The sequence below is a fragment of the Phoenix dactylifera genome, chromosome 14 (assembly GCF_051530095.1).
Source record: "Phoenix dactylifera cultivar Ajwa chromosome 14, Ajwa_hap1_PhDact_Kaust_v1.1, whole genome shotgun sequence".
NCBI lineage: Eukaryota > Viridiplantae > Streptophyta > Magnoliopsida > Arecales > Arecaceae > Phoenix > Phoenix dactylifera.
The window spans coordinates 704589-848767 of NC_143203.1; the positions used below are offsets into that span (position 1 = coordinate 704589).

The window sequence follows — 144179 nt, forward strand, 5'->3', positions numbered from 1 at the left end:
TTGAATCAGTGAGTAGGTCCCTTTCGACCAATCTTTTGAAACTACTAGTCTTAGCCGACCAATCTTTGGAAACTACTAGTCTTAACAATATTTTGGAGATCCGAACCCTTAGCTTATGTACGATCTAGATTTCACCGAGCACTCCAGTATAAATATGTCTTACAACTTCCTAAACGAAAACTTAATGACTTCAACTTAGATTTTATACTAACCTAGAATTTGGGCTGACTGAGTAAACAAAACCGTGTGTGCTTTGAAATTCTTACCATTTATGTATCTTAAATTAGATTTTAATAATAGTAATATATATATATAAGAGACTTATTTTAAGATTGAAGTTTATGGGTATCTTCACTGTAAACCCTCATGAGACTATAACTCGTCCACTAGGGTAACCTAGGGGTATAAAGTCTTGTTGCATATGGTAAATGCAATCGCGATGCCTGCGAAAGTGAGTTAGAATTTTTTTTTTCTAGTTTTATTTTGCTGGAGGACTAGCAAAACATAGGTTTGAGGGTGTGATAAGTGCTAAATAATGTATAAATTAATCTATTTTACATAGCACTTACTATTACTTTTATACACATATTTTAAATTTAAACATGAGAAAATATGCCCCCTTCATTATTGCATTTTAATAAATTATTAGAGGTAATTCGAGTTTGACTCAAAACTCAACTGGACGAAGCTTAAACCCAATCCCATTATTTTTTTTCTCTTCACAGTTCACCCATCAGAATTTCATTTTCCCCTCCCCACGTGTCCAAACCTCCCAATCTCTTTTCCCAACACATGGCCATTTCCTCTGTTTCAGAATGGAGATCTTCTCAACATCCATGATGAAGCTCTCAGCTCACATCTCGTTCATTTCCCAACTCATCCCCAGCCATTCCGCTCCTATTCACGGAATCACCGCGCCCAGAAAATATTTTCTATTGTTGTTACTTTTCCTATCTCCTTTTTTCTCTCTTACTAATTTTTAATTTTTCTTTTGATATTATTTGATTAGGAATCGAAGAGAAAATCTGGGACGATCAAAAAGGGGACTGCAAAAAAGGAATGCTGTAGAGGTTTGCTAAAAAAAAAAAAATTTTGCTGGAAAAATTCACTTTGGTAACCTCTAAACCTTTTTTGTTTAAATTGATTATTAGCTTGAAATTTTATGGTGATTGTTTGATTTTAATTTCAGCAAAAGTGTGAATGCATGCTTGATACACATACACCAATTAATCCGCACTTAGTAAGGGCAATCACCCCAACAAGATAAGAGCCGGATTTCATCACCGGACTCTTGCCCAACTTAGGTGAACTCAATCTCACATAGTGTTAGCTTAATTAAAATCAATTAGACGTTGGCTCCTAGGAACATTCGAGCTCAATAGGACGAAGATCACCGAAAGTTGCACCAATTTCGCTCTGTGGCTCAGTTGATGTCTAGGCAAGCTTTGTCCCTATAAGAAAGACAGTTCATCTGTTCGAGGCAAGTGGTTTTTAAGTAGGACATTGCGAACGCATCGTGACCCCTCCACTTACCTGGAAGCTTATCTGGTCAACTCGGTTCATTAGACCGGATTGGAGGCTTAGGTGCCCTCTTCAAACCAATTAAGAGCTGTCTAGTGATTTTAGGGCAAATACAAGGATTGATGTATTTTTCTTTTATTGCATGCTTGACTGATCAAGTACTAGTGTATGCAAGGGAGTCGTTCCGGAGTACGTGACCTATTACCTTTTGACCCTGAAATAGAACGGATCCTTAGGAATATTCGAGCTGAGATCAAAACATTAGAATCATCCCCACCTCCTGAGATGGCTGAAGAACAACCCAAACTCCTATGGGAGTACTTTACTCCCACCATTTACACTAGAGGTTCCAATGAATTAATAGTCCTTGCTCGAGGTCCGAACAATATTGTCAACAGATATGATGGGTTCATTATAAATGGTTTTAAATTTTATACAAAAAAATATGACAAATTTAGAAAAACTCAAAATAGTGGAGTTATGGTTGAGGCAGACAGAAAAATTTATTATGGTGCCCTAACAGATGTTTATGAGTTGGATTATTACGGAAACTTTAAGGTAGTATTATTTCGATGTGATTAGGTGGATATAAACTCATCTAGAGGTTTGAGGCAAGATATAAATGGCTTCACACTAGTAAATTTTTCAAGATTGATATATACTGGTGTGCTATTGAAAGATGACCCATTTGTTTTTCATCTCAAGCTCAACAAGTGTTCTTCGTGCAAGACTCGAAAGATAAAGATTGGTCTGTTGTTATTAAGACTAAACCTAGAAACTTGTATGATATAGAAAAAGGGTTAGCAGAGGAGGATGATGAGACTTATACTCAGTATATGCCTTTTAATGTTGCGCCAATTGATGAACTAAATTCTACTAGTTTAGTTAGGATGGATGTTGAATGAGAGCTAGCTAGTTTCTTAATGGTAAGAAAAACATTACTTTTATGCATTAAATTATTTTGCAATTTATAAATTATTTCTATACTTTTAATATTTAACTAATATTGATTTTTTTTGTGCATACTAGATTACAACATGCCGCGAGAAAAACGTTTCAGAGATATTGAGTTTCAGCACACATCCGTGGGATCTACTTCTGATCGTTCCCAGCAGCCCGATGAGCCCCATACTCAGTCCGGGTTCCAGTTTGAGCACGCGCCACCTGCAGATTGTCCAGACACGGATGATGTGGACGTCCCGGGTAATTTGATTTACAGTTTTTATATTAATTTTTCTTACAATCTAACTATTTTAAATCATTTGCCTTTAATGGACTTCTTATTTTATAGAAGGACTGGGGAGAGTGAGGAGAACACGAGGGCCCACTCAAGCACGGGACGTATGGATCCTACCTGAGGATGAGAAGATTGTCGTCCATTGCAACGAACTGGGGCAGCCCATCAAGAATGCTGCAAGTATTTTATCCACTTTTTTAGGATTGGTTGCACAGAAGGGACAATTGTGTCCGCTCAACTATACGAAATGGAATGAAATGCTTCCTTTGTATAAGATTGAGCTTCTTACAGTTATTGAGGTAAAGAATTGAAGTTGCTTACTATCTTCAATTATTTTTTGATTTAACATTGATATAACATTTTTGACTTTGATGTAGAAAAAGTTTGTCCTTCCTGCAAATAGCCATGATTGGGTGCTGAAGTCCGTCAACCGCAAGTGGAAAGAATATAAGACGAAGCTAAAGGCAGATTGGAAGCACGAGGGCATGACTGAAGAGGAGGTGGCCCGTGTTTATCCTCCAGATGTAATCTCTCATCAGTGGAGGGAGCTTGTCCACTACTGATTTTTCGAGAGAGCTCAGGTTGTGTATATTTTTTCAGTACCTTAGATTATATTTACTATTATTATAGATTAGAAATTTATACATTGTATAAATTACATTGTTTATTACTTTTTGGGAAAGACATATTCCAATATTGGTAGAGCTGCTCGAGCATCGCAGATTGTTCCTCACACTTCAGGCTCCATGAGTTATGCGAGGCGTAGAGCTGAATTCGTAAGTTTTTTTGAAACTCTTTAAATTTATCTTAAATTATTCTATCATATAGCATGTATACTCTTGAAATATACTTTTTGTTGTAGATGGATGATAATGGGAGGGAGCCTGGTAGGGTGGAGTTTTATAAGATGACTCAGACCCACCGAGATGGCAGCTTTGTTTGGAAGGAGTCAAGAAATATAGTTGTATGTATTCATCTTTGACTTGTGCTGTATTTTTTTTTGTTCTATTATTGGCATACATTAATTTGAATTTTTTTTGAGAGATATAGGATAGGGCAACAAATCTTATTTCAGAGCGCGTCGGAGGATCATCATCATCCGACGCGACCAATCATATTGAAGTTCAAGTGCTCGCTGAATTGATGGGCCCAGAGCGTTATGGTCGAGTGAGGGGTTACGGCGTTGGAGTTATCCCCACTCAGTTGTCTTCAGTGGGCACATATACAAGAAATGCCAGAGAAGGTAGTAACACTGCAGAAGTTCGTCATCTTCAAGCAACTATTGAAGAGCTGAAGCAAAACCAAGCAAATTTGCAGTCTCAGCTTACGAATATTTCATCCATGTTACAACGATTTCTCCCTTCTCAGGTAAATAACTATATATATTTGAATACTTTACATATTATCAATTATGATATACGATTTAATGTATCACATTATTCCTAACTTCTAAGGTTTTTTTTTTTGTAGATTCCTGATACTTCAAACGCTTGTAGAGATGATGATGATGGAGCTGAATTCCGTCACTGATGCATTCTAGACTATTTTTTTATGAGTTTGATATGTATATGTTTCTTATTTTTCAGAGAACATTGTCATTTGAAACTTATTAAGCAAATTTTTAATCAGATATGACAATATTTATATTTCGAATGATCTGAGTGTTTGTGTCAATGTATCAATGTAATACAGGTTTATATTGTTATAATTCATGTTTTGTAATGTGTGTTTTATAATATGAATTCGTATTGTTATTTTTTTTAAAAAACAATTCCCGACGCTTTTAAGCGTCGGTAAAAGACGTCATGGCACAGCACCGGCACACTTATGCCGACGCTTCAAACGCTTACATTAGCATCGGCAAATACGGATCGGCCGATGCTTTAATTTTCGACGTTCTAAAGCATCGGGGAAAAGCAGGAGGAAAACTGTGAGGAAATTGTCCGTAACGCTATTTAAGCGTTGGCAAATCCTGATTTTTGCCGACGCTTTCATCCTGCATCGGCAAAAACTTTTGCCACTCTGGTATCGGTGATGCTTTGGCGACGCTTGGCGTTACGTCGGTGGTACTTTAGCCGACGCTTATAAGCGTCGCTAAAGGTCCAAAAACGCACCGGGATAGGTTAGTTTTTCTGTAGTGCATAGAGCTAAAGAGCTTGAAAACCTAGTGCAAGGTGGCTTAGCTCCGGCCTGCCAAGGCTGAAAAGGAGTAGTAGGCAGCTAAGCAATAGATAGCTTCGGCTGAGGAGCGGATCCTTCAAGCTATGGAGGCCTATTAGGATTTTTAGAAGGATATTGCTTCTATTTCCATTGAATCCTAACTACACGACTTCTCTGACTGCCGGTGGCAAGTAGCGAGGTGCTTTCCCAAGTTCGACCTCAGTTGTATTGTCCTACCTAAAGACAACAAGGAGGAGGGAGACAAGGCTGCAGAATGAGAGTATAGTACCGCTGAGCACGTGCAGTGGGATGAAGGTGCCACAGATACCTCCATTCCCTTTATCGACCTTCTCTAGGCCGCTGAGGTCCTCCCATAGAGTCTAAGGAAATAGGGTTTGGTGGATGTCTTCTTCTTTCTCATCTTGGTGCCACGTCGAGGTATAGGGCAAGGTGGAGGACAGCTTCCTTAGCATGGCAATGTCTGCCTCCGACGAGCTTGACCTTCTTCATGATTATCGGCCTCATAGGACCTAGTGCAGTTGGATCTCTCTATGCATGTTCTGCTTGGTTTCCGAGTTGCTTTTGCCCTATAACTTTCAAATGTTAATGAAAATATTTTTGTTCATACCTTTTGTTTTATTTTTCATGATAGTTTGGTGGTAATAAGTTTTGTAGCTCACTTTCATATGCCTGAGATAGCCGAGCTTTGATTAGACTATCTTGGCAGCTCGTCATTCATTCGGATCGATTTATCAGAGGTTAAGGTAACAGTTGCTTGCATGGAGTTGGGGCCTTACCCCCACTCTTTGTATCGCTTTGCTGAGGTTGTAGACATTATTTCTTTGAGTTTAGATCGAGATCGGAGATCGGAGATAGGAGTTCTACTGAGTCCCTATTTGGACCTAATGAGATAGAGGATAGATTTTCAAAGGTGCGTTCATGGTCAGCTCGGACGCTTTCCCCTTGCTTGTAGTCAATGGTGGGTCATGCCCACTTTGTCATTGCTTTATAGCTTGGCTTCTGATCTCGGTGCGTTGTTTTCCTGCATAAAGAGGCGAGTTAATTAGCCTTATGAATCTTTGAATATTTGGTCAAAGCTTAGCTTGTCATTCTGATGTCTAGTTCCCCTTTTCTAAAAAGGCAGATTGTTTGGCCCTCCAGATTTTTGGTCATTTGCTTGGATCTTCGCTCTTCATCTTGGTGTCTGGTTTCCCTTTCCTAAAAAGGCACGTCATTTGGCCCTTTAGGTCTTTGGCCATTTGCTTGGAGCTTGGCTCTTCATCCCGGTGCCTCATTCCTCTTTTATAAAAGGTGAGTTATTGGGCCCTCCAGATCTTTTGTTGGTTGGATAGCTAGCATCCGCTTCCTCCCATCCAAGCCTTGTTCTGATGAGGTCTTTCATCGGTTCTTGGTCAGTAACAGGTAAGTGACCTCTTGGGAGGCTTGTCCTGACCTGCTACGCTCGAGTGTGGTGTTGTTGTTGGTCTGTTTGGAGACTTGTCTTCATTCATGATCAGCACGTTGACATTTTTGTGAGGCATATAGAAATAATAGATTGGCGGCCTCTTGGAAGACTCATCTGACTTGCGGGACTCAAGTGTGATGTCGTCGGTGGTCTCTTGGGAGACTCGTCTGACATTTCATCTATGGTCGACGATTTAGCATTTTGGCCAGACTAATGGAAATTATGATTAGTGGTCTTTAGAAAACTTGACTGATCTATTGCTTCCGAAGATTTCTTGGTTGGCAGACGATGTATCCAACCTACAATATTTGGCTATTTTGGAGCATAAAAACAAGCCTCATTTATTATTAGCAATGAAGGAGTACGGAGTTCAAAATTACAACTCTTGCTTATGGTACACTCGGAGGTTATTAAAGCTTGAGGTACTGAACTTCCATCAAGTTACTTGAGCCGGTAAGTGCCAAGTCGGATAACTTTTGTAATCCTATGTAGTCCTTCCCACTTGGGTGCAAGTTTCTTATGGTCACTGTCACGCCCCCGTCCCGAGATCGCGGGCCGGGGGTCGCGCCAACCGCCACACACCCGTAGGAAACTCTCCCCACGAGCATGCAAGGCATCTAAACCAAACACCTCAATTATGAATTTCCAAAATAATCTAACAGAATAAATTGGAATCTTATTCCATTGACTAACTCAAGTCATAATGTCTCACAAGTCTAAATATACAGCGGAGTAATCATTTACCAACATGCAGAAACCTAGTTCTTAAAATAATAAAAGTCCACCAATCATAATAAATGTCCATAATAACAAATCAACTTAAATAACCCTAATCTAAGATAACTTGTGCCACAATCCTTCTAGTCGCTCTCCCAATTTGAATCCCCAATAGACTAGTTCTCGAAATCTGTAAAACAACAAGAGATGGTATAATGAGCTAGACAGCCCAGTAAGTAATGAACACTCTAACTAGATAAATCAAGCAGTAATATGTGGAAAATAAATATAAATGCAGTTCCAAAGTACAAGTCAAATATGTCTTAAATTCATAAGATTCTTTTCACGGTTTCGAGATTCTTTCACATATTCAATTCATCTTCTCAATCCTGAACTATGACCACATATTCCCTGTGGCAGGGTCATCAACACCGACTATTCTTCTTGCGGTGAGTCCTTCAGGACAATCAATTGCCAACGTATCTGCCCCCATTGGCGGGGTCCTCAACATAGCCAGGTCGAAGTTCAATTAGTTCTCTATTTCATAATTCAGTCATGAAAACATGCAGTGTCAAAACCAAATATTGTTCATATCTTATGTTATTTCAATTTATCAGATTCAACTCAACAGCCAGGAACTATGACCACATGTTCCCTGTGGTAGGGTCATATCACCGACTATTCTTCTTGCGGTACCAATGTATTAGCCCCCATTGGCAGGGTCCTCAACATAGCCCGACTGCAAGTCTGAATCTATTTCAAGTCATAATCTTTTCTTACATTATATTTAGTGTTCCAAGCCAAAAGATACAATCTCAGAGCAATTAAACACAATTCAAATCAGAAGCAAATACGATTAATCATAATCATATAATATTCTAAAATACACATATAATCCATGCATCAAATTCGAAATCATGAATAATTCGAATCGTGAAACATAAATATAGTTTGCCGATAAATCTAGAAAAGAGGTTACATCACTTACCTTGCGAATGCGATCCACAACAAATCCAATTAATTCCGCAAATCCCTCGCAGAACCTAATATTCAAAACCATATTCTTCCTTTAAATTCATCATAATATATATACAAAGACTTAATTCTTTTTTTTTTTATTATTATTATCCTCCCATGGTTGGCCCTGCTGGAGTGTCTAGCACTCCGAGTTTGGGTTCATGCCCGTAAACCACTCCTACTCTTTATTCTTTTTTTTTCCTTCTTCTTTTCTTTTTCTCTTTTCCCTCCTTTTTTTTTTTCTTTTTCTTTTTCCTTCTTTTCTTTTTTTTTTCTTTTCCCTTCCTCTCCTTTTCTTTTTCTTTTCTTCTCTTCCTCTCCAGAAACTTCTCCCGGCTTCTTTCTTCTTCTCTCTTCTCTGTTTCTTCTCCTTTCCCCGCTTCTTCCTTTCTTCTTTTCCTTTTTTTTTTCCTTCTTTCGTTCCCGATTCACCTTCTCTTCTCCCAGCTTTCCCCTTCTTCTCATATTCTTCTCAACCCTCCCCCTTTCTTCTCCTTTCTTCTCCCACAGAGGGAGGAGGCGAGCTTGGGAGGGGCCATGCCATGACCGACAGTGCCTCCAGCCGAGCCCGCTGTGCCCTCGATTGCGTTTGCAGCCGACGCTCGCGGCCTGCGCGCATGGCCGAGCCGAGGCTGGCGGCTCCTGGGACGTCTGTGGATGCTCCCTGTGATGCCGATGAACTTGCAGCCGCACACGGGTAAGCCCCCTTTTCCCTCTCTTCTTTCTTTCTCCTTTTCTTCTTCTTCCTCTTCTTTTCTTTTCTTTTCTTTTGAATTGATCTATCCTCCTGAGTGGATTGGGAGGAGAAAATGCAGGAAAGGGAAAATGAGGTGGTTGGGAGGCTTACCTGGTTTCGGGGGGGGGGGGTGAACTGTGATGACCCTCTCCGGCGGCAGTGGAGTTTTTTTTTTTTTTTTTTTTCAGCGGCAAGAGAGGAAGAAGGTCACCCAACCGGAAGAGGACTCGGCGTGGCGGCTCTACCTCGGGTGGCTTTCAAATGAGGAGAAGAAGCCCTAAAAAAATAGGGGTTTCCGTCTTCCTCGGGCGATCGCGATGAATCCCTCTTCATCGTGTGCCCTCACGTGCGACACACGTGAGGCCAAAAGGCTTGGGTCTCACATTCTTCCCCCCTTAAAATAATTTCGTCCTCGAAATTAACTCACTTAAGGCTTCAAATTTTGGAAAGTATGGAAACATCATATTATTCCTGAGCTTCTAAACAATCCCCATCTCGAAATGCAGGCTCACAAGATTTTGGCAAAAATATGGCATCTCGAAACTCAATCCTTTCCATTTATGATTCATAACAAGTTCTTTTGATCTCTTTCGAAATAAGACTAACCTTCCATCCTTGGATTAAAATGCCATAATTCTTTTTCCGAAGAAATTAATTGCTCTGATTAATTCTACATAGAAATTTAATCGGTTAAATGTAAGTAGGAGAAAGCTTTAGCATCAACTGCTCCTCTTTTTTTTTCCATGATATAATGATCAACCTTTGTCTTATAAAACCTCAAGCCCTTTCAAATAGCCAGATTAACAATGTTAGAATTAGGAATAGGAGATCCATGTTAAAACTTTCCAGATCTAAGTCCAACCAAGTAACCATCAATCCGTTAATACTAAATTTAAGATGCCCAAGATTCTCCCAAGAATTGTCAACAATAGAAAACCCCATTGATGAAAATTACATAGCTACCTTCAGATTATTCATAGAACCAACAACATTCTTCTCTACTAGAAGACTAACCTCAGTCTTCCAATAGTTCTACTTATCAATATAATTTCATCTTACCATAAGAATAAGGTCCAATACCTCTAGATTTGGTTCTTTTTATAGATGATGTAAATCAAACTTCTCTCTCTCATAAATAAAAATCAACGTCTTAATTTTGAATAAGAACATCAAGTTTCTTTGTCAAAATATCAACTACTCTTGATTAATCGATCTATCACAAGATTAGATCATAAACAACTCTAATCCACCCCTAGTGGAATATTCATCAAAGTCACGTGACAACCTCAAGTTCTTTCAAATAGAGGGCTGATATTAATTGAAGAAGTACAAGCTTCAGATTTAGAAGGAAAGAGGTCTATACCAAAATATTCCAGATCCAAAATCAAAATCGATGATCTATTAATTCTAATCTCAAGATGTTAATCATTTTCTTAGCATGACATAAAATTAGAGAACCTAAGATAGTGCAGCGACATCCAAAAATTCAAAATCAAATCAAGTCTTTTGTTATTAAAACTTGCCGAATTAAAGGGATAATACTTCTGACCAACTTAGAAAAATAGTTCAGACCACTACGCTTTCGCTGTGCACTCTGATTCAAACCACCAAAATTCTTTTGAATTCACTAATAACTTTTTTTTTTAATCAAAATACTACCTTCTATTTTGAGCTAAGGAGATCCAAAATTTTAATTCCAAGTAAAGCCCAAAAACAACTTCTGATTCCGTCCTCTAACTGCCCCCGAGTACATCCATCTTGACTGATCCTCGAGTCAATTGATACGTTAAAAAAAAAACACCATATAGGCTAGTTACTATCATTCAAAATAAATTAAATCTTAATTCTCTCATCTACTCAACTAGACGATTCCAAGTCAAACACTTACAAGTAAAAATACCTGGAAAAATTTTTTTTAATGCTCCACCAAGTTAGAAGACCTTAAATCAATAGATATAAGTAAAATTGACTCGGCGATATCTTCTAGAGTTTTCTTCATTGAGATCTATAGCATTTATCAAAAATCTTCTATGATAATCATGCAAGCCTCAAAAATTTATTTATTTATTTTTTCTTCACAAAACTAGATTTCATCAGCAACCTCAACAATATTGGCAAAAGATCTCTAAGTCAATCTATAAGCCCAGCTTTGAATTGAAGTTTATTACACACCACATAGTCTCCGATAGACATAAATAAGATTTTTTATTTGGATCCAAAGATGATAATTTAAATTATTAATATTTCCACCGAGATGAATACTTTATAATCTCCAATAAAATTATTTCTTCAAGATTGATAATTATTCCTTAATTCTTTCAAAGGCATAAGCTACAAATTTAAGAGAAAATAGATCTATGCTAAAACATTCCAAATTCAAGATCAACTAATGCAGAAACCATTAATCCTAGACTTGGGATGCCAGATTTCTCTCTCTCTCTCTCTCTCCCTCTTTCTTTTTTTTTTTCTTTCATAGCAAATAGAAGAACCTACTAATAATACGATAATATCCATATTGGTCAAAATCAAAAGCACTATTCTTTTCATTGACAACGAAATTCTCCTTAACCAGAAAACCCGTTAGAAAATATTTTTTTCAATCACAGAGTTAATATCGTTGACCATCTTAAAATAATTTAAACAACCAATATCCTCATAATTTACTAAATCACTTCCAATCAACATCACAATTTGCATTGTAATTTGAAAAGATCTAAAATTTCAAATTCTAGGTAAAGCCAAAGAATAATTCTAGAATTTCTTCCCAAATATATTTTCCATCTACATAGGAGTTTCATACATGATCCACGTATAGTTTTCAATCCTCGAAGAATATTTCAATGAATATCATCATATATATATATTTAGCCCAAACCTTAAACAACATTTCATATTTTGAACCTTAACTTGTCACCGAATTAATTAACTTCAAGCTAGAAGTAACATCATAGTACCCGATATCAATTTGAACATCCAAAATACTTACATTGCACGATAATATTCCAAGACTAATACTCTTTCACTTAACTTAGTCAAAATCCAATTAATAATATCTTAGAATAAAAATTATTCCACCAAGAAAACTCTCAAAATAGTCTATTCATATTTTGGCTATAAACACAGTTAGCTAGCATTTTGATTTTAGTATCACAAAATTCAGATAAGATAGCATAAATTTACCACTAAGAAAAGTAAACAAAAATATTGGTCTTCTTGCCCCATCTCTCAAACTTTCCGACAATTCTCAGAATCCTAAAAGCTATGCTCTGATGTGACTAATCATGATTCCCAAGTAATCTTAAACCTAAGCTCTGATACCACTTAAGTTGTCACGCCCCCGTCCCGAGATCGCGGGCCGGGGGTCGCGCCAACCGCCACACACCCGTAGGAAACTCTCCCCACGAGCATGCAAGGCATCTAAACCAAACACCTCAATTATGAATTTCCAAAATAATCTAACAGAATAAATTGGAATCTTATTCCATTGACTAACTCAAGTCATAATGTCTCACAAGTCTAAATATGCAGCGGAGTAATCATTTACCAACATGCAGAAACCTAGTTCTTAAAATAATAAAAGTCCACCAATCATAATAAATGTCCATAATAACAAATCAACTTAAATAACCCTAATCTAAGATAACTTGTGCCACAATCCTTCTAGTCGCTCTCCCAATTTGAATCCCCAATAGACTAGTTCTCGAAATCTGTAAAACAACAAGAGATGGTATAATGAGCTAGACAACCCAGTAAGTAATGAACACTCTAACTAGATAAATCAAGCAGTAATATGTGGAAAATAAATATAAATGCAGTTCCAAAGTACAAGTCAAATATGTCTTAAATTCATAATATTCTTTTCACGGTTTCGAGATTCTTTCACATATTCAATTCATCTTCTCAATCCTGAACTATGACCACATGTTCCCTGTGGCAGGGTCATCAACACCGACTATTCTTCTTGCGGTGAGTCCTTCAGGACAATCAATTGCCAACGTATCTGCCCCCATTGGCGGAGTCCTCAACATAGCCAGGTCGAAGTTCAATTAGTTCTCTATTTCATAATTCAGTCATGAAAACATGCAGTGTCAAAACCAAATATTGTTCATATCTTATGTTATTTCAATTTATCAGATTCAACTCAACAGCCAGGAACTATGACCACATGTTCCCTGTGGTAGGGTCATATCACCGACTATTCTTCTTGCGGTACCAATGTATTAGCCCCCATTGGCAGGGTCCTCAACATAGCCCGACTGCAAGTCTGAATCTATTTCAAGTCATAATCTTTTCTTACATTATATTTAGTGTTCCAAGCCAAAAGATACAATCTCAGAGCAATTAAACACAATTCAAATCAGAAGCAAATACGATTAATCATAATCATATAATATTCTAAAATACACATATAATCCATGCATCAAATTCGAAATCATGAATAATTCGATTCGTGAAACATAAATATAGTTTGCCGATAAATCTAGAAAAGAGGTTACATCACTTACCTTGCAAATGCGATCCACAACAAATCCAATTAATTCCGCAAATCCCTCGCAGAACCTAATATTCAAAACCATATTCTTCCTTTAAATTCATCATAATATATATACAAAGACTTAATTCTTTTTTTTTTATTATTATTATCCTCCCATGGTTGGCCCTGCTGGAGTGTCTAGCACTCCGAGTTTGGGTTCATGCCCGTAAACCACTCCTACTCTTTATTCTTTTTTTTTCCTTCTTCTTTTCTTTTTCTCTTTTCCCTCCTTTTTTTTTTCTTTTTCTTTTTCCTTCTTTTCTTTTTTTTTTCTTTTCCCTTCCTCTCCTTTTCTTTTTCTTTTCTTCTCTTCCTCTCCAGAAACTTCTCCCGGCTTCTTTCTTCTTCTCTCTTCTCTGTTTCTTCTCCTTTCCCCGCTTCTTCCTTTCTTCTTTTCCTTTTTTTTTTCCTTCTTTCGTTCCCGATTCACCTTCTCTTCTCCCAGCTTTCCCCTTCTTCTCATATTCTTCTCAACCCTCCCCCTTTCTTCTCCTTTCTTCTCCCACGGAGGGAGGAGGCGAGCTTGGGAGGGGCCATCCCATGACCGACAGTGCCTCCAGCCGAGCCCGCTGTGCCCTCGATTGCGTTTGCAGCCGACGCTCGCGGCCTGCGCGCATGGCCGAGCCGAGGCTGGCGGCTCCTGGGACGTCTGTGGATGCTCCCTGTGATGCCGATGAACTTGCAGCCGCACACGGGTAAGCCCCCTTTTCCCTCTCTTCTTTCTTTCTCCTTTTCTTCTTCTTCCTCTTCTTTTCTTTTCTTTTCTTTTGAATTGATCTATCCTCCCGAGTGGATTGGGAGGAGAAAATGCAGGAAAGGGAAAATGAGGTGGTTGGGAGGCTTACTTGGTTTCGGGGGGGGTGAACTGTGATGACCCTCTCCGGCGGCAGTGGAGTTTTTTTTTTTTTTTTTTCAGCGGCAAGAGAGGAAGAAGGTCACCCAACCGGAAGAGGACTCGGCGTGGCGGCTCTACCTCGGGTGGCTTTCAAATGAGGAGAAGAAGCCCTAAAAAAATAGGGGTTTCCGTCTTCCTCGGGCGATCGCGATGAATCCCTCTTCATCGTGTGCCCTCACGTGCGACACACGTGAGGCCAAAAGGCTTGGGTCTCACAGTCACCTTGTTGGGTCACTTTGGATCTTCTGAGGACGAGATCTCCTGGTTGGAAGAGCTTTGCCTTGGCCCAAGAGTTGTAGTATCAGGACACCCATTGTTGGTAAGCAACCATCTTGACACGAGCTTGTTCCCAAGCTTCATCTAGCAAACCCAGGTCGGCACAGAGATTCTTGACTTTAGCTTGTTTGTTATATGAACCCACCTAGTGGAACAAGAGTCTGATCTCTATAGGAATGACAACTTCACTGTTAAAGGAGAAACTGAAAGGAGTTTCTTCGATCGAGGTCTAATGAGTTGTGAGATAGGCCCGTAGAATACTAGGCAACTCATCTACCCAAAGGCCTTTGGCTCAATCAAGTCTAGTCTCTAATCCCTACAAAATAGTGTGGTTAGTTACCTGAACTTCTTCGTTGGCTTGGGATGATTGATTGAGGCGAGCCAATTGTGGAGTCGGAGATCATTGATGGCTAGGTCGAGAGTTGTTAGACTAATGCTAGGGTTGGTTGGTGGAATAATGATTGTTTCATATAGGCATTATCTCTCTTGGATCTCTAGAAAAACCTCAAAACAAGAGGATCTTTCCTTTAGTCCAAAACTTTTGCCGCTCAAAATCTGATCTGATGGATGGATGAGCTGATGGGCAAGCTGCTTGTTCGTCCTTTTCTGTCTAACTAAAAATATGCTAGACAGATCGTTGTTAGAACCGACGAACAAAAGTTAAATTTAATTCTACTCTTACCTTTCCTACTCGAAGAATAGCGGTTGTAAGAGGTCGATCCACAGGGAGGCGATTGGAGTTGCATAAAAATTAGAACGTTCACTCGAATTTGAAATCGATTTTTGACTGATTAAAGAAAAAACATTTTTTTGAGGATGTTGATGGATTCTCTAGTCTATCGGAGAATAATTTTTTATTTAAAAATAATAAAAAGATAAGTACTTGAAATCAAAGAGTATTTATGAATTCATGAAATGTTTAACTATTCAAAGGAAAATTTTTTGCATAAATTAAAATGGATGAAGACAAGTGCTAAGAAGATCAAAAGCCTAGAACATAAATTGCATCAAAGAAAATTTAATGTATTGCATCAAAGAAGAATTAAAAGATTGCATTAAAAAAAAACAGAAATTAACTTGAACCTAGAACAGGGATTGCATGAAAGAAATTTTGCTTGATTTCATAAAAAGAAAATTGATTACAAATAAAAGTGGAGATTAGAGGCCTAATACTCCTCCTATTTTGCAAATAAAATAAAGAAAAGGAAACAAAGAAAAAAAATCACTTCTCTTTCCTCCCTCTCTCTCCCACGGTGGACTTATAAAATATATTTTTTTATCTTCTTCTTCTTCCCAAGAACAGAGTAATACTCTGTTTCTTCTTCTCCCTTAGACCAGCCGAGCCCTCTCCTCTCTTGGCCTCCACCGAGCACCACCACTCCGACCACCTTCCTCCTGCCGAGAACTCCCCTATTTATAGATCGCCCGAGCCTGGAGGAAGAGAAACGGGCGAGGGATCATGGCCGCTGGGATTCCGGAAGAGGAGGAGGGCGCGGTCTGCGACCGTGGGCGGGATCTCGGCTGCATCACGGCGGAAGCATAGGCGGAGGAGGCTGGATCACTTGGAGGAGGCGGTTACGGCTTGGATCCGTGGATGGCGCCGTGGGACCGCTGGGAGGTTGACTGGCCGCGGGATCTCTTGGAGAAGCTGGGAGGCGGACGAACGGCTGGACTGCATTCGAACGGGCGCCTGGGAGGAGGCGTGGATCACGGACGCGGCGTCGGAGGCTGGAGATGTGGACGGCTTGGTGCTGGGATCATGGATTAAAATCGGGAATGGAAGATTGGCTGCGGTTCCTTGATGATGCATCGCGGGATCACTGGAGGGGATGGTCGTCCGGGTCCACACGGAAGAGGGAGGAGCTGCAGACGCATGATTTTTGTGAGGAATGAATGCACGGAACGGCTGGGACGGGCTGGATCTCTGCATGCATCACGAGATCTTGGACACGGAAGGAGGGAGGAGCTGCAGAAACGGAGGAAGAAATGCTGTTGTGAACCGTTGGGAGGAGCGGAAGAAGCCGGGAGGGAGCTGATCTGGATGCGCTGGATGCGGGGAGAGGCGGACTCGGACGGGCGCGAGCTTCGTGGGATGCTAGGAGGAGACGGATGCGGCTGGATTACGGCTTGCATCATACTTGCAGTCCGGGTGTGGGAGGCTGGATCATGGAATGAGCTGGGGCTGCCGCGCATTGGACTCAAACCCAATGTTATTGGGTCTTTTAGACTCCTTGCACTCAAACACAAATACAATGTTAATTAATTAATTTTATTATTAAAAATTAACTATAATACTAATTATGGTGGTACGATGATTGCACTTTTGTGCTCTCATCACTGCTCTTCTTGGTTGGGCTATAGGAGCACAGCATCGTGTTGGAGTTGACCTGCTCTTCTTGTTGGAACGTGTTTGACAGGAGACCCTCTGATGCTTAAGTTAGGCAGAGTTTCAAGAGAAAATAGATGAAATGAAAGAGAGATAGAAGTATAAGAGTATGATATTTAGATTTCTCTCCATACTTGGGGTCCTCGTGCCTGGTATTTATAGAGAAAAAAGTATGAATATGTGCAGTTAGGATCGCGTGATTTGTAGACAAGCAGTTGGGCTCTATCCATATTCACTGATCAAAGCAGTTAAGATATTTCTTTTTAGGTGCACTATGGTCGAACGCTTTTCTTATCTACTGATATGTTTGGTTACGATATTTTTTTCGGGTATGTTGAGATTGTCGAGTTGTAACTGATCACGCTGATAGTTTGGAGATTTGATTAGCCACTGATTTTGCGGGACATGTATCGTTGTTTTGTTGTTGGGCTGAGCTATTGGGCTAGATTTTAGGGATGGCAAATCTAAGCCATATCACCTAGTACTTTATTTATGCTCTTCTTATTGAAACAAACATGCCAAACTAACATCAGCATAAAAATAATTCTATGACATATTTGTAGGAACAAACCTTTCATGTCTTTCCATGTCCTGCTTGCTAATGCATGCCCTTGTCATAATCAATTTTTATGTAATACATAATTAATTATTACACGCAGGTCTAAACTAATGGATCATTCAAAAAATATATTGAAGAAGCAAGCTTAGCTTACCTGAGATATACATAACTCCAGAATAAATGACCCATATCTTGGCTCTACATCTATAAACACAATTATTTATGTGCTAACCTATTACTTCAAGGTCATTTGTGAGATTTGCTTATTTTTATTCTAGTCCGTTTTTTTGACCCCTGTTACCTTGTGTTTCTTTTGGATGAAAAGGAAAATTTCTGTCATCTCTATTGGTGGTTTTTTTGCTCACCAGCTGGCATAGCCTCTGAGAGCCAAGACAAATTTCACACACAACTTACAATTTACAACTTGGACCAACTTGTAAGCCAAATTTAGATTTGGTGGGATCCACTTTGCATTAACCCCTTCAGGCCAAATTTTTCAGATTGGTTCAGACCGTTCTTGGACCGTTCTTGGTCCGGTCTTCCCACTGTCAGACCGTCAAGGGTCCGGTCCCCTAAATTTCCCACAAACCAGTTTTAGGCACGTGCAATGCACGTGACAAACAGCATGGACAGCTGTGATCCCCGTCTAACCATAACAATTTTCTCATTAATTACATAAAAAATATCATAAAAGATATCTTTACGGCACATGATTGCCGAATTAAGTTCAAGTTTTGGCATTTTACATTAAAAACCCTAACTAACGTTAAAAACTTACATTGGGACATGTCTCGTATTTAATTTTTTTTATTTTTCTTCCCGGGTCAGAGAGACCATGGACCTCGCGCTCCTCGCCCTCCCCTCGTTCCCGTCACCGCCAGTTACGCTTCTTCCCCTCCTTAAAACACCATCGTGAGACCGCTCCCAACCATGAGGCGACCCCGAGGACTCGCCGTGGAATTCGTCGCCATTCTCTCCGCGATCCGATCTCTGACCACCATCTCGATCCCTTCCACCCCGCTTTGATCGGCTTTTTTTCGCTCTTTTTTCCCCTCCATTTTTTCACCGTTCTCGGGGGCGTTTCGATCGTCGATCGGCTCGAGGACCGGATCGGATGCGCGTGGGCGGAGGCGGAGGAGGGGGCGGGCGGCTGGTTCGGGCGGCGCGATGGGTTTCGACGGCGACGGTGACGGCGGGGAGGGGGATGGAATGTCGTCGGTGAGGGACGTGTCGATCAACGGCCTGACGATGAAGACCGCCGAGGTGGAGGCAAAGCTTGATGAGGGCAATATCCAGGATGCAGAGTCGTCGCTGAGGGAAGGGCTCTCCCTCAATTACGAGGTTCCTTTTCTCCTTTTCTTTTCCAATAAAGTCCAATTTATTTAGGGTTGGTTGGCACGATCTCTCTCAAGTTTGATTCTTGAGCGTCTGGTTGTTTGAGTTGAGAACAATAATGGTGTTTTTCCTAAGTGGTTTGGTACCATTGGCATAATGACGCATTCTTCTTGCAGTACCGAGGCACAAAGTTTGGACATTTACGAGGGAAATTTATTCCCAATATATTGTCAGTGATTGTGGATAAATGAAGACTGAAACGAACCAACATCAGGATATAATGGAATAATTTTCTTCCTTTTTAATAAAATAAATAGTTGATTGTGGGAGCTCTAGCACGTGGAAGATTCTGAAGCTAGACTCTAGCATGTGGAAGATTCTGAAGCTGGAGTGGAACCTTATATTGCAGAGATGGACGGCGAAGGGGAAATTATCATTGAATTGAAAGCTGTTTAGCTCAAAATGTCGTGAGAATATGCAACTTATTTTGAGATGTTTATGGAATCTGACTGATTTCATGGATACAATGTTAATTGTCAATTGACACCAACTCTCAGACTTTTGCCACTTTTCTATCTAGGGCAAGTTTGGGCGAGAGAGGGGTCATTGTGGCAGGTTGGAGACGGATTTGTACTATACAGTAGTAAAGATTGTCTTATCCTGTAGTTAAGTTCTTACTTCCCGGTTCAAACTATATTTGCATGTATTGGAGTTGCAGAAAGATATGATCTAGGTGTGGGAGTGGGGAGGAAGCTGTCATTGATGCTACTAATATGGATACTTGGTCAATAATTACATACTAATAAATCATTTTTTTATTGACAAGTTCACTATAGTCTATTTGAAATTGGGAAGTAAATAAAATGAGCATTATAGTATATAATTTACTGTTTGGATGATTGATGTAGTTTTTATTTGATAGTAATAGCTGTATAAGTGGGAGCCTGAATGAGTTCTCAAAATAGACAATAGTCTAGGTTGAGGGTAGGCACACTAATGTTAATGCCCATACAAGGCAGGTATAAATTCAGTGGGTTAGAGGAGCTCCCACTTATATGAATTCATATATTTTAAGTTTTCAGCTATCGTGTTGCCCAAGATAACAACCCAGGGGGGGGTGAATTAGGTTTTCTAAATTTTTAGGATCTTAATTAAGTTGATAGATGGGTAAATTATTTTGGTTTGTGTTAGAGCATATAAGTGCAGTGGAAGCAAAAATAACACAATGCAAACACAAAAGAGCTATAGTAGTTCGGTGCACCCCAAGGCACCTACATTCACTTCCCAAGCGTCCCTTTGGGAATTCACTATGATCCCTCGGATTGCAGTTGGATTGTTTTATCGGGCTCACAATCCAAAAATCCTACAATTGGTTTTACGGGATCACCAGTTAAACCTAACCGTTGATTTTACGGATTCACCAACAACCTATACCGTTGGTTTTACGGGGTCACTAACAAACCTTACAAAGAAAGATAGAGAAAAAATTTGAAGCTCCTAAATGAGCAAGTAATACAATTATACACTAAGAGAAGAGATAAGAATATAGTTATTGCTTTGTAGATTGCTTTTCTCTTCTTTGCCAAGGTTGCTTCACTCCTCAAGAGGTTGGTAGAGCTCTTGAAGACATTTGAAGATTGCTCAACCACCTTCTTTCAGAATTTGAATGAAGCAATTAAATGTAGAACACTTGAACTTTCTTTTCTCTTGAATACACTCTTGATTTTTTTCAAAAGATTTCTTTCTCTTGATGAATAGTGTCCCTTAAATACTTCTTTAATCCCTATTGGTCACTTTCTAGCTGCTGGAATGGAAAAATTAGCCGTTTCTAGTCGTTGGAGCACCAAAAAGTACATCTGCAGAATTAGCCGTTATGTTGTTAGTCGTGCCGGGGTCGACCTGAGTAAATCTGCAGTCGGCTCGAGTTACTGTTCCATAGGCTAAGGTCGACTCATGTTTTCCTAGGATCGACTCCACCTTGGCTGGGGTCGACCCGAACTTGGCTGGGATCGACCCTCTCAGGAAATCCAGAGAGTTGTTTTTCTTACACTTTAGGCTGGGGTCGACTCAATTTTTCTTGGGGTCGACTTGAGCTACAGTGGGGTCGACTCGAGCTTAGCTGGGGTCGGCCCTCTTAGAAATCCAGAGACTTATTTTTCTGATGTTTCAAGCTGGGGTCGACTCAAGCTTAACTGGGGTCGACTCCAACTATCTTGGGGTCGGCTCTGACATTGATTCCAGAGAGCTGCTTTCTTGTGAAACTTATTGGGGTCGACTCAAGCTTCAATGCTGATTTTTGGGGTCGACTGCTTTCTTGTGAAACTTATTGGGGTCGACTCAAGCTTTAATGCTGATTTTTGGGGTCGACTCGAGCTTGTGCCAGGCATGCCAAATGTGCCAGAAGTGCCAGGGTCGACACCAATTCTTTTGGGGTCGACTCCAACTTTGTGCCAAGTGTTCAACAATGTACCATAGCATGCCAAAACGTGCCAATTGTATCAGAGTCGACTCCAAACTTCCTGGGGTCGACTCTAATCCTGTTTTTTTGCATCTTAAGGTTAGTTTAGCTCATTAAATCAATAAAAGAAAATTCCAATGAACCTAGGATAAATGGCACACACAAGCTTCATCACTTTGACTAGTAAAAGGATAAAATTGCCCCTTATGAAGAAAACTTCACTCTTAATTATGTCAAACTGAAAATTAGATTTTTCCAAGTTCTTCTAAAAGATTTATCCTAAGATGAGTTCTTGAGAGTCCTTTTTAAGAGTGTATTATGAATATATCGAATATGTATAGCTTCTTTCTTCCTTGAGTGTTTATATACTTAGTCATTTGAATTAATCGCTTTAGCACTTCCATATGCCCTTAATGGCTTAGTAAACATCAAAATAACATTAAGATTCTCAATCTCCCCCTTTTTGATGATTACAAAATATTTCATATTGTCAATTTGACATTCGTACGAAAAATTGAGTTTAACATTCATAAGGTGCTTTTGGTTTAAGAGTTTCAAAATAGTCCAATTCAGAATTTATATCAATGAACCAAGAGCTCCTTCTATCTTATTCAAATTGATGCCAAATGTATTTTAGCTTTGCTCCCCCTATCTCTTATGTTTCATTAAGTCAACATTTTCAAAAGTTTGTGCCAAATTAAGAGTTTCAAGTTATGTATCGAGGTAAGAAAAATTTCTATGATTGTGTGCCAAATGCTTATGTATCATACTTTCTTATATATCTTGGCTTATGCATTGTGAATTCTCATGTATCATAAGTTAAGTGTCATGAATTCCCATGTATCAAGATTTTAAAATTCAGCTTTTTTATTTAATGAAAATTCAGATTTGCATCTTGTCAAAATTCTCCCCCTTAAGTATAAATTTTCTCCCTTATATTTTTCTTCATATATTTTCTCCCTTATAGAATTTTCCACTTATATTTTTCTCCATATATTTTCTTCCTTATATTTTTCTCCCTCTTTTTGTCATCATCAAAAAGAATATATAGTACTGAAGTAAATCATATTGCAATGACAAAGATCATAAAAAAAAACATTGTATTTCATAAATGCAAAATTACAATGTTCCAAAATGCCATAAAAGATACCATTGTTTACAATCAACAAAAGGCAAAAATACCTCCAAACCTAAATCTAACATTGTCCTCAATGTTAAAGAAAATTTAAAGCAGTAAGAGGACAGAGGAGAAGTACCTGATATGGATGGGTGAATTGAAAGTTTGGGCAAAATCCCCCAAACCTACATGTTAGTAATTTATTGATTTTTTTTTTAAAAAAAGAAACTTACATGTTGGGTTGCCTCCCAAGAGCGCTAAGTTTTATGTCTTCAGCCAGACAATTCTAATTCATTCATGATAAACAGGGTCGATCAGAAGTGTCTCCTCAACTTCTGGACTCAGATACTCAAGGTATGGTTTTAAACGATGTCCATTGACTTGAAAGGACCTACCATCCTTGGTATTGCATATTACTACTGCACCATGCGGGTGCACTTTCTCTACTGTGTATGGGCCAGTCCAGCGAGATTTAAGTTTTTCAGGGAATAGATGTAATCGAGAATCATATAGAAGGACTTTTTGTCCTTGGTGAAATTCCTTACGAATGATCATTTTATCATGCATGATCTTCATGCGATCTTTGTACTTTTTGGCACACTCGTAAGCATCGTTTCTAATTTCTTCAAGCTCATCGAGTTGAAGCTTCCTATGTTCTCCTGCTTTGTCAAGATTGAAATTTAAATGTTAATAGCCCAATAGGCCTTGTGTTCTAACTCAACAGGTAAATGACAGGCCTTGCCATAGACAGTTCTATATGGAGACATTCCAATTGGTGTTTTGTAAGCCGTCCGATATGCCCACAGTGCATCTGTTAGCCTAAGAGACCAATCCTTCCGAGATGTATGAACAGTTTTTTCAAGGATGGTCTTGATCTCCCGATTGGAAATTTCGACTTGTCCACTTGTTTGTGAATGATATGGTGTACTGACCTTGTGATTAATGTTGTACTTTCTCATAAGGGCTTTAAAGATTTTATTACAAAAATGTTTCCCCCCATCACTAATGATAGCACGAGGGGTGCCAAAACGAGCAAAGATAGATTCTTTAAGGAACTTGATCACCACTTTGTGATCATTGGTCTTACACGCGATAGCCTCAATCCATTTTGATACATAGTCAACTGCCACAAGAATGTACTGATGCCCAAACGACATATGAAAAGGACCCATAAAATCAATACCCCAAACATCGAAAATTTCTATAATTAAGATAGGGTTCAGGGGCATCTCATTCTTTCTCGAAAGTTTTCCTAATCGTTGACATCGATCGCAAGATTTACAATAGTCATGCGCATCTCGAAAAAGTGTGGGCCAATAAAATTCGCACTGCAAAACTTTTGCAGCAGTTTTCTTCCCACTAAAATGACCACCACAAGCATGGTCATGACAAAAGAAAAGGACATTCCTTTGATCGTGTTCAGGGATGCATCGTCTGATGATTTGATCAGGACAGTATTTGAACAAGTATGGTTCATCCCAAAAATACCATTTTACATGAGCTAGGAAGCGGAATTTCTCTTGTTTGGTCCATGAACGGGGCATTCGTTCAGTAACTAGATAGTTGACTACATCAGCATACCATGGAACATTGGTATGGAAAATCATCATTAATTGTTCATCAGGGAAAATCTCGGACATAGGTAATGATTCTGCAGATGACTCAACAATTAGTCTGGACAAGTGGTCAGCTACTACATTTTCAGATCCCTTTTTGTCTCGAATTTCGAGATCAAATTCCTGAAGTAATAGGATCCAACGAATGAGCCTTGCCTTAGCATCCTTCTTTGTGAGAAGGTACTTAAGGGCGACATGATCAGAATAAATAAGAACCTTAGATCCTATCAGGTAGGGGCGGAATTTATCTAGAGCAAAAACAACTGCCAACAATTCTTTTTCAGTGGTGGAATAGTTGAGTTGGGCGTCATTTAGAGTTTTGCTTGCATAATGAATAACATGGGGAAGCTTCTCTACTCGCTGACCTAAGACAGCACCTATGGCATAATCGGATGCATCACACATAATTTCAAAAGGACGACTCCAATCAGGACTCCTTATGATGGGTGCTGAAGTTAGTTCAGACTTTAGTCTTTCGAAAGCAGTTATACAAATTGGCGAAAAATTAAAAGTAGCATCTTTCGCCAACAAATCGTATAAGGGTTTCGACAATTTACTGAAATTCTTGATAAAGCAGCGGTAAAAACCCGCATGCCCTAAAAAGGATCTGACTTCCCTAACAGTTTTGGGAGGTGGCAATTTAGCAATTAATTCTACTTTGGCCTTATCCACCTCAATTTCCCTTTGTGACACAATGTGTCCTAAAACAATACCTGATTCTACCATGAAATGACACTTCTCCCAGTTAAGAACTAAGTTTTTCTGTTTACAGCGTTCTACCACAAGTGTCAAGTGGTGTAGACATTCCTCAAAATTGGATCCAAATACAGAAAAATCATCCATGAAAACTTCTAAAAATTTCTCCACCATGTCGGAGAAAATACTCATCATACACCGCTGGAATGTAGCCGGTGCATTGCATAACCCAAAAGGCATGCGACGATAGGCAAAAGTGCCATAAGGACAGGTGAATGTGGTTTTCTCTTGATCCTCACGTGCAATTGGAACTTGGTTATATCCAGAATAACCATCAAGAAAACAGTAATGAGAGTGGCCAGCTAGACGTTCTAACATTTGATCGATGAAGGGTAGAGGAAAGTGGTCTTTCCTAGTCATGGCATTAAGCTTCCTATAGTCGATGCATACTTGCCATCCCGTTTGGACTCGAGTAGGGACTAACTCATTGTGATCATTTTTTACCACAGTGATGCCAGACTTTTTAGGTACGACTTGAACTGGGCTTACCCACTGACTATCAGAAATAGGATATATAATCCCTGCATCTAAAAGCTTGATGACCTCGGCTCGAACTACGTCCTTCATGATTGGATTAAGTCGCCTTTGTGGTTCTCTAGAAATTTTTGCATCTTCTTCTAGATGGATTTTATGTTGGACCACAGAAGGACTAATCCCCTTAATATCAACTATAGACCAACCGATAGCTTCCTGATTCTTCCGAAGGATACTTAACAACTTCTCTTCCTGTTCTTTAGTTAGATTCGATGCAATTATAACAGGTAAGGTCTTGTTTTCCCCAAGAAATGCATACTTCAAGTTTTCGGGAAGGTCTTTGAGTTCTAGTTGTGGAGGTTTGACATTGGATGACACTAGCTGAGATTCCGAAATAGGCAATGATTCAAACTTGGTGGCCCATCTGCTAGTATCCATCACAGGAATGGAATCTAACAATGCATTAACCTCTTGACTTGACTCACAATCTTGACCAAAATTAGCTAAACATCTTTCTAATGGGTCAGAATAACTCGACTCTTCAAAAGAACCGCTAATTATATTCTCAATCATGTGAATTTCTTCCAAATCGTCCATCTCAGTTGACTGACTACTACTATGAAAAACATTGAGCTGGACAGTCATGTTCCCAAAAGCTAGAGTCATTATTCCATTTCGGCAACTAATCACAGCATTTGAAGTGGCCAAAAATGGTCTATCTAAGATCACCGGGATGTGACTTTCTGGATTTTTTACTGGTTCAGTTTCAAGGACTACAAAATCCACAGGGTAGTAGAATTCATTAACTTTTACAATCACATCCTCCACAATTCCTTTGGGATACTTCACAGTCCTATCTGCTAATGACAAGGTAATATTTGTGGACTTTAATTCCCCCAAACCTAGTTCGGTGTAAACAGAATAGGGTAATAGGTTCACACTTGCTCCTAAGTCTAATAGGGCTCTCCGAATGATGGTTTCTCCTATTTTAATTTCAACAGTAGTGTTGCCCATAGATGGTCACCCAAGAGGGGGGTGAATTGGGTGTTTTAAAAACTTTTCGCCTAATTAAAAATAAAACACACAAATATATGCACTAAAGTAAAGAAGGAGGAATGAGAAAGGTCAATCGCAAATACAAGGTTTTATAGTGGTTCGGAGCTTCCACTGCTCCTACATCCACTCCCCAAATCGCCTTTGGAAATTTCCACTATAATCCAAGATTACAGTACGGTAGTTTTGCGAGTTCACTACCCAACTCGTTGTTTTACACCGGGCTCACAACAAACCCTAAAACCCCCAATTTCACTTAGGCTTGGGACGCCTTTCCCTTGTTCCAAGTCCCTTGACCGGAACAAGCACCACAATGAAAGAGTTTACAAAAGAAAAGAAAAGCTCTCAAAAAGCAAATATAACAATGATGAACAATAGAACCCGGAAGAATCCTTTTGCCGTTGGAAGCGTGAGAAATGTTGATTCTTCCGATGTGGACCGCGTAGGGTTGAGTGTGAGCTTTGAATCCCGAGCGCACGAGAGTGGTTGAGCTTGAAATCACTTGGGAAGCTTGAAAACACTTGATTTCTTCACTTGAATGCACTCACTCCCTTGAACTTTTCTTTCTTACTTCTCTCTTGAATGATCTAGCTTTTGGTTGGTAAAGAGTTGTTGAGAAGCACTTAAGAGGTCCCTTTTATAGCCCAAAAAGCAAATATAGCCGTTAGAGACAAAGTAAAAAGGATTTGAAATTCAAACCAAACCTGAAAAGCTGTCAGTCGCGTCCCAGGCGCTCCGGGGACATCTCCGCTTCAACGAGAGACGTCTCGGCTACAAGATTTTGCTTTTTACGTTGTCTGGGGTCGACTCGGCACTTTAAGGGGACGTCTCGGCTTGTTTGCACTTTTTGAATGGGGACGACTCCGCTGCTTTGGGGACGACTCCGCTTCTTTATCTCCGAAAAACATGTCCTCTGGAATTCCCTGAGAGAGTCGACTCCGCTCCTTCAGGGGACGTCTCGGCTTGTCTGCACTTTATGCATGGGGACGACTCCGCTGTCTCAGGGTCGACTCCGCTTCCTTATCACCGAAAAAACCATTCTCTGGAAAACCCTGAGAGAGCCGTCTCCGCTATCTTGGGGACGACTCGGGAAGTCTTCTTTTTACTTGCGGGGACGACTCCGCGTACAGTGGGGACGTCTCGCGCATATCTCTTGAAAACTGCCTTTCTGCCGCCACTGAGAGAGTCGACTCCGCTACTGAGAGAGTCGACTCCGCTAACGCGGGGACGACTCGGCAGGTGCCGGGGACGTCTCCAAGTGTGCCAGTTCTTTCTATTTGTGCCAGAGACATCTCTGAGACTATCCGGAGACGTCTCGGCTGTCTCTGATCTATTTTCTTTAACTCAAAATATTCTTCAATAAATTCATAAAAATTATCAGAACTTGCCTAGACATTTCTTAACAATATTCTTAGTTAATCACATGAATTCCTCAATTAAATTGTTAAGATAAATGGAATTATACTCTAGTGTTTTGTATTCATCAAAATCCATTAGGGGGTCAACAATCTCCCCCTTTTTGATGATGACAAAACACTGAGTATATGCAAAATTCGAAGTTTAAACATATACACAGTATTTGATCAGATGTACAAGTATAATGTTTTGATTAGAGCTAGATACAGTGTGCACAATTGCATGGGATTGAACTTTATAGCTCTTAAGCAATTTTAGCATATCAACTGAATTTGAATCAAGTTAAAATGAAATATTGATGCTGAAGATAATTGAAAGCTAGATTCTTTTTGACTCCCCCTTTCTTTTCCAGAAGGGCAATTATCTTAAAGTCAATATTCTTCAATTTTATCTTTTCTAAATCAACTTTGGAGTATGATTATAAATTTTGCATTCCATATTCAATACCCATATTGGTTCTTTTGGTTCTTTCTATATATCTACTCTCCCTTTCAATATCGCCATATTCAATATCTACTCCCCCTTTTTGTCATCAACAATGAAGGGGACAAATTATCCTTAGGTGCTTAAAACTCAATTCATAGTAGAATTCAGCCTATTATAATTAACCACTCAAGGATATTCAAGTTATCTTTATTAAAGAGTTCAGCATTCATTTTACTCCCCCTTTGATATTCAGGTTGTGCTCCCCCTGTTTCATATGCTTTGATAAGTTGTGCCAAATTTGAATACTTAATGTATGTTATGAGATTCTTATGACACATCAAGAGGCACATTCACATTCACATATACAGAGTTGGAAATGTACACAGGGTTGCAAAAGAAATTGTATGTCATTCATTTGTCATTGTAAATCTTCGAAGTCAGTACATAGTCAAAAGAGGAAATCATTACAAGTATTCATTTCTAATACAAAAAGTGTTTCAAAATAGCCTAGGATTTACAAAAAGAAGAGCCTACAAAATGTCCCTCATCGGCGACGTTGCTCATGGGCCCTACCAGCTGTACTTTGTTCATAAGCCTTACAAGCTGCATCTATGAATGCATTGATAGAATCCATGAGGGTCTTAAATTGATCTCCCTGTGACTTGTGGAAACCTGCCACAAGTGCTTCAAATTCTATGGTTGCCATTTCAATTCTTCCTCTGAGTTGGGCAACCAAGGTGCCCACGTTGCCATCTGGTTTTGTCAGCTCTTTGAGACTCTTGAAAATGGCCTTCAAGCTGTCCTTGAGCTCTATTGATCTGAAGGTTTGGGTGGCACCCACACCAACTATTTGTTGCTCTGTGGCTTCAATTTGAGCTTTAATTCCCTTCAGCTCTTGCAGAAGCCCTTCATGTGAAGCTCTGATGGGGGCCAACTCTGTAGAGATTATGGATCTCATCTCCTCCCTCATCTGCTGGCAAATGGCAGATGCTAAGGTGCGCATCTGATCCTCTGTCAGGAAGGAGGGCACGCTAACTGGAGGAGGTGGTGGCATGGATGTGGAAGGTCCAGCTGAGCTGGAGGGTATATCAGGGATATCCAAGTGGCTAGGTGGAGGAGAGTGATGATCAGACTCATGATGTAGGTTCTCGGGCTCTAGGATTTGGGTTTTTCTCTTTGGTACCTTGACCCACGACCCATCTATCTTATGAAATTCCATTCTTCTCATTGTGCCCTCATTGTAATAGTCGGTGTTTCACAAGGGCTTTGCAGGTTCATTTGTTGGAATGGGAACTTTGAAGTGTTTGAAAACTAAGGTAAAGATCATGCCATAGGGTATACTAAACCTAGAATACCTATGACATAGGGCAATGTAGTTTAGCATGAGTCTAGGGAGGTTTAGAGGGATCCCTAGTAGGATATGGTGCATAATAGCTAAGTCTCGCTCCGAAACAAAATCGAAGCGACCGGTTTTAGGAAATAGGACCCGGTTGACAATACTTAAGAGAAGTCTCATTTCTGCATTTAGGTCCTGGGAATTGACAACATCAAGAGGGCCGCAGTCCTCTCTTCCTAAAAGTAAATTTAGGGCTAACTCCCTTTGGGGATGTGAGGTTGGAGCCTCACCGTCCTTAGGGATTTGTAAGACAGTGGATAGGACATCTTCATTGACTTCTACTAATGTCCCTTGGACATATCCAGTGTACCCTAGGTCCCCTAAGGCCATATTGCTAAAAAGTTCTCTAACTAGGCCGGGGTAGGTCGAGGTATTGAGGGTACAAAAGTGCTCCCACCCTTGGGCTCGGAGTCTCTCTCCAATAGAGAACCCCTCATGATCTAAAAATGAGAAATCTATGTACCTTCCGGTCGTGACTGTGCGATTTGCACAGGAAATAGTCGTGGTTGGCGGAGCAACCGGAGGAGACGGCGCGGAGGGTTCTTCCCGCCGTTCCTCACCGTCGGCCGCTGCCCTAGGTCGCCTTCCACGGGTCGTCCTAGCCTTCTTTGGTGCCATGGATGCTAGGGTTTGTGATGGAGAGCAAACGGAGGCTAGGGTTTGAGGTAGAGAGCAAATGGAGGCTAGGGTTTTTCGTTTTGGTCGGAAATGAAGGAGAAAGCTCGGGTCGGCTCGAGCTATTTCGACCTATTTTAAAAGCCCTCATTCAGTCCCCGAGACGTCTCCGCGACTAAGGCGAGACGTCTCCCCTGGGGGGATGTCTCTGCGATTTGCCAGAGACGTCTCCGGCACTGAAAAATTTCAGACTAAATTCTATCTTCTCCCAATTTTTGTTTAATCACCCTAATCAACATGATCTCTTTTGATAAACTTAGAGTGAATTTGTTTGTGATCCTCCCCCTTAATGATACATCCTATAATAATTTGATAATGATTTTTGAAATATTAATATTGAAATGAGGAATGTTTGACCAAATTTCGAATACCTATGAAATAGGCTCTGAAAATATCTCCATGAAGAGTCCAAGGGAGGGTAACCATCCTCCAGAAAGTCAAACAGTTCGTCATTTAGCTTAGATGAATTCATGTTTTTCACTTATGTTTACCTTGAGGTTGATTACTAGTTTGCGCAGCAAAACAATGCAATACAAGTTCAATTCATTTGCTAGGATCATACAAGCTCAAAGCATTCCTTAAGAAGTTGAATCTATCTTTACAAAGGGGCTTTGTAAAGATATCAGCCAATTGATTTTCAGTGCATACATATTCAATCATCACATCATTTTTCAGCACATGATCCCTAATAAAATGATGCCTAATCTCTATATGCTTTGACTTAGAGTGTTGGACAGGATTCTTTGTTAAATTAATTGCACTTGTATTGTCACACTTAATTGGTATATTATCCATTTTGATACCGAAGTCTTCAAGTTGTTGCTTAATCCAAAGAACTTGGGCACAACAGCTTCCAGCTGCAATGTACTCAGCCTCAGCTGTGGACAAGGCAACTGAATTTTGTTTCTTGCTAAACCAAGAAACCAAATTGGCACCCAAGAATTGACATGTGCCACTTGTGCTTTTTCTGTCGAGTTTGCACCCGGCAAAATCAGCATCGGAATAGGCAATTAAGTTTATGTCAGATTGTTTAGAATACCATAAGCCTACATTAGATGTCCCTACTAGATATCTAAAAATTCTTTTAACAGCTTGCAAGTGTGATTCCTTAGGACATGCTTGGTATCTAGCACACATACAAACACTGAATAATATATCTGGTCTACTAGCAGTAAGGTAAAGTAGAGAGCCTATCATACCTCTATACAATTTGCAGTCTATACTTTTACCTTTTTCATCTTTGTCAAGCTTGCAACTTGAGCCCATGGGTGTGCTGATTTCTTTTGCATCCTTCATCTTGAATTTCTCCAACATTTCTTTGATATACTTGGACTGACTGATGAAGATGCCTTCTTCTGATTGTTTTATTTGCAGCCCAAGGAAGAAGTTGAGCTCACCCATCATGCTCATTTCAAATTCTCCCTGCATAAGCTTGGCAAACTCTTGACAAAGACTATCATTAGTAGCACCAAAAATTATATCATCCACATAAATTTGTACAAGTAATAAGTCATTTCCTTTTCTTTTAATAAAAAGGGTTTTGTCTACATTTCCTCTCTTAAATTTGTTTTCAATTAGGAAATTACTTAATCTTTCATACCATGCCCTAGGAGCTTGCTTAAGTCCATACAATGCTTTATGCAATTTATACACATAATCTGGATGTAAGTGATTTTCAAAACCTGGAGGTTGTCCTACATAAACTTCCTCCATTATATAGCCATTTAAGAATGCACTTTTTACATCCATTTGATAGAGTTTAAAATCCATGAAGCATGCATATGCTAAAAGCAGTCTAATAGCCTCTAACCTAGCAACAGGAGCAAAAGTTTCATCAAAATCTATTCCTTCCTCCTGATTATATCCTTTGGCCACTAGCCTAGCTTTGTTTCTTATTACTATTCCATCTTCATCTAGTTTATTTCTATATACCCACTTGGTGCCTATGATTGAAACATTAGGGGGTCTTTTCATTAGAGTCCAAACTTCATTTCTTTCGAATTGGTTTAATTCCTCTTGCATAGCATTCATCCAATTATCATCTTTTTCAGCTTCTTCTAGTGATTTAGGCTCTATTTGTGAAACGAAAGCAAGATAATTACTAGTGTTTCTTAAAGAGGATCTAGTTCTTATACCTTGTGAAGGATCACCAAGGATTAGATCCTTTGGATGACCATGTGCATACCTCCATTCTTTAGGAAGATCTTGATTTCTTGATGGAGGTTGATCTTCTTCATCTTGCTGATTTGTATCTTCTTTGATCTCATCCTCATGTTGTTTGTCTTGAGTGGAGAGTTCCTTCATTTTGTCTTCAAGTATACCTACATCACCATCTTCTTCTTTTCTAGAAGAATCTCCATTAGTTTCATCAAAAACAACATAAATGGATTCTTCAACAACGAGAGTTCTCTTGTTGAAGACCCTGTATGCTCTACTGGATGAGGAATAACCTAAGAAGATCCCCTCATCTGATTTAGCACTAAATTTACTTAGATTGTCCTTTCCATTGTTCAAAATAAAGCATCGACAACCGAAAACATGAAAATAACTTATATTTGGTTTCTTACTTTTTATCAACTCATAAGGTGTTTTCTTTAAGATGGATCTAACTAAAGCACGATTTAAGATATAACATGAAGTATTTATTGCTTCAGCCCAAAAATACTTTGGTAGATCTGATTCGCACAACATGGTACGAGCCATATCTGGTAGTGTGCGATTCTTCCTTTCTACCACCCCATTTTGTTGGGGTGTCCTAGGTGCCGAGAAATTGTGATTGATACCATTTTCGTCACAAAACTTTTCAAAGTGCTGATTTTCAAACTCGGTACCATGATCACTCCTAATTGCTTTTAGTTTAAGATTGAGTTCATTCGAAACCCTATTATAAAACTTGATAAAAGCGGGAAAGGACTCATCTTTGTGTGCAAGAAATGAAACCCATGTAAATCGTAAAAAATCATCAACAATTACAAGACCAAATTTCTTACCCCCTAGACTAGCAGTTCTAGTGGGTCCAAACAAATCCATGTGAATTAGTTCTAAGGGTTTTGTTGTTGAGACTATGTTCTTAGACTTGAAGGAACTTCTTGTTTGTTTTCCTAATTGACATGCAGCGCAAATTTTATTCTTCTCAAAGTCTATTTTTGGTAATCATTTGACTAGATCTTTTGTAATTAGTTTGGAGATTAAATCCATGCTAGCATGCCCTAACCTACGATGCCATAACCAACTAGTCTCATTGACTTTGGGATTCATGGCTACAAGACATTGGCCATCCTTCATGGTGAGATCATCAAGATCTACCATGTAAACATTTCCATGCCTATGTCCTGTGAGTATGATCTCATTGTCAAATGGACTACTAATTATGCATAGTGATGATTCAAATGACACTTTAAAGCCCTTGTCACAAAATTGACTTATACTTAACAAATTATGTTTTAGTCCATTAACTAACAATACATTATCAATAAATAAGGAGGGTGATATGGAGATTTTACCAACACCAATAATTCGGCCTTTAGCATTGTCTCCAAATGTGACTACTCCTCCTTCTTTTGATTCCAAGGTGACGAAGAGACTCTTGTCACCGGTCATATGCCTTGAGCAACCACTATCAAGATACCACATTCTCTTTTTATTCCCGGCTGCAAGGCATACCTGCAAAATGATCATGTGAAGCTCTTAGGTACCCAAGTTTTCTTGGGTCCTTCGTGGTTAGTGTAGTTGGTTCCCTTAGGCACCCATACTTTAGTTATGTTTTTAGCTTTTACAAATGTACTCTTGTTAGTTTGGATTTTTCTTTGAATACAAGAGTAGGCTTTATGTCCATTCTTTCCACAAAGAAAGTATGTTGGTTTTTCAGTTTTTACGTCTTTTGCTTTTACAAAGAAATTCTTTAGATACTTTTGTTGCTTATTAGTTTTATATCCTAATCCGGCTTTATTGAAAACAGCTCTTTGATTTGAAAGAATAAGATTTAATTTTTCAGAGCTTTGTGTGAATTTTTCAACAATTGGTTTGTACTTATGTACCTCATTCTTAAGATTCAAATTTTCTTTAACTAGTTCTTCCATATCCTTTTTAAGAGATTCAACATTTTGTGCAAGTGAGGTATTATTATCGAGTAGGGATTTTACTTTTAGATTTAATTCCTTAATTAATGTTTTTGCCTTTTCATTTTCAGTGCTAAGTTTTGAATTTTTGATTTCTAGGTTAGTAGTGTTAATATTTTTAACGCTCTCCTTTTCAATTAATAGGTTTTCAATATTTTCCTTTAGTTTTTGATTGGAGGCTTTTAATTCTTTATTCTTTGCTCCTAACATACTACAATCACCAATAAGTTCTTGAAAAGCATCATATAATTCTTCTAAAGTAAAATTTATAGTTGGGTTTTGACATACCTCGTCGTCTTCGAATGCCATGAAGCATAGATTGGCGGTCTCTTCCTTCTCTTCCTCGGAGGATGATGTGTCACTATCATCCCATGTTGCCTTCAATGCCTTCTTCTTCTTCTTTCCAAAATACTTCTTTTGTTGAGGGCATTCGGAACGAATGTGTCCCGGTCTCTTGCAATCATAGCATATGATTGGGTCTCTTTCTTTTTCTTTTTCTTTTTTTCAATCATTTCTCCCTCCAAACTTTTTCCTTGGAAAGGGTTTCTTTTTCCTCATGAATTTTTTAAACTTCCTAACTATCAAACCCAAGTCCTCGTCCTCACTTTCTTCCTCACTCTCACTACTTTCCTCTTCACACATACTCGAGGTAGCCTTGAGTGCAATCGTTTTCTTCTTTGGCACATCATCTTCATGTTGCTTCATCGTGAGCTCATGCGTCATCAATGAGCCCAAAAGTTGTTCTAGCCCCAAGGTGTTGAGGTCTTTGGCTTCTACGATCGCCGTGACCTTTGCTTCCCATGCTTTTGGCAAAGATCTGAGAATTTTACTCACAAGTTCCGGGTTAGTATAAGATTTACCCAAACTCTTTAGACCATTAATAATATCGGTAAAACGTGTAAACATGCATGTGATGGTTTCATTAGGTTCCATCTTAAACAATTCATATTTGTGAACTAGAATGTTCACTTTGGACTCTTTAACTTGATTTGTACCCTCGTGGGTAACTTCAAGCCTATCCCATATTTCCTTAGCGGAAGTACATGTGGAGACTCTATTAAACTCATTTACATCTAAAGAACAAAATAATGAGTTCATGGCTCTAGAATTGAGTTGAGCCATCCTATCATCATTCTCATCCCAATCCTCCTCAGGTTTGGGAACTCGAATGCCATTGACCACGTGTGATGGTTCTTGTGGTCCCTTGACTATAACCCTCCACAAGGCATAGTCTTGTGCTTGAATGAAGATTCTCATTCTAGTCTTCCAATAGGTATAATTTGTCCCATTGAAGAGTAGAGGTCTATTGGTTGCTTGCCCCTCGGCAGGAACATTGTTAAAGGGTGTTGCCATCTAGATCTTTGGCTAAGACGGTTAGGTCTTTCAAGAAATACACAGAGCACCCGCTCTGATACCACTTGTTGCCCAGAGATGGTCACCCAAGAGGGGGGTGAATTGGGTGTTTTAAAAACTTTTCGCCTAATTAAAAATAAAACACACAAATATATGCACTAAAGTAAAGAAGGAGGAATGAGAAAGGTCAATCGCAAACACAAGGTTTTATAGTGGTTCGGAGCTTCCACTGCTCCTACATCCACTCCCCAAATCACCTTTGGGAATTTCCACTATAATCCAAGATTACAGTACGGTAGTTTTGCGAGTCACTACCCAACTCGTTGTTTTACACCGGGCTCACAACAAACCCTAAAACCCCCAATTTCACTTAGGCTTGGGACGCCTTTTCCTTGTTCCAAGTCCCTTGACCGGAACAAGCACCACAATGAAAGAGTTTACAAAAGAAAAGAAAAGCTCTCAAAAAGCAAATATAACAATGATGAACAATAGAACCCGGAAGAATCCTTTTGCCGTTGGAAGCGTGAGAAATGTTGATTCTTCCGATGTGGACCGCGTAGGGTTGAGTGTGAGCTTTGAATCCCGAGCGCACGAGAGTGGTTGAGCTTGAAATCACTTGGAAAGCTTGAAAACACTTGATTTTTTCACTTGAATGCACTCACTCCCTTGAACTTTTCTTTCTTACTTCTCTCTTGAATGATCTAGCTTTTGGTTGGTAAAGAGTTGTTGAGAAGCACTTAAGAGGTCCTTTTATAGCCCAAAAAGCAAATATAGCCGTTAGAGACAAAGTAAAAAGGATTTGAAATTCAAACCAAACCTGAAAAGCTGTCAGTCGCGTCCCAGGCGCTCCGGGGACGTCTCCGCTTCAACGAGAGACGTCTCGGCTACAAGATTTTGCTTTTTACGTTGTCTGGGGTCGACTCGGCACTTTAAGGGGACGTCTCGGCTTGTTTGCACTTTTTGAATGGGGACGACTCCGCTGCTTTGGGGACGACTCCGCTTCTTTATCTCCGAAAAACATGTCCTCTAGAATTCCCTGAGAGAGTCGACTCCGCTCCTTCAGGGGACGTCTCGGCTTGTCTGCACTTTATGCATGGGGACGACTCCGCTGTCTCAGGGTCGACTCCGCTTCCTTATCACCGGAAAAACCATTCTCTGGAAAACCCTGAGAGAGCCGTCTCCGCTATCTTGGGGACGACTCGGGAAGTCTCCTTTTTACTTGCGGGGACGACTCCGCGTACAGTGGGGACGTCTCGCGCATATCTCTTGAAAACTGCCTTTCTACCGCCACTGAGAGAGTCGACTCCGCTACTGAGAGAGTCGACTCCGCTAACGCGGGGACGACTCGGCAGGTGCCGGGGACGTCTCCAAGTGTGCCAGTTCTTCCTGTTTGTGCCAGAGACGTCTCTAAGACTATCCGGAGACGTCTCGGCTGTCCCTGATCTGTTTTCTTTAACTCAAAATATTCTTCAATAAATTCATAAAAATTATGGAAACTTGCCTAGACATTTCTTAACAATATTCTTAGTTAATCACATGAATTCCTCAATTAAATTGTTAAGATAAATGGAATTATACTCTAGTGTTTTGTATTCATCAAAATCCATTATGGGGTCAACAAGTAGGGCAACCAGGGTTCTTGTATTTTGGGGCAATCTGTTGTTGAATAAAAGATGAGGCTTGTGCCGCCATCACAGCTTGCCTAGGAATACTGGTTTTCCTTTTTACCGTGGTTAGGTCTTTTAAGAATTTTGTATAGGAGGGGATCTGTCTGATGGCATCTAGGAAGGGTAAATTTATTTGAACATTTTTAAAGACTTCCATGATTTCATCGTACTAAGATTTTTTCTTTGAGTCTTGTAGTCTACTAGGAAAGGGAGCCTTAGGTGTGTAAGTTTCTATTGGTTTCTCCTCTATTCCTTGTGTTCCCTGTTCTTGTGCCTTTTTCTGGGTGGGGTTTGGTTCATGCTTTTCTTCTTTTTCTTGCACAGGAAGTTGGACTTTGTTGTCCACTTGCTTGCCAGACCGTAAAGTGGTAATTGCCTGGACTTCATGGGTAGGGTTTCCATTAGAATCAATCTGAAACTGGCCTCTCGGCCCTTGATTCTGTTGTCTACTAGGGTTAGGTACTGGCTGACTTGGCAATTCACCTCTCTTCCTATCCTCTAGAGAGTTAGCTATTTGGCTCAGACTAACCTCAAGTTTTGCAATTGCTTGCGCATGGAATTGGTTAGTCTGGGCTTGGATTATATTGGTCTGTTGTTGTTGCTTGATAAAATCTTGTTGTTGTTTCATCATATTAGCCATCATGGTTTCTAATTGTGAAGGTTGCTGTGGGATAGGGGCATTATAAGGCGGTACAGATGGAACCAAAGGTTGGTTCATTTGTGGTGGACCTATCCTGGGAAAGTTGTTCTGAGAACCTGGTGGACCACCTTGATGCTGAATAGGTTCATTGTGCTTGTATGAGAAATTTGGGTGGAACCTATTATCAGGGTGGTAAACTGGGCTGAACGAGTTGGGAGTGGTCTTCTTAAAGGCACTATATGAATTTAGAGCATTTGCTTGCTCGGCCTTTATGTTAGGCAGACGAGGGCAGCACTCCACTAGATGCTCAGGACTGTTACACAAAACACACAAACTATATGACTCGTGATCCACTTTCATGACGGGATTTGACTCTTTGTATGAACTCGAACTAGTGAAAACAGTGAAAGCATCAAACTTTTTACTCAAGTTGTTCATTCCAGCCACCAGATTGGACTGACATTTTTGAGTTCTGGGTCTGCTTTCATTTCATAATTACCTGATTTTTTAGACCCAAACTCATCTCTAATTACTTCCTCACCATAGCTACTCCAATTTTGGGCATTTTCAGCTAAGTCAACAAGAAATTCATAGGCTTAATCCGGGGTTTGGTTCATGAACCTACCCTTGTGCATGGACTCAATCATGTTTCTATGTGCTGGAGGTATTCCTTTATAAAAGAAGTGGACCAGATCAGCCTTATCAAGCCCATGGTGTGGGCATTTGACCAACAAGTCATGGAATCTTTCCCAAAGTTGGGAAAATTCCTCCTCAGATTTTTCTCTAAAAGTTCTTATGGCATCCTTAATTTTTTCAGTCTTTACCATAGGATAGAACTTAGCCATGAACTTCTTAGATAGTTGTTCCCATGATGTGATGGAATTTGAAGCAAAGGAATACAGCCATGCAGCAGCACAATCCTCTAAAGTCATGGGAAACAACCTTAATTTAATACCCTCTTCATCTAAGTTTTGATTTCTAAACGTTTGACAGGTTGTCAAAAATTTGTTTAGATGAATATAGGGTTGTTCACTCTCGAACCCATGAAACTTGGGTAACATGTTTATTGTTGCAGCCCGAATTTCAAATTGGGCTGCATTATTTATTGGCAATACTATACATGTAGGTGGACTAGCGGATGCAGGAGCGAATAATTCATTTAGGGTTCTAATATGTTCACCCATTGTAGAGATCGACGGTTGGTTTACAGTTCGCAGGTTATGATGAAAAGTTCTGTCAATCTCAGGATCAAATGGGGTTAACTTATCTCTTAATGACTTTCTACCATGCATACATTTTCCACAACTTAATTAGACTCAATTTTTTAAACGAAATCCTAAAAGATAAGAAGAAGGGCTAGACCAAGAAGACCACAATCAACACCTCACAACAATTTGACCCTATTAGTCTTAGAGCTAAGTGAGGTTTAGTAGCTTCTTAAATCTAGTTGTACAGAGATGTATCAGGTTAAAAAGTTCCTGAAATTCTCTCCTAGATTAGACGGCTCCTAATCTCTCTTTCAGATTAAGCTTGAGCTTACCAGTAAAGCAATCCAGTAATCAGTGACCAGGAAAGTCCCAGGATGTGTGGTGGTGCCAAAAGGGATACACCGATACCACAATACCCGTAACAGTTCTCACTGTTGTAAAACTTTTCTAGACATCACCAATTACTAAATTCTCACTGGAGTGGCTTTCAGCTACTTCTTTCCAAGAGCCTAATTGAGATCGAAAACCCTAAGGCCAATGTCTAATTTGATTTTAATTTAATTTGGCTTAGGATAAGTATGCAAGGTGGTGATTTTTGGGCTAAGGACAGGTAATGACTTTCCGACCTTATCTTTTCGATGGGTTTTGCCCTTAATTACTTTATGCAAATGCTTAATACTAAATGCAGCAAATAATCAATATTTTTTTTTAAAGTTTATGCAATGTCATTAGGTTGTATTGATTAAATGAGCAAGCAAAATTTTTTATTTTTATTTTTATTTTTTTTGTAATTTTTTTTATTTTTTTATATAGCAATAACTTGAATGTAAACTAAACACAATTCTTATGCGTCAGTCAATCTCCGAATGCCCGTTGAATAAGCTTTGGAGATTACTCCGTGAGGAGTCCCAATAGAGGTATGATAACCTCGGAGGATTGCACCCTATCAATTACTAGCAAAAATAATAATTTTTTTAATATATTTTTTTGATTTAATTAAAAATTTTTTCTTTTTAAACTTCAAATTTTGAATCTCAGAATTCAAATTTTGAATTAAATTTTTTTTTGAATTTTTGAATTTTTTTTTTAATTTTCATTTTTTTTTGAATTTTAAATTTCGAATTTCAAATTTCAGAATTTAATAACTACGAAATTATTAACTAGAAATTATCAAAATAAAAAAAATAAATAAAAATAAAAATAAAAACTTACTACCGGAGTACGTTCACTCCGGGCATCCAAAATTTGATTTGATCTTCGTGATCGTTCTTGCTTCTCGATTTGCCTCCCCGGCAACGGCGCCAAAATTTTGTTCGTCCTTTCCTGTCTAACTAAAAATATGCTAGACAGATCGTTGTTAGAACCGACGAACAAAAGTTAAATTTAATTCTACTCTTACCTTTCCTACTCGAAGAATAGCGGTTGTAAGAGGTCGATCCACAGGGAGGCGATTGGAGTTGCATAAAAATTAGAACGTTCACTCGGATTTGAAATCGATTTTTGACTGATTAAAGAAAAAACATTTTTTTGAGGATGTTGATGGATTCTCTAGTCTACCGGAGAATAATTTTTTATTTAAAATAATAAAAAGACAAGTACTTGAAATCAAAGAGTATTTATGAATTCATGAAATGTTTAACTATTCAAAGGAAAATTTTTTGCATAAATTAAAATGGATGAAGACAAGTGCTAAGAAGATCAAAAGCCTAGAACATAAATTGCATCAAAGAAAATTTAATGTATTGCATCAAAGAAGAATTAAAAGATTGCATTAAAAAAAACAAAAATAAACTTGAACCTAGAACAGGGATTGCATGAAAGAAATTTTGCTTGATTTCATAAAAAGAAAATTGATTACAAATAAAAGTGGAGATTAGAGGCCTAATACTCCTCCTATTTTGCAAATAAAATAAAGAAAAGGAAACAAAGAAAAAAAATCACTTCTCTTTCCTCCCTCTCTCTCCCACGGTGGACTTATAAAATATATTTTTTTATCTTCTTCTTCTTCCCAAGAACAGAGTAATACTCTGTTTCTTCTTCTCCCTTAGACCAGCCGAGCCCTCTCCTCTCTTGGCCTCCACCGAGCACCACCACTCTGACCCCCTTCCTCCTGCCGAGAACTCCCCTATTTATAGATCGCCCGAGCCTGGAGGAAGAGAAACGGGCGAGGGATCATGGCCGCTGGGATTCCGGAAGAGGAGGAGGGCGCGGTCTGCGACCGTGGGCGGGATCTCGGCTGCATCACGGCGGAAGCATAGGCGGAGGAGGCTGGATCACTTGGAGGAGGCGGTTACGGCTTGGATCCGTGGATGGCGCCGTGGGACCGCTGGGAGGTTGACTGGCCGCGGGATCTCTTGGAGAAGCTGGGAGGCGGACGAACGGCTGGACTGCATTCGAACGGGCGCCTGGGAGGAGGCGTGGATCACGGACGCGGCGTCGGAGGCTGGAGATATGGACGGCTTGGTGCTGGGATCATGGATTAAAATCGAGAATGGAAGATTGGCTGCGGTTCCTTGATGATGCATCGCGGGATCACTGGAGGGGACGGTCGTCCGGGTCCACACGGAAGAGGGAGGAGCTGCAGACGCATGATTTTTGTGAGGAATGAATGCACGGAACGGCTGGGACGGGCTGGATCTCTGCATGCATCACGGGATCTTGGACACGGAAGGAGGGAGGAGCTGCAGAAACGGAGGAAGAAATGCTGTTGTGAACCGTTGGGAGGAGCGGAAGAAGCCGGGAGGGAGCTGATCTGGATGTGCTGGATGCGGGGAGAGGCGGACTCGGACGGGCGCGAGCTTCGTGGGATGCTAGGAGGAGACGGATGCGGCTGGATTGCGGCTTGCATCATACTTGCAGTCCGGGTGTGGGAGGCTGGATCATGGAATGAGCTGGGGCTGCCGCGCATTGGACTCAAACCCAATGTTATTGGGTCTTTTAGACTCCTTGCACTCAAACACAAATACAATGTTAATTAATTAATTTTATTATTAAAAATTAACTATAATACTAATTATGGTGGTACGATGATTGCACTTTTGTGCTCTCATCACTGCTCTTCTTGGTTGGGCTATAGGAGCACAGCATCATGTTGGAGTTGACCTGCTCTTCTTGTTGGAACGTGTTTGACAGGAGACCCTCTGATGCTTAAGTTAGGCAGAGTTTCAAGAGAAAACAGATGAAATGAAAGAGAGATAGAAGTATAAGAGTATGATATTTAGATTTCTCTCCATACTTGGGGTCCTCGTGCCTGGTATTTATAGAGAAAAAAGTATGAATATGTGCAGTTAGGATCGCGTGATTTGTAGACAAGCAGTTGGGCTCTATCCATATTCACTGATCAAAGCAGTTAAGATATTTCTTTTTAGGTGCACTATGGTCGAACGCTTTTCTTATCTACTGATATGTTTGGTTACGATATTTTTTTCGGGTATGTTGAGATTGTCGAGTTGTAACTGATCACGCTGATAGTTTGGAGATTTGATTAGCCACTGATTTTGCGGGACATGTATCGTTGTTTTGTTGTTGGGCTGAGCTATTGGGCTAGATTTTAGGGATGGCAAATCTAAGCCATATCACCTAGTACTTTATTTATGCTCTTCTTATTGAAACAAACATGCCAAACTAACATCAGCATAAAAATAATTCTATGACATATTTGTAGGAACAAACCTTTCATGTCTTTCCATGTCCTGCTTGCTAATGCATGCCCTTGTCATAATCAATTTTTATGTAATACATAATTAATTATTACACGCAGGTCTAAACTAATGGATCATTCAAAAAATATATTGAAGAAGCAAGCTTAGCTTACCTGAGATATACATAACTCCAGAATAAATGACCCATATCTTGGCTCTACATCTATAAACACAATTATTTATGTGCTAACCTATTACTTCAAGGTCATTTGTGAGATTTGCTTATTTTTATTCTAGTCCGTTTTTTTGACCCCTGTTACCTTGTGTTTCTTTTGGATGAAAAGGAAAATTTCTGTCATCTCTATTGGTGGTTTTTTTGCTCACCAGCTGGCATAGCCTCTGAGAGCCAAGACAAATTTCACACACAACTTACAATTTACAACTTGGACCAACTTGTAAGCCAAATTTAGATTTGGTGGGATCCACTTTGCATTAACCCCTTCAGGCCAAATTTTTCAGATTGGTTCAGACCGTTCTTGGACCGTTCTTGGTCCGGTCTTCCCACTGTCAGACCGTCAAGGGTCCGGTCCCCTAAATTTCCCACAAACCAGTTTTAGGCACGTGCAATGCACGTGACAAACAGCATGGACAGCTGTGATCCCCGTCTAACCATAACAATTTTCTCATTAATTACATAAAAAATATCATAAAAGATATCTTTACGGCACATGATTGCCGAATTAAGTTCAAGTTTTGGCATTTTACATTAAAAACCCTAACTAACGTTAAAAACTTACATTGGGACATGTCTCGTATTTAATTTTTTTTATTTTTCTTCCCGGGTCAGAGAGACCATGGACCTCGCGCTCCTCGCCCTCCCCTCGTTCCCGTCACCGCCAGTTACGCTTCTTCCCCTCCTTAAAACACCATCGTGAGACCGCTCCCAACCATGAGGCGACCCCGAGGACTCGCCGTGGAATTCGTCGCCATTCTCTCCGCGATCCGATCTCTGACCACCATCTCGATCCCTTCCACCCCGCTTTGATCGGCTTTTTTTCGCTCTTTTTTCCCCTCCATTTTTTCACCGTTCTCGGGGGCGTTTCGATCGTCGATCGGCTCGAGGACCGGATCGGATGCGCGTGGGCGGAGGCGGAGGAGGGGGCGGGCGGCTGGTTCGGGCGGCGCGATGGGTTTCGACGGCGACGGTGACGGCGGGGAGGGGGATGGAATGTCGTCGGTGAGGGACGTGTCGATCAACGGCCTGACGATGAAGACCGCCGAGGTGGAGGCAAAGCTTGATGAGGGCAATATCCAGGATGCAGAGTCGTCGCTGAGGGAAGGGCTCTCCCTCAATTACGAGGTTCCTTTTCTCCTTTTCTTTTCCAATAAAGTCCAATTTATTTAGGGTTGGTTGGCACGATCTCTCTCAAGTTTGATTCTTGAGCGTCTGGTTGTTTGAGTTGAGAACAATAATGGTGTTTTTCCTAAGTGGTTTGGTACCATTGGCATAATGACGCATTCTTCTTGCAGTACCGAGGCACAAAGTTTGGACATTTACGAGGGAAATTTATTCCCAATATATTGTCAGTGATTGTGGATAAATGAAGACTGAAACGAACCAACATCAGGATATAATGGAATAATTTTCTTCCTTTTTAATAAAATAAATAGTTGATTGTGGGAGCTCTAGCACGTGGAAGATTCTGAAGCTAGACTCTAGCATGTGGAAGATTCTGAAGCTGGAGTGGAACCTTATATTGCAGAGATGGACGGCGAAGGGGAAATTATCATTGAATTGAAAGCTGTTTAGCTCAAAATGTCGTGAGAATATGCAACTTATTTTGAGATGTTTATGGAATCTGACTGATTTCATGGATACAATGTTAATTGTCAATTGACACCAACTCTCAGACTTTTGCCACTTTTCTATCTAGGGCAAGTTTGGGCGAGAGAGGGGTCATTGTGGCAGGTTGGAGACGGATTTGTACTATACAGTAGTAAAGATTGTCTTATCCTGTAGTTAAGTTCTTACTTCCCGGTTCAAACTATATTTGCATGTATTGGAGTTGCAGAAAGATATGATCTAGGTGTGGGAGTGGGGAGGAAGCTGTCATTGATGCTACTAATATGGATACTTGGTCAATAATTACATACTAATAAATCATTTTTTTATTGACAAGTTCACTATAGTCTATTTGAAATTGGGAAGTAAATAAAATGAGCATTATAGTATATAATTTACTGTTTGGATGATTGATGTAGTTTTTATTTGATAGTAATAGCTGTATAAGTGGGAGCCTGAATGAGTTCTCAAAATAGACAATAGTCTAGGTTGAGGGTAGGCACACTAATGTTAATGCCCATACAAGGCAGGTATAAATTCAGTGGGTTAGAGGAGCTCCCACTTATATGAATTCATATATTTTAAGTTTTCAGCTATCGTGTTGCCCAAGATAACAACCCAGGGGGGGGGTGAATTAGGTTTTCTAAATTTTTAGGATCTTAATTAAGTTGATAGATGGGTAAATTATTTTGGTTTGTGTTAGAGCATATAAGTGCAGTGGAAGCAAAAATAACACAATGCAAACACAAAAGAGCTATAGTAGTTCGGTGCACCCCAAGGCACCTACATTCACTTCCCAAGCGTCCCTTTGGGAATTCACTATGATCCCTCGGATTGCAGTTGGATTGTTTTATCGGGCTCACAATCCAAAAATCCTACAATTGGTTTTACGGGATCACCAGTTAAACCTAACCGTTGATTTTACGGATTCACCAACAACCTATACCGTTGGTTTTACGGGGTCACTAACAAACCTTACAAAGAAAGATAGAGAAAAAATTTGAAGCTCCTAAATGAGCAAGTAATACAATTATACACTAAGAGAAGAGGTAAGAATATAGTTATTGCTTTGTAGATTGCTTTTCTCTTCTTTGCCAAGGTTGCTTCACTCCTCAAGAGGTTGGTAGAGCTCTTGAAGACATTTGAAGATTGCTCAACCACCTTCTTTCAGAATTTGAATGAAGCAATTAAATGTAGAACACTTGAACTTTCTTTTCTCTTGAATACACTCTTGATTTTTTTCAAAAGATTTCTTTCTCTTGATGAATAGTGTCCCTTAAATACTTCTTTAATCCCTATTGGTCACTTTCTAGCTGCTGGAATGGAAAAATTAGCCGTTTCTAGTCGTTGGAGCACCAAAAAGTACATCTGCAGAATTAGCCGTTATGTTGTTAGTCGTGCCGGGGTCGACCTGAGTAAATCTGCAGTCGGCTCGAGTTACTGTTCCATAGGCTAAGGTCGACTCATGTTTTCCTAGGATCGACTCCACCTTGGCTGGGGTCGACCCGAACTTGGCTGGGATCGACCCTCTCAGGAAATCCAGAGAGTTGTTTTTCTTACACTTTAGGCTGGGGTCGACTCAATTTTTCTTGGGGTCGACTTGAGCTACAGTGGGGTCGACTCGAGCTTAGCTGGGGTCGGCCCTCTTAGAAATCCAGAGACTTATTTTTCTGATGTTTCAAGCTGGGGTCGACTCAAGCTTAACTGGGGTCGACTCCAACTATCTTGGGGTCGGCTCTGACATTGATTCCAGAGAGCTGCTTTCTTGTGAAACTTATTGGGGTCGACTCAAGCTTCAATGCTGATTTTTGGGGTCGACTGCTTTCTTGTGAAACTTATTGGGGTCGACTCAAGCTTTAATGCTGATTTTTGGGGTCGACTCGAGCTTGTGCCAGGCATGCCAAATGTGCCAGAAGTGCCAGGGTCGACACCAATTCTTTTGGGGTCGACTCCAACTTTGTGCCAAGTGTTCAACAATGTACCATAGCATGCCAAAACGTGCCAATTGTATCAGAGTCGACTCCAAACTTCCTGGGGTCGACTCTAATCCTGTTTTTTTGCATCTTAAGGTTAGTTTAGCTCATTAAATCAATAAAAGAAGATTCCAATGAACCTAGGATAAATGGCACACACAAGCTTCATCACTTTGACTAGTAAAAGGATAAAATTGCCCCTTATGAAGAAAACTTCACTCTTAATTATGTCAAACTGAAAATTAGATTTTTCCAAGTTCTTCTAAAAGATTTATCCTAAGATGAGTTCTTGAGAGTCCTTTTTAAGAGTGTATTATGAATATATCGAATATGTATAGCTTCTTTCTTCCTTGAGTGTTTATATACTTAGTTATTTGAATTAATCGCTTTAGCACTTCCATATGCCCTTAATGGCTTAGTAAACATCAAAATAACATTAAGATTCTCAATCTCCCCCTTTTTGATGATTACAAAACATTTCATATTGTCAATTTGCCATTCGTACGAAAAATTGAGTTTAACATTCATAAGGTGCTTTTGGTTTAAGAGTTTCAAAATAGTCCAATTCAGAATTTATATCAATGAACCAAGAGCTCCTTCTATCTTATTCAAATTGATGCCAAATGTATTTTAGCTTTGCTCCCCCTATCTCTTATGTTTCATTAAGTCAACATTTTCAAAAGTTTGTGCCAAATTAAGAGTTTCAAGTTATGTATCGAGGTAAGAAAAATTTCTATGATTGTGTGCCAAATGCTTATGTATCATACTTTCTTATATATCTTGGCTTATGCATTGTGAATTCTCATGTATCATAAGTTAAGTGTCATGAATTCCCATGTATCAAGATTTTAAAATTCAGCTTTTTTATTTAATGAAAATTCAGATTTGCATCTTGTCAAAATTCTCCCCCTTAAGTATAAATTTTCTCCCTTATATTTTTCTTCATATATTTTCTCCCTTATAGAATTTTCCACTTATATTTTTCTCCATATATTTTCTTCCTTATATTTTTCTCCCTCTTTTTGTCCTCATCAAAAAGAATATATAGTACTGAAGTAAATCATATTGCAATGACAAAGATCATAAAAAAAAACATTGTATTTCATAAATGCAAAATTACAATGTTCCAAAATGCCATAAAAGATACCATTGTTTACAATCAACAAAAGGCAAAATACATAAAGAACTAGAACAGCTCTAGGCACTAGTCTAGATGTGCTTTTGTAGTGCTATCAGTAGGCCTAGAAGCATCCAATGGCTGTGACTTGGCTCTAGATCTCCTAGTGTAGGTGGCGAGAGGAGGTCTGGTCTGTGAGCCCTATGAACTGGCTGGCTCTATGCTGAGATCTCTGACTCAGCTGCTCGAGACCTAAGGGGACCATAGAGCTCTCTCTATAGTAGTCATCCGATCTGAGAGGCTCGTCACTTGTGTGGATACTCTCCTGATCTGAGTCGTAATGCTGTCCAGCTGACTCATCATCCTATCTGAGAGACTCATCACCTGAGCCGATACTATCTCTGTCATCCTACTCTAGTACTCTTCTGTGTAGCCAGTAGGTGCAGATGATGAAGATCCTGCCTCTGCATGTGATGAAGGATGGTCGACAGGTATCTCAGGCTCTGGAATGGAGTCTTCAGGCTCTGGTGCTTGTGGCCCTGCACCTTCGCGCAGCCAGTGACCATCCAGCTTCTCGTACCCCATGCGCTGAAGTGATCGTGCAGTGTAGGTGTCAGTATGCAATAAATCTCTGGAGATCTCTCCCACTAGACATATGTCATACTGTTTAAAAATCAGTGTGAGTACCATGCCATAGGGTAAAGAAGCCTTCGCCCTAGTCACGGTCTCATGCATCTGTCTGATCATCATCGTCGGGAGATTCAGGGGAATGCCCTGAATGACATGCTCCATGATCGTTAGGTCTTGCTCAGACACATATAATGTGTTCGCAAAACTGCTCTCCCAAGTGCAGGAGAATCGCACAAATAGTAAAACTTGGGAGTCCAAGGTCGAATCCTCAGGGAACGGTATATGTATTATTAGCGTAATTTCAGATGATTTTCAGAATTAAAAACAATGAATAATATGTAAATAAACAAAGTTCAATAAAATAGAGAGATGGTTAGGGATCTGGAATCCTCCTTGATGATATTGCATCCAAGAAATAAACTCTATGGTTCTTGATTAAAGATTAATGGTAGGATAGATCTAATCATGGTATATGTTTCATGAACATATAAATTCAATTTCTAAGCATTCATCGTGCTTACTACGTCTACGACGAATTAAATACTAAAGCAATTTATATATCAATAGACATAAGCCATTAAAGAACTATTGACATAATAATTGTGCATGAATCAAGAACATATCAGTAGCTATAAATCATTTAAAGCAAAAGTTCAGAGTTACTTCAAAGAGCAATACATCAAAGGTTTCTCCATCACCCTTCTTAAGAAATCAGCCACTCATTTCAAACATTAGCCTCCCTCTCTCTTTTTCTTTTCGGAAACAGTGCATCCCCTGTTTCTTCTCTTTTTTTTTTTTTGAATGGCTGCCTCCTCTGTTTTTCCGAATGAGACATATCAGCCCTCTTCTTCCAGCCGAGAGCTTCCCCCTTTGTAGTTCGCGAGAGCCCTAAAGCTCCCCGAGAATGGGCGCGAATGGCTGGGATGAGGAGATGTGAACGCGGAGCCTGCTGTGACGCTCGGATGCGCCGTGAACGGATCGATGGATGGACGCGGATGAGCTGGAAAGATCGCGAACTCCGAAAGCTGCGGACGCTGAAGAAGCGGACTGATGGATTGCTAATCCGGAAGCTGATTCGGAGGGAACGGACCGAGTGGATGCATCGCTGGAGGAAGCGGATCGCGGAATGATGCGGATTCGGAAGCTGGCCACACGGAAGAATCTGCTGAGATGCAGGGACGCGGACGCGGAAAGGAGCTGATCGCACATGGAGAGGAAGTTGGGACGCTGGAAGGCTGGAACGCGGAGATGCTCGGGAGATCTGATCGTGAATTCGGGAGATAGAGCTTGTGAGATGTGTGGGAGGATCAGTCGGATGCGTGGGATCGCACGCGGACGAAAGCTGGGACGTTGCAGTGGATGCGGAAACGAAAGATTGTGGGGTGCTGGAATTTGGGATGTGATCACGGATGGCTGAATATGGAAGGACGTCGATCGTGGGATGTTGGCGATGTGATGCATCGCGGGATGAAGTCAGGATGCAGGCCCTGGGAGATGCTGTAAACGCACCGATGGAGCGGGAGAATCACAAACGGGCGGTTGGGATTCGGATGACGCGCTAGTGGGGAGAGAAATCTGGAAACGCGTGAGAGTTGGATGCTTGGGCTCACGGAAGAAGCTGAGATGCTTGAACACGGAGATGCTCGCGAACGGCTGGATGAAGCTGTGGATGCGGAAAAGCTGGGAGCAGGGCCTTGGACGCGGGAACCTGAGATCTGGGAGGTGGATCACGGACATCTGGGGGATCTGATCGCAAATCCGGAAGCATGGGATGCAGATGGGGAAGGAATCACGGATACGGAGGATGCTTCGCGGAAGAATGAAGCTGCGACGAAGTGGACGGGTGTAGACATGCGCTGCTCGAGTGCAAATGTGCTTGACTAGGTTTAATTATGCTCCAGCGTGATCAGGCTTGGGGTCATGCATCATCTCAATTTGTACCAAATGTGCATTTAAACTCTGATTTACGATGATCTGTGCCAAATAAAAATATAAAATTAATGCAACACTTTTATCATTATTTATTAGCAATAAAACTAATTTAAGTGATGTGTAGATCGCACTTTTGTGCTCTCATCACACCCCCCAACTAACTTATTGCTAGTCTCTAGCAATTAACGAGCAAATAATAAAATGAGAGTGCAAAAGATGTGGTTTAACCTATGAATTTTTATTGAAGCTAAAGTCATAAAACTAAGATATGTACCCACTTTCGTAGGGAATCACGATTGCACTTAGCACGTGCAATAAGCCGTTAAACCCCTAGGTTATCCTAGTGGACGAGTGTTGTCTCGAGAGGGTTTGCAGAGATGTTACCCACAAACATCATGAGTGATATGACATGACATGAGATGCTAATAAAAATATGAAATAAATCCTAAGCCAATACACATGTAATTAATATATATATATATATATATATTTTTTCAAGCATGACAACTATCAAAGCAAGGAAAATATGATCAAGTAGTGTGCATAAAATCGTATGACTTTCTCAGAGTACTAATACCTCCACCACAACAGGGCACCGCCCGAGTTTTAGGCGCACTACTCAAGTTCACAAGTGTTTTCTACAGTTTGTTAGAATCTGATCCATCGAATTTTCAGAATATCACATGTTGTCTAAATTTGTCAAGAATAGTTCGCATATAAAGAAAGAGCTATCAATCCCTACTAAACAACCCAGGTACATAGAGGTCCAACACAATGGAATCAAACCAGCCATTACCACGTCACTGGGTTCAGTCTGACCAACCTATTCATGCTTATTTTTGTTTCTTTTTTTTTCAACACATATGATGACTACAGCTGTCCAACCCCATTAGGCTCTAGTAAGGTCTATGTAGCGAGCTTTCAGCCAATGATCCCCGATCCAATTGGCTCAAGACATTAGGTGAAACACCCCTCAGACTTAATTACTCGAACCAGACTGCGCCACGAGGCCAGACTTATCATCATAAGTATTTTATTATTATTATTTTTTATTTTATTATTTTTTAATAATAATTATGCAAGAAAAGAGAAGATAGACTAAACCATATAGATATTTTTATTATATACGTGACTGCATCGTGACTATAGGTCAACCAAAGTCGGATCATAAGGCACCTAAGTAATCTAGCCGGGACATTCAACCTCTATCTGTATGTGAAAACCAAATCATGAATCTTATGGTACGAACAAGGATACTCGTACTTCTTTAACGGATAAGGCTAACAAAAATGCAGTTAACAAATGTGAACCCCTGATGCCTTTCTATTGTCATTAAGTACACGTGCGGGGATCTAATAATAGGTCTCTGATCAGTCATAGTATGCATGTATTTCTTGCCTTAATAGTTGCACAAACTCAATATGAAAATACATGTGCATTTGCTCAGAAAAGAAAGTAATAAAATAAATCAAATGCAAAAACAAAAGCTCTCTTTTTATTTTTTTTATTTTTTTAAGAACAAAATATTTTTCTCCCCCTAACTTAAACATTGCATTGTCCTCAATGTAATAGATACAAGAAAACTATATATGAGAGACAATAGAGAAAATAATATTGGAGAGAAGAGGAATACCTTAAGCTGCTGATATCCAGAAAAGAAGACCTACAAAATAAGAAGAAAACTAGAAATAAAAGAAAAAAATAATTCTAACTAATATACACATAGCTTTGCCGTCATGCTCAGTCATAAGAAGGCTCCCCCAAGGAAAAGGAGTTCTCTTCATCTGCAAAATTATCAAGAAAAGGTTTTAACCTGTGTCCATTTACCTTAAAAATATTACCATCCTGTGGATTCTCAATCTCAACCGTCCTATGTGGAAAAACAATTTTTATAATGTAAGGACCTGTCTATCTCGATCGCAACTTACCAGAAAATAGATGTAAGCGGAAATCATATAAAAGAACTTTTTGCAAAGGTTCGAAGACTTTTTTTAAAATTGATTTGTCGTGTAAAATCTTCATTCGTTCTTTGCAAATTTTAGCATTATCATAAGCATCTCTGCGAATCTCAGTAAGCTCGTTCAATTGCAATTTTCTAGCTAGACCGGCATCTTGTAAATCAAAATTCAATTTTCTAATTGCCCAATACGATTTATGCTCTATTTCTACAGGCAGATGACACGCTTTTCCGTAGACTAGCCGGTATAAAAAGGAGACATGCTAAGAATAGTTTTGTATGCAGTATGATAAGCCCATAATGCATCTGATAGTTTCGAGGACCAATCTTTTCGTGATGGGTTCACCGTTTTCTCTAAAATACGCTTGATCTCCCTATTGGCTAACTCTACCTGGCCACTAGTTTGCGGATGATATGGGGTAGCAAAACTTTGTGAGTGACACCATACTTTTTTAATAAGATCTCGAAAGGCTTATTACAAAAGTGCTTTCCATCATCACTAATTATGACCTTAGGCATCCCAGATCGTGAAAAAATATTTTTTTTTAAAAACTTTAGGATAGGTTTGTGATCATTGGTCCTACAAGTGATAGCCTCTACCCATTTGGACACATAATCAATACCGACCAAAATGTACTCATATCCAAAAGATGGTGGGAATGGGCCCATAAAATCAATGCCCCAACAATCGAAAATCTCGATAACAGTAATGGGCTGAAGAGGCATCATTTGCCTACGGGTTAGACTTCCAATACGTTGACATGGATCACATGTCTTGCAGAACTCGTGGGCATCTTTGAACATAGTAGGCCAATAGAAACCACATAGCAAGATCTTTGCAGCGGTTTTCTTAGAAGCAAAGTGTCCACCACAAGCATCAATATGGCAGAAAGAGAGTATGCTTTGTATATCATGATCCGGTATGCATCGTTTGAAGATTTGATCATTGCAATACTTAAACAAATATGGTTCGTCATAGTAATAATTCTTCACCTCGCGCAATTTTTTTTTTATTTATCGACCTCCAATGCTCCGGAATTCGGTTTGTAACAAGAAAATTTACAATATCAGCATACCATGGCATAGTAGAAAGTGCAAACAACTGCTCTTCAGGGAATGAATCCTTGATGGGAAACTGTGACACCGAATCATGAAAAACTAGCCATGATAAATGGTCAGCAACCATATTCTCTACTTCCTTTTTATCTTTGATAGTGATGTCAAATTCTTGGAGTAGAAGTATCCATCGTATTAAGCGTGGTTTGGCCTCTTTCTTATCCAGCAAATATTTTAACGCTGCATGGTCCGTGAAGATAACAATAGGAGCACCAAGGATATAAGAGCGAAATTTGTCTAATGCAAATACTACTGCAAGCAATTCCTTCTTGGTGGTGGTGTAATTCATTTGAGCATCGTTTAAGGTTTTGCTTGCATAGTAAATGACATATGGCTTATTATCCTTACGTTGTCCTAGGACAACTCCTATCGCATAGTCGCTAGCGTCGCACATGATCTCAAAAGGTAGTGACCAATTGGGTGGTCGCACGATGGGTGCAGTGCTAAGCATAGACTTCAACTTTTCGAATGCCTCTTGACAGGTTTCAGTCCAATTGAACGGTGTATCAAAGGATAGGAGGTTACATAATGGTCGAGCTATGACACTAAAGTCCTTGATGAACCTCCTATAAAATCTGGCGTGATCCAAAAATGATCTAACATCTCTAACTGTCTTGGGTGTAGGTAGCTTGGCGATTAAGTCAATCTTGGCTCTATCAACTTCCATGCCCTTCGATGAAACAATGTGCCCAAGGACAATTCCTTTTGGCACCATGAAGTGGCATTTCTTCTAATTCAGTATCAAATTCTTTTCCATACATCGAGCTAAGGCTGCTTGTAAATGAGACAGGCAATCATCAAATGAGTCGCTAAAAACGAAGAAGTCGTCCATGAACACTTCTAAAAACTTCTCGTTCATGTCTTCAAAAATGCTGAGCATGCATCTTTGTAATGTTGCAGGTGCATTATACAACCCGAATGGCATCCGACGGAAAGCGAATGTGCCAAAAGGACAAGTGAAGGTAGTCTTCTCTTGATCTTCTGGTGAAATCTCGATTTGGTAATATCCAGAATAGCCATCGAGAAAACAATGAAAATCGTACCCCGCAACTCTCTCCAACAGTTGGTCTAGAAAGGGTAGAGGAAGTGATCTGTCCTTGTGACCAAATTCAACTTTCGGTAGTCGACACACATGCACCAACTCGTCGGGATACAAGTTGGGACTAGTTCACCTTGTTCATTTTCTACTACCGTCAAACCCGACTTCTTAGGAACGACTTGAGTAGGGCTTACTCACTTGCTGTCGAAAATTGGGTAAATAATACCCACGTCAAGCAACTTGAGGACTTCTGCCTTAACCACATCTCTCATCGTAGGATTCAACCTTCACTGCATTTGCCTTGTGGTTTTGGCATTGTCCTCCAAATATATCCGGTGCGTGCAAATTAATGGGCTAATCCCCTTCAAGTCTGCAATAGACCACCCTAAAGCTCCTTTATGATTCTTTAGAACACCAAGTAATTTTCTTTCTTGGGCATGATCAAGATCAGACGAGATGATTATAGGGAAAGTGTCCTCGGGTCCAAGAAAGGCATACTTGAGTTTCTTCGGTAAAGGTTTTAACTCAAGCTTAGGTGCTTGTTCATAAGATGGTACTATCTTTGCCTCTCGAGGTGGCAGCTGTTCAAAATCTTCTACTTTTGGTTTCCATCCATTGATCATCATGGCATTCGAATAGTCCACGCTAGGTGTGACCAACAAATCATTTTCATCGGAGCCATTGGAACACCAATCAATTAAGCCATCGCCGGATGGGTCGTTAAATGCTTCAGCTAATAAATATTCTTCTGCGATGGTTTCAACGCAATCAACCTCCTTATTCTCTTCGTGATCATTGGGTTGCTTGCACACATTAAAAATGTTCAGTTCCAGGGTCATGTTACCAAAGGAAAGCTTCATGATGCCATTTCTACAATTAATCAATGCATTAGAAGTTGCAAGGAATGGACGTCCTAAAATGACCGGAATTTGAGATTGTGAGTCTCAAGCCGGATGTGTGTCCAATACGATAAAGTCGACAAAAAGTAGAACTTATCTACTTGGACCAATACATCCTCGATAATCCCCCTCGGGATCTTGATTGACCTGTCAGTTAATTGCAAAGTGACGGAGGTTGGCTTCAACTCACCTAAACTAAGTTGCTCATAGACAGAATATGGCAACAAATTCACACTCGCCCCTAAATCTAACAATGCTCGCTTTATCCTAAAGTCGCCAATGATGCATGAGATGGTTGGGCAATCTGTATCTTTATATTTAGGGAGAATGTTGTGCTGCAAAATAGCACTCATATTTTCAGTTAAAAGTGCTTTCTTCTTAACATTTAATTGGTGCTTGACAGTACACAAGTCCTTCAAAAATTTGGCATATGAGGGTACTTGTTTGATTGCATCAAGAAGAGGTATGTTGATCTTTACCTGCTTAAAGAGCTCCAGAATTTCAGAATTAGGTTCGAGCTTTTGCAACGGCTTTAACCGTTGTGGAAAAGATGGAGGAAAAGGGCATTCAACTTTCTTAATAGAAGTTGGAACCTCAACTTCTTCTTTGTCCTTTTTATTGGCTTTGGGCACATCAAAATCAGAAGTGACCTGCAGTCTCAATGGGATGGTCTGATCAATGACTTTTCTATTACGCAAAGTCATGATTCTCTTTGCATGCTCTGTATGTGAACTAGAAGAAGCCGTATTATTACTACCATGCACTTGTGGGTTAGGTTGGGGTTGAGCTGGAAGCTTACCCTTCTCCTGAGTACTTAGGACGGTAGTCAACATCGACAATTGGTTTCTTATATCTTCAAAATTTCGAGTATTTTGAGCATTGATGTTGGCTTGACTTTGTAGAAAAGATTGTATAGATTGCAAGGTATCCTCGATATTCGGCTTCTGAGAGGGTGGTGGTGTAAAAGTAGGATGTGTAGGTGTAGGAGCTGGATGGTATGACTGCTGAGGATGATCGTTTCTCCATCTAAAATTCGGATGATTCTTCTAACCAGGGTTATAGGTATTCGAGAATGGATCATTATAAGGCTTCTGGTAGGAGTTCATAGCATTTGCTTGATCGTGCAAGACTTCCTTGAATGCAGGTATGGTGGGGCAATCTGTAGTGGTATGACCAGACAAGTCGTAGATCCTACAACACTCGTTTCTGAGCTCTATAGTTTTGACAGGCTCAACCTTCCTAAGCTCAATTTCTTCTACCTTTCTAGTGAGGGCTGCCTTTTTAGCATGAAGATCATCCTCAGTTCTGAGGTTGTAAAGCCTCCCTGTCCAGAGCTAGTAGGCTTAGGCAAAGACTTATTGTTTCTATCCCCATTATCCCAAAGTTGAGCAGTCTCAGCAAGGAAATCTAAATACTCCCATACCTCATCAGATTGTTTTTCTAAAAATCTACCATTGCACATGGTCTCTATAAACTGTTTAACTGTGGAGATAAACTTTCATAGAAAAAGCTAATAGTTCTCCAAGTTTCGAACCTATGATGAGGGCATAAGAGAAGGTCTTTAAATCTCTCCCAACATTTATAAAAAATTTCATTATCTTTTTGTTGAAAATTGCTGATATGCCTTTTTAGAAAGTTAGTCCTTTGTGTGGGAAAGAACTTTTTCAAAATTCTCTCTGCAATCTTGCCAAGTTTTTATTGATCTAGGTCGTAAGGAGTTTAGCCATGTTTTGGCCTTATCCTTTAGAGAGAAAGGAAACAACGTCAGCTTGAGGACATCCTCGGTGACGTTCGGCACTCTAAATGTAATGCTCAATTCTTCAAAGTCTTTCAGATGAAGGTAAGGACTCTCAGACTTTAATCCATGAAATTTTGGTAGTAATTGAATTACTCCTGGTTTGATGTCAAAATGACCTACATTATCAGAAAAAATTATGCATGAAGGCTGACTAGTTCTAGTGGGTTGTAGGTATTGTCTCAAAGTCATAATAGGGGGTTCACGTTCTCGATCATGGTGACTCCCCGTATCTTCATTTAAATCAGCCATCTCATAGGGTGTGAAATACAGGGAAGGAATCTTAAGATTGTGTTCCAAAGAATTGTCACAAAATGAACGAATCAATCGACCGGTGTCGTCCCTATTCCACTTTAGCATGCAATTTTTTTTAATTTTTTTTATTATTTTTTTTAAAAAAACTGAAACTTTCCTAAACTAAATCTCTAATTAAATCTGAAAATATACTAATAATTCAACCGTTCCCTGGCAACCACGCCAAAAACTTGATGCGTTCGCAAAACTGCTCTTCCAAGTGCAGGAGAATCGCACAAATAGTAAAACTTGGGAGTCCGAATCCTCAGGGAACGGTATATGTATTATTAGCATAATTTCAGATGTAATTTCAGATGATTTTCAGAATTAAAAACAAAGAATAATATGTAAATAAACAAAGTTCAATAAATTAGAGAGATGGTTAGGGATCTGGAATCCTCCTTGATGATATTGCATCCAAGAAATAAACTCTATGGTTCTTGATTAAAGATTAATGGTAGGATAGATCTAATCATGGTATATGTTTCATGAATATATAAATTCAATTTCTAAGCATTCATTGTGCTTACTACGTCTACGACGAATCAAATATTAAAGCAATCCATATATCAATAGACATAAGCCATTAAAGAACTATCTACGAAATAACTATGCATGAATCAAGAATATATCAGTAGCTATAAATCATTTAAAGCAAAAGTTCAAAGTTTACTTCAAAGAGCAATACATCAAAGGTTCCTCCATCACCCTTCCTAAGAAATCAGCCACTAATTTCAAACATTAGCCTCCCTCTCTCTTTTTCTTTTCGGAAACAAGGCATCCCCTGTTTCTTCTCTTTTTTTTTTTTTTGAATGGCTGCCTCCTCTATTTTTTCGAATGAGAGATGTCAGTCCTCTTCTTCCAGCCGAGAGCTCCCCCCTTTGTAGTTCGCGAGAGCCCTAAAGCTCCCCGGAAGTGGGCGCGGATGGCTGGGATGAGGAGATGTGAACGTGGAGCTTGCTGTGATGCAAGGATGCGCCGTGAACGGATGGATGGATGGACGTGGATGAGCTGGAAAGATCGCGAACTCCGAAAGCTGCGGACGCTGAAGAAGCGGACTGATGGATTGCTAATTCGGAAGCTGATTCGGAGGGAACGGACGGAGTAGATGCATCGCTGGAGGAAGCGGATCGCGGAATGATGCGGATTTGGAAGCTGTCCACAAGGAAGAATCTGCTGAGACGCAGGGACGCGGACGCGGAAAGGAGCTGATCGCACGTGGAGAGGAAGCTGGGATGCTGGAAGGCTGGAACGCGGAGATGCTTGGGAGATCTGATCGCGAATTCGGGAGCTAGAGCTCGTGAGATGCGTGGGAGGATCAGTCGGACGTGTGGGATCGCACGCGGACGAAAGCTGGGACGTTGCAGTGAATGCGAAAACAGAAGATTGTGGGGTGCTGGAATTTGGGATGTGATCACGGATGGCTGAATATGGAAGGATGTCGATCGTGGGATGCTGGCGATGTTGTGATGCATCGCGGGATGAAGTCAGGATGCAGGCCCTGGGAGATGCTGTAAACGCACGGATGGAGCGGGAGAATCACAAACGGGCGGTTGGGATTCGGATGATGTGCTCGTGGGGAGAGAAATCCGGAAACGCGTGAGAGCTGGACGCTTGGGCTCGCGGAAGAAGCTGAGACGCTTGAACGCGAAGATGCTCGCAAATGGCTGGATGAAGCTGTGGATGCGGAAGAGCTGGGAGCAGGGCCTTGGATGCGGGAACCTGAGATCTGGAGGTGGATCACGGACACCTGGGGGATTTGATCGCAAATCCGGAAGCATGGGATGCAGATGGGGAAGGAATCACGGATGCGGAGGATGCTTCACGAAAGAATGAAGCTGCGACGAAGTGGACGGGTGTAGACATGCGTTGCTCGAGTGCAAATGTGCTTGACTAGGTTTAATTATGCTCCAGCATGATCTGGCTTGGGGTCATGCATCATCCCAATTTGTACCAAATGCGCATTTAAACTCTGATTTACGATAATCTGTGCCAAATAAAAATATAAAATTAATGCAACACTTTTATCATTATTTGTTAGCAATAAAACTAATTTAAGTGATTGTGTAGATCGCACTTTTGTGCTCTCATCAACATAATCGAATCTCCCACTCTTCGGAAACAATATCCATCCTATAAAGTTGTGAAGCAATCTCATCTCAATTAAGGAAGAACTAGCTACCAGATCATCAGAATAGTCTATCTCATCTCTCTCTATGATCATCTGTAGAGCTCTAATCTTGTCCTTTGATTTGTCTGGTATGGCACTCTTACATGGGAGATGGAGCAGATGTCCTAGACTCTGCTCAGTAACGTGGATCTGAATCCCACAGACCTCGGACACGAGCCCTCCCGCACCGACCTGTAGGGAAGCATAAAACTCACGAACTAATTTCGGGTGGGTCTGTAGATCTAGGGAGCAGAGGTACTCCTATCTCTGTTGTTGGATCCATCTACTCAATCTAAATCCCTCTTGATCTAAAAATTCAAAGTTTATTCTTCTACCTGTTGTGACTGGTCTTTCCGCATATTTGGCAAGCAAAACTGAAGGGGAAGGAGGTTGGAGAGGCTTCACACGTGCTTCGGCTCATGGAGGAACAGTATCTTGCCTCCTAGCATCCTCCTCTACTGTAGATGGCCTTGCAACCCTCCTAGCACGCTTGGCCACGGCTCTTTTGGGTCCCATCTTCACCTAATCTTTCCTTAGAATTGATCTACCGGCTTGGGAATGGGTGGAGTAAGGTTTTATCGGTGATTGGAGTTGAATGGAGGGGAGGAAATAGGGTTTCTAGTACTTTAGAGGGAAAGAAATGCCCTAAGAATAGCTTTCGGCCGGCCCTAAAAGGAAGGGTCCCGCCGTCGAGTCGACCCTAGCTATTGCTTGGGTTGGGTTGACTCCACTGGGATCTTGGGTCAACCCGAGGTTAGGCCAAAAATCAAATTTTTTTTAATGTTTTTTTCTTTTAATCTGATCTTTACCAAACTTTCATAGATCAACAGTGTTCATTAGAGGAATCCCTAGGTTGATTATTTGCATGATGTTTCACAAGATTTTAAAGAAGAGAGGTGCGTATCATGAGACATTTGACCATGACTATGCAAAGGGATCACAAATTCCTAATTCTCTCCTTAGCATGCAAAATCTTTCCTTATTGAGGGGCTTTGTGAATATATCTGCTAGTTGTTTTTCAGTACATGTATGCTCAATATTTATATTTTTATTTTGCACATGATCTCTTATGAGTGATATTTTATTTCAATATGTTTTATTTTAGAGTGTTGAACTGGATTTTTAGTTAAATTGATTGCGCTTGTGTTATCACATTTATGAGAATCTTATCAAGCTTAATTCCATAATCCTTTAATTGTTGCTTAAGCCATAATACTTGAGCAACTTTGAACTTCTAATTTGTACTTGTGAGATTTGCTAATCTTTAGCTTGTATTGGTGCCTTCTCTCTCTCTCTCTCTCTCTCTTTCTCACACGTGCACGCATCTCTTACTCGCCCACTTGCTCTTGCTCTTGGGCAGTAGTTTCTACTAGGCATGCATTTGAGACTTGAGATCTTGAATCAAATGAGAATAAGCTTCACTATGCCAGATATTAGGCTTCAATAATAACCAATGATATTATTGAACTGTGATAATTTTCAACATCTTAATGTGTGAGATAATTTTGATGACGCATGATCTTAAAAGGCATAAAATATTGCTATGTAAGTTGGTTACCATGGCAAAAGTTTTATTTGCAATTTAGCTGTGGTGATTCAGAGTTTGATACTGAAGGTCAAGCATTTTTCTTCCTAAATGATGTTCTGCATATTTATCTCTTCTTGCTTACATTGATTGAAGAATATAGATTTGTTTTTAAGGCATGCCTTTTGCCATTATATGGTGATACATGATTGACCTTCTTGTCTTGCATGCATGTTTTCCTGAAATATTGAAGGAAGCAAGAGCACTCCTTGGGAGGCTGGAATATCAGAGAGGCAATGTGGAATCTGCTCTTCGTGTATTTGATGGAATAGACCTCCAGACCGCCATACAGCGTTTGCAACCCACCTTCTCTGAAAAGCCTGCTTCAAGGCGGAACCGTTCACGTACTGAGTCAATACACCAGGTCTCTCAGCATGCTGCTAGCCTTGTCCTTGAAGCCATATACTTGAAGTCCATGTCCCTTCAAAGGCTTGGCAAAGCCACTGGTATGGATTCAAAATTATTTATGACCTGATTTATTACAAAACTCCCATGAAGATACATTAACTTAGCTTTTTTTTTTCCTCCTTTATTTCTATCTGTTTCTATGGCATTTGTGTTACAATAACAAGGAAAGCACAGATTTTTAAGAAAGATTTCTTGTTTGTTGCAGAAGCTGCTCAGGAATGCAAAAGTGTCCTTGATGCTGTGGAAAAAATATTCCAACATGGCATACCAGATGTGCTGGTGGAACAAAAGTTACAGGAAACTGTTAGTAAGGCTGTGGAGGTCCTTCCAGAACTATGGAAGCAAGCTGGGCGCCATCAGGAAGCTTTAGCTTCTTACAGACGTGCTCTTCTCAGCCAATGGAATCTTGATGAAGAATGCTGTGTAAGGATTCAGAAAAGGTTTGCTGTATTTTTGTTGTATGGTGGTGTAGAAGCTAGCCCACCCAGTTTGGCTTCCCAAGTTGAAGGTTCGTTCATTCCTAAGAACAATTTGGAAGAGGCTATTTTACTTTTAATGATATTGCTAAGGAAATGGTACCTTGGTAAGACTGAATGGGATCCTTCAGTGATGGAGCACTTTACTTTTGCACTATCCCTATGTGGTGAGACTTCTGTATTGGGAAGGCACTTTGAAGAGGTCATGCCAGGAATATATCCCCGCTGTGAAAGGTGGTACAGTTTGGCTCTTTGTTACAGTGGAGCAGGGCAGAACAGATCTGCTCTGAATTTGTTGAGAAAGTCTTTAAACAGGCATGAAAGCCCTAATGATATAATGGCATTGTTATTGGCTGCTAAGATCTGTAGTGACGATTGTCTTCTTGCTTCAGAGGGAGTAGAATATGCCAGGAGAGCTATCACAAATGCTCGCAATGGAGATGAGCATCTAAAGTGTGTAGGTCTCCGTTTCTTGGGTACTTGTTTGGCGAAACAAGCTAAAATTGCTTTGTCAGACCATGCGAGGATTCGCTTGCAGGCCGAGGCTTTAAGGTCGCTAGATGAGGCAATTGCACTTGACTGCCATAACCCAGATTTGATTTTTGACTTAGGCCTCGAATATGCTGAACAGCGCAATATGAATGTTGCACTCCGATGTGCAAAAGAGTTTATTGATGCAACTGGTGGATCAATATCTAAAGGTTGGCGATTGTTTGCTTTGGTTCTGTCTGCTCAACAACGATATTCAGAGGCTGAAGTTGTTACTGATGCTGCATTAGATGAGACTGCAAAGTGGGAACAGGGACCATTACTTAGAATTAAGGCTAAATTGAAAGTAGCTCAATCATCACCAACAGATGCAGTTGAAGCATATCGTTTCTTGCTTGCTCTTGTTCAAGCCCAAAGAAAGACCTTCGGATCTTCCAAGAACAGCACTCAGGTTTGCCTTGTTTCTGAGTTATGTAGATTTTTTCTGGATTTTTTTTTGTACTTTCTTTTGCTCTCCTTTCTGCAACATGTTCTTATGATAATTTATCTACTACTCACATCCCCTTTGATATGACTTCTGACATGTGATTCAGAAGATTTATTCAAGGCTTCAAGCCCAAAATGGTAGAGGTCCACTTTTTCATTTTTCGCTTCATAATCTGAAGGACTTCCTATACAAATGGGCACCACTTCTCTCTTCTCCTCTCTATGCATGTGCCTGCCTTTTTTTAGCACAAGTGCAACTGCTAACCCCATTTTTTGGCTCTTAATTGGTTGAAAGAATCATTTGGGAAAATCAACTGAGATGGTATATGGTGCAACTTAGATTTTTGGAGGGCTTGGTGGAAACAAGGGGCTTAGTTTTGGACCAAAGGGGTGGAAAGAGAAGGGAAGAACCTGCATTATTGTGGACAGAAGTGTTTATAATGCATGCTGAAAAAGCTTAGAGTGATAAGCAAATATAACCTTGAACTTATATGACTCTGAAAAATAATCTGCAAAACCAACTCAAATAGTTGGCGTAAGGCTAATAATTATGAACAATTTAAAAGAAAGGAAGACACAACAATTTTCTAAACTCCCAATCCATTTCTGGCTTGTTCTTGTTGGCATACAACATTGAAAATTCTGTGTGGAGATTAGATTGTTATCTGAAATGGTGATTGGATTTGAAATTTGGGTTTGGAGTAAGTACTAACGAGAGTGGACTATGCTAAAGAGTATGTAGGGGTAACATGCTGTTTCCTTTGCTGCTGTTATCTGTATTGTATAGAGTCAAGTGTAGACTTTTGTACCAAGTTGCCGAGCCTTTTTGACAGTGTTTCCATTCTGAGTAGCTGAAATTAGGCTAGATGGTTATAGTCATGGATTAGTCAAAATTAAAAAAGACAGAGCAACTGCATGTGTTCTTAATTGGTGTTTTGTTACACATGGTCGGAATTTTTTGTTGATGAATTCCTCTGTTGATTCAACAATATCTGGAATAGGGGCTATGGATTGAAAATTTTTTCTTCAAATTTGTGCCAGCAAGAATTAGCTGTTATTAGGAGTTCACAGGAGTAGCACTGCCAAGAACTGGCTGTGCTAGTGAGTTTATGAGTAGGGTCTGTTACATTCTGCAACCTGTTGTCTATAGTGAATAAGTGCAGGCTGTTCTAAATGTCATTTATTGTCCACAGGGGCTTTAAATTATCACTGCCATTCCAAATAGATGGGATAAAACTTGATGATCATGGTCATGGTTTGATCAAAAAGGAAAACAGAAGTAGCAAGTTTCTGTACTTGTATGATTAGTTTTTTGTTTGTTTTTGGTGGGATTCCATTTGGCTGGAGTTTGTGATTATTATCTGAAGCAAGAAGCAATGTTTGGAAATTTTGGCTTGTGGTGAGATTTTACAAGATGGTGGAACTGTCCCAAACTGCTCAGTATGTACTGGCGGCAGACTGGGACGGTTTCGGCCTTAAAATCAATAAACCAACAAAGGAGGGGGAGAGGGAGAAGGAAAGAGAGAAAAAGACAGAAAAAGAGGGAGCGAGGGAGAGGGAGAGGGAGGAAGGGAGGGAGAGAGAGGGAGAGGGTAGCGGCGAGAGAGGGTTGCCGGACCAAAGCCAAGGGAGCGGCGAGAGATGGCTTTCGAAGCTCTCTCTTCTCTATGAAGTTGGAATAGCGGCGGAGCCCCTATTTCAAAAGGAAATAGGGGCTTTGGCCCACTTTTATATTTTTTTTTGAATTTTTTTAAGTGAAGTCAATGGTCCTCTCTCCCTCCTCCCTCAGCTCTGTTTCGGCAGCCCTTGCTGACCGTTGCCCTCTCTCTCTCTCTCTCTCTCTCTCTCCCCCTCCTTTCCTCCCTCTCTTTCTCTTTTCCCCTTTCTCTCTCTCTCTCTGTTTTCCTCTCTTTTCTTCTTACTCTCCCCCTCTCTCTGCCTCTCTCACTGTCGCCCTCTCCCACTCTCCCTTCATCCCTCTCCCTCTCCCTCTCCCTTCCTCCCTTCCTCCCCCTTTCTCTCTTCTTCTCTCTCCTCCCTCTTCCTGTCTGTTTCCGGTTTCCCTGTTGGTTCATGCTAGAACGGCACGACGTGCGGGTGTATTGTACCATATCGCTGGCTTATAGGCATAGGTGCTGGTTCCAGTGCTGCAGACCTTGCTTGGGAGTTTGCAATTTGTTAACTGTGAGATAAAATGACTATGTTGAATGATACTTTATTCAGTGACACTCTTCACTTTGGAACAGTCAACTTGGATCATTTGATTTATTGTGCTCACTATGTGTGGTCTAGCAAGAACACTCATTAATTAAAAGTTCATTGCATGTATAATTCTGTTTCTGTAACTATAGCTTTTCCATGTGGTGCCTCATTGTTTGCTTCTGTCCTGGATATGACAGAAGAAACAAGAGGTGTTAGATTTAACTACAACCACAAAATTTATCTTGTATGGATGTTGTTTGCTCGACAAAAATCACTAATATCATCATATTTTTCAAACACTTGATTTACTATAGCTTTGTGGAAACATTTTTAGAACTTTCATTTATATTTGCATGGGTTTTCTCTTTTCAGATCATCTTATGTAAATTTGAGTCCTCTTGAGTGCCAAACATTCCTTCATTGTTCAACTCACATGTAATGGCCTTTTCCACCTTTTTCTTGCCTATTGTTTGTTGGTTGTTACATTTTTACTTGATGATTAAGTTTTGCTTCACTGTCTGAACACATAATGGTGAATCTTTTAAATATATATCTAATTCATGGACAGCGTTAAGAGAACAGATTGATATTTTTCTATTTCTTTCTGTTTTGAGTCATGTTGATACAGTACATTTTGCTCCAATATTACTTGCTGAGGAAAAAAAGTCCAATGATAGATGCTTGGCTACAGAAACCATAAAAATATGATGTGATTTGCTCTTTTCTTCCTTTTTTTGTGGTGAGGGGATGAATGATTCATAATCAGAAGAATATCCTGTTTCATTTGAATCAAGAAAAAAAGAGTTAGAGAGAGAGGGAATACACGACTTACTAGGTGTGAATCAATTAATCAATCATTGGCTGATAGTTGGGATAGGGAAGCTGGATACAAGAAATGTATTAATTACTTGTATATTGATGCCATGTGTTTGTGCACGTGCAATAGGAGAAAATTCGTAAAACTAGAAAATGATATCTTTTCTTGTCCTTAGGAAAATTCACTAGGATTAGGAAAAAGAGTAAGAATGAAAACCAATGTTCGCTGTACCAGTACCAGGATCCATAACGATTAGTAGATGGTATGGTACAGTACCGGTTCAATACCGTACCGACACTCGGTATTCCAATTTGACTATTTTTTTTTGTTTTTTATTCTCATTTTTTTTGATTTGTATTTAAAAGTTTTATTGGTTTGTTATCCAATTTATGATTTTCACTTAGTTTTGGTGTCTTTTTATCATGAAATAGAACTGCGACCTGCCCAACCAATGTATTTACAAGTAAAAATACATGCAATACAATAAATTGAATTGATTTTAATGTACTTAAAGTACAAAATATGTACTAACATCTAAAATCTGGTGGATTGTCAATGTGACTAGTGGACGTTAGGATCATAATAGTACTTGTTGCTGGAAATTGGACCCGGGGGCGACCGTCGGCCGAAAGGGAGGAGCTCTGCTACCTGAGTGGCGGGTGGCGATTTGTCAACGGGCGGCGTCCTCCTGGAGACCTGCAAGAAGCCGGTGGCCGGGCTTTTCCGGCGCCGGCCCTCCGATGCTTAAGTCAGAGGGGGGGCTTAATTTTGGAGGAGAGAGATCGAGGGAGCCAGAGAGGGCCCAAAAGTCCCCCCCTAAAATGGAGGAGTTCCCCTTTTATAGGGGGCTTGGTTACCTGTGATGTGATAGAGCAAATGGCTTGTCGTACAATTGTGCATTAATACCCGATCGTGTAAATCAATGATGTTAATCATGTTACTATAGGAGATTAGGCCGAAGCTCAAGTCGTCGTGGAGACATGCCATCATTTGTAGGCATGCGGATTTGCCGTGGGAGACTCGATGTCCGTAGGCGACGGAAGCTATACGCTTTGATTGTTGAGTAAGCCGAGGGCCTGCAGGGGCCATACGCTTTGATTGTTGAGCGAACCGGGTGTCTGTACGACCCATACACATTAATTGTCGGTGAAGACGAAGCGTAATCTTTCGACCGTGCCGCGGGAGGACGTAATCTCAGTGTGTAGCTCAGGTGTTCTCGGGTTGGTTAGACTATTCAAGTATCTCCAAGCCGGAGGTCCGCTCGGTCGGCCCCTGCTCGGAGGGGTCTGCTCGGTCGGCCCCTGCTCGGAGGGGTCTGCTCACCAAAGCGTAGCGACACTTTTTCCCCCCAACACTACCCCCCGACTTCCGAGTTCGAGCTGCTCGGGATTTCGAGCGCGGGAAGTAGTTTCGGTGGTGTTAATGTGGTTTAGGGGATTTTGAATTACTGCGCGTTTCAAGACGCTTTTAATAGGCAGCGCTTCTTTCTCCAGAGACGTTTTATCATCTCCCTTTTCGTTTTTCGAAGCGTCCTCGCATCGTGGGCTCATGATGAGACCACACGATCCGATGCGACGCTTCTGTATTCGAAGTGTCGGTTCGGGTTAAATGCGGCGCCTTTAACTTCTAGAGTTGACGCGTGTCGCGATCTGAGCAGGGAGTAGCGCTCCGTTTCACAGATCCGAGTCGTCTAAGGGGTATATATATACATATTCTTCTCGAGTCGTCTCCTCCTATTGCCTTCATCTTCCCATTTCCTTCTCAGTCCGAAGTAACCGATCTCCGGCAAACTCCACAGGTCTTTTTTATCCGCCCGGAACCCTTTCTTCTCTCCTTTTTTTTTTCTAATGGGTCCCGGTCCGAGCGACATCAAGTCCACAATGAGTGAGTTAGAGGTTGAGATGGTCGAGGAGTGGTTTTTTCCTCGACGAGGGTTCCGTTTGGAGCCCGCCGGATTGGGGGATCGAGTAACGAACCCCCCAGTAGGCCGGATCGGAGTGTACCTGGAGGCCCTCTGGGCCAGCCTACGGTTTCCCTTCCATGGGTTCGTGAACGAGTTGCTTGCGGAGTACCAGCTGGTCTCGGCGCAACTCGCTCCGAACGCATGGAGGACGATCGTTGGGTTCCTGTCGCTGTGCCTGGCGTACGGAATTCCGACCTCCGTGAATGTTTTCCGGCGACTTTTTATGTTAAAGTCAAACCCGGAAGATGGAGAGTCGCTCTATGTCGCCCTTCGGGCGGGTCGGCCACTCTTCCATGGCGCTCCGTCGTCCATTCACGACTGGAAGAAGAAAATTTTCTTTCTGGGCTCCGAGCGGACGTGGGGGTTTGACCCTAGGTGGAGGCCGAGCCGACTCAGGACAGTCAACAAAATCCCTAGGCTTTCCACGCGCGAGCAGGGGATCCTCGACGCCGTTAGCAGCCTTGGGGACGGTATTCTGCTGAGTGGCCTCATAAGCGAGGACGCTCTAGTGAATGTAGGCCTGAGCTCGACGCGTCCTCAGGGTAAGGGTAACAATAGGAAGTCTCTTTTTCCTCTTTTTTCTTTAACATTCTGCGTTCTAATCCTGCTCGTCCTCGCAGACATCGCGAAAATGGTAACCAAGAGCGAAGTTCTGTACGCCCGGTTCCGGAAGAGAGCTGCGGAGCTCGGAGGAGAGCCGCTCGAACCAAAGAAGAAGGCCAAGGTTTCTGCTCCTCAAGTCGACCCCTCTGAAGCTACTAAGAGGGGAGGTCCGAGCTCCGAGCCCCGAGGCTCGGGAGGGGTGACTATGGTGCTAGCGTGCCCGACGCCAATCTCTCAGGTCCCTGGTCGGCCTCCCGTCCGACCTGCGGGCCCGACATCTGAGCCGGTCAGCAGCCAAGGGGCTGCAAGGCCAGAAGCGACAGGGTCCGGCCTTCCTGACCCGTCGGAGGACCAAGAGAGGCGGTCCTATGTCGTGGAGTGGACACGGCCGAGGGCGAGTCAGCCCTCGAAAACATTGAAACGGCGCGGCAACTTTTCCGCGTCGCGCTCCTCCCGGCTGACAAGGCGAAGATTCAGGCTATGAGCCTGAATCAGTTTTTGGACTCGGCCCGCTTTTCCGCAGTTCGGATAGGTTTCGTTTATAGTGATTCTTTTCGCTTTTAACTTTCGTTCATCCTCGGCCTAATTTCTGTTCTTGCTTGCAGCATCTCCACGAGGTCGAGACTTTGATCTCTCGGCGCGGACTATAAGGGGCTCGTCGGTGCTTACGAGCACAGGAGGAGGCCGAGAAGAAGGCGGCGGAGCTCGAGCTCCACAAGAAGGAGCTCTTGCTCAGAGTGGGCGCCACTGAAGACGAAGTCAAGCTCCTGTCGATGGCGCTTGATGAGGAGAAGGCAGCCCACGCTCTGACTAGATCGGAGTTGCGGGCCGCCGAGGCTCGCTTAGCCGAGGCGCGGTCCCTGCTCGTCGTCCGCGAGCAGGCAATAAAGGGTGCAGAGCTCAAGGCCGAGGAGCTCCAAGCTCAGCTCGGAGCCCGGGAAAAGGAGGCCCAGGAGCGAGCCCAGAATGCCGTTCAGCTCTTCCGAGAATCGGAAGAGTTTCAGGAGCTGCTCGAGGAGGAAGCCGTGAACGACCTTATTCAAGGGTTCAACGACTTCCGTAACAACTGCGCCGGCTCTGCCCCAATTTTGATCTCAATTTACTTCAGCCCGGAGCTGGAGACGAGGGCCTCACGGCGGAGCTAGTCGAGGCGACCAGAGAGGCAGCTCCAGAGGCCTTGGAAGGGGCTGGTCGGGGGGCCACTCCCGAGATCACGCCCGGGGGTACTGAAGGCGGCGAGCCCGGGGTTACTGCCGAAGGGGCCGAAGCCGAGGGCGTTGAAATCGAGCCCGGGGAGGTCTCTGCTGGTGATGCCGCGGCAGCCGCCTCTTAACTTTGTACTTTTTCTTTTCCTTTTGTAACAAGAGGTCGGCCCGTGTCTACCGCACGGTCGAGACTTAATCTTGTACTTGGCCCTCGGGCTTTTTGAATGAAAATATTTTTGAACTTTCGTTCTTCTAATTCTAGTTCATTTTTTGGCTAATGTTTCTCCAAGGCTTTGCTGCTCGGATTCCCGAGCTGTTAAGGCACTTTAGACCGAAAGGATGCCCGAGCTTGTTAAGCTCTTAGATTTGAGTCGCAATTTCGCGGCTGTAGAGTTCGGGATCCCAGCTGCGGGGCGCCGTGCTCTAATCATCGTATTAGGTAGCTAGCTTGTAGCTCAAATCGTTGAACCTCCGAGCTCGGGATTGAATTTTACCGAGCGGCCGAAAAACCGACCTAGGGTTCAAGTAGGCGTGTTCGACCAGATTTTTAGCTCGTAATCGGCTCGGCGGAGGACCCCGGTATTGGCCGGGGTATTTTTTATTAAAAGTATCCAACGTAAGAAACGAATAGGACGTGCGTATCGAACAAGACAGACGCCAATCAGAGCGTACCTTTCCGAGGCTATATGCCCCGTGCCGCGAGCTGTTCATCGTAGAGGACGGCGCCGAACTTAATCCGAAGCATGGGGTCGTAGCCCTTTGGGCTCGTACATGAAGCTGCCGATGGCTTCGAGGCGCCCAGATCTCGATTTAGATCTGACATCGGAACCAAGCATCAATGGTCGGTGAGGATCGAGCCGAGCTCAATGGATGGAGATCGAGCCGAGCTCGATGATCGATGGAGATCGAGCCGAGCTCGACAGATGGAAATCGAGCTGAGCTCGATGGAGGGCCGCATCTCGAACTTTTGGATAACCACGAACATTTATTTCCGGGGAGACCACGAGGGTACTCCATCCCGAAGTATCGGGGCATCCCGACCGTAGTCGAGGTATTTGATGGAGATCGAGCCGAGCTCGATGGTTGATGGAGATCGAGCCGAGCTCGATAATCGGTGAAGATCGAGCCGAGCTCGATGGAGGAAATCGAGCTGAGCTCGATGGTGGGCCGCATCTCGAACTTTTGGATAACCACGAACATTTATTTTCGGGGAGACCACGAGGGTACTCCGTCATCCCGAAGTATCGGGGCATCCCGACCGTAGTCGAGGTATTTGATGGAGATCGAGCCGAGCTCGATGGTTGATGGAGATCGAGCTGAGCTTGATAATCGGTGGAGATCGAGCCGAGCTCGATGGAGAAAATCGAGCTGAGTTCGATGGAGGGCCGCATCTCGAACTTTTGGATAACCACGAACATTTATTTCCGGGGAGACCACGAGGGTACTCCATCATCCCGAAGATCGGGGCATCCCGACCGTAGTCGAGGTATTTGATGGAGATCGAGCCGAGCTCGATGGTTGATGGAGATCGAGCCGAGCTCGATGGTTGATGGAGATCGAGCCGAGCTCGATAATCGGTGGAGATCGAGCCGAGCTCGATGGAGGAAATCGAGCTGAGCTCGATGGAGGGCCGCATCTCGAACTTTTGGATAACCACGAACATTTATTTCCGGGGAGACCAAGAGGGTACTCCATCATCCCGAAATATCGGGGCATTCCGACCGTAGTCGAGGTATTTGATGGAGATCGAGCCGAGCTCGATGGTTGATAGAGATCGAGCCGAGCTCGATAATCGGTGGAGATCGAGCCGAGCTCGATGTCGTCGTGGAAAGAGCATCCGAGCTAGGTCGGGCATCCTCGGTCGGGGCTACTCCTGAGGCTAAGGCAGGCTCCTCAACCGAGGAAAGCTCTTGTTCCGGCGAGGAGACTGGCTCTTGGGTCGGCCGCGCTCCTCGCGGCACCTTTTCTGCTTTTTGGAGGCGGGCTTGGTCGCACCTCGCCTGGAAGCGACGGCCTCTTCGGCCTTCGCATATTTTCGGGCCCGGGCCAGCATTTCGGTGAAGTCAGCTGGGAAGCTCTTCTCGATGGAGAAGAGGAATCTATAGGAGCGAGCTCCAGTCTTTAACGCCGACATGGCTATCGACTGGTCAAGCTCCCGGACTTCCCATGTTGCGGCGGTAAATCGATTCAAATATTCCCTAAGGGACTCTTCCTCCTTTTGTTTTATATCGAGGAGGGAGTCCGAGGTCTGCCGCTGGGGTCGGCTGGCAGCAAAGTTGCTGGCGAATTGCCTGCCGAGCTGCTCGAAGGAGGAGACGGTGCTTGGTTTCAGCCTGGTAAACCAAAGCCGGGCTGCTCCTCGGAGTATTGCTGGGAAGGCTTTGCAAAGCATGGCCTCCGAGGCTCCCTGCAGGGCCATTAAGGCCCGATAGCCTTCCAGGTGGTCAAGGGGGTCGGTCCTACCGTTGTAAGGCTCCACCTGGGGCATCTTGAATCTTGGCGGGACCGGCTCATCTTCAATTTGTTGGGAGAAGGGGGACCTCGTGGTGAACTCGAAGTCACCATCGCGTCCCGACCTCCTTCCGTGGAGTGCCTCAATCTGGCGCTCCAGCTTCTCGACCTTCTTGTCGAGCTCATCACTCTGGGGGATCGCCATGGCGGTCCGCTCCAGCGCAGGTTGCCCTGGGACTAACTCGGCTTCTGACAGTTGTGGCCAGTCACCAGGACCTCTCACCGGGTGTTCCCTCCAGGGGGAGGCCTGAGCTTGGGGATCTTGACCTCGGAGGGAGAATCCGCTTGTAGGAGGCACCGGCTGAACTGGGGCTGGAGGGAGTGGTGCCGTTGGGATGCCCCTGGGTTGCAAGCTTTGGACAACAGCGGCCAAGGCCTGGACCTGCTGTACCAGGGCATCAAACTGCTCCGGCCGAACTTGGGAAGTCGACTCGGCCGGAGGTGGCGAGTTCTGGACGGAGTGTCCAGGACTGGGTGGAGGACGTCGAGAGGTATTAGAAGCTCCCTTACTTCTCAGCTTCATGGTCGCGACTCAGGCCCTTCCTCTAGCGCCAACTGTTGCTGGAAATTGGACCCGGGGGCGACCGTCGGCCGAAAGGGAGGAGCTCTGCTACCTGAGTGGCGGGTGGCGATTTGTCGGCGGGCGGCGTCCTTCTGGAGACCTGCAAGAAGCCGGTGGCCGGGCTTTTCCGGCGCCGGCCCTCCGATGCTTAAGTCAGAGGGGGGCTTAATTTTGGAGGAGAGAGATCGAGGGAGCCAGAGAGGGCCCAAAAGTCCCCCCCTAAAATGGAGAAGTTCTCCTTTTATAGGGGGGCTTGGTTACCTGTGATGTGACAGAGCAAATGGCTTGTCGTACAATTGTGCATTAATACCCGATCGTGTAAATCAATGATGTTACTATAGGAGATTAGGCCGAAGCTCAAGTCGTCGTGGAGACATGCCATCATTTGTAGGCATGCGTATTTGCCGTGGGAGACTCGATGTCCGTAGGCGATGGAAGCCATACGCTTTGATTGTTGAGTAAGCCGAGGGCCTACAGGGGCCATACGCTTTGATTGTTGAGCGAACCGGGTGTCTGTACGACCCATACACATTAATTGTCGGTGAAGACGAAGCGTAATCTTTCGACCGTGCCGCGGGAGGACGTAATCTCAGTGTGTAGCTCAGGTGTTCTCGGGTTGGTTAGACTATTCAAGTATCGCCAAGCCGGAGGTCCGCTCGGTCGGCCCCTGCTCGGAGGGGTCTGCTCGGTCGGCCCCTGCTCGGAGGGGTCTGCTCGGTCGGCCCCTGCTCGGAGGGGTCTGCTCAGTCGGCCCCTGCTCGGAGGGGTTTGCTCACCAAAGCGTAGCGACACTTTTCCCCCCAACAGTACTCTAGAGGAGTGTCACACCAACTCTCTAAGAGGTCTATATTGCGATAGGCCTTTATGATCCTTTCATAATCTGTGGGATAGCTACTTTGGGAGGACCCATTCATCTGTCTCTAAGATTGGGCTGGACATCCAATGATGCCGATAGAAAAATTCCACCCGAAAGATAGCTGAGGTAGTGAAGGATAATAACCACTCAAGTACAATGTTTCAAATAATCCATATGCATATGGGTCATGGGTTGTTAGTATGGAATAGGATCCAATATGCAACTCAAAACCAGATACGTCCAAAGACCCTACTCCACGTGCATTGTCAACTGCTGTAGCAACATCAGCTCCCAAGTGACCACAAGGAGTCTGTCTTCTGTATACAGTGATGTCCTCGCAGACTTTACTAGGTTGTGCATTGTTGTCCCCCTCCTTTGTAGCATGAGTAAACTGGGACTCATCGGTTAATCAAATGCCATCCAGGGTTGAGAGTCATAAGCTGTGATGCCTCATGCCCCGCTACCTCCCTGGCCACCAGATTCATCAATGGATGAATTGTCGTTGCTGATATTGCATGATAATCTAGCCAACTGGTCATCAAATGGCTTGTTAATCTCTAAATGAAAGTGAATGGATTCCTCCTCGCATCTCTCCAAAGATGTAGCTACCTTTCCTTTACCTTTCTTGTTGGCTTGAACAAAGCTGCCTTCATGCCTTGACTCTCTTGCTGGGCCCCCCACCCCGACTAGACTAGGCACCATGGTGGCCTCTCCTTAACATCTCTTGATTGAACCGCTGAGAGGATGTCTCAGACATGGAGTCGTGTGACGGTCGGCTCCCCTTCGACCTTTGTGGCTGATCGATTCGAAGTGAGCGTCGAATATGTCATTTTGTTTATTGCTCCGCATCCATCCTAGCCTCTCTTGGCTACGAAACTGGTTGGTCGAGGAGACAATTTTGGCTCATTTAGCTCTAGCTCCTGCTATTGGCCTTTAAGTCACCTAATCATCAGATCCTCTTCATTGTGCATGAAGTTGTTATGAAGTGGTTCATTCCACTTCAGCTGAACTTCCTGTTCAATGCACTTCAGTTGTGGATGCAGATGATAGTGGATGTACACAAGATCGTTTAATTGCTTTTGCATGACATAGTTTCTCTATTTTTTATGGATAAGGGCCGAAGTAGACCAACTATGCTTAGCCACTTAAGGAAACTTTCTATGAGATGATCTGGATCATCAACCTTCTTAGGTTCTTGGATGACAGATTGAAGTGGATCCTCTATTTGGTTACAAAAGCATTCAAAAAAACTACATATCAGACCATGGTATGCTGCACCGGCCCTTACTGGCCGGTTCAGCATGTACCGGACCAGTCCAAAGGGGCCGGAACCAACCGGTTCACGAGCGTACTGGTGCGAATTGGACCGGTTCGCACTGGTACGCTCGGGGCAACACACTCGCGCGTCCGGTTCGCACCGGTACGCTCGGGGCAACACACCCGCGCGTGCAGGGAAGAAGAAGAGGAAGAAGAGGAAGAAAGAGGAAGAGGAAGAAGAAGAGAAAGATGAGGAGAAGAAGAAGAAGGGTGGCCGGGCCTCGGGCCGATCCCCTTCTGAGCACCCCGACGAGGATCACACCCTTCCCAAGAGCTCCGTTCGCCCTTTCTTGTGGGAGGAGGGAAAAAGAGGAGAAGAGAGGAGAAGAAAGGAGAAGGAAGGAGAAGCTTCGGGAAGAAGGAAGAAGAGAAGGAAAAGAAAAAGAAAAAGAAAAGAAGAAAAGAAAAAGAAAAAGGAAGGCGGCAGCGCGCGGAAAATCGCAGAAAAATGAGTGGATTAACGCATGGGCGTGCAGAAAAACGCATGGGGAAGCGCGCCGGCGTGCGAGGCAACGCGCATGGGAAACGCACGGCGAAACATGCTCGTGCGCGTGGCCTCGCCCGTGGAAGCGCGAGGAAGCACGTTGTTGGCCCACGGGGTCCTGCGGTCGCAAACCTCGTGCCAAGAGTCCGCCAAGGGAGATGGAGTGGTTGATTGCGGGACCGTCTTTCATGTGGGTAACGCGCTATCTCTTGTTGTCGTTGGAACCTTGCCTATACTCTCCTATGATGGTGCTCGGCCAAGGGAAAGAATCAAGTATCTGGGGATGAAAACAATGACTTTATTCCAAAAGACAATGGATGAAGGAGCTCTAGCAAGATCGGAAAGGAATCATGCTAGCCTATTACAATCTAGAGAGAGTTGATGTACCCATCCCTAGCCCAAGCCTTGCGGCCGAAAACTCTTCTAAGAGACCTAGGGAATAACCCCTTACAATGCAGAAATTGGATACAAAATTGGACGACTCTAAGGGCCCTAATGGCTCCCTTTTATAGGCCTAATGCTCATGTGCCCAATTGGCTTATTGGTGGAAACAATTCAAAATTCAAATGCTCTCCTAATGTGCCGCCCAAAGGATCCAAACTAAGTAGGATTCTTGGCGGTCACATGCTGAAATTCTAGCTGCTTTGGACGCCCGGGATTCATTGCTTGTTTGGCTTGTCCATGTGTCCCATTCGCCCGCTGCTACTTGTCCCTCCTGATCTGGTATTTTGTTAAGCTCTTGACTGGTTGGGAGTTGGCTTTGGCTGGCCATGGCGTGGCATCGTTGTTGTTCCTCCCATGGATTGCTGACATGGCCTCCTTGTTGGGAACCCATCCATGCCGCAGAAAATTAAAAAAATTTCAGATGGCAGCGGAAGAGTCATGTGCGGGATCGACGTTCATCATGTGAACGTTGTTGAATAACCGTTCGTAGATAGATTAGAACTAAAAACTTTTAAACTAATTATGAAGATCAGATCTTCACCTTGTGCGGATAGATGATCACCACAAACTGAAGTTCGTGGTTTAGGATGAAGGTTCGCTTGAAGCCGTTCACGCGTCCGGCTTCTACGGGTATCCACACGAAGCAGAGGACCGATCAAAGCTTCCTTGTCTCTCCGGGATGCTAGCTCCCTTGCAGAGACTACTTTAGATGGCTGATTTTCTCCATTTGAATCAACTCTTGATTATGCTTGGGAGGAGGAAGGAGGCTCTAAGGAGAAGAACCAAAGGCTACTTGCAGCCTTTTCTTTTCCCTGCGTTGGAAGAAGGAAGGGAGGGAGGAGGGCCGCCAACACCTTTCTTTTCTTTTCCCTTGCTTGCGGCTGAAAACCAAGAGGAGGAAGGGGGCTCACGGCTAGAAAGGGAAGAGGATTCTCATGCCCTAGGTGCTGCCCCCTTGCATCCCTTTTATGGCGTGTGGAGCTCCTACTAATTAGGAGCTCCTTACAATTTTCCAAGAGGGGCGCCGGCCCCTCTTGTGTTGCCGGACCAACCAAGAGAAAGGTACGCCCCTCCCTTTTGTGTTGCCCTAGTCCTCATTAAGTAAGGATTGGGAGGCCCTAATGTGGCTAAGTCCTAATCTAATTAGGCTTAGTCCAAAGTTGAACCAATTGGGTTTAATCTAGGTAAGTTCTAATCCAATTAGAACTCAAATCAATTATGACTCAATTGAACTCTTCAATCCTAATCCAATTAGGAGTCTTGTTAATTTATTAGATTAATAATTAATTAGGACTTAAGAAATCCTAATCCAATTAGGATTTATTTAATTTTAGTCCTAATCCAATTATGACTCTTATTTGAATCCGAAGTCCTAATCTAATTAGGACTTCTAGGAATCCTATTCTAAGTAGGAATCCATATTGAATTCAAAGTCCTAATCTAATTAGGATTGTAGGAATCCTACTCCAAGTAGGACTTTCAGTCCTAGTCCAAGTAGGATTTTCAGTCCTAATCCAATTAGAATTTCAGAAATCCTACTCCAAGTAGGATTCGTGTTTTAAGTCCAATTAATTAATTCCCATTGTTCCTTCTTCAACTGATTATCAATCGAATTGATTTCTTGTGATTCATAATCACGTTTCAACCATCTGATCGGTCAATACCTCTAGTGTGTGTGACCCCATAAGTTCTATTCTGACTGGTAGTGAGATATATTGCAATCTCTATCACAATATCATTGAAAACTCCTTTCAATGGGTTGGAACAGTTCCAATTCAACTCATCATGGTTTATCGATCATCGAGATATTTCATGAGTCTCACCATCCACCAGTGACACCTAGCAGCATATAGTGGCTACCCAGCAGAATGGAATAATGAACCTCTAGGTGCAGTTATCGTGTGATACAGTCCTACTATCGTGGATCCCTACAGGACGGAGGTCATGGACAACTCGTCAAATCCCATTGTCTGTCATATGTCAAGATTTATTCGACTTAAGTTCGAGAGTGAAAAACTCTTTCTCCACTGTTTTTACTGCCCCGGCCGAGGTCTTACGAACTCAGTCTTATAAATCACATAGGATCTCTCCTTATCTATCAAGGTCGATAGATTCCTTATAGGTTGCATCCCCTACTCCTACAGTGAACCTACTGCAGCCAATCTACACTGCATGGACCCATATGGCTAGAGACCATGTATGTGTGCAGTTAATCTACAATAACCTCACTGTGAGCAGCCGAAACATCGTAGGTCAAAGGACCAGTTACACTACTGCAACATCAAGCAAGTCACTGACGAGTGGATAGACATCTAAGTGACTTCTTGTCTTCGTCACGCTCAGTACCTTTGTTCTCTAACAAGCACTTGCACAATTGCTCTAGTGTCCCTACACTGTGGACTCAAGACTCGTCCATCAAAGAAAGCAATATGTGCACTAATCTCAGCGGATCAATCACCGTCCTCGTGATGATCCATCGATCAGGAGCAATTCAGGAATTAATCACCAATGACACATGCCTCAAATTCTCAACTCTTGAGAATATGCGTCATCATCTTATTAATTCCTTGGACGATTCATGGACACATAAGAACATGAATGAAAAGAATGCCCAACTTAATTAGGTCAAGTACAAATTTATGTTCCAGAATAAAATAATGCGTCACCCAAATTGGCTTATAAGGCATGCTTCTAACAATCTCCCACTTGCACTAAAGCCAATCAGCCATAAACCTAAGCCTCATCTTCTCAAGATGCGTTTCAGTTTTCTGCTGACTTATCTGCTTAGTGAATGGGTCCACCACATTTCCTGTGGAGTCTACTCTTTGATCCTCTACTTATTTCTTTTTGAGGTAGTCACTTATTAGGTAAAACTGCCGCTCTATGTGCTTCGGTTTCTGGTGAGACCTTTAGCTCCTTAGCTAGTGCTATGGTGCCTTTGTTATTGCAGAAGAGTGCTATGGCATCTGATGACATTACACCTAATTCTGTAATGAACTTTTAAACCAAAATGTTTCTACTGCACCCTTAGAGACGGCTTAACATTCACCTTCTAAGGTAGAATCTACAATGATCGGTTGTTTGGAACTCTTCCAATTTACTGAACCATCATTGCACATAGTCTGATGTAGACTTTCTATCATCAATATGTGTGCATCCTTCTACCTTCAACTATTATTTTCTCCCAAAGACCAAGAACATGTTCTTAGTCTTCTCAAGTACTTAAGACTGTTCTTCATAGCTATCCAGTGCTTCTTGCCTGGATTTGACTGATAGATGCTCGTGACACTCACAGCATATACTATATCATATCACATACATTGCATGGTATACATGAGGCTCCCTATAGCCGAAGCATAAGGGATCTTGCTCATCTGCTGAATCTCTTCAGATGTGTTGGGGCACATCTTGTTGGAGAGATTTATCCCATGCCTAAGGGGTAATGATCCCCTTTTAGAGGTTTCCATGCCGAACCTCTTCAGCACTCCCTCTATATATTTATTCTGTGATAGGACAAGCATCCTCTTAGATCTATCATTATAGACCTTAATTCAAAATATAGGATGCTTTCCCAATGTCTATCATGGAGAATTCCTTACACAACCAAACCTTGACCTAAGTTAGTATAGGAATATCATTCCCAATTTGAAGGATATCATCCACGTACAATACGAAGAATGCAATAGCCCTCCCACTAACTTTCTTATAAACACATGGTTCCTTTTTGTTCTTGATGAAATTAAACGATTTGATTATATCGTTGAAACGAGTGTTCCAACTCCGAGATACTTGCTTTTGTCCATAGATGGACCTTTGCAGCTTACAGACCTTGTGACCACCATCACAGTATCATGATATGCTGCAACAGCAAGCAATATTCGAATGGACTTCAGCAATGCTACAGGTGAAAAGTATCCTTATAATCAATACCTTTGCACTGACTATAACCTTTCGTCACTAGCCTTTCCATTCGAACTTAATTTCCTCTTGTAGATCCATTTACACCCAATAGGTTCTATACCTTCTTGGTGAATCTACTAAGATTCAGACTTGGTTGGAATGCATTGAGTCCAACTCTGACTTCATTGCTTCCAGCCATCTCTCGAAATCGATGTCTAACATCGCCTCGTTGTAGGTATTGGGATCCTTACCTTGATCTCTATCTCCCATGAGGAACACTTCCTCTACGACGTGAAGGAGGTACTACGTGTACTGGCTTAATATAAATAGGTTCTATAGGCATAATGGCTCGTTGCTCTTTAGAGACTTTCTCTTCAAGCTCAATTTTCCTCCCACTGTCTCTATCAAGGATAAACTATTTTCCATGAAGATAGCATGTAGGCTCACAAACACTTTGTGATCCTTTGGGATGAAAAGTCGTATCCTAATGACTCTTTAGGATATCCTATAAAACGAGCATTAATTATTCTATCCTCTATCTTGTTCGCCTATTGTCGCTTGAGTTGAGTTGGACATCCCCAAATCTTGAGATAACCAAGACTCGGTTTCTTACCATGTCATATCTCATATGGTGTGGTAGGAATGGACTTTAAAGGGAATTCTATTCAATAAGTAAATAGCTGAAAATAGAGCATCTATCTAAAGAAACAAGGGTAAATCAGTGAAGCTCATCATGGACCGGACCAATAGAGTCTGATTCCTCCTCTCTGACACTCCGTTGAGCTGAGGTGTACCAGAAGGAGTCCATTATGAAACTATACCATTCTTCTTGAGATAATCACGGAACTCTCCATTAAGGTATTCACTTCCTCGATCTGATTGAAGATCCTTAATGAGTTTTTCTGTTTATTTTTCTACTTCATATCTCAACTCTTTGAACCTTTCAAAAGTTTCAGATTTGTGTATCATACACATATCCATACCATGAGTAATCATCGGTAAATGAAGTAAAAAATTACAACCCCTAGCCTGCATATCGAATGGGCCACACACATCAGTGTGTACTAGGGTAAGTATTTCAGTGGACCTTCCTATGTCCTACAAAAGATAATTTGGCCATCTTTCCTCGAAGGCAGAATTTACAAATCGAATATGACTCGAAAGTCAATGAGCCAAAAAGCTCATGTTTCTCCAATTTTTTTATTCTGTCTTCTCCTATATGGCCAAGCCTGAGGTGCCACAAATACTTTAGATTTATCTCATTTCTGGATCTATTAGATCCTATGGTATTCACTGTTTGCTCAGATACATTTACAGATACATCCATATTATTGTGATAGAGACTGTCAATCATAAAACCACGTTGAACCAATTTATTTATCAAATAAATGGAACAGTAGTCTTACAAAAATCTTTCTGTGCTAAACAAGATACAAAAATCAAATTTCTGCTAGCAACAGGTAACAATCCCTAAGTATCCTGAGCATATCTGATATACCTTCTTAAGGTCTGTCACCCTTCATGTTCTTTATGCTTCCCATGTATGTAGGACAGTTCCTCTTCCAATGGCCGTCCATGATGCAATGGAAACACTTTTCCTTGCAATTGGCCTTTTTCTTGGAACTTCCATGGCATTTTCTCAGTCTTCTGCTTCTTCGCAGGCTTCTTCTTCTTCCAAATAGACTCTCTTGGAAGGAGAAACCAACTCGACAGCGAGAACGATGCCCCTTGAACTGTTCAAGGTCCCTAAGGTAGTTACCAATTTATTTAACAATTCTGTTTTTGGTGCATACAATTTTGTTCATATGGTAATTTACTATAAACTGTTCATATGAAGCTAGAAGGGATTGTGGGATTAAATCCGTTTGCAATTCCTTGTGCATGGTCATGCTGAGCTTCTCAAGCTTCTCTAAGCCTTTTATCATGGTCAAACCATGATCATGGACAGACTGCCCATCGCGCATCTTGGCCTTGAAGAGCCTCTTGGACACTTCAAACCAAGCTGCGTGACTCTAATCACCATACAACTCTTGCAGGTGATTTAATGTGTCCTTGGCAATCTTCATGTTCTCATGCTGGCATTATAATTTATTGGACATGGATGCCATTATGTAGCACCTAACTTTATTGTCATCGTTCGTCCACTTAGTATGCGTCTTACGCTGATCAATGATCGGACAGATTGGTAATACTGGGATTCCATGGTCTAGCACATACCCTAATTTCTCACAATTCAAAACTATTTTGAAATTTGCTGAACCAGTCTTTATAATTGGGTTTGGTCAAACGGTTGTTCTATAGGATGAGTTAAAAGTCTAGAAGCTGACATTATAATCCTCAGAGAGTAAAGATTCTAGTTAGAATTTTGTACTTGATCCTAATTTGTTCTAGGGTCTTTTTAGAACAAATGTACCTCCCACTATTTTCTCGAATTCCTCACACTCTCCTGGTAGAAAATCGAAAATTCTACACGACTAGGATTTCTAGTGGGTACTGCAGTCCCATCGATTTACATGCCACCTCACCTAACAGTTATTGGTGACACATAAATAGATGAGTGTATAACTCTTGTACAATGCTTCTCAAGCATGTTGCAGTGCTACTTGGTCTCTAAGTCATGAAGACCTCACCTAACAGTTATTGGTCCCATTCCTTAGTTAAGTCAGACCCACTGTATAACCGTAGAAATAAAGTTGTCATTGGGTCCTCACCTAACATTTATTGGTGCCCAACCCCACTTTTACTCTACAACATCTCATGTCTATAGAGAGGTCCAGTCCCCCGATGCAACTTGTCCACTATGTCCAGCCGAGATAAATCAACATCAGAAAGACCTTAGCAGCTCTGCTACGGTGGACGACCTATGGACTTAATATCGGTTAATCGGGTCTTAGTGTTTGCAAATTGAGCTCTTCATAAGAGGTAATCGAACAATTGGCCAGGTAAGCAGGTGGGAGGCTCCCCTTACTCAGAGAGTAAGGTCCTAATTAAGTAACCACCTTTCATGCTTTTCTAGACACCAATTAGATCAATTAATCTAATATGACTCGCTCATGTTGGTTCATTCTCGACTTGATTGAGGAGGTTTTAGTTTAGGTCTCATTTGGATTGGTCTATTAGTTTGCATCACATGTAAATCTATATACCCCGCTCACATTTGCATCAAATGCAAATAGCACATCACAGGCAGTTATAATCGCAGCAATAAAGCTAAACTTTAAATAGGTGATGATCATGGATTCTAAATGGGTCATATTATAAGCACATGCATGTCAATCGATCAACTGGTCTTCAACTCTTGAATTGGTCCCGAGCCTCCTTGATTCGATCCCTGATCAACTCTTAATCCAATCGCCATCAACCGCTCAGATCGCCGTTCATCTCATGCACTGTCTTCGACTTGATCGTTGACGTACATCACATCACAGAAATACAACTAGATAAAAAATAAAAATAATAATAAATTACATCCCCTTTTAGTAGGCACGCAAGCCTCTCAAAACATCAAATAAGATGCATGCAAGCATCTGAAAAATTACATGACATTGCAGATCACATCGCAGGTCTTTACAATTGATACCAAAAGGGTTTGAATCCAATGATCATCACCACATGCAACAATTATAATTTTCAGATCTGAAATCTAATTGATCATCTTATGGCATGGGTTGCTGATCATGATAAACATGATTCTAAACTTTGTAATTCCATTAACAATGCAATTAGAATCATCAATTTATCACATAAAAATCAGCAATCCTGAAAAATTCTGCATGCAGAAAATTTCAGCACACATAACCTTTTAAATTTCAGATCTAACATGCCTTTTTATAATTAATTCTAACCTTAATCTACGAAACCTAGGCTCTGATACCACTGTTGGGAACCCGCCCATGCCGCAGAAAATTAAAAAAAATTTCAGATGGCAGTAGAAGAGGCATGTGCGGGATCGACGTTCATCCTATGAACGTTGTTGAATAACCGTTCGTAGATAGATTAGAATTAAAAACTTTTAAACTAATTATGAAGATCAGATCTTTATCTTGTGCGGGTAGATGATCACCGCAACCGCAAACTGAAGTTCGTGGTTTAGGATGAAGGTTCGCTTGAAGCTGTTCACGCGTCCGACCTCTACGGGTATCCACACGAAGCAGAGGACCGATCAAAGCTTCCTTGTCTCCCCGGGGTGCTAGCTCCCTTGCAGAGACTATTTTAGATGGCTGATTTTCTCCCTTTGAATCAACTCTTGATTATGCTTGGGAGGAGGAAGAAGGAGGCTCTAAGGAGAAGAACCTAAGGCTACTTGCAGCCTTTTCTTTTCCCTGCGTTGGAAGAAGGAAGGGAGGAGGGAGGAGGGAGGGGGCCGCCAACACCTTTCTTTTCTTTTCCCTTGCTTGCGGCTGAAAACCAAGAGGAGGAAGGGGGCTCACGGCTAGAAAGGGAAGAGGATTCTCATGCCCTAGGTGCTTCCCCCTTGCATCCCTTTTATGGCGTGTGGAGCTCCTACTAATTAGGAGCTCCTTACAATTTTCCAAGAGGGGCGTCGGCCCCTCTTGTGTTGCCGCACCAACCAAGAGAAAGGTATGCCCCTCCCTTTTGTGTTGCCCTAGTCCTCATTAAGTAAGGATTGGGAGGCCCTAATGTGGCTAAGTCCTAATCTAATTAGGCTTAGTCCAAAGTTGAACCAATTGGGTTTAATCTAGGTAAGTTCTAATCCAATTAGAACTCAAATCAATTATGACTCAATTGAACTCTTCAATCCTAATCTAATTAGGAGTCTTGTTAATTCATTAGATTAATAATTAATTTGAACTTAAGAAATTCTAATCCAATTAGGATTTATTTAATTTTAGTCCTAATCCAATTAGGACTCTTATTTGAATCCGAAGTCCTAATCTAATTAGGACTTCTAGGAATCCTATTCTAAGTAGGAATCCATATTGAATTCAAAATCCTAATCTAATTAGGATTGTAGGAATCCTACTCCAAGTAGGACTTCCAGTCCTAGTCCAAGTAGGATTTTCAGTCCTAATCCAATTAGAATTTCAGGAATCCTACTCCAAGTAGGATTCGTGTTTTAAGTCCAATTAATTAATTCCCATTGTTCCTTCTTCAACTGATTATCAATCGAATTGATTTCTTGTGATTCATAATCACGTTTCAACCATCTGATCGGTCAATACCTCTAGTGTGTGTGACCCTATAGGTTCTATTCTGACTGGTAGTGAGATATATTGCAATCTCTATCACAATATCATTGAAAACATCCCCACCTTCCTCCAGTATCTCACTGGCAGTCCCTCGTGAGTGCGGCACGCACCAGAAGAGTTTCAGATTCTTATGTAGGAAGTTCTTAGACAAGATTATGAAAAGTCGAAAGAGCGAAATTGCATAAAATAAAAAAAGAAAGTGATGACAGAAGACTGCATGGCCCCGTCTTCCTTACCATGGCAAGTCTTTGTGAAAGAACTCCGATGAGAAGAAAAAAGAAGGCGTTAAGAGAACCGCGCTCGATCCACCTTGTTTGGAGTAAAAAAAGGGACCCTAAAAACCAATTCGGATGGAAGGAGCTCTCCTTTCAATGGGTTGGAACAGTTCCAATTCAACTCATCAGGGTTTATCGATCATCGAGATATTCCCTGTGAGTCTCACCATCCACTAGTGACACCTAGCAGCATATAGTGGCTACCCAGCAGAATGGAATAATGAACCTCTAGGTGCAGTTATCGTGTGATACAGTCCTACTATCGTGGATTCCTATAGGACGGAAGTCATGGACAACTCGTCAAACCCCATTGTCTGTCATATGTCAAGATTTATTCGATTTAAGTTCGAGAGTGAAAAACTCTTTCTCCACTGTTTTTACTGCCCCGGCCGAGGTCTTACGAACTCAGTCTTATAAATCACATAGGATCTCTCCTTATCTATCAAGGTCGATAGATTCCTTATAGGTGCATACCCTACTCCTACAGTGAACCTACTGCAGCCAATCTACACTGTATGGACCCATATGGCTAGAGACCATGTATGGTGCAGTCAAACTACAATAACCTCACTGTGAGCAGCCGAAGCATCGCAGGTCAAAGGACCAGTCACACTACTGCAACATCAAGCAAGTCACTGACGAGTGGATAGACATCTAAGTGACTTCTTGTCTTGGTCACGCTCAGTACCCTTGTTCTCTAACAAGCACTTGCACAATTGCTCTAGTGTCCCTATACTGTGGACTCAAGACTCGTCCATCAAAGAAAGCAATATATGCACTAATCTCAGCGGATCAATCACCGTCCTCGTGATGATCCATTGATCAGGAGCAATTCAGGAATTAATCACCAATGACACATGCCTCAAATTCTCAACTCTTGAGAATATGCGTCATCATCTTATTAATTCCTTGGACGATTCATGGACACATAAGAACATGAATGAAAAGAATGCCCAACTTAATTAGGTCAAGTACAAATTTATGTTCCAGAATAAAATAATGCGTCAGCCAAATTGGCTTCTAGGGCATACTTTTAACACTCCTTAGGTCCTTTGATCTCCCGGCTTGATGCATCTAGACTGCAGCTGCCCTCTATTCGCTTCATATGGAAGATCCTTTGAATCCTTCCATGAAATCTGTAGAGGATCCTCTCTTGGCTGGTCAGGGCTTGGTCTTTGGCTGTTGGTTCTCCCACGGATTGCTGACATGGCACTCTTGGCGCGTTGGATGCTTGACACATGGCTCGGCCGGGCCTGCTGTTGTCTTGGCCGAGTGCTTCCTTTTCTGCCTTTGAGAGCCTTTCCTTCTTTGCTCCTTTGCACACCCTTGGATGCTGGACATGTGTCACGGCCTGTTGTCCATGGTGCTGGCCGAGAGCTATCTTGAGAGCCTTACCATATCTACTCCTTGGCTTGCTCTTGGATGTTGGCCATGTGTCTCGGCCTGCTGTTGCTTGTTCTAGCCGTGGGTTTCCTTTTTTGCTGGTTCGGCGCACATGTGATGAATGATCTTGCTGATGTGTTGGTCCTTGGATTGTGCTTGATTTTCCATGTGCTAATGTGGTCGGGCTTGGCCACATATGGCTTGATTTGCTTGGGTTCAGCCCGTGCGCATGTTGCTGATTTGCACGGCTCCCTTGTGCTCGGTTGGGTGCTGATTCATGGGGCTGGGCACACTTCTTGGCTGAGCTTTGGGTGGTCGAACCCTTGCTTGATTGAGCTCCGGCCTTGGTCCACTTGACTAGGTTCGGGTTGCTCCTAGACTTGGGTTCGCTGCTGCACATCTGAATTTGCTGTGTTGTGCCTTTCGATTGAGGACCGCTTTTGGTCCATTTGACCGGGTGTGTGATGCTCCCGGATTTTGGTTGCATCCATGTTTGACCAAGTGTTGGGCAGACTTCTATGTAGTGGATTTGGCCCGAGTCTTGGCCTTAGTTGAGCTTGGTCTCGGCCAAACCTCCTTGGATGTGGCTCGACGGGCTGAGGGTCTCATCACATGTCCCGCGCGCGCGTCCCTTGCGCGGGGAAGCGCACCTGTGCCCATGCGCGGGGAAGCGCACTTGTGCCCATGCGCGGGGTAGTACGCCCGCGTGCGTTGGGAACCGCACGGGCGCGCGCTCCCACGGCGGACCGGTTCGCCACTGGTACGCCGACCGGTACCGGTTCGGCGTACCTTGTATCAGACAATACTAAATACTTATTGTATAACATCTAAGTAACAGTTGTAGTCCATATCTTAAAATACTTGGACTGATTCTCTATTTGCTTGCTATAGCTGTTGGGTTGTTGTAGCTTGTTGAGACCTCCCTAAATCTTTTCATTCGCGGAAAAGATACATCATGCAAGTTACATGACATTAATTATTTACACGTGTTGACAAAGTTAACTCACCTCTTCTCGACATAGGGCAGCAACCTTCGGATCATGCTCCATCTTATAAAATACATAATGCAGGGTAGCTAAAAGTTCCTCATTTGTACCTATCCTAGGGATGGTGTATTGGAACTTTGGGTTCAAATAGTAAGCTATCAATATAGTTTGCAATTGATTTCATATAACAATTTTACTCAAAATACACAACCATATATGACAAACAGGTATATAAGTGAAATTACCTGCTAGATACAACTTTCTACTTATCTTATAACCTCACCTCTGATTGATGATATCAATATACTCCTGCGCATGCCTGAGATTTGCCTTCCCAATCTGTGCCTTGGTAGCCATCATCACATAGTAAAGAAAGCCCATCTGTGGGTAACTATCACTGTCCACTGTCCTTAGCACTATATAAAATGGCTTGATAGCCTTCACAATCCTGTCATCCTGTTGCCAAACTTGCTGGCTTGTCTCCAAGCTTTCCATATAACTCCCTTCAGTGTCGATTTCAGGCATACCTACTCTCTTGCCACTTGCAACTAACGAATATTTGATGCAGGTCTGCTTTCTTCTCAAGGAGGCAATCAAGTGCAATGTAGTTCATCAAATCATGTGACTGCTGATATCAAGATGTATGTACTTCCTCATCAAAGCAAGCACCTATGTGTGGTTGTAGATGAACCGTGTGATGGATTGAGCTAACTCCATAATCTTCTTCACTCTGTATTATTTTTCGATGTCCATCAACATGAGATCAATGCAATATGCAGCACATGGAGTCTGAAATATATTTTTTCTATGGACATTATCGGTGACCGCCTACCTGACATTATGCTCTCCTATCTAATCAATTATCTTCATCAATCTGAGAATGTACTAAGTGTCGTGCACCTAATTGAAAGAATCAATTGACTTGTGGAAGAAAGTTTTTATGTCACATTAGGTCAAAAAGTTGATGACACTTCGTCTGCTGGGATTTGTCCAACCATCACATATTACAGTCAATACATATGTCTCACTTACTTTGGTAGGAGGCAATCCATTTCTGTAACTCCTTATTGTTGTCTAGTAGATCGACATAGATAATCTTTGGCCTTGGCGGATCTATACTCGGTCCGACACTGTAGATGGAGGTGATGGCAGACCGATAATAAGTGTTGTCACCGCATTAGCTAGGGTATGGCTAAAGTGGAACCACAATGCAGTGGCTCTCCACAAGTCGTCCTTTACTAGCATGATGTTTATCCTCTGCTACTTTGAATCACTACTTGAGAATGTATAAGGATCTCGATCATGAATAGTGGCCCTTGGCAGAATCTCCCTAGAGAACTCTTTCCTTTCCTACCGCCAAAGGTCCCAAACATGGATATTAACCAGTTGCTACCTCCAGTGACAACCTTTTTATGGAGGTCCTCTTCAAATCTGGATTTGTCCTAGTGGCTCTAGAACCAGAGCATGACTTGTATTGAGAAGGCCCAACCTGAAATTATGCCCTGTGCTTGGCAATCTTGTCCTACTACTACCGGTCATTTAGGCCTGCCTGGATGGTAGCCTAAATTTTCTTCTCATCATTGGGCACGAACTACTCAGTACCCTCTGAATCTCTAGAGATATGATGGTGGTTGTGCTGCTCGGCATTCGACCTCCGCTCTATTGCCTTTTGCTTCGCCGCCTTGAAATTGGCGAAGTATTGGTTAGATGTTGCTTCAACCTTTTGCTGGCTTTTCCAACGAATGGGCACATTAGGGTAACCACGGGTTATTCCTAGTTACTTCAACTTAGTTACTCCTCCTCTCTTGAACTCTGCGTCGCACCGCTTGTATCTCCAATGGTGCTGGCCTGAGGCATGACCCATGATCCTAACCAATATCATGCTTTAGGTTATTCTTTCTGTGTGGATCCATTTCTGCAAATTTATCGAGCACATTCCAAATTAGGCGAGAAAAATAATCAACATTATCTACATGTAATATGAATTTTTTAATAATCTCTACACTTCATTAAATAACATTTAATTAAGTTTTAATTAATAAATTAATGTTATGTTAAAATAACAATAAAATTTATTTTAATTCGAAATAATGTAGAACCCTTACTAGGATGCTAGATATATTTTTATCTTAGAGTATCATTATTTAATTAATATTTAAAAATAGTGAATTTTTACTGCAAGCAAAAAAATTAGTTTTCTATTACAGAAAATATTTCTGCATTATCCATATATTTTACAAATTTTTCATAATTTTTTATTTAATATTTTTATTTTTATTTAAAAATAATTTTTAAATATAAGATATGTAAAAAGTTAATTTGACTTCGGATCTATGTAACACTCTATCAAGGATGTTACATATATTCTTTTTAGCTCGTGGGGATGCACACAATACTACTTATTTTTCAAATTTATTTAAATTTGGACCTATTAGGTGCACATGATCATGCCTAACTTAAATAAATTAACACCAAATTTTGATAGCGAGTAGCATAATACCCCTAATCATGCTATTGATTTTACTGAATTTTTTGACAATTATTTTTTAATTTCTAATTCAAAAATATATATTTTTATTTATAAGGTTAATGAAAAATTATGATTTTAGTGGTATTATGTAGATTATCCATAGATCTACAGCATATCATGAAATCATGCCAAAATCGAAAAATTTGGCATGATCTCCCTCCATTTTTCCATTGTAGTCCCGATTTTCAGCCTCTAAACAAAAAAAAAAAACTTGAAATGAGGAGAGGTATTTTACGTAATTTGAGCTTCGATCTGGCTTGAAATCAGTGAAATTTGCCTTTTTTTGTATTTTTCAGGATTTAAAAAATCTTTGCCCCTCCCTCTTAATTATTAGTTTGGGGTGGGTGGAGGGGGGTCTGCTAAACAGATCCCATGCTCGGTTCACACCGGTACTGCTCGAACCACTCAATTTAAAGTATTTCACTTTATTTTTCGAACCCAGGGGATGAACCATGCTGGTTCACCCTCGGTATGGCTTGGTACGTTCTGAACCAGGTGATTCAAGATGGTACGACAAACTTTGATACAAACGATTATCCTTTTGCTTGAATGAGCTAATTTACAATAAAACCAGTGGTCTTCTATTTGGTTAAATCGAAGCTTCTACCTAACAATTGTAAGGGAAATGTATGATGAGAGATAGTAAACTTATGTCTATGAGAATCCCTGTTACGGTGTATGTACATGTGCTCACATGTGTTTGAGCATGCATGCACATAGTGCCAAGCTCCTATATGCATGTGACATATTGATCATTTTTGATTATAGGTGACTGGTGTCACCATATTGGAGATTTTATTTGCATGTTTTGTTTTCAGTATCCCTAGTTATTTTCCAACTTTCAAGAGGGTGCTTTAGGACCAAAATGACCATCAGTCATGGAAGGAAGCTTTGCTTGTTACTTGGAAAAGTTCTCTCTTTAGTTCTTAATCTCTATGTTGATGTTCCATCAGGTTGAGGATGATAAGGTCAGTGAGTTCGAAGTGTGGCAAGGTCTTGCGAATCTATACTCTAGCCTTTCCCATTGGAAAGATGCTGAGATATGCTTGGAGAAGGCTAGGGCACTGAAACCATACTCTGCTGCTGTACTGCATACAGAAGGTAGAGACCAGACTTTTCATCTATGCAATAGTCTCTGTTATAGTTTACTGGTTTTTTGGTACCGCTGAACTAATAGAAAGCTTTTGATTTATCCACAGCTAACAATTTATCATATTGGTTATTTATGTTCATCTTGTGCAAAGGCAGGTTCGTTCCTTCCTGAAATGGATGTAATTTGGCATAAAGAAGGTTAAAAAAATTATCTACATCAAATAGGAGGAGGAAATCTAAAATTCTTGTTATGAAGTGAATTGTTAAATAATTTTTCTACATTAAACAGAGGAGTTGGCAATCTATGCTCTGCATCCTTGCATGCACGTAATGCCCACATATAATTCCTAAATCAATAAGGTACCTGGCAATCTAAGAACCCTGTAATGAGGTCTATGTGTGCATGCATACTTACAGAAATGCTTCATTACGAGATTCTTAGATTGCCGATTTCTTTTTTCTTGATGTAGATTTTTCTTTTAACAACTTCACTGCAACAATATAGGATGGTCAACCCTTTTTTTTGATGTTGAAAAATTTTTAGCCTTCTTTTATTACAATAGGTGTTCATTCGTTGGCAAGAAACCTATCAATGTATGGAAGTACTACAACCAGTAACTACTGTTTCCTGAAGATAAGCTAATCCTGCTAGGAAGTCAGTATTTTAAGCTGTATCTTGTTGTTGGCTTCAACTGACTTCTGCAACTGTGCTTCATGGATTATTTTAGAAGTATAATTCAAATAGAAAAACAATGGTAATTCAGATTTGGGATGTTACTCCTAAAAATAAAAAACAAGTACATATTCATTTGAATCTAACACAGTTGTCGCTAATGCAATCTAACTAAGTCTTGAATTCTCAGTGTCAAGTCCTTTTCCTTCCTTTATGATATCTTCTAGCTTCATTAAGTTTGACTTCAACAAAAGAAAGAGTTCTTTTAAAGAGGAAAAGTTAAGCACCAAGATCGAAGGTTGACTTTTGGCCTCCACATATGTTATCTTCTCTCTTTATTTTTTGCTTATTTTTCTTGTGGGATTTTAAGTTTTTGTAAGGTTTGATCAACTTTCAATGTTACTTGCATGTGTCCAAGCATTGAATTCACATACAAGTTATTCCTGGTGCGATGTTATAGGCTCAGATTATAGTCCTACCAGATTCTTTTTGTTGGGTTTGTATCAAAATAAACAGCTGACATCATTAAAACTGGGAAGAGATTGACAGTCTTTGTACCTGTGATTTACCAGGTTCTATGTATGAGGTCCGTGGAGAGACTAAAGATGCATTGGCTGCTTACAGCAATGCCCTTTCAATGGAGCTGGACCATGTGCCCTGCAAGGTGTCGGTTGGTTCCCTTCTCTCTAAGAAAGGCTTGAAATCTTTGCCTGTGGCCAGAAGCTTCCTCTCAGATGCTCTAAGACTTGAATCCACGAGTCGACTTGCCTGGTATTACTTGGGATTGGTTCATAGAGACGAGGGGAGGCTGGTTGATGCAGCGGACTGCTTCCAAGCAGCATCCATGCTAGAAGAATCAGATCCTGTAGAGTGTTTCAGTTCGATCTCATAAGCCTTCAATGGAGGGCCCCATCAAATTTTTCCCTTCCTGGTACATAACCAAGAGAATTGAATTTCAGCTGTAGATTGTATTTATAGGGCTTAGTTTGGTTGTTTTTTCTTTTTTTCTTTTTTTCCTCTGTAATTGTATCACCGCTGTTGCATCCTGGCCAGTATTTAGATTTATCTAATGAGAAACATTAGAAGGCAATTTGTCTTGGTTGTCATTTAGAGTAGTAGAACTGTTGATCATGTACATTTTATCATATCAATTCTTCCCTTGGTTTTCCTTTTTGATTCGCACTGCCAGCAGTTGTTGATAGCAGGCAGACTCTGATCGCTGTATGAATCGCAGTGATGTCTGATAAAGAGTACCGTAAAACAGAAGGTTATGTGTGCAATGTTTGTGGTCTCGCTGAGTATATTACTGGAAGCTTTTGTGTTTCACCAGTTGAGAGCTTAATGCCGAAAGCAAAATAATATATGAATTTTTGCATGAAAAGAAAGAGAAGACCTATACTGGATTCGACCAGAACGAATCCAGGCTGCTATTCCCAAGGAAACTGGCAGATGATACCAGCGCCAAAACCATGTGGAGTGTAATTGTTTTTTGGCAAAATGGGTTGCTTGTCATGCACTCCATGTCTTATCTGGAGGAAGTCGATGGTATGATTTTTATCAAATATAATCCATCAAAATTTGTTATCGGCTTTTTATTGGTGGCTATCAACATTCTATTAACCATGTGCATTGATTGTCAAGACAGCTTTGCGCAGCTAAAGAGTTCTGTTTCTTAATCTTATGACAAGTTTGTTATAATATTAATATTTTATACATTTTCATTGTTGATTGTGAACTACAAGAATGTTGGTGAGTTAATTGTATCTTATGAATTGTAAAATTTAGAGCTTATACTACTAGGAAGCAAGAAGTATAGGTTATAGATGGACAAGTGAACAAAATATTTTTCTTTCAGAAGGTTAAGCTCAGAGTTAGGAGCTGATTTGAAGGATGGTCGGTTGATCTGAAAATCCTGAAACTTTATTATATACATTGCAATAAAATTCACTGGATGGCAGCATGTATCATATGGTGTTTTAGAAGCAAAACCACAAGCTAGGGAAAACATAAATGAGAGAAAAAAAGAAACATCATTTGATGCAAGTAATGATAAGATAGGGCAAGTTGTAGCTGTCTCCTGATGATAAAGTTGTAAAGATGCCAAGCTGATGCTCATGTGCTGCTTGAGTTTAGTGATCTCTCTTTGGATCTATATTTGTAATAACCAAGAATCTTATTTAGAAAAAGCTAGTCAAAAGATATTATTTGGGTTTTTTTTTCTTCTGTATAAGTATGCAAGATCTACTTAGATTTGAAGATCCATATGGGCATATGTTTAGTCACTCAACTCGGCTATGCATTGGGTGACAAAGGAACCCAAGTAATACCTTTCGGTTATTTTTTTTGGGATGATGTATTGGGTTGTTGTAGTTTTTATCAACCTTAAATGACATCCACATCGGTAAAAAGAGAGACCTGGCTAATTGTAAAACTGAATTTTAGTTTCGTGAGAGTGAGGAGGAACTTTATGAAGAGCAAGGTCAAAAGATTGTATCAACTTTCATTTTTATGATATAATCATGCAAAAATAAGAGATGCAATTGTGGAATCTGGCATAGCATAGTAAAGCTAGTAATATATGATGCTTGAATAGTTTTTTTTTTTTTGAGGAGAAAGAAGGGTGAAAGCCCACCTAAATTATTATATTCAACTTTATGAATTGTTTTGCGTTAAGACATACCATATTATCTTTTAAAAGGGAACAAGTATGATATCCATGCGACGCACAGAGAGATGAAAAAAATTTAAATATAAATTTATGTAATAAAAGAATAAACAATTTCTTGGGACATAGAATGAAAAATATAGTTTACCAATCCTTTGGTCAAGAGAAAAGTCAAAAATAATTGGAAAAATTTTGTTATTATGGTTAGTCGGCTTCTTGTCTCTCAAGTACATGTTCAAGTCCCCATGATGTTGTGGGGAAGTGTTGAAACACCTTGAAAATAGAGGTGGAGCAATGCGTGAGGCTTGTAGTTTTGGATGCTTAATAACACAAGTTGTATAAGGAGTTTGGATCCAGATATGCCTTGGAGCCAGCACTAGCTTATTGCCCAGCTATACAGCCCAAGATGGGGGGTGGAGGATGAATTGGGCTTTTCGAAACTTAAATGTAATGCAGTGGAATAAAACTTGATAGATGAATATTAATTTTAACAAATGAGTACTAAGTAAATATGCAGAAAATTAATGCAAGCAGATCAAACAACACAAACACACAAAATTTATAGTAGTTTGGTGCCAGCCCAGCACCTATGTCCACTTCCCAAGACATCATTTTTAAAAATGTTTACAATAATCTTTCTAGGAATACAGTCCAGTTGCTTTATACGGGCTCACAATCCAGTTGATTTTCACAGGCAATCAACCAAAACCTACATCGAGCCTATCTCCAGAATCAACAAGCGATTGTTTTATCCAGGCTCACAATAAATCCAGTTGATTTTTACATGCAATCAACAAAATCCTACATTTATCTGAGATCATAATCAACCCTGTTGATTTTCAAGGCAATCAATCAAAACATATATAATTCAATTCAAGGTCTGAATAGAACTTCTCCTAAGTTTTAGTCTCTAAAGCTTGTTACTAGTATAGAAAGAATAAAGTATAAGCACAATAAAGTACAGCTCTTGAATAATAAATACAAAGGAATAAATGGAGCCTGGCTCTGTTGGTTGGCTTTGATTGATCTTGAATGCACTTTACTAACTCTCAGTTGTAGAAGATATGATCTTTCAGCTCTAAATGAATGCGCTTGAATAATTTTCTCTTTGAAGCTCTCTTTTTGTTCTTCTATTTGTGCTATTTGTGCATTCTTTTGTTCTCTTGGTGTTCCCACGTATTTATGCCATTTGGAAGTAGTTAGAATACTCTACTAGCTATTAGACAGGTTAAAAGGGCTGTTATGAAATGAAAATAGCTATTTTGACATATAGAAAAACTGGCTATTACTATTGTCAGGCACAGAGGGGTCGACTCGATATTTTCATGCGTTGACTCGTGAACTACAGGAGTCAACTCATAATCTTCAGGAGTCGTCTCGAGCTTGCTGTTGCTTTTGCTGCACTCTGTCTTTCTTCTTTGACCATTGCGGAGTTGGCTTTCTTAGTTTAAGAGTTAACTTGTCTGATGACAGGAGTCAACTTGTTGTTCGGGGTCAACTCTTCAATAGATTGAGTTTTACTGCTCTCTATTTTTTCATTGTAACTATTCATGGGTCGACTCACTTATTTCTGAGGTCGACTCTTATTTGACTAGAGTCGGCTCATGTTTCTAATGGGTCGACTCACCAATATAATAATTTTTTTAGCTTTTTATCTTTTTTTTATGGCCATTCAGAGGTCGACTTGCTTGTCTCTAAGGTCGACTCTTGTTAGATGGGAGTCGGCTCTTGTACTTTATGAGTTGACTCGCTAATACGTTGAATTTTATAGCTTTTTGTCTATCTTCTGTAACTATTGTAGGGTCGACTCGCAATCTGCTAGAATCAGTTTGTGAAAGCATATCAGCCAGTAAGAGTGTGCCGAGGTCGACTCATTGCAAACTTAAGGTCGACTTTTGAGATAGCTCAGAACGAAATTTTTTGTATTTGCATGTGAGCTTCGAAAGATTGTTTCACGACCCTTTTGGAGTTGTATTTCTTGGTGTAGAACTTCAGATAGATGATCTTCATTTGAGAGTTACTAAAGACTTTTTTCTTGGTTTTCTGAAATCAATCAATCAAACTCAAAGCAATAGATTAATCATCTTTTTACTCAATTGTTTTGCATCATCAAAATCAAAATTACTTTAACCACAAGAATGTCTTTAAAAGAGGATTTCAAATTGCCATTTTGCTTTGCTTCCATTGTAGTTCATATGCTATGTCTTTATACTTATGACTTTACTTTTGTTTTCCATTGATTCCTCTTTTAATTGATATGTTTCATCAATTCTTCTTTTGTTTTAATTTTTCTCCCCCTTTTTACTCTTCTTCCATTTGAACTTATTTCTCCCCCCATTTTTCATTATCAATAATGAGGGTACTTAAGAGAAGAATAATTTACAAGATAAAAATAGAGAAACATTTAAACATTCAAGCTAAAATATCCATTTATTAAATAGAATTGCAACATTGAAGCATATCATAAAAATGGATAGATAAACACATGCCACTTGAACTTAACCTATAGATATCCATCTAGTAAAGAAACTTGCCATAGATAAACACATACCACTTGAATTTAAATTGTAAATTTTCATTAAGTAAAAATGTTTAAATACAAGTATGATTCATTCAAACTATAGGTATGGAGTATGGGAGTTAGTTTCAGTTCAAATTAACTTAAAAATCTGTACAAAATGAGAGGATAAGGAAGATTCCTAAATCCTAGACTCATTTGAGGAAGTGGATGAAGATGATGATGAGGGTGAGCCATGATAAGGCGATAGATAGTGGATCTTCTGGATCTAAACCCTGGTGGAGGATGAGGTGGACAAGATGGACCAGGTTGATGAGTTAGATTGGCTCTCAACTCCTGCATGAAGCGACCGATCGTCCCAAAAAGAGTAGAGGCCGAAGGAGTAAGTGATTCTGTCAGGCATCTCAATTCATCTCAAACTTCTTTAAGCATTCCCATAATCTGTTCACTGATCCACTGAGCACTTGTAGTGAATTCATTGATTTCTATTTTCACTGATGCCTGCAAGTGTCTTGTCTTCCCCTCTGCTGACCTAAAGATTAATTTTGATGATCACAAAATCTTGAAGTATAATTACTAATGTTTGTGTTGCGAGAATAAAGATAATTTGTTTTGTAAGGAACATAGCAAGTTGGAAAAATACAAGAAGGCCTCAAAAGCGCTCAAGAAAAGTTGGAAGAAAGCCACACTTCATTGGCCCAAGGTTCAAGTTCAAAGGATTCAAGTTGGAGGAGCAAATTCAAAAGAAAATTCAAAAGAAAATTCAAAAGAACAGTCCTCAAGTCGACTCCTAGGAAGTACGAGTCGACTCCGGCATAAGCATGGCATTTCGGCACACCCTCGAGCCATCTCCACAAAGCATGAGACGACTCCCAATCGCTTCGAGATGACTCTCTCAGAGAGACAGAAAGTGGTATTTCAGGTCGCAAAGCGTGAGTCGACTCGAGTCAAGCGTGAGGCGTCTCCCGTCCTTCGGACGAAGCGCGAGTCGATTCCCAACTATTACGAGTCGACTCTCTCAGACAAGACAGAGAACTCGTTTTCGATGGACAAAGATGCGAGACGACTTCTGAACCGCGCGAGTCGACTCCAACGAGAATCGACCGATAATCTGTCGGAGGAATTCTGAGCCAGAGCCGACTCCAGAATCATGTAAGACGTCTCTTACTTCAGCCGAGCCGACTCCTGGACGGGCGAGACGACTCCACTACGACTGGGATGCATAACAGCTAGTTTTTCTCAACTCCAACGGCTCTATTTTTGTCTCTAACAGCTAGATCTTTGTTTCCACGCCATCCAAAGCTATAAAATCAAGGAGAGAGCAAGGGGAGAAGTAGAGAAGGGGGAGAGAACACATAGGGAAGAGATTTTAAAGAAATTTTAAGAGAAACCTTCCAAAAGCATAAACGGGCCATTAAAAGCAAAAGAGAGAGAAGAAAAGCATCTGAGTGAATTCCAAAGCTTCCTCTTCAACTGTGTGCTGCCTCAGTGATCCTCTAGCTTGTGCGAAATCAGAAGAGGGTTAAGTAAAGGAGAAGCCGAGTTCTTTCATCTGCAAACCTTGTTTGAGGGCTTCTTCTCTTTACTCTATTTGTTTATATTGTTATATCTGCTTATTTGAGAAGTTTGTACTTGTTTTAAACTCCTATTCGGATATCTTGTAACTTGATTCAATCAAGGGATTGAATCATGCTGAGTTACGTCCCGTTCGATGCTTCGCAGCGGAATTCGAACGGGACATCGTTCATCGCAGAAATTTTTCTGGATCCAAATCCAGAAATTTTTTGAATTCATTAGGGAGGAGAGATTAGGATCTGAGGAAGGTTGATTAAGATTCATAAAACTGAAACTAAAATCAGAAGAAATTAATTTGAAGATCTCATCTTCAAAAATTCTGCAGGTGAAGAACACCGCAGCCTGATGATCTATCTAGGTTTCTGTTTGAGCCACACAATTGTCCGGCCTCTACAGGTATCCACACGAGGATCTAATCATCTGAGATAGGGTCTTACCGGAGTGCTAGCTCCTTGCAAAGACCTCTCATGACTATCATATAGATTAGAAGATAAAAATCTGCAACATACCTCCTTAAAGAAGAACCCTTTCTTCTTCAACCTTGCTCGTGATGGAGGAAGAGGAAGGAGGAACCTTGCACGTGGATCTTCCTTGCCTTGCTACCGTGGAAGAAGAGGAGGATGAAGACCCCTTGCTGCCGTGGAGAAGGAGGAAGAAAGAAGAGGAGGCGTGGAGAGGAAGAGGAGAGAATTCATTCATAACTTCTCCCTTGCTACCCTTTTATAGATTGGGTTTAGGGCTCCTCCTAATCTTATTAGGAGTATGGGACTATAACCCACCCTTGGATTAATGCCAAGTGTCCAATCCTTGTGCTCATAGATGCATGACATGTATCTATTTAATCAATTGATTAATTTTCTAATCATATTAGGATTCCTAATCTCATTAGGAGAATTAATTGATTTGGGAGCATGCATCCTACGACGCCACGTGGACTTTAAAGTCCGCATAGTGTGAACATGACTTAGGTCATATTCATCCTACAACGACATGTGGTCTTTAAAATCTGCACAAACCTTGGTTTAATCAAATTGACCCAATCATGAACCCAAATCATTTTGGGTCGAACCCAATTTGATTTGGCTCATTAAATCAGCCCAATTGCAATCCAATTACAATCCAATTGCAATCAATTCCACTTAATTCTTCTTTCATTAACGCACTAACACTTAGGTTAATTCAATCACCAATCATATTGATGATTGATTTTTATTATGATTCTAAATCACAATTATGATAGTCTGACTAATTAAATCCTCTGTGTGTGTGATCTCGTAGGTTCTATTCTGACTGGTAGTGAGAAATATTGAGATCTCCATCTCAATATTATTGAAACTTTTTTCAGTGGACTGAAACGATTTCAGTTCTACTCTTAGGGTTCACTGATCACCAAGTGAATGCCTTCGAGTCTCACAATCCACTAGTGACACCTAGCAGTATGTGGTGGCAACCCAGCATAATGAAATATCTGAACCACTTGGTGCAGTTAGCGTATGATACAGTCCCTCTATCATGGATCCCGACATGACGGAGGTTATGGATATCTCGTCAAACCCCATCGTCTATCATATGTCAAATTTATATGACTTCCAGTTCGAGATATGGAAAACTCTTTTTCCAAAATATCTGGCCAGAAATTTATCGAACTCAGTCTCATAAATCACATAGGATCACTCCTAATCTATCAAGGTCGATAGATCCCATCTAGATGTAACCCTATTCCAAAATGAACTTATTGCAGCCAATTCGCACTACAAGGATCCGAATGACTAGGGCCCAAGTTCACATGCTCGTCAAACTACAGCAACCTCACAGTGAATAGCTGAGGCATCCATGCAGGTCAAAGGACCAGTCATACAACTGCAGCATAAGTAGTCACTGACGAGTGGATAGACATCTATGTGACTACTATCTTTGGTCACTCTCAGTACCTTGTTCTCTAACAAGTACTTGCATAATCACTCCAGTGTCTCTACACCGTGGACTCGAGACTCGTCCATCTGACTAAGTGATTTGTGCACTAATCTCAACGGATCGATCACCGTTCCTCATGATGGATCCATCGATCAGGAGCATTTAGAAATTAATCCCTAATGACACATGCCTCAAATTCTCAACTCCTTGATATTATGTGTCATCATCTATTAATTTTTTGGACGATTCATGGACACATACAAACATGAATGAAAATAAATTTTCCAATCTTATTTATTAATAAGTGTCAAATTACAAATTTATGCTTCAGATTACAAATATGCGTCAGCCACGTTGGCTTCTTGGGCATACTTCTAACAATCTCCCACTTGCACTAAAGCCAATCAGACATATATTTAAGTCCCATTTTTCAAGATGGACTTCTAATTTCTTCTGACCCGGCTTCTTAGTGAATGGGTCCGCCACGTTATCAGTGGAGTCTACTCTCTGCACCTCTACATATTTCTTTTCGAGGTAGTCGCGAATTAGATGAAATCGCCGCTCTATGTGCTTGGACTTCTGGTGAGACCTCGGCTCCTTAGCCAGTGCTATGGCATCGTTGTTGTCGCAGAAAAGGGTTATGGCATCTGATGACATGACTCCTAGCTCTTCGACAAACTTCTTGTACCAGAACGCTTCCTTCGCAGCATCCGATGTAGCAATGTACTCTGCTTCCATGGTAGAATTTGCAATAATCGGTTGCTTGGAACTCTTCCAATTTACCTGTTGCTGGAAATTGGACCCGGGAGCTGCAGCGAACCAAGGGGGGAGGAGCTCCGCTGCCGAGACGGTGGACGGCAGTGCGCCGGCTGGCGGCGTCCTCCTGAGGAGTGAGTCCTGCAAAAACGCCGGTGGCCGGGCTTTCCGGCGCCAGCCCTCCGATGCTTAAGTCAGAGGGGGCTAATATGTGGGGGGAGTAAAAAAGGAGAATGTTTGTTGTGTGTGTATATTTGTGTCCGTGTTGGTCCTCTTCCTCCTTCCCCCCAGGTTCCCTTTTGTAGAGGGATATTATGTTACCTGGGAGGTGACAGGGGATTTGTCCTCTTCCGTGATAATTGAGCACGATTTCGCTCATTAATAGCGTAGTGGAGAATAAGGCTGAATCAGACCGGAGTCAGGGAGTTGTCGCGGTTGATCGGACCCGTTGGAATGGTTGAACCGTCGGCCGTGGTGGGCCTGGGGTTCGTAGATGGTAAGTGCATTAATTACCGAGTGAACCGGCGGTCAGGGAGAGCCATACGCTTTAATGGTTCAGTGATCCGGAGATCACCTTGAGCCGTGTTCATTTAATGACTGAGTGCATCGGAGACCTGAGGAGGGTTTCATGCATTAATGATAGGTCGTGCCAAATACCTGCGGAGATCTTGTGCCTTGATGGCTTAGAGATGGTGGCAGGTTGTAGTGGAATTGTCAGGTCCCTTAGAGGGTTAGGCGGGGACTGAGTGTTTAGCTAAGGCATGGGCCCGGCCCGGGTTCCGAGCCGAGCTGGTTACCTAAGGGAGTGTCCTTTGGCGGGGTTGCTTCTGGTCGGCGCTTTCTGGTCGAGCGCCTTCTAGTCGAGCGCCTCTATTTGGCGCTCTTCGGTTGAGTCTCTCTGGTCGGCGCTCTCTAGTCGAGCGCCTTTTAGTCGAGCGCTTCTATTTGGCGCTCTTCGGTTGTCTCTCTGGTCGGCGCTCTCTAGTCGAGCGCCTTTCTGGTCGGCGCTTCTTGGTTGAGCGCCTCTGGCCGGCTCTCTTTGGTCAAGCGCTGCTGGTCGGCGCTCTTTGGTCGAGCGCCTCCGAGGCGGCATGACTTGGGTTTTTCCCCCAACACTACCTCCGACTTCCAAGTTCCAGCTGGCTACCAGCTTGAGCGCGGGAAGTAGTTTTAGTTGGGTCATTACGGATTCTGAAAATTTTAAATTATTGCGCGCTTCAAATTATCGGGCACTTCGAGGTGCCTTTAATAGGCGGCGTCTCCTCTTTTCCGAAATATCTCATTATTGGGACGCCTTCTCCGAAGCGTCCTCGCGTCGTGGGCTCATGATGGGGCCACACGATCCGATGGGGCGCTTCGGTGTTTGAAGCGTCAATCTGAATTAAATACGGCGCTCCGTCTTTTGGGCCGACACGTGTCGTAATCTAAGCGAGATGTAGCGTTTTTCTCGCTGATCCGGGCCGTTGGGGAGATCTATATAAACTCTCCCCTGGCCTCCCGTTCTCTTCTTATTGCCTTCTTCCTCCAGTTCTTTCCAGCCCGAAGTTCTTTTTCTCCGGCGTCTTCCGCAGGTTCCAAATTTCCTCTTAATCTCTCACTTCCTCATAATGGGGTCTGTTCCAAGTGAAGTCGAGTCCACCATGAGTGTCCTGGAGGTCGAAATGACCGAAGAGTGGTTTTTTCTTCTTCAAGGGTTCCGTTTGGAACCCGCCAGGCGGGAGGATCGGGTAACCGATCCTCCGGTAGGCCGGATTGGAGTGTATCTAGAATCACTCTGGGCCGGCCTACGATTCCCTCTTCACGGCTTTGTGAATGAGTTGCTAACGGTATACCAACTGGTTCCGGCTCAACTCGCTCCGAATGCCTGGAGGACAGTGATCGGTTTCCTGTCGCTGTGTTTACTGCACGGTATTCCAACCTCTGTCAACATTTTTCGGCGGCTTTTTATTTTGAAGTCGAATACGGGAGACGGAGAGTGGCTCTACATCGCCCTTCGGGCGGGCCGGCCACTCTTTCAGGGCGCTCCTTCATCCATTCATGACTGGAAGAAGAAATTCTTCTTCCTAGGTTCTGAACGGACGTGGGGGTTTGACCCTAGGTGGAGACCGACCCAGCTTAGGTCTATCAACAAGCTCCCCCGGCTTTCTCCACGTGAGCAGGGGATCATCAACACCATCCGCAGTCTCGGGGACGGCATTTTACTGAGCGGCCTCATAAGTGAGGACGCTCTAGTGAACGTTGGCCTGAGCTCGGCGCGTCCCCATGGTAAGGGTAATAGTAGGGTGTCTTTTTTCATTTTATCACTATTCTAAGTTCTAATCCTGCTCGCCCTTGCAGATATCGCAAAGATGGTGACCAAGAGCGAGGTCCTGTACGCTCGGTTCCAGAAGAGGGCGGCCGAGCTCTCGAGGGAACCAACCGAGCCGAGGAAGAAGGCGAAGACCTCGGCGACCTCGGCGACCGCAGCGGCCGAGGTGGGCGCTTCTCGCCCCACGCACTCCGACGCTGGTCGGAGGGAGGGCGCAGATTCCAGGGGCACGGGCTCTAGGGGAGCTACGGTGGCGCTCCCGTGCCCGGTGCCATTGGCACAGATTCCTGGCCGGCAGGATGCTCCAGTCGCCGACCAGAGGGGAAGTCCTGCGGGTCTGGCGCTTGCGCGCCCCGCTCCAGTTTTGCGGCAGTCGGATCGGCCGCCTGTCCGACCCCAGCCCTCCAGCTCCGAGCCGGGGAGCAGCCAAGGGGCTTCGGGATCGGCTCCGCCTAGGCCAGCCGAAGTTGGCCTTCCGGGCCTGTCAGGTTCGGGGGAGGGGGTGCCTTACGCACCCATCTGGTCGGTATTCGAGGGCGATTCAGCCCTCGATAATCCTCAAGTGGCGCGCGAAGTATTTTGGGTCGCGCTGCTTCCGGCCGACCAGGTCAAGATACGGTCCATGAGCTACGGCGCTTTCATGGACGCTACTCTTTATAACGCCGTCCGGGTAAGTTAGTTTTCCTATCTGTATAATTATAAAAGTTTTTACTTTTAGTTCCTCATGTTTTTCACGTCTCTTTTGCAGCACTTGCACGAGACAGAGACGCTGATGCACATTGTGCAAGACTACCGGGAGCGGGCCCGGAGGTATCAGCGAGGGCACGAGGAGGCCGAGGCAAGATGCCAGGCATCCGAGGCCGAGCGCCAGGTGCTCCAAGCGAGGGTGGGAGCAGCCGAAGAAGAAATTCGAGCTCTGACCGCCGAGCTCGACGAGGAGAAGGGCGCGCATACGCTGGCAAGGTCCGAAGTGCGCGCCGTGGAGGCTCGCCTGGCTGAGGCCGAGCTGGCGCTGGCCACTCGCGAGCAGGAGGTGGGAAATGCCTGCCTCAGACACTTAGAGCTCGAGCAGAAAATAAGAAACCTCGAGCGGAAAGCCGCATATCACGAGGCTCGGGAGCAAGCTCAAAGCGCGGTGAAGCTCTTCCGCGAATCGGATGAGTTCCGTGACCTTCTGGAAGAGGAAGGTGTGAACGGATTGATCCAAGGCTTCAGGGATTTCCGAAACCAACTGCGGCAGCTCCTTCCGGACTTTGACGTAAACCTGCTCAAACCGGGAGCAGGGGTCGAAGGGTCGGAGGTGGAGGCAGAACCTCCGGAGGCCGACCAGGGAGGTTTGGCCGAGGCGGCTGAGGCTGTCCCCGAAGTCACCGAGGTTGCCTCCGAGGTCCCTCCTGTTGCTGCCGAGGCCGCCGAAGAGGAGGCCCCGACCGTTGAGCCGGCCGTTCCCGAAGCTGCCGAAGCCGAAGCCGAGCCTTAGTATAGTTTTTTTTTTTGTGTGTAAGTCGGGATGGTCCCCACACTTGTAAAGGCCGAGCCTAAGCTCTGTACTTAGCCTACGGGCTTTTTGAAATGAATATACATGTTTTTCGCAACTCGCAAGTGTCTGTGGTAGACTTAAGTTTCTCTGCTCGGATCCACTTTAGGCTCCAAGGACACGGGCTCTATGGTCCCAACTTTGTCCGCCACATAGTTGGAAATACGTTTAGGCTCGGCATGCCGAGCCCAGGTTCGAGCTTCCATTGCTTGGTCCTCCGACTAGTAATATGGAGATACTTATCTAAGGTGTTTGGGCTCGGGAAATCTTTTCGGGCCTCGAGTTGTCGAGGCGGATGGTCGGACTTTTTTCCGACAAACGAGTCGAATCGCTCGTCGGCTCGTGATGAGGATTCGTCGAGCTAACGGTATAAACCAAGTTTGCTACTGGTACCGTGAGCGTTCTTACACCGAGGTGACTGAAGACGCTCCTCTGCTCGGAGTCCGTTCTTTGAGGACGTCGGCAGAGATAGAAATATCCAAGAATAAATGAGATAATGTAAAGACATTAAATAAATGGGTACCTGGTACCGTGAGCGTTCTTACGCCGAGGCGACTGAAGACGCTCCTCTGCTCGGAGTCCGTTCTTTAAGGACGTCGGCAGAGATAGAAATATCCAAGAATAAAAGAGATAATATAAAGACATTAAATAAATGGGTATCTGGTACTGTGAGCGTTCTTATGCCGAGGCGACTGAAGACGCTCCTCTGCTCGGAGTCCGTTCTTTGAGGACATCGGCAGAGATAGAAATATCCAAGAATAAATGAAATAATGTAAAGATATTAAATAAATGGGTACCTGGTACCGTGAGCATTCTTACGCCGAGGCGACTGAAGACGCTCCTCTGCTCGGAGTCCGTTCTTTGAGGACGTCGGCAGAGATAGAAATATCCAGCTTATTGCCAATCATGGACTTCTCGCTGATCATAAACAGAAGATGGAGAACGAGCCAAGCTCGCTGGTCGGTGGAGAATGAGCCGAGCTTGTTGGTCGGTGAAGATCACATCCCGCTGTATCGGGGCATCCCGACCGTGGTCGGGGTAGGAGAACGAGCCGAGCTCGTTGGTCGATGGAGAACGAGCCGAGCTCGCTGGTCGGTGGAGAACACATCCCGCTGTATCGGGGCATCCTAACCGTGGTCGGGGTAGGAGAACGAGCCGAGCTCGTTGGTCGATGGAGAACGAGCCGAGCTCGTTGGTTGGCGAAGACCGCATCCCAACGTCTCGGGGCATCCCGACTGTGGTCGGGGTAGGAGAACGAGCCGAGCTCGTTGGCCGATGGAGAACGAGCCGAGCTCGTTGGTTGATGGAGAACGAGCCGAGCTCGTTGGTCGGTGACGGCCACATCCCGACGTCTCGGGGCATCCCAACGTATCGGGGCATCCCGACGTCTTGGGGCATCCCGGAGTATTGGGGCATCCCGATGTCTCGGGGCATCCCGACCGTGGTCAGGGTAGGAGAACGAGCCGAGCTCGTTGGTCGATGGAGAACGAGCCGAGCTCGTTGGTCGATGGAGAACGAGCCGAGCTCGTTGGTCGATGGAGAACGAGCCGAGCTCGTTGGTCGATGGAGAACGAGCCGAGCTCGTTAGTCGGTGAAGAACGCATCCCGACGTCTCGAGGCATCCCGATGTATCGGGGCATCCCGACGTGTCGGGGCATCCCGACGTGTCGGGGCATCCCGACGTGTCGGGGCATCCCGACGTGTCGGGGCATCCCGACGTCTCAGGGTAGGAGAACGAGCCGAGCTCGTTGGCCGATGGAGAACGAGCCGAGCTCGTTGGTCGATGGAGAACGAGCCGAGCTCGTTGGTCGATGGAGAACGAACTATGAACTCACGAACATCTTCAGGGAGTCCACGTAGGTACTCCATCCGAAATATCGAGGCATCCCGACCGTGGTCAGGGTAGGATAATGAGCCTGGCACCATGAGATTGGAGAATTGGTAAGCTCGAACAAGTGCACAAACCAGTACAAATTATTATAAAATGATATTTATGGTTGGATAATGAGAGATCCCTTGGGGTTCTACTCGTAGTACATGCGGAGATTTTCAGAGCTCCAGCTTCACGGAATGGGAGTCCCGTCTAGAGACTCAAGCTTATAAGTTCCGGGTCGGCGGATGCGCGTGACTCGGTAAGGTCCTTCCCAGTTCGGGGCCAGTTTTCCTTGCTCGGTTGGTCGGGAGGCCTCAGCTCTTCTGAGGACAAGGTCCCCTGGTCTGAAGGATTTAACTTTGACCCTGGCGTTGTAGTACTGAGCTGACTTCTACTGGTACCTCGCCATACGAACTCGGGCGGTCTCCCTCGTTTCCTCGATCAGGTCGAGGTTGCTTCTGAGCTGCGAGGAGTTGGAGCTGGCGTCGTGGTGCTCTACTCTTGGAGAGGGAAGCCCAATCTCCAACGGGATGACAGCTTCCGTTCCATATGTCAGGTTGAAGGGAGTCTCGCCGGTGGAGACACGGAACGTGGTCCGGTAAGCCCACAGGACATTGTATAGGTCTTCGACCCATTGTCCTTTGGATTTGTCGAGCCTGGGTTTGAGCCCCTACAAAATAGTACGGTTCGTTACCTCGATTTCTCCGTTCGTCTGAGGGTGCGCGACCGAGGTGAAGCGGTGGTCAATGCCAAGCTCGGAGCAGAATTCTCTAAAATGAATGTTGTCAAACTGGCGACCGTTGTCGGATATGAGGATGCGGGTGAGCCTGAATCTGCAAATTATGGACTTCCAAACAAAATCCCGCATCTTCTGCTAGGTGATCCGAGCTAGAGGCTCAGCTTCTACCCACTTTGTGAAATAGTCGATGGAGACGACCAGGAACTTCCTTTGCCCGGTAGCCAGTGGAAATGGCCTTAGAATGTCAATTCTCCACTGGGCAAAAGGCCAAGGGGAGCTGATGGAAGTTAAGGGAGCCGAAGGTCGGCGTTGGACATTGGCGTTTCTCTGGCATCGGTCACATCTCCGGATGAAGTCCACAGCATCCTTCTAGAGCGTCGGCCAATAGTATCCTTGCCGCAGAATTTTATGGGCCAATGCTCGTCCCCCCAGATGATTTCCACAAATCCCTTCGTGGACTTCGTGCATGGCATAATCAGCCTCTGTTGGGCGGAGACATCTGAGGAGGGAGGAGGTGAAAGATCTCCGATAAAGCTTTCCCTCATGCAGTGTGTACCGGGTGGCGGAGCGCTTTATTCGGCGAGCCTCTTGTTCATCACTGGGGAGGACTTCGTCTTGCAGATAGCTGACGAGCTCGTCCATCCAGCTTAGCTCGTACTCAATGCAAAGGGCCTGCTCGGGCTCCTCTGTACTGGGCTTTTGAAGATACTCCATCGCTGCCGCTTTGGGGAGCTCGCTCATGCGAGAGGACGCCAGCTTTGACAGCTGGTCGGCCCTGAGATTCTCCGACCTGGCAACATGTTGAATGTGGAAAGAATCCAAGGTCGAGGCGAGATCCTGTACCTTCTGGAGATATTTTTGCATTGTAGAGTCTCTGGCTTCGAAGTCACCCATGATTTGGTTGATGACGAGCTGAGAATCGCTGAAGGCCTTCAGGTCCTTGACCCCTAGCTCTTTGGCTAGCTTGAGCCCGGCGACGAGCGCTTCGTACTCCGCCATATTGTTGGAAGCAGGAAACTCGAGGCGTAAGGCTTGCTCAGCGACCACCCCCTCCGGGCTGGTGAGGATGAGTCCTGCTCCGCTACCCCCCGAGTTTGAAGAGCCATCGACGTGCAAGGTCCATGCCAAACTCGGGGTCTGCTCCGTTGGTGGCTCAGGCTCGGGCTCGACCTCATCTGGTATGGTGCACTCGACTATAAAGTCGGCGAGTGCTTGTGCTTTGATCGCCGGTCTGGGTCGGTACTCGAGGTCAAATTCTCCGAGCTCGATGGCCCATTTAGTGATCCGGCCTGCGCGGTCTGATCTTTGCAGGATCTGCTTGACTGGCTAGTCGGTCAGCACGGCCATTGTGTGGGCTTGGAAGTAGGGCCGGAGCCTCCGAGCTGAGATGACCAGAGCATAGACAGTCTTCTCCAGCTTGGAGTATCGGGTCTCAGCATCCCTCAAGACCCGGCTGGTGTAATATACTGGCTTTTGGAGTTTGCCTTCCTCTCAGACCAGGACCGAGCTTACTGCTACAGGGGAGACAGCTAGATACAGGTAAAGGAGTTCACCCTGTTGAGGCTTTGTGAGCAGGGGAGGAGAAGCCAAAAGGTGCTTGAGTTCTTCAAAAGACCGCTGGCACTCGTCCGACCATAGAAAGTCTTTCGGCTTCTTGAGAGCTGCAAAGAATGGAAGGCAGCGCTCGGCCGAGCGGGAGATGAACCTCCCGAGAGCTGCAACTCGGCCTGTGAGCCGTTGTACCTCTTTAACCGTCCTTGGAGGCATCATTTCTTGGAGGGCTTGGATCTTTTCAGGATTGGCCTCAATTCCTTGCTGTGTGATGATGAAGCCGAGGAATTTGCCGGAGGTGACTCCGAATGCACACTTGGCTGGATTGAGCTTCATCTGGTACCTTCGGAGTGTGGAGAATGCTTCATCAAGGTCGACCACATGATCTTGCGCCACCTTGCTTTTCACCAGCATGTCATCAACATAGATCTCCATGTTCCGGCCTATCTGATCTTTGAAGATCCGGCTGACCAGCCTCTGATATGTTGCCCCGGCATTTTTTAAGCCGAATGGCATCACCTTGTAGCAGTAGGTTCTCCCGTCGGTGATGAAGGCCATTTTTTCTTCATCTTCTGGTGCCATGCGGATCTGGTTATATCCGGAGAAGGTGTCCATGAATGCTAGCAGCTCGTGACCCGAGGTGGAGTCCACGAGCTGGTCAATGCTGGGGAGTGGGAAGCTGTCCTTTGGGCAGGCTTTATTCAGGTCGGTGTAGTCCACGCACATGCGCCATTTTTCGCTGGCTTTCTTGACGAGGACCACATTGGCGAGCCACTTCGGGTAGGATATCTCCCGGATGAAGCCAGCTTCAAGGAGCTTGTCAACCTCCTCGACTGTTGCTCGTTGTCGTTCAGGGGCGGCGCCTCGCTTCTTTTGTCGCACGGGCTTGCAGGTTGGCTTTACTTGAAGCCGGTGGACCATGATCTCTGGATCTATCCCCGGCATGTCCGCAGGCGACCATGCGAAGACGTCCATGTTGTCTCGTAGGAAGTTGACGAGGCGACCCCTCTCACGCTCGTTGAGGCCAGAGCCGACCTGCACGGTTAGCTGGGGAGAGTTATCGCGTAAAGGAACTTGGATTAGCAACTCACCAGGCTCTACCCGCTTTTTCTGAGGGTTGACCTGTGCCTCCAGAGTCTTAGTTGAGGGCTGGTCGGTTGCTGGGATAGGCAACTCGGCCGGTCGTTTTGCCTCGTGGGTCGCCAGGTAGCATCGCCTTGCTACCATTTGGTCCCCTCGAACTTCGCCAACTTCCTAGCTGGTGGGGAATCGCATGAGCAGGTGGCGGGTCGAGACCACTGCTCGGAGGGCATTGAGACCTGGCCTTCCGAGGATGGCATTATAGACCGAGGGCAGGCGTATCACGAGGAAGCTCATCCCCACGGTGCTTTCATAGGGGGCGAGCCCGGCTGTGACTAGGAGGTCGATCTCGCCCTCTACTGGGACTGAGTCCCCAGTAAATCCAACTAGCGGAGCATTCATCCTCCGTAGCTGCTCTTCTGTCATCCCCATTTTACAGTAGGCATCAAAATACAAAACATTTGCCGAGCTTCCATTATCGATCAAGATGCGTTTTACATCAAATTTATTTATGATCATGGAGATAACCACGGCATCATCGTGGGGAGTTTCGACTCCCTTTAGATCATCATCTGAGAAGGAGATGGCTTCTGAGGTGCGCAGGCGCTTCGAGGAGGTTCCTTCCCCCGAAGTTTCTCCAGCCGAGGCCCCGCCTCGGATGGTGTTGATGGTGCCGGCGATGGGCCTGTTGGCATTTGAACCTTCAGGCTGTGCGGCTCCTTCGGCTGGCTTCTTTTCTTCATGCCGGCCTCGCACGAATCGATCGAGCACCCCTCGGCGGATGAGTGCTTCGATCTCGTTTCGGAGCTGATAACAGTCCTCGGTATCATGGCCGTGATCCCGGTGGAAACGGCAATACTTCCGGGGATCACGCCGAGTTCTGGAATCTTGTTTCGGAGGTGGGAGCCGGATGCAATCCCGACCCTCAATCTCCATGAGGATTTCGGCCCGAGGAGCATTGAGGGGAGTGTAGTTTTCATACCTCCCTTCGAGTGCACGGGCCCGCGGTGGGAACCTCGGGCGGAGTGGTGACCTCTGCTGAGGCGGTCCCCGTAGTCGGGGTGGACTCTTCAGGCGGGGCGGATTTTTGGCTCGGCGCGGGGACGGGCTTCTGGGCTGGCCACGTTCCTCGCGGCGTCTCTTCTGTTTCCTGGGGTTCTGCTCTGTCCCACTCCGCCTAACAGCCATGACTTCCTCAGCCTTGGCGTACTTCCGCGCCCGAGCGAGCATTTCGGTGAGATCTGCAGGAAAGTTCTTCTCAATAGAGAAGAGGAACCTATAAGACCGGGCTCCAGTCTTTAGCGCCGACATGGCGATTGACTGGTCAAGCTCCCGGACCTCCCATGTTGCGGCGGTAAACCGGTCCAAATACTCCTTGAAGGACTCTCCCTCCTTTTGTTTAATATCAAGGAGGGAGTCAGATGTCCGCCGCTGGGGCTGGCTGGCGGCAAAATTGCCGGCAAATTGTCTGCCGAGCTGCTCAAAAGAGGAGACAGTACTTGGCTTCAGCCCGGTAAACCAAAGCCGGGCCGGTCCTCGGAGTGTCGCTGGAAAAGCCTTGCACATCATGGCCTCCGAGGCTTCTTGTAGGGCCATTAAGACCCGGTAACTTTCCAGGTGGTCAAGAGGATCAGCCTTGCTGTTGTAAGGCTCCACCTGGGGCATCTTGAACCGTAGTGGGACCGGTTCGTCTTCAATCTCCGGGGAGAAGGGCGACTTCGTGGTGAACTCGAAGTCGCCATCACGTCTCGATTTCCTTCCATGGAGTGCCTGGATCTGGCGCTCCAGCTTCTCGACCTTCTTGTCGAGTTCATCATTCTGGAGGATCGCTGCAACGGTTTGTTCGGGTGCAAGTTGCCCTGGAATCGACTCAGCTTCTGAAGGTTGTGGCCAACCTCCAGGGCTAGGGCTGTTAATGAGCCGAGCTGCTCGGGCTCGGCTCGGTAAAAGCTCGGCTCGGGCTCGGCTCGGTAGTCAAACAAGCCCGAGCCCGAGCCCAATATGAGGCTCGTTTACACTCGAGCCCGAGCCTGAGCTCGAGCCTGAGCAGCTCACGAGCCCAAACGAGCTCTAGTCTTTCACTGAAAAATCTTATTTCAGCACCATAATTCATAAAAATCTAATCACATAGAGAAAAATAGCTTGTTATCGAGCCCGAGCCTGAGCTCGAGCCCGATTACGAGCCTGAGCTCGAGCCCGATTACGAGCCCGAGCTTGGGCTCGTTCTAGAGCTCGTAATTGAAACGAGCTTTACGAGTTCAAGCCCGAGCCTTTGCTTTGCCAAGCAAGCCCGAGCTCGAGCCCAAAATAGAGCTCGTTACCAAGCCCGAGCCCGAGCCTGAGCCTGAGCTTCTGTGAAACGAGCCGAGCCGAGCTCTCCCAGGCTTGGGCTCGGCTCGGCTCGTTGACAGCCCTATCCAGGGCCTCTGACTGGGTGTTCTCTCCAGAGGGAGGCCTGGACTTGAGAGTCCTGACCTCGAGGGGGAAGTCCGCTTGTAGGGGGCTCCGGTTGAACTGGAGCCGGAGGAAGTGGTGCTGTTGGGATGCCCCTGGGTTGCAAGCCTTAGACGGCGGTAGCCAAGGCTTGCACCTGTTGCACCAGGGCATCAAACTGCTCCGGCCGAACTTGAGGAGTTGACTCGGCCGGAGGCGGCGAGTTTTGGACAGAATGTTCAGGACTAGGTGGAGGACGTCGAGAGGCATTGGAAGCCCCTTTACTTCTTAGCTTCATGGCAGCGACTCGGGCCCTTCCTCTAGCGCCAACTGTTGCTGAAAATTGGACCCGGGGGCTGCCGCGAACCAAGGGGGGAGGAGCTCCGCTGCCGGGACGGTGGACGGCGGTGCGCCGGCTGGCGGCGTCCTCCTGAGGAGTGAGTCCTGCAAAAAAGCCGATGGCCGGGCTTTCCGGCGCCGGCCCTCCGATGCTTAAGTCAGAGGGGGCTAATATGTGGGGGGAGTAAAAAAGGAGAATGTTTGTTGTGTGTGTATATTTGTGTCCGTGTTGGTCCTCTTCCTCCTTCCCCCCAAGTTCCCTTTTATAGAGGGATATTATGTTACCTGGGAGGTGACAGGGGATTTGTCCTCTTCTGTGATAATTGAGCACGATTTCGCTTATTAATAGCGTAGTGGAGAATAAGGCCGAATCAGACCGGAGTCAGAGAGTTGTCGCGGTTGATCGGACCCATTGGAGTGGTTGAACCGTCGGCCGTGGTGGGCCTGGGGTTCGTATATGGTAAGTGCATTAATTACCGAGTGAACCAGCGGTCAGGGAGAGCCATACACTTTAATGATTCAGTGATCCGGAGATCACCTTGAGCCGTGTTCATTTAATGACTGAGTGCATCGGAGACCTGAGGAGGGTTTCATGCATTAATGATAGGTCGTGCCAAATACCTGCAGAGATCTTGTGCCTTGATGGCTTAGAGATGGTGGCAGGTTGTAGTGGAATTGTCAGGTCCCTTAGAGGGTTAGGCGGGGACTGAGTGTTTGGCTAACGCATGGGCCCGGCCCGGGTTCCGAGCCGAGCTGGTTACCTAAGGGAGTGTCTTGTGGCGGGGTTGCTTCTGGTCGGCGCTTTCTGGTCGAGCGCCTTCTAGTCGAGCGCCTCTATTTGGCGCTCTTCGGTTGAGTCTCTCTGGTCGGCGCTCTCTAGTCGAGCGCCTTTTAGTCGAGAGCCTCTATTTGGCGCTCTTCGGTTGTCTCTCTGGTCGGCGCTCTCTAGTCGAGCGCCTTTCTGGTCGGTGCTTCTTGGTTGAGCGCCTCTGGCCGGCGCTCTTTGGTCAAGCGCTGCTGGTCGGCGCTCTTTGGTCGAGCGTCTCCGAGGCGGCATGACTTGGGTTTTTCCCCCAACATTATCGATCCTCCATTGTATAAGATACATATCCTGATGTAGACTTTCTATCATTAGGGTCAATCATGAAGTCTGAATCAGTATATCCTTCTACCTTTAACTCTGTGCCTCCCCCAAAGACCAAAAACAGATCCTTAGTCCTTCTTAAGTAATTAAGGATATTTTTCACAGCTATCCAGTGCTCCTCATCTGGATTTGACTGATATCTGCTCGTGACACTCACAGCATGTGCTATATCAGGTCGAGTACATAGCATGGCATACATGAGGCTCCCTATTGCCAATGCATAAGGGATCCTACTCATGCGCTGAGTCTCTTCAGATGTTTTGGGGCACATCTTTTTGGAGAGATTTATCCCATGCCTTAGGGGTAACAATCCCCTCTTAGAGTTTTTCATGCTGAACCTCTTCAGCACTTTCTCTATGTACATTTTCTGTGATAGGCCAAGCATCCTCTTAGATCTATCTCTATAGACCTTAATCCCCAAAATATAAGATGCTTCACCTAGTTCTTTCATGGAGAACTTCTTAGACAATCATAACTTGACCGATGTGAGCATGGGAATATCACTCCCAATTAGGAGTATATCATTCATGTACAATCAAGGAATACTGTAGCCCTCCCACTGACCTTTTTGTACACATATGGTTCCTCTTCGTTCTTGATGAAATCAAACGATTTGATCACATCATCGAAACGAGTGTTCCAACTCCGAGATGCTTGCTTTAGTCCATAAATGGATCTTTGCAGCTTGCAGACCTTATGATCACCATCACTGAAAGTGAAACCCTGAGGCTGTTCCATATAGATATCTTTCTCAAGATATCCATTAAGAAAAGCAGTTTTCACATCCACCTGCCATAACTCATAATCATGATAAGCTGCAATGGCAAGCAACATTCGAATGGACTTCAGCATGACTACCGGTGAAAAGGTATCTTGATAGTCAATGCATTCGCGCTGATTATAACCTTTTGCCACCAACCTTGCCTTATAGGTCTCTACCTTGCCATCCGAACCCATTTTTCTTTTGTAGATCCATTTACACCCAATAGGTACTATACCTTTAGGCAGATCTACTAAGGTCCATACTTGGTTAGAATGCATGGAGTCTATTTCTGACTTCATCGCATCCATCCATTTTTCGGAGTCGATGTCTAACATCGCTTCGTTGTAGGTCTTGGGATCATTACTATGATCTCTTTCTCCCATGAGGAACTCTTCCTCTATTTTCTCTGTAAGCATACCTAAGTATCTTTCAGGAGGATGGGAGATCCTACTGGATCTACAAAGTAGACGAGGTTCTTTATGTATTGGCTCAATGTGAATAGGTTCACTAGGCTCAATTGCTCGTTGCTTTTCAGAGACTTTCTCTTCGAGCTCAATTTTTCTTCCACTGCCTCTATCAAGGATAAATTGTTTTTCCAAGAAGATGGCATGTCGGCTCACAAACACTTTGTGATCTTCTGGGATGTAAAAATTGTATCCTAACGTCTCTTTAGGATATCCAATGAAACGAGCACCAATTGTCCTAGACTCTAACTTGTCCGCCTGTTGTTGCTTGACTTGGGCTGGACATCCCCAAATCTTGAGATAACCAAGACTTGATTTCTTACCATGCCATATCTCATACGGTGTGGTAGGAACAGACTTAGAGGGAACTCTATTCAATATATAGATAGCTGTAAGTAGGGCATCTCTCCACAAGAATAAGGATAAGTTAGTGAAGCTCATTATGGACCTGACCATATCCAATAGGGTACGATTCCTCATTTCTGACACTCCGTTGAGTTGAGGTGTTCCAGAAGGTGTCCATTGTGAAACTATACCATTTTGTTTGAGATAATCGTGAAACTCTCCACTAAGGCATTCTCCTCCTCGATCTGATCGAAGAACCTTAATGAGTTTTTCTGTCTGTTTTTCTACTTCAAATCTGAATTCTTTGAACCTTTCAAATGCTTCAGATTTATGTCTCATAAGATAGACATAACCATACCGTGAGAAATCATCGGTAAAAGTAATAAAGTAGAAAAATTGACCCCTAGCCTGCACATCGAATGGGCCACACACATCAGTGTGTACTAGGGTAAGTATTTCAGTGGACCTCTCCCCGTGTCCTACAAAGGGTATTTTGGCCATTTTTCCTTGAAGGTAGGATTCACAAATCGGATATGACTCAGAAGTCAATGAACTCAAAAGCTCATGTTTCTCCAATTTGTTAATTCTGTCTTCTCCTATATGACCAAGTCTGAGGTGCCATAAATACTTTCGATTTATCTCGTCTCTTGATCTTTTTGATCCTATGGTACTCACTGTATGCTCAGATACGTTCACAGATACATCCATATGTAAGTGATAGAGACCGTCAATCATAAAACCACGTCCAAATAGTTTATTTCGTAAATAAATAGAAACGTAGTCTTTATTGAAATTGAATTCATAATGTTCATGTGCTAGACAAGATACAGAAATCAGATTTCTGCTAGCACTAGGTACAAAATAACAATCTCTAAGTATCAACTAAATCCTGACGGTAAATGCAAAGGGAATATGCCCACAGCAACAATAGCAACTCTTGCTCCATTGCCAACCCTTAGGGTTACCGCACCTTTCGTAAGCCTTCTACTTTTCTTTAAACCTTGCATGGTAGTGCACAAGTGAACACTAGAACCAGAGTGTATAACCCAACTGGAAATAGAAGAAACCGTTAAATTAGTTTCAATAATGAGCATATTAGACATACCTTCAGAAGGCGTGTCACCCTTCTTGCTCTTCATGTTTCCCATGTAGATAGGACAGTTCTTCTTCCAATGGCCGTCTTCATTGCAATGGAAACATTTTCCTTTGGGTTCGGCCTTCTTCTTAGGAACTTCCTTCTTCGGCTTTTTTTTGGTCTTCTGCTTCTTCGTAGGCTTCTTCTTCTTTCCAGTAGACTTTCTCTTGAAAGTAGAAGCTAGCTCAGCAGCGAGAACTATGTCTCTTGAACCTTTCAAGGCTCTCTCAGTTGTCACCAACATATTCAACAATTCTAGTTTGGTGCATTCAATTTTATTCATATGGTAGTTTACAATAAACTGCCCATATGAAGATGGCAACGATTGTAGGATCAAATCCGTTTGCAAATCCTTGTGCATGGTCATGCCAAGCTTCTCAAGCTCCTCAGGATCCTTGATCATGGTCAAACCATGTTCATGGACGGACTGCCCATCATGCATCTTGGCTTTGAAGAGCTGCTTGGACACTTCAAACCTTGCTGCGCGACTCTGTTCACCATACAACTCTTGTAGGTGATCAAGTATGTCCTTAGCAGTCTTCATGCTCTCATGCTGGCATTGCAATTCGTTGGACATGGATGCCAAAATATAGCACCTAACCTTATTGTCGTCATCCAACCATTTTGCATGCGTCTCACGCTGCTCATTGGTTGCATGGGTTGGTAACACCGGGAGTTCATGGTCAAGAACATAAGCTATCTTTTTGCAACTCAAGACAATCTTCAAGTTGCGGAGCCAATCTTTATAGTTTGGTCCGGTCAACCTATTGTTATCTAGAATTCGAACTATCGAGTTGGAAGCCATTGATATCTGCAGAGAGTAAAGATTCTAAATAGAAATTTGTATTTGACACTAATTTGATTTAGGAACTTTTAAAACAAAATTGGATCAAATCCTCCCACTATTTCTCGGATCTCTCACACTCCCCTGGTAAAGATACGGAAACCTGCAACTTAGGGTTTCGAGTGGGGTGCTGCGGTCTCACCAATCTACATGTGACCTCACCTAATAGTTATTGGAGACACATAGACGATGAGTGTACAACTCTTGTACAATGCTTCGTAAGCATATTGAGCTAACCTGGTCTCCAAGTCATAAGGACCTCACCTAACAGTTATTGGACCCGTTCCTTGGTTAAGTCAGACCCACCGTATATCCCACGAAAATAAAGCTGTGATTGGGTCCTCACCTAACAGTTATTGGAGCCCAACCCCACCTTTACCCCACAACATCTCATGTTAATAGAGAGGTCCAATCCCCCGATGCAACTAGCCCACTGTATCCAGCCGAGACTAATCAACGCCGGAAAGATCTTAGCAACTCTACTACGGTGGAAGACCAATCGACTTAATATTGGGTAATCAGATCTTAGTGATTCCAACTTTGAGCTTTCCATAGGAGGTAATCGATCAATTGGCCAGGTAAGCAGGTGGGAGGCTCTCCTTACTCAGAGAGTAAGGTCCTAATTAAGTAACCACCTTTGAGCTTGCCTAGACACCAATTAGATCAATTAATCAAATATGGCTAGCTCAATGTATCGTTCACTCTCGATTGATTTAGGAAGATTTTAGGTCTCTGGGGATTTACATCTAATGTAACCATCTATCCCATACCATATGTCATTCGATTTACATCTTATGCAAATGTCACATTGGTTCAGGTTTACATCCTATGTAATTATGAAACCCTTTCATATATTATGTGATTACATCTTATATAAATGACATAATTGTTTCAGTTTACATCTTATGTAAATATCCTATTATTTAAGGATTTTATTTACATCTCATACAAATAAATTTTTGTTTAACTAATACATACATCTCATGCATACATTATTTTAAACATAACCTTAAACAAGTATGAACATTATGATTACCATATGCATCTCATGTATATTTTCAGATCTGAAATTTTAAACCTATTATGCTATTCTCTGGATTTCAGATCATGCATTACTTGATTTAAAACATTGTAATCTAATTGCAATTCTAAAAATAATTTGCAAGATCATAGCAAATAAAAATCTGCATGCTGAAAATTTCAGCACGCAGAAAATCCAGCAAGCATAATTTCTTTAAAAATTAGATTAAAAATGTGGTAATCAATCCTTAGGTTCTAATCATGCTTCCTAGAATAATGGCTCTGATACCACTGCTGAGTTACGCCCCGTTAGATGCGACGTTCGCAGCGAAATTCGAACGGGACGTCGTTCATCACATGAACGCGCCTCAGATCGTAGAATTCAAAAAAATTTCTGGATCCAAATCCAGAAGTTTTTTGAATTCATTAGGGAGGAGAGATTAAGATCTGAGGATGGTTGATTAAGATTCATAAAACTGAAACTAAAATCAGAAGAAATTAATTTGAAGATCTCATCTTCTAAAATTCTGCAGGTGAAGAACACCACAGCCTGATGATCTATCTAGGTTCCTGTTTGAGCTACACAATTGTCCGGCCTCTACAGGTATCCACACGAGGATCTAATCATCTGGGATAGGGTCTTACCGGAGTGCTAGCTCCTTGCAAAGACCTCTCATGACTATCATATAGATTAGAAGATAAAAATCTGCAACATACCTCCTTAAAGAAGAACCCTTTCTTCTTCAACCTTGCTCGTGATGGAGGAAGAGGAAGGAGGAACCTTGCACGTGGATCTTCCTTGCCTTGCTACCGTGGAAGAAGAGGAGGATGAAGACCCCTTGCTGCCGTGGAGAAGGAGGAAGAAAGAAGAGGAGGCGTGGAGAGGAAGAGGAGAGAATTCATTCATAACTTCTCCCTTGCTACCCTTTTATAGATTGGGTTTAGGGCTCCTCCTAATCTTATTAGGAGTATGGGACTATAACCCACCCTTGGATTAATGCCAAGTGTCCAATCCTTGTGCTCATAGATGCATGACATGTATCTATTTAATCAATTGATTAATTTTCTAATCATATTAGGATTCCTAATCTCATTAGGAGAATTAATTGATTTGGGAGCATGCATCCTACGACGCCACGTGGACTTTAAAGTCCGCATAGTGTGAACATGACTTAGGTCATATTCATCCTACAACGACATGTGGTCTTTAAAATCTGCACAAACCTTGGTTTAATCAAATTGACCCAATCATGAACCCAAATCATTTTGGGTCGAACCCAATTTGATTTGGCTCATTAAATCAGCCCAATTGCAATCCAATTACAATCCAATTGCAATCAATTCCACTTAATTCTTCTTTCATTAACGCACTAACACTTAGGTTAATTCAATCACCAATCATATTGATGATTGATTTTTATTATGATTCTAAATCACAATTATGATAGTCTGACTAATTAAATCCTCTGTGTGTGTGATCTCGTAGGTTCTATTCTGACTAGTAGTGAGAAATATTGAGATCTCCATCTCAATATTATTGAAACTTTTTTCAGTGGACTGAAACGATTTCAGTTCTACTCTTAGGGTTCACTGATCACCAAGTGAATGCCTTCGAGTCTCACAATCCACTAGTGACACCTAGCAGTATGTGGTGGCAACCCAGCATAATGAAATATCTGAACCTCTTGGTGCAGTTAGCGTATGATACAGTCCCTCTATCATGGATCCCGACGTGACGGAGGTTATGGATATCTCGTCAAACCCCATCGTCTATCATATGTCAAATTTATATGACTTCCAGTTCGAGATATGGAAAACTCTTTTTCCAAAATACCTGGCCAGGAATTTATCGAACTCAGTCTCATAAATCACATAGGATCACTCCTAATCTATCAAGGTCGCTAGATCCCATCTAGATGTAACCCTATTCCAAAATGAACTTATTGCAGCCAATTCGCACTACAAGGATCCGAATGACTAGGGCCCAAGTTCACATGCTCGTCAAACTACAGCAACCTCACAGTGAATAGCTGAGGCATCCATGCAGGTCAAAGGACCAGTCATACAACTGCAGCATAAGTAGTCACTGACGAGTGGATAGACATCTATGTGACTGCTATCTTTGGCCACGCTCAGTACCTTGTTCTCTAACAAGTACTTGCATAATCACTCCAGTGTCTCTACACCGTGGACTCGAGACTCGTCCATCTGACTAAGTGATTTGTGCACTAATCTCAACGGATCGATCACCGTCCCTTGTGATGGATCCATCGATCAGGAGCATTTAGAAATTAATCCCAAATGACACATGCCTCAAATTCTCAACTCCTTGAAATTATGTGTCATCATCTATTAATTTTTTGGACGATTCATGGACACATACAAACATGAATGGAAATAAATTGCCCAATCGTATTTATCAATAAGTGTCAAATTACAAATTTATGCCCTAGATTACAAATATGCGTCAGCCACGTTGGCTTCTTGGGCATACTTCTAACAAATCAAGGGGTTAAAGGTTGTTGGTGAGCCAGTGAAAACCAATGTTGTAGGTTGTAGTTGGAATCCGGGGAAAACCAACTGAGTTTGTTGTGATCTCGTGAAAACAACAAGTTAGGCTGTGAGCTTGCAAACAACCAGCTGTAATCTGAGGGATTATAGTAAAATTTCCAAGAGATCTTGGGAAGTGGATGTTGGTGCTGGGGTGCACCGAACCACTGTACATCTTTGCATTTGTGATGCCTTATCTCTTGTGCTTCATGCCTTACATTCATACTTGATTGTGCAGTATCTCTAACTTTGTTTCCCACTGCTTTACTTGTAATTACCTAGAGCTTAAGTAAGATAACATCTTATCATTCCGCTGCATTCAATTCAAAGTTAATTAGGGAACAATTTTTTTAGAAAACCCAATTCACCCCTCCTCTCTTGGGTTGTCACCTTGGGAAACAAGTGCTATCAGAGCAGGTGCTCTTCTATTATTTATAGTCTTAACTGACTAGAGCCAAAGATTATGACAACCCCACATAACATATTGTTGCTGGGGGTCCAAACCAAGAACGATTGGCACAGCGGTGTGAACGGGGTTCCCTTGGAATTACTTCGGTTGCGCTCTGCCTTCCGCCGGAAAACCTGCAAGCAAGCCTCGCACCACCACCGGGGTAGTGGGGGCCCTCCGACGATCAAGTTAGGGGAGATCGAAGGAGAAGAAGAGGTAGCAGGTAAGATGATACTCTGGAAAATCTTGCTTACCCTCCCCCTTCTCCCCCAGCCGCATATATATCAGGCTGGGGGGTTTTTCGGGGGATTGGTCATCGTGTGGCGCGATGGGGTTGCCACTGACATGGTCGTTATAGGGCGTCGTGGGGCAGCGCTGGGTACGGCTATGGCAGGGCGTAGTGGAGCTCCGCTTTGTACGGCTGTTACAGGGGATCGTGGAACAGCGCCGGATACGGCCGTTGCAGGGAGTAGTGGAGCAGGGGGCCGCGGCGTGCCTCAGGGGAACAGTCTGTTGTTGTCTGAGATTGCCGACTCGGGGTCGGATCGCTGGATCAAGGGGCAGCCGACTCGGGGTCGGGCTGCGGAGCCGAAGATATCCGACCCGAGGTCGGATTGCTGGATCAAGGGGCAGCCGACTCGGGGTCGGGCTGCGGAGCCGAAGATATCCGACCCGAGGCCGGATTGCTGGGTCAAGGGGCAGCCGACTCGGGGTCGGGCTGCGGAGCCGAAGATATCCGACCCGAGGTCGGATTGCTGGGTCAAGGGGCAGCCGTAGTCTTCCTGGGCGCGCGTGCCGGTCACGTGGGGCATGGTGGCTAAGTTCCCCCGTAACAGTAGCCCCCCACTTTCGAGCCTGGAACCAGGAGGGGAACGGGTGAAGGGAGTGGCGCTTCGAGATTGCCGCCATCCCTCGGAAAGGCGCGCGCGCTCCGAGCTCCCCGCCTTCTTTATGGTGTATGGGGGTTGTCGCTGATCTGGCGGTCTGCGGATTTCGGCAGACATCCTTCCTTAATGGCGTCGATTCGCCTTTGGGGCGCGAACGAACCTTCGGCAGCCAGGCGTCCTCTGGCGTCACCGAGGCGTCACCCGCCTTTCCGCCTATTTAACCGGGGGCCCTCCCCCGTCCGCCTTTCTCTTCACAGGCATCCTCGAGTTTCTCCCTTGTGCTGCTGCCGTTGCCGTCGGACTGTTCGTTCGCTCCTCCTTTGACGCTCTCGGAGCCGTTCTTCCTTCCCTTTCGGTGAGTTGCCCCACTCTTCAATTTAGGGCCCTCCGTACTTTCTCCTTTCGTATTAGTGTACCCCAGTCGTTCCGGTCCCTTCTCCTCTCTTGACCCCGTCCTGACCGTAGATTCACTGGCCGTTAGGGATGGACGAAGTAAGAGCAGACCGCATCCAGTCGGAGCTGGTCCCCGAAGACCTAGATAGGTTCGTGGCCCGGTACCACCTTCCCGAAACCTGCAACGTTACGCTCCCGGGGCCTGAGGAGAGGATGCCCCATCCTCCTCCAGGGAAGGTCGCCATCAATGAGGACATCCTTCGGGCTGGGTTCCGCTTTCCCCTCTCGGACTTAGTCGTGCAGGTGCTTCGAGGTTTAAGAGTGGCGCCGACGCAACTGGTGCCGAACTCATGGCGTACCCTGACAGCCTTCCAGGTTCTCTGCCGCATGCACGAGGTTCCCGCCACCCTGAACGTCTTTTGGGAATGCTACGGCCTGAACGGCCACCCCCGGGACAGAGGGTGGTGGTGCTTTGTGGCTCGGCGAGGGTGCGGCCTCGTCAAGGAGGCTCTTTCCTCCATTCATGGCTGGAAGGAGCGTTTCTTTTTCATCGACGTAGATCCCTCTTGGGGAATCGGGACAACCTGGGAGACGCCGATGAAGTCCCCGATCGGCCTATCAAGGTTGTCGAGGGAGGAGTCCGATGGCGTCGCCGTCTTGAGGGGGTTGGTTGCCGAGGGCCGGCTCCCCCCGGTGGCTAGCCTTATTTCCGAGGATGCCTTGGTGAACGTCGGTCTGAGCTCGGTCCCCGCCGACCGTGAGCCTGCCACCACTTCTTCTTTTTTAGCTCTTTTCTCCTCTTTCGTTTATTCTTTCCATCAGTTTCTCAGTTTCTAACCATCTCGTCCTTTTTGCAGAAATCGACGACGTCATGCAGTCGGACAAGGCAATGGCTGTTAGTAGGGCGTCCCTACTGGAAGCGGTCCGGAGGAAGAAACGAACTCCTCCGAGCGGGGTCCCACCGGCAAAGAAGCCCCGCCAGCAGGCGACTCTGACGCCGACAGACGGGTCCGGGCCCACCGATCAGGGGGACGCCGCGGGCTCGGACCGACAGTTGACGCCGTATCAGCCCTCCGGTGATGAGACTACCGTTTTTCCGGAGGTGTCATCCGGGCGCGCCCGAGGCGGCCGGATCGGATGCGGTCGGTCCCCAGCCTGACCTTCGACTCGGTCGGCTTCGGATGATACGAGAAGGAGGGGCGCGCCGAGGCCCCGGCCGAGCGGGACCCTGTCGATTTCTGGCGCGGCCCCCGCCCCGCGCACGGTCGGCATGACTCTCCCCCAAGCGATGGGTAAGGGTAAGGCTGCAGAACCACCGTCCGGCTCCGGGGCGAAGTCGGGGTCGGCCTTCACTTTCGCCGGCGCCCGAAACCTCGTCGAGACGGTGCTGCTGGAGAGGGACCGTAGGCAGGTCCGGCAGATGAGGATCCCTGAAGTCGGAGCTGCCAGCTGCGTCTGTCTCATGTCGGTGAGTGTTCTTTTGGTCGCTTTCGTCATTTATAGGCTCTGTTGATCCCAGTCTGACGCTCTCATTTTTCCTATCTCTTAGCTCGCCCAGTACATGATCCGCCTGGAGGAGAGCCACGAGGAACAGGCGAGGCTTCTGGCGAGGACCGAGCGCCGACTGAAAGCTGTAGAGGAGGGAGGCCAGGCTGCGGCGGGGAGGACGACCAGGGACCTCGAGACGAGGCTCCAGGTGGCCGAAGAGCGGGCACTCGGCTTCGCCGCCCTCGAGAGGCAACTGTTGGATGCTCAGGAGCAACTCAAGGTTGCCTCGAGTCTCAAAAGCGAGATCAGGAAGGCGGAGGAGCGGGCCGAAAAGCAGTCCCGGAAGGCTGCCGACTTCCGGGAGAGGTGGGAGAAGGCCCAGCAGTCGGCCGACAACGCCCGCAACCGAACCCGATCTCTTGAAGCCAAGCTGGCCGAATTGGAGTCGGCCTTGGAGGGGACTCGTGCGAGCAACCAGGAGCTTCATTCGCGCCTGGAGGAGGCTGAGGCTGCTCGCATCGCTGCCGAGGCGAAGCACATGGAGGCTCGGGCCGATCTGCTGAGGGTCTCCTCCGAGGCGGACGACCGGATTGTGGCGAAGGTCATGGAAGCAAAAGCTCAGATTACGGAGCGAGCGGAGGCGGCGCTGGCCGAGAAGAGCGCGGAAATCGGGCGTCAGGCGGTACAGGCCTATCGTCAGTCCGCCGAGTTCATCCGTGACATGTCGGACACGGGGTCCGACTCCTTTGCCTTAGGCTTCGATGAGGGCCTGGCAAGGGTGTCCGATAAATACCCCGGAATTGACCTGAGTGGGGTCTCCCTCCTCGACTCCCCTCCGATGCCATTGCCTGCCGATTCTCCAACCGTTTCCCTACCCTTCGCGGACGTGCTCGCCGTTCCCGACCCAGGGGTTCCTCCAAGCTGACTCTCTGTACTTTTCTTTGTTCTTTTCTTTGTATGTTGGCGTTTTGCCATGTTGTATGGGTCTCGGCCCTGATGCAACGAAAGTTAATGCAAACAAAGTGTTTCCTCATTTCACTTTCGTCCTTCCTCTTTTTAACTCTTGGTAGCGTCTCGCCGACTCCTGACTCTTGAAGTTCCTCCGGCGCTAAGCCAGGCATCCGAGGGTTAGGCCTCAGGAAATTCTTCCGGCGCTAAGCCAGGCATCCGAGGGTTAGGCCTCAGAAAATTCTTCCGGCGCTAGGCCAGGCATCCGAGGGTTAGGCCTCAGGAAATTCTTCCGGCGCTAGGCCAGGCATCCGAGGGTTAGGCCTCAGGAAATTCTTCCGGCGCTAGGCCAGGCATCCGAGGGTTAGGCCTCAGAAAATTCTTCCGGCGCTAGGCCAGGCATCCGAGGGTTAGGCCTCAGGGAATTCCGCTCGTTGGTCGGCCAAGGCTGGCGCAAGCCGAGGCGACCGGTCGGGGCTTCAGGCTAGTCTGCTCCCGGGATGATCATCGGGTTAGCCTGGCATCCGAGGGCCGAGCCTCGGGGAATTCCGCTCGTTGGTCGGCCAAGGCTGGCGCAAGCCGAGGCGACCGGTCGGGGCTTCAGGCTAGTCTGCTCCCGGGATGATCATCGGGTTAGCCTGGCATCCGAGGGCCGAGCCTCGGGAAATTCCGCTCGTTGGTCGGCCAAGGCTGGCGCAAGCCGAGGCGACCGGTCGGGGCTTCAGGCTAGTCTGCTCCCGGGATGATCATCGGGTTAGCCTGGCATCCGAGGGCCGAGCCTCGGGGAATTCCGCTCGTTGGTCGGCCAAGGCTGGCGCAAGCCGAGGCGACCGGTCGGGGCTTCAGGCTAGTCTACTCCCGAGATGATCATCGGGTTAGCCTGGCATCCGAGGGCCGAGCCTCGGGGAATTCCGCTCGTTGGTCGGCCAAGGCTGGCGTAAGCCGAGGCGACCGGTCGGGGCTTCAGGCTAGTCTGCTCCCGGGATGATCATCGGGTTAGCCTGGCATCCGAGGGCCGAGCCTCGGGGAATTCCGCTCGTTGGTCGGCCAAGGCTGGCGCAAGCTGAGGCGACCGGTCGGGGCTTCAGGCTAGTCTGCTCCCGGGATGATCATCGAGTTAGCCTGGCATCCGAGGGCCGAGCCTCGGGAAATTCCGCTCGTTGGTCGCGCGCCTATCACTTGCCGCTCGACGGGGTTTCTCCGTGGCCAGCTGCGATCGTGTTTCTCCTCCTCTCGAAGCGTCGCCTGGGGAACACCAGAAGGCCATTAAATGCTAATTGAGGCGTTACCTGGAAAATCGGACCGGCCAGTTGCTGCTTGCGAGGAGTGCCAGTTAAGCGGCCGCGATACGCGCGTTCTTTGAGGCGGATGCGGCCTGGGCGCGTGCGGAGATACGTGGGCCGCGGGATACACGCCGTCCAGAGTGTCCTGCACGAAGAAGGCAATTAAGTAGAACGACGCTTAGGAGATCGTGGGGGGATAAACCTCGAGAGCCGGAACGGCTCCGGATTCGATGTGCCCGCATTTATTGGAGCCACCCGCATCGGAACGACCGGGGGGGCACAGTTTGGCTATAAATATAAGCGCAGGTGCGGTAGAGCCTGCCAAGCCGGAGCTGTTCAGGTTGCCATGGGTCGTGGACCTCCTCTCCGGCGCGTGGCTGGGAAACCCCTGGGGATGCCTCCTCGCGCTCTTCTCCCTTGTATTCCTTTCCTCCCCTTCTCCTGGGGGGGACCGGAATATCCCTTGGAGGTGGCGTTCCTCTAGAAGCAGTGTGAACTTCTTCTTCGTCCGCGCCGGCTCTTCGTCTTTTGCGTGAGGCGTCGATGGCGCCTCCGGAGGGAAGCACCCACGGCCAGTGGGATTGCAGCTGCTTCGGGTGGAGGGTTCGGGATCCCGGATCTTCAGCTCCACGGAGTCCCCACCTCTTCCTTAATTTCTTTACTCCCCAATCCCCCTCTGGGAATTCTTTGTAATCACACGAACACGCCATTGTAACCAGAAATTATTGAAATGAAAAGAACTATATATTTTTTTGAACTGTCTTTCTGGCTTTGTCTTTCTACTGGTAATACACCCGCAGGTTAGCGGAATTCCAGCTCCTTGGAATTTCTCGACCATGTAGGGCCTCCAACTGGTAGGAGCCAGGTCGGTTTACCCAGCGAACCCTATACGGGCCTTCCCAATTTGGCGCCAGCTTCCCACCTTCCGCGGGTTGAGATGCTTTGGCTCGCCTTAGCACCAGATCTCCGATTCTGAAAAGTTTTGGTCGGACCTTGGAGTTATAATATCGGGCCACCCTCCGCTGATACATCGCCATCCGGACCTGCGCCATTTCCCTCGCTTCTTCCAAGAGGTCCAGGTTCCCTCGGAGTTGCTCCGAATTGGCCTCGGGTCGGTGCGCGGCCACCCGGGGCGAGGGGAGTCCGAGCTCCACGGGGACAACCGCTTCCGTGCCATAGATTAGGCTGAAAGGCGTCTCCCCAGTAGGGGTCCGATGCGTGGTCCGATACGCCCAAAGGACGTTCTCGAGTTCTTCGACCCAAGCTTGCCTCGTCCGACCGATTCGCGCCTTAATTCCTTGGAGGATTGTCCGATTTGTCACCTCAGCCTCACCGTTGGTTTGGGGATGCGACACAGATGTGAACCGATGCTCGATCCCGAACTCCTCGCAGAAGTCACGGAAATGCTTGTTGTCGAACTGTCGACCATTATCCGAGATGAGGACCCGGGGTACCCCAAATCGGACAATGACATTTTTCTTCACGAACTTCCGGACTTGCGCCTCCGTGATAGTGGCCAGCAGCTCTGCCTCCACCCACTTGGTGAAGTAGTCGATTGCAACAATCAAGAATTTCCGCTGGGCGGAAGCGATGGGGAATGGTCCGAGGATATCCATTCCCCACTGTGCGAAGGGCCAGGGTGCGGTGATTGGTGCCAAGGGGACAGAAGGGACTCTCTGGACGTTGGCATGGTGCTAGCAGGCGTCGCATTTCCGTACGTGATCCTTTGAGTCCTCCAACAAGGTAGGCCAATAATAGCCTTGCCTCATGATCTTGTGCGCCAAGGACCTAGCCCCCGAGTGCGATCCGCAGACGCCCTCGTGGACTTCGCCGAGGACGTAGGCCGCCTCCGAGGGGCGGAGGCACCTTAAGAGGGGGGCGGTAAACGAGGTCCGATACAGCCTCCCTTCATAGAGTACGTAGTGGACGGACTTCCTGACAAGTCGCCGAGCTTGATCTTCGTCTTTAGGGAGGATCCCTTCGGCGAGGTAGGCGACGAGCGGGTCCATCCAAGACGGCTCCGGATCAATCTCCATCACCGCTCCAGCCTCACCGATGCTCGGGGCATCCAGGGTCTCCAGGTAGATTGCCCTCGACAAGTTGTGCGCCTCTGCGCCCACCAAGCGGGACAACCTGTCGGCCCTGGCATTTTCACTTCTGGGGACCTGCTGGAGGTCGACGCTGCCGAGGTCAGGAATGAGTGCTTGCACCTTTCGGACGTAGTTCTGCATGGTCGGGCTCCGGGCCTCGAACTCCCCACGGACCTGCCCGACCACCAGCTGGGAGTCGGTGAAGACCTTCAAACGCCGGATGCCGAGCTCCCCGGTGAGTTTGAGTCCCGCGACTAGGGCCTCGTACTCCGCCTCGTTGTTGGTCACTGGAAATCCAAACCTCAAGGCATACTCGGCTATCACTCCATCAGGACTGGTAAGGACCAGCCCGGCCCCTCCACCCTCGGGGTTCGACGACCCATCGATGTGAAGCGTCGAGGTCGGGAGGTCGAGGCTGGGCGTTTCCGGCGGTCTAGGTTCCGCCTCCTGCACCGTGCACTCAGCGAGGAAGTCCGCGAGCACCTGGGCCTTGATGGCGGGTCGAGGCTGGTAGCGAATGTCGAACTCACCGAGTTTTACTGCCCACTTCACCAGCCGTCCCGCATTCTCGGGGTTGCTGAGGATCTGTCGTAGTGGTTGATCAGTTAAGAGGGTGACAGAATGGGCCTGGAAATAGGGCGGAGCCTCCTGGTCGCGGTCAGCAGCGCGAAGGCGATCTTTTCAGCCTTCGTATACCGCGCCTCGGCATCCCGTAGGACCCGGCTGATGTAGTACACGGGCTTCTGGAGCTTTGCCTCTTCCCGAACCAGCACCGCACTGACCGCGGTTGGGGAGACCGCCAGATAGAGGTAGAGCATCTCCCCTTCTTGCGGCTTGGACAGCAGGGGAGGAGACGCCAGGTATTCCTTGAGCTGGTCGAACGCTGCTTGACATTCGGCCGTCCAGAGGAAGTCTTTCGGGCGTTTTAACACCTTGAAGAATGGTTGGCAGCGTTCGGCCGATTTTGCCACAAATCGTCTGAGCGCGGCGACCCTTCCAGCAAGCTCCTGAACCTCCTTCACTTTGGTCGGAGGGGACATACCTTGGATAGCTTTGATTTTGTCCGGGTTGGCTTCGATACCCCGCTGGTTGACAATGAAACCGAGGAACCTCCCGGCCGAAGCGCCAAAGGCGCACTTCGCTGGGTTCAGCTTCATGCGAAACTTCCGCAAGGTAGTGAAAGTCTCCTCCAGATCCATGATGTGCTGGTCTGCCTGGCGGCTCTTCACCAGCATATCGTCCACGTACACCTCCATGTTCCGGCCGATTTGCTCTTTGAAGATTTTGTTGACGAGGCGCTGGTAAGTGGCGCCAGCATTCTTCAGACCGAAGGGCATTACCTTGTAGCAGTACAGCCCTCGGTCTGTTACAAAGGCAGTTTTCTCCTCGTCCTGTGGGGCCATCATTATCTGGTTGTAACCGGAGAAGGCGTCCATGAAAGACAGCAGCTGATATCCGGAAGTCGCGTCGACCAGTTGGTCTATCCGCGGAAGCGGAAAGCTATCCTTAGGGCACGCCTTGTTCAGGTCGGTATAGTCGACGCACATCCTCCACTTCCCGCTCGCCTTCCGGACAAGTACGACATTTGCCAGCCACTCGGGGTAACTCACCTCCCTTATGAATCCTGCCTCCAAGAGTTTGTCTACCTCCTGGTGGACCACCCGGATCCGATCTGGGGCACAGTGTCTCTTCTTCTGCTTCACTGGCCGGTGGGTCGGGTCGATGTTGAGGGCGTGAGAGATGACCTCCGGGTCGATCCCAGGTACATCGGCCGCCGACCAGGCAAATACATCGGCATTGGCTCGGAGGAATTCCACCAACCGGGCCCGAGCTCTCGGGTCGAGATTGGCGCCGACCCGGACCGCCCGGTCCCGGCGGCCTTCCTCGAGGGGAACTTCGACCACACCCTCGGCCGGCTCCCCCTGCCGCAAGGCCACCTCGTCTCTGGCATCAAGGAACTCGACGCTTAGGGCTTCTGCGGGCTTCTTCCCTTTGAGGGTCGCTAGGAAACATTGCCGTGCGGTCGGTTGGTCACCTCGGACCTCCCCGATCCCGACCGTCGTGGGGAACCGCATGAGCAAGTGGTACGTGGAGACCACCGCACGAAGGGCGTTCAGCCCGGGTCGTCCGAGGATAGCGTTGTAAGCCGAGGGAACACGGACGACCAAGAACCCGAGTTGCACCGTGGCTTCTGCGGGTGCGACGCCCGCAGTCACAGGCAGCTCAACGACACCCTCCACCGGGACAGCGTCACCAGTGAATCCTATGAGGGGGGTGGATATTTTGTGCAACAATTGTCTGGACAAGCCCAGCTTTTGGAAGGCCTCGTAAAACAAGATATCAGCTGAGCTTCCACTATCCACAAGAACACGCCTTACATCATAGTTTGCCATAGTGAGGGAGATCACCATAGCGTCATCGTGGGGGGTCTGAACCCCCTTTACATCCTCATCACAAAAGGTGATTACATTGCCGACCCTCTGCCTCTTTGCGACAGCCGCCCCTGATGCCTCCGTCGAGCCCCCTGCGTTCCTTACGGGCCGGGGGCAGCCCCCAGTGATAGTGTGGATCACGCCCGCAATGGGTCGATTCTGCTCCCGAGGCTCCGGAGGAGCCGGGTCGGCCGGACGCGGGTCTGCGGGGGGACGTCGGTCGCTCACATATCGACCAAGACGCCCCCGGCGGATGAGAGCCTCGATCTCGTCCCGAAGCTGGAAGCAGTCTTCTGTGTCGTGGCCGTGGTCTCGGTGGTACTCACAGTACGCCCGGGAGGGCCTCTTCCCAGGGATCTTCCGCATCTGTCTCGGGGCCGGGAGGTCCTCCCGCCCCTTGATCTCCATAAGGATCTGGGCCCGAGGAGTCAGGAGAGGGGTGTACCGGTTGAAATGTCGGGGCGGAGAACGAGGGCGTGGGGCGCCGTGGTTCTTCGCCGGCGACGGGCTTCTGCGCCGACGCTGGGGCGTCGGGCTCCTCCTCTGGCGTGCCTCTTTCCGCCTTTTCCTCCCAAGCTTTGGAGGGATCTCGGCGGCCTCCTTGCTCCGGTGGGCGGCTGCCTCCTCGGCGTCCGCATACTGGTTCGCCCGGGACAACAGCTCTGGGAAGCTCCGCGGCAGGCGTTTGTCCAGGGAGAAGGTGAGTCTGCCCTTCCGGAAGCCACGCTTCAGGGCTGAAAGAGCTACCTCCTGACTCAGGTTCCGGACCTCCAGCGTAGCCCTGTTGAATCGGGTAAGATAATCCCGCAGGCTTTCTCCCTCGTTTTGCCGGACATCAAAGAGGGAGTCGGAGACCAGTCGCCGCCGGCTACTGACGGCGAAATGAGTGACGAAGAGGCGAGTGAACTGGTCGAAGGACCGGATTGAGTCAGCCTCCAGCCCGGCGAACCACGCCCTCGCCGGGCCACGGAGGGTTGCCGGGAAAGCCTTGCAGAGAAGGGGATCTGATGCTCCGTGGAGGAGCATAAGGGTCCTGAAACTCTCGACGTGATCCCGCGGGTCCGCCGCCCCGTCATAGGGCTCGATCGCCGGCATTTTGAACCCCGGCGGATTCGGGGTCCGCAGGATCCTCGAGGCAAGCGCCGGCTGGGAGGAGATCTCTAAGTCGGCGAAGGGATCTTTGGAATGGCCCTTCAGGACCTGGAGTTGTCGGTGGAGATCGTCCACCCGCCGGTCCAGGGAGCGCGACCGGTGGGTGGGAGACAAGGAGCGGCGAGAGGGGGACCGACTGGAGCGCGGGTTCCTCGAGGACTGGGGGGTCTAGGAACGCGCCCGGGCCCGCCTCTCGGACCCCGCGCAGCTCCGGTGGGAAGGTCCCGGCAGAATGGAGCGTGCTCGAGAATCCTCCTCGCGCCGGCGCTCCTCCCCATGGGAGAGGAAGGAGCGCGGGTTGAGGAGGACAGGCGAACGCTCAGGCAGCGGCGGCTCCTGAGCCCGCTGCGGCGCCCGGGACATCGCACCCTGCAGATTCTGCACCGCCTCTGCGAGGGTGCGAACCTGCTGGGTTAGCTGGTCGAACTGGGCGGCTTCGACCGTCTGAACGGGCGGTGGGGAGGTGGAGTGTTGCTGAGAGTGTGTTGGAGATGCAGCGGCCTTCCGGCCAGAGGCGCGAGAGGCCCCGCGACCGGAAGCATTGGAAGCTCCACGACCACCTCGCCGTGCCATTACGATCGCTCTGAGATCCAGGGCCCTTCCTCTAGCGCCAACTGTTGCTGGGGGTCCAAACCAAGAACGATTGGCACAGCGGTGTGAACGGAGTTCCCTTGGAATTACTTCGGTTGCGCTCCGCCTTCCGCCGGAAAACCTGCAAGCAAGCCTCGCACCACCACCGGGGTAGTGAGGGCCCTCCGACGATCAAGTTAGGGGAGATCGAAGGAGAAGGAGAGGTAGCAGGTAAGATGATACTCTGGAAAATCTTGCTTACCCTCCCCCTTCCCCCCCCAGCCGCATATATATCAGGCTGGGGGGTTTTTCGGGGGATTGGTCATCGTGTGGCGTGATGGGGTTGCCACTGACATGGTCGTTACAGGGCGTCGTGGGGCAGCGCTGGGTACGGCTATGGCAGGGCGTAGTGGAGCTCCGCTTTGTACGGCTGTTACAGGGGATCGTGGAACAGCGCCGGATACGGCCGTTGTAGGGAGTAGTGGAGCAGGGGGCCGCGGCGTGCCTCAGGGGAACAGTCTGTTGTTGTCTGAGATTGCCGACTCGGGGTCGGATCGCTGGATCAAGGGGCAGCCGACTCGGGGTCGGGCTGCGGAGCCGAAGATATCCGACCCGAGGTCGGATTGCTGGATCAAGGGGCAGCCGACTCGGGGTCGGGCTGCGGAGCCGAAGATATCCGACCCGAGGCCGGATTGCTGGGTCAAGGGGCAGCCGACTCGGGGTCGGGCTGCGGAGCCGAAGATATCCGACCCGAGGTCGGATTGCTGGGTCAAGGGGCAGCCGTAGTCTTCCTGGGCGCGCGTGCCGGTCACGTGGGGCATGGTGGCTAAGTTCCCCCGTAACACATATTATTTGCTGAGGGACTTTCCATAAACAGACCCCCACTATTTGATGGAACTAACTATATTCAATGGAAAGCTAGAATGAAAATCTTTGTTCAATCACAAAACTATAAGTCATGGAACATCATTATAAATAGCCCTCACACACTCTCTCAAGCTGTTAATGAAAAAGAACTAGTACAATTGAATACCAATGCTACGAACATACTATATTGTGCTATTCATGAAACTGTATTTAATGAAATCTCTGCATGTTTATCCACTAAAGCGATCTGGGATAATTTATAAAATATTTATGATAAATTTCAGATTAGCTTATATGTGCTTCAATTACATACTAACAATGAGACTGCAGAAAAAGCTTTTGAGTCCCCCAATCAGGAAGAAAGAGCAACAAATGAAGAATTCGGTGATAAAAACAAGGATCCATCCTCAAACACCGAAAATTTCAAAAGCACATTAGGTGTCATGTCATTAGATGCCATAACACTTTACTGCGATAACATTGGCACCATAGCACTAGCTATGGAGCCATGGTCTCATCAGAAATCCAAGCACATAGAGCGGCGCTTCCATTTCATACGCGACTATGATGTAGAGGTGCAGAGAGTAGACTCCGCGGATAACGTGGCAGACCCGTTCACTAAGCAGCCGAGTCAGCAAAAGACTGAAGCCCACCTTGAGAAGATGGGCCTAAGATATATGACCAATTGGCTTTAGTGCAAGTGGGAGATTGTTAGATGTATGCCCTAGAAGCCAATTTGGCTGACACATTGTTGATTCTAGGGACATAATTTTGTACTTGACTATTTATTATTGAATAAATAAAAGGCATCTTTTCATTCATATTGTTTATGTGTCTATGAATCGTCCAAGAAATTAATGAGATGATGATACATATTCTCAAGAGTTGAGAATTTAAGCCATGTATCATTGGTGATTAATTTCTAAATGCTCCTGATCAATGGATCATCACGAGGACGGTGATCGATCCGATCAGTGCACAGATCACTCTCCTTCTGGATGGATAAGACTTGAGTCCACAGTGTAGGGACACTGAAGTGATAGTGCAGGTGCTTGTTAGAGAACAAGGGTACTGAGCGTGACCAAGACAAGAAGTCACTTGGATGTCTATCCACTCGTCAGTGACTTGCTTGATGTTGCAGTAGTGTGACTGGTCCTTTGACCTGCGGTGCTTCGGCTACTCACAGTGAGGTTATTGTAGTTTGACTGCACACATACATGGTCTCTAGCCATATGGGTCCATGCAGTGTAGATTGGCTGCAGTAAGTTCACTGTAGGAGTAGGGTATGCACCTATAAGGAATCTATCGACCTTGATAGGAGAGGAGTGATCCTATGTGATTTGTTAGACTGAGTTCTAAGACCTTGGCCAGGGCAGTGATATAAAGTGGAAAAAGAGTTTTCCACTATCGAACTCAAGTCGAATAAATCTTGACATATGACAGACGATGGGGTTTGACGAGTTGTCCATGACCTCCGTCCTGTAGGGATCCACGATAGTAGGATTGTATCACATGTTAACTGCACCTAGAGGTTCATCATTCCATTCTGCTAGGTAGCCACTACATGCTGCTAGGTGTCACTGGTGGATGGTGGGACTCATAGGGATTATCTTGATGATCGATAAACCCTAATGAGTTGAGTTGGAATCGTTCCAACCCATTGAAACGAGTTTTCAATGATATAGTGATAGAGATCACAATATATCTCACTACCAGTCAGAATAGAACCTATGGGGTCACACACACTAGAAGTATTGACCAATCCGATGGTTGAAATCGTGATTAGGAATTACAAGTAATCAATTTGATTGATAAGAAGTTGAAGAAGGAACAAAGGAAATTAATTAATTGGACTTGAAACAAGAGTTCTACTTCGGGTAGGATTCCTGGAGTCCTAATTGGATTAGGACTGGGAATCCTAGTTAGAGTAGGACTGGAATTCCTACTTGGAATAGGATTCCTAAAATCCTAATGAGATTAGGAGTTTTGAATTAAAATTGGATTCCTACTTGGAGTAGGATTCCTAGAAATCCTAATTAGATTAGGACTTCGGATTCAAATAGAGTCCTAATTGGATTAGGACTAAAATTAAATACATCCTAATTAGATTAGGATTCCTTAAGTCTAAATTAATTATTAATCTAATGAATCAACATGACTCCTAATTGGATTAGGATTGAAGAGTTCAATTGAGTCATGGTTCATTCAAGTCCTAATTGGATTAGGACTAGCATAGATTAAACCCAATTTGGCCAATCCTAATTAGATTAGGATTAAACCATGAAAGAGGGACCTAATCCTCTTTGGAAGAGGATTAGGCTAACCAAGTAAGAGGGGCATCAGCCCCTCTCCACTTGATTAGGTGCGACATGAAGAGAGAGGGGGCCGGCGCCCCCTCTTGGAAAGTTGTCAAGGCTCCTAACTTGTAGGAGCCCTTCATCCTTATTAAAGGAGGACTAGGGCCGGCGCCCTAGATGACCCTTTCCCCTCTTCATCACGTGGCCACCCCCTCTCCATCTCTCCTTGGTTCAGCCGCCATCAGCAAGGGGAAAAGAAGAGGAGGCGTCTCCCTCCTCTTGGTCTTCTTCCTTGGCTTCAGCGCGTGTGAAGAGAAGAAAGCTGCGAAGGGATTTGATCTTCTTCCTCTTCTTCATCCTTCTTCTTCCTCCTCTCAAGTGCAATCAAGAGTTGATTAAAAGAGAGGACATCAGCCATCAAAGCTATCTCTGCAAGGGAGCTAGCACCCCGGTGAGATAGAAAGCTTGGATCGGATCCTGCTTCGTGTGGATACCCGTAGAGGCCGGACGTTTGAACGGCTTCAAGCGAACCCTCTTCCAAAACCACGAATTCAGATTTGCGGTGATCATCTACCCGCGCAAGGTGAAGATTTGATCTTCCTAATAGTTTTAAAAGTTTTAATTCTTATCTAATTATGAAAGGTCTCGAAACAACGTTCATGCGATGAACGTCGAACCCGTGCATGCCGATTCCGCTGCCATCTGAAAAATTTTTGAAATATCAGCGGCATGGGCGGGTTCCCAACAGTGGTATCAGAGCCTAGGTTTCGTAGATTAAGGTAAGAATTAAATATTTAAAGGCATATTAGATCTGAAAATTAAATGATCATGCATGCTGAAAAATTCTGCATGCAGATTTTTCAGGGGTGCTGATTTTTGCATGCTGATTTTTATGTGATAAAAAGATGATTCTAATTGCATTGTTAATGGGATTACAAAGTTTAGAATCATGATTAGCATGATCAGCGACCTATGTCATGATATAATCAGTTAGTTTTCAGATCTGAAATTATAATTGTTGCATACGGTGATGATCATAGGATTCAAACCCTTTTGGTATCAAATGTAATGACCTGCGATGTGATCTGCGATGTCATGTAATTTTTCAGATGCTTGCATGCATCTTATTTGATATTTTGAGAGGCCTGCGTGCCTCTTAAAAGGTGATGTAATTTATTTTTATTTTTATTTTACATCTGGTTGTATTTCTGTGATGTGATGTACATCAACGATCAATTTGAAGCAAAGGCATGAGATGAAAGGTGATCTAAGCGGTTGATGGCGATGGGATCAAGAGTTGATCAAGGATCGAATCAAGGAGGCTTGGAACCAATTCAAGAGTTGAAGACCACTTGATCGATTGATGTGCATGTGCTTGTAATACGACCTAATTAGAATCCATGATCATCACCTAGTTAAAGTTTAGCTTTAATTTGATGCTGCGATTATAACTGCCTGTGATGTACCGTTTGCATGTGATGTGAATGCGAGTCGGGTAGATAGGTTTACATGTGATGTAGCAAACCCAATTGAGACCTAAATCAAAACCTCCTCAATCAAGTCGAGAGTGAACCGACATGAGCAAGTCATATTAGATTAATTGATCTAATTGGTGTCTAGAAAAGCATGAAAGGTGGTTACTTAATTAGGACCTTACTCTCTGAGTAAAGGGAGCCTCCCACCTGCTTACCTGGCCAATTGTTCGATTACCTCTTATGAAGGGCTCAAGTTGCAAACACTAAGACCTGATTAACCAATATTAAGTCAATAGGTCTTCCACTGTAGTAGAGCTGCTAAAGCCTTTCTGATGTTGATTTGTCTCGGCTGGACACAGTGGTCAAGTTGCATCGGGGGGCTGGACCTCTCTGTAGACATGAGATGTTGTAGGGTAAAGGTGGGGTTGGGCACCAATAACTGTTAGGTGAGGACCCAATGACGACTTTATTCCTACGGTTATACGGTGGGTCTGACTTAACTAAGAAATGGGACCAATAACTGTTAGGTGAGGTCTTCATGGCTTAGAGACCAAGTTACACTGCAACATGCTTGAGAAGCATTGTACAATTGTTGTACACTCATCCATCTATGTGTCACCAATAACTGTTAGGTGAGGTGGCATGTAAATCGGTGGGACCGCAGTACCCACTAGAAACCCTAGTCGTGTGGGATTTCCGTTTTCCTACCAGGGGAGTGTGAGGAATTCGAGAAAATAGTGGGAGTTACATTTGTTCTAAAAGACCTTAGAACAGATTAGGATCAAGTACAAAAGTCTAACTAGAATCTTTACTCTCTGCAGATACAATGTCGGCTTCAAACCCTTTGACCCGTATTCTTGAGACCAACCGACTGACCGGAACCAATTACAAGGACTGGCTTAGAAATCTCAAAATTGTTTTGGACTGTGAGAAAATAGGCTATATACTCGATTCAGATATCCCCACACTACCAGCACGTCCTACTGATGTTCAGCGTGAGATGCATAAAAAGTGGTTGGATGATGACATTAGAGTAAAATGCTATATGATGGCATCCATGTCTAATGAACTCCAATGCCAGCATGAAAATATAAAGACTGCTAGGGACATTCTGGCACACCTGCAAGAGTTGTATGGTGAGCAGAGTCGCACAGCTCGTTTTGAAGTGTCCAAGAGGCTTTTCAAAGCGAAGATGCGCGGAGGGCAGTCTATCCATGATCACGGTCTGACCATGATCAAGGACCTAGAGGAGCTTGAGAAGCTCGGTATGGACATGCACAAGGAATTGCAAGTAGATTTGATCCTACAGTCACTTCCTGATTCATTTGGTCAGTTTATAGTAAACTACCACATGAATAAGATTGAATGCACTAAGACTAAACTAATCAACATGTTGGTAACTGCTGAGGGAGCCTTGAAAGGTTCAAGGGGCAATGTCCTTGCTGCAGAGTTGACTTCTGGTTCCAAGAGAAAGTCTACTTGGAAGAAAAAGAAGCCTGCTAAGAAGCAGAAGAAAGACAAGAAGCCAAAGAAGGAAGTTCAAAAGAAAAAGGCTAACGACAAAGGAAAATGTTTCCACTGCAATGTCGAAGGCCACTGGAAGAGGAACTGTCCTTCATACCTCGAGAGCCTGAAGAACAAGAAAGGTGACACACCTTCAGAAGGTATAGACTTGCTCATAATTGAAACTAATCTAACGGTTTCTTCTACTTCTAGTTGGGTTATAGATTCTGGTTCTAGTGCTCATTTGTGCACTACCATGCAGGGTCTAAAGGAAAGTAGAAGGCTGGCGGAAGGTGCGGTAACCCTTCGGGTTGGCAACGGGGCAAAAGTTGCTGCTGTGGCTGTGAGCACCTACCATCTGCGACTACCGTCTGGATTTAGTTTAATACTTAGAGACTGCTATTATGTACCTGTTGCTAGCAGAAATTTGATTTCTGTTTCATGTCTAGTACAGGAAGGTCATGTTTTTACATTTGACAAAGACTGCTGTTCTATTTATTTAAGAAATAAAATAGTCGCACGTAGTTTTATGATTGACAGTCTCTATCATTTGCATATGGATGTATCTGTGAATGTTACCGAGCAAGAAGTGAGTGCCAAAGGATCCAAAAGATCCAGAGATGAGATAAACCAAAGATATTTGTGGCACCTCAGGCTTGGCCATATTGGAGAAGACAGAATGAACAAAATGGATAAAGATGGGCTTTTAGGCTCATTGACTTCCGAGTCATATCCAGTTTGTGAGTCCTGTCTTCAAGGAAAAATGGCTAGACTGCCCTTTGTAGGACATGGGGAGAGGACCACTGAAATCTTACCCTAGTACATACAGATGTATGTGGCCCATTCGATGTGCTAGCTAGGGGACGTTATTCTTACTTCATTACCTTTACCGATGATTATTCACGGTATGGGTATGTGTATCTTATGAGACACAAGTCTGAATCTTTTGAAAAGTTCAAAGAGTTCAAGAATGAAGTAGAAAAACAAACTGGAAAACCTCTTAAGGCTCTTCGATCAGATCGAGGAGGAGAATACCTTAGTGGAGAATTCCGGGACTATCTCAAAGAAAACGGCATAGTCTCACAATGGACACCTCCGGGTATACCTCAACTCAACGGGGTGTCAGAGAGGAGGAATCGGACCCTATTGGATATGGTCAGGTCCATGATGAGCTTCACTGATTTACCTATGTTCCTTTGGGGAGATGCCTTACTCACAGCGATTTATTTATTGAATAGAGTTCCCTCTAAATCCGTTCCTACCACACCGTATGAGATATGGCATGGTAAGAAACCAAGTCTGGGTCATCTCAAGATTTGGGGATGTCCGGCCCACGTCAAGCGACTACAGGCGGACAAGTTAGAGGCTAGGACCATAAGTGCTCGTTTTATAGGATATCCTAAAGAGTCATTAGGATACAATTTTTACATCTCAGAGGATCACAATGTGTTTGTGAGCCGTCATGCCATCTTCTTGGAAAATCAGTTTATCCTTGATAGAGGCAGTGGGAGGAAAATTGAGCTTGAAGAGAAAGTCTCTGAAAAGCAACGAGTCATGGATCCTATAGAACCCATTCATAAAGAGCCAGTACACGATGTCCCTCAACCACCTCGTAGATCTAGTAGGGTCTCCCATCCTCCCGATAGATACTTAGGTATACTAGAAGAGGATACCGAGGAAATGTTCCTAGTGGGAGATAGGGATCACATACAGGATCCCAAAACCTACAACGAGGCGATATCTGATATCGATTCCGAGAAATGGCTGGAAGCTATGAAGTCAGAGATAGACTCCATGCATTCCAACCAAGTCTGGACCTTAGTAGATCCACCAGAAGGTATTGTACCTATTGGATGCAAATGGATCTACAAAAGAAAGATAGGTTCGGATGGAGAGGTAGAGACCTATAAGGCAAGGCTTGTGGCGAAAGGGTATAGTCAGCGCGAAGGCATTGACTATCAGGAGACCTTTTCACCTGTAGCCATGCTAAAATCCATCCGAACATTGCTTGCCATTGCAGCATTTCATGATTATGAAATCTGGCAGATGGATGTGAAAACTGCTTTCCTGAATGGATATCTTGATGAAGATATCTATATGGAACAGCCTTTGGGTTTCACTTCCAGTGATGGAGATCACAAGGTCTGCAAGCTGCAAAGGTCCATCTATGGACTAAAGCAAGCATCTCGGAGTTGGAACACTCGTTTCGATGACGCAATCAAAACATTTGATTTCATCAAAAACGAAGAGGAACCGTGCGTTTACAAAAAGGTTAGTGGGAGTGCTGTCGTTTTTCTCGTACTGTACGTAGATGACATTCTCCTGATTGGGAATGATATTCCCATGCTAACCTCGGTCAAGGTCTGGTTGTCAAAAGAATTCTCCATGAAAGATCTTGGGGAAGCATCCTATATTTTGGGAATAAAGGTCTATAGAGATAGATCTAAAAGGATGCTTGGCCTGTCACAGAAGATGTACATAGAGGAGGTGCTGAAGAGGTTCAGCATGGAAAACTCCAAAAGGGGTCTCTTACCCCTAAGGCATGGAATTCATCTCTCCAAGAAGATGTGCCCCAACACATCTGAAGAGATTCAACACATGAGCAAGATTTCCTATGCATCGGCAATGGGAAGCCTCATGTATGCCATGCTGTGTACACAACCTGATATAGCTCTTGCTGTGAGTGTCACAAGCAGATATCAGTCGGATCCAGGCAAGAAGCACTGGATAGCTGTGAAAGAACAGTCTTAAGTACTTGAGAAGAACTAAGGACATGTTCTTGGTCATTGGAAGAAGATCAGAGTTGAAGGTAGAAGGATGCACACATATTGATGATAGAAAGTCTACATCAGAATATGTGCAATTGTGGTTCAGTAAATTGGAAGAGTTCCAAACAACCGATCATTATAGATTCTACCTTAGAAGCTGAATGTTAAGCCGTATCTAAGGGTGCAGTAGAAACCTTCTGATTAAAAGTTAATTGCAGAGTTAGGTGTCATGTCATTAGATGCCATAACACTTTACTGCGATAACATTGGCACCATAGCACTAGCTATGGAGCCATGGTCTCATCAGAAATCCAAGCACATAGAGCGGCGCTTCCATTTCATACGCGACTATGATGTAGAGGTGCAGAGAGTAGACTCCGCGGATAACGTGGCAGACCCGTTCACTAAGCAGCCGAGTCAGCAAAAGACTGAAGCCCACCTTGAGAAGATGGGCCTAAGATATATGACCAATTGGCTTTAGTGCAAGTGGGAGATTGTTAGATGTATGCCCTAGAAGCCAATTTGGCTGACACATTGTTGATTCTAGGGACATAATTTTGTACTTGACTATTTATTATTGAATAAATAAAAGGCATCTTTTCATTCATATTGTTTATGTGTCTATGAATCGTCCAAGAAATTAATGAGATGATGATACATATTCTCAAGAGTTGAGAATTTAAGCCATGTATCATTGGTGATTAATTTCTAAATGCTCCTGATCAATGGATCATCACGAGGACGCTGATCGATCCGATCAGTGCACAGATCACTCTCCTTCTGGATGGATGAGACTTGGGTCCACAGTGTAGGGACACTGAAGTGATAGTGCAGGTGCTTGTTAGAGAACAAGGGTACTGAGCGTGACCAAGACAAGAAGTCACTTGGATGTCTATCCACTCGTCAGTGACTTGCTTGATGTTGCAGTAGTGTGACTGGTCCTTTGACCTGCGGTGCTTCGGCTACTCACAGTGAGGTTATTGTAGTTTGACTGCACACATACATGGTCTCTAGCCATATGGGTCCATGCAGTGTAGATTGGCTGCAGTAAGTTCACTGTAGGAGTAGGGTATGCACCTATAAGGAATCTATCGACCTTGATAGGAGAGGAGTGATCCTATGTGATTTGTTAGACTGAGTTCTAAGACCTTGGCCAGGGCAGTGATATAAAGTGAAAAAAGAGTTTTCCACTATCGAACTCAAGTCGAATAAATCTTGACATATGACAGACGATGGGGTTTGACGAGTTGTCCATGACCTCCGTCCTGTAGGGATCCACGATAGTAGGATTGTATCACATGTTAACTGCACCTAGAGGTTCATCATTCCATTCTGCTGGGTAGCCACTACATGCTGCTAGGTGTCACTGGTGGATGGTGGGACTCATAGGGATTATCTTGATGATCGATAAACCCTAATGAGTTGAGTTGGAATCGTTCCAACCCATTGAAAGGAGTTTTCAATGATATAGTGATAGAGATCACAATATATCTCACTACCAGTCAGAATAGAACCTATGGGGTCACACACACTAGAAGTATTGACCGATCCGATGGTTGAAATCGTGATTAGGAATCACAAGTAATCAATTTGATTGATAAGAAGTTGAAGAAGGAACAAAGGAAATTAATTAATTGGACTTGAAACAAGAGTTCTACTTCGGGTAGGATTCCTGGAGTCCTAATTGGATTAGGACTGGGAATCCTAGTTGGAGTAGGACTGGAATTCCTACTTGGAATAGGATTCCTAAAATCCTAATGAGATTAGGAGTTTTGAATTAAAATTGGATTCCTACTTGGAGTAGGATTCCTAGAAATCCTAATTAGATTAGGACTTCGGATTCAAATAGAGTCCTAATTGGATTAGGACTAAAATTAAATACATCCTAATTAGATTAGGATTCCTTAAGTCTAAATTAATTATTAATCTAATGAATCAACATGACTCCTAA

At 44.2% G+C, this 144179-nt stretch overlaps 1 protein-coding gene, 1 long non-coding RNA gene and 1 other non-coding gene across 4 annotated transcripts; all 3 read left to right on the top strand.

Moving 5' to 3' along the window:
• The first annotated feature begins 18346 nt into the window (after window positions 1–18346).
• Window positions 18347–30426, top strand: LOC149751280 (uncharacterized). Its single transcript, XR_016398343.1, has 2 exons — window positions 18347–18844; window positions 19015–30426. It is a non-coding gene; the product is annotated as an uncharacterized LOC149751280 (long non-coding RNA).
• A 13276-nt stretch (window positions 30427–43702) lies between these two features.
• Window positions 43703–93243, top strand: LOC103697114 (protein NPG1-like). 2 transcript variants are annotated; one of them, XM_039118345.3, is made up of 5 exons: window positions 43703–44212; window positions 61396–61648; window positions 61816–63026; window positions 91263–91410; window positions 92647–93243. In XM_039118345.3, exons 1-5 carry the CDS (start codon window positions 44039–44041, stop codon window positions 92964–92966), a joined length of 2106 nt encoding a protein of 701 aa, XP_038974273.3. In that variant the 5' UTR covers window positions 43703–44038; the 3' UTR covers window positions 92967–93243. The 2 variants fall into 2 exon arrangements, with proteins under 2 accessions (XP_038974273.3, XP_088567193.2); XM_088711067.2 differs by lacking the exon at window positions 91263–91410 and having other exon boundaries at window positions 92647–92920.
• LOC113461292 (small nucleolar RNA R71) lies at window positions 56890–56993 on the top strand. The gene has a single exon (XR_003383484.3). It is a non-coding gene; the product is annotated as a small nucleolar RNA R71 (small nucleolar RNA).
• Window positions 93244–144179: the final 50936 nt, after the last annotated feature.

Bases quoted from the DNA above. Each gene is read 5' to 3' on its own strand.
- LOC103697114 (XM_039118345.3), top strand. From the start codon at position 44,039: ATGGGTTTCGACGGCGACGGTGACGGCGGGGAGGGGGATGGAATGTCG. The intron at 44,213-61,395 runs GTTCCTTTTCTC...GAAATATTGAAG, and splicing joins GGCTCTCCCTCAATTACGAG to GAAGCAAGAGCACTCCTTGG. The intron at 91,411-92,646 runs GTAGAGACCAGA...GTGATTTACCAG, and splicing joins TGCTGTACTGCATACAGAAG to GTTCTATGTATGAGGTCCGT.